The sequence below is a fragment of the Anser anser genome (genome assembly GCF_964211835.1).
Source record: "Anser anser genome assembly, chromosome: 5".
NCBI lineage: Eukaryota > Metazoa > Chordata > Aves > Anseriformes > Anatidae > Anser > Anser anser.
Genome location: NC_139725.1, coordinates 62,643,299 through 62,785,412, shown reverse-complemented (window position 1 = coordinate 62,785,412; position 142,114 = coordinate 62,643,299). Strand labels below are relative to the sequence as shown.

Below are 142,114 nucleotides of genomic sequence, written 5' to 3'. Positions count from 1 at the left end.
TTCCACCCGCTGGATGGAGCCGAGTCAGGGCAATTTGGGTACCCTTCACGTTCATCCCTGAGTGTGTAGTTTAAGTCCTGATGGTAAATAAACAGTAAATCAGAAGCAGTTGCTCTCCTCTTCCAGAAGTGAGGTTATTTTTGCAAGGCCAGCTTGGAAGGGGATTAACCCCCCCAAAATATAAAAGGGCAACTAAAATAAAAGAGCACAGGGGCGAGACTTTGCAGGGCTGGTTTAGAGGGGGAATGATGCAGGGCTTTGAGCTATGGGTGAGGATTTCTTTCTGCTTGCCCCTTCGTCTCTTGAGGCGATGGGGCTGTGATTCCTGCATGGGTATCTGTCACAGAGCGGTACTGGGAGCTGTGCTCTGGGCTGCTGTTGGTGCTGAGCACAGCGTAATGTGTAGTAGAAAATGCACTTTTGTTGTTGGATGGGGCTGTATTTTTGTCTGAGAGTCCCTGGTGTAAACAGACAGGCACAGAGGAGGAGAGGGACCCTTTTCTGTGTCACATTAGGAGGAAGAGGAAAGCAGGAATGATGAGCCTGGGTACAGATCACAGGAACCAGCTGCCCTGGTGGTGACCCAAGGAAAGCATCTTCTCTTCCCTGCCCTGCTGGGACCCTGGAGGTGCCCATGGCTGGGGAAGGACCCATGCCTGCACCCTAGGAGCTGTGCCATCCCCACGCAGGGTGGTGCAGGTGGATCCTCTCCATCAACCCAACAAAAAAACTACAAACTCCTCCAAAATGCCGAACCAGACCATTGCTTCTCACCCAGGGCAAAGCGTGGAGCCCTCCCGCCCAGCAGAAGACTTGCTGGCACACGAATGCTGGGTTTTGGTGGGAAGAAATAGATATCTGTGGCCACAGCTGTCCCCGAGGAGGGGCTGCGAGCAGCACGGGCTGCGCTAATTACAGCCACGCGTTCGTAATGAGAAGCACAGCGGGACAGCCAGGGGAAGGCTGATTTTTCAAGGGGGGCTGATTTGCTGATTTTTCAAGGCTTGTGGCATGGGTTATGGCCAGGCTGCCCTCTCCTGTGGGTCTGGCAGGGTGGATGGGGGAGACCCATGCCCCACATTTCTCATGAGCCTCTGAAGCTGCAGCATCTCAGCGAGCTCCCACCAGATCATCTCATTAGCTCTATTTAAGGCTTGGGAAGTGAGATGTTTGTCCAGACACTGGGAGCAAAACACGCTCCTTTTTTTTTTTTTTTTCAGTCTGGGACGTTTTATTTTAGGTTAAGGAAACAGCGGGGAAAGGAAGAGCAAATATAACTCCCCAGGAGGCAGCAAGCCCGCTGTGAGCAGAGCTCTGTCCTGCAAGTCCATAAAGCTCAAACCCCAGGTGTCCTGCAGAGGGGTGAAGTCAACAATTATCCGTGGCCATTCAACCCACATCGGGGGAAAATTCGGAGGAAGCATTAAGGGTGAGCAGGTTGCCGGGCTGCCAAGCAGGAGATCTGGTCCTGCTTCTCCAGCTCTTCGGGTCCCTCCTGCTCTTTGGATGCTTGGACCAAAAGCTCTCCTGGGCTGGCACAGGCTCTCTCAGTGTGCATCCACACACTTATAGTGTAGAAACCAGCCCCTGCCATTTCCCCCTGCAGTAATGCGAGCTATGGCCAGAAAGCCCTGAAGTTTCAGGGGCTGTTTCTCTCTGGCTTTTGTGGAAAAACAGGAGAAATCTGGCTTTTCTTGGGGTTAAAGTCATTAATTTTTTCATTTTTAATAAGGCTGGTGGAGAGCTCTGGGTATGGATGAAGTTGCATGGAGGCACATTCCTCTATCCCAAATGAAGAACTTGGGTGCTTGCTCTGGAGATATGGAAAAACAGGAGTGCAAGCAGCAGGGAGAGAGGGGCAAAGACATACCAAGGAACAAGGAGAAGGGAAGGGCCACTTGGGCATTTTCTAGGATGGGGATGGGCATCTAGGATTTTCTAGGATGGGCATTTTCTATGGACAGGGGATGCTGTGCAGCAGGAGAGGGGAGTTGCAGCACCCAGAAAACCCTTGGCCCTGGGGAACATTGTGCCCAGCCTGCTGAAAAGGCTCGCCTGTCATGGGACCCATTCCCTGGCTGCCATCCTCATGTCTGCACAGCAGGATTTGTCCCCTGGCACCGAGGATGTGCGATGCTCCCAGCACGACTGGCTCAGAGGAAGAGGTTCGAAAAGCCTTAATGGGAGGACTGGGAATTTGTGGTTCCTCTGCTGTGCAGGGACAACTTCTGACCTGTCAAGGGCTTTCGACCAGCTTTCACTTTGTAGGATTTTCCTCTTTGCAGGTGGGAGTTTTTGCTCCATCTCACAAGCAGAAACTCCAGCAAGGGACCCTCTACTAGGGAAGACCTCACTTCGAGGCGGCAGCCCATCCTGACCAGGCACACAGCACAACCCAACACCCGTATGGCTTCCCTCTGCCCTTGCTGCCCATTGCTTGTTGTTGTACAAGGCTGGGAATCGCCCGAGGGCAGGCTCGCTGTATTTCCCTGTGTTTGTACAACCTCTGCAGCAATCAGTGAGATTTCCAGGGCACTGTGGGGCTGGATTTTCAAGCGCGTGGTGCTCCCTGACGTTTCGGGAGAGTTCGGCTCTCGTGTAAGCACCTAACAAGGCTCGGAGGGAAGAGGGCAATAGCACTTACAGCAGCCGCTGGAAGGATGGGAAGGAAGGGGAAACATGACGGGAAAGCAAATGGAGAGGAGGAGAAGGGAAGAAACCAGCCCGAGGGCCAGAAATTGGCGGTGGGGCTTGGGAAAGAAGGGAAAGAGGCACAGGGAGAGGAGAGGCTGTGCGGTGTTCGGGTAATGGTTTAGGGGTGGGCACAGGGTCTGAATGTCTGTGTGGCCCTACAAGTCCCTGCCCTGCTACCCTACAGCCTGATCTGTGTCGGTGTATGGCACTGCCTCAGGAGAGGGGAGTTTTGGCTCAAGGACCCAAACCGGACAGAATGGGATGCTGCAGGTCCGAGGAGGCCCAGCAGCACTGTGCCTGGGCTAAACTGTCTTGGGTCCGGCCAGAATGAGGAAAATGTAGCTTTTCAGTGTCTCCCTCCATCCCAAAAATGCCGTTTTGTTTTGATTTTTTTTCCTCTCCACCTTTTTCAGTCAGGGCTCACTCAGGGCCAGCTGCCTGCAGGTTTGCTCATCATCATATACTAATAAAACTCCCCATGTGCAGTTTTTGGGTCGTTGCAACCCCGCTGTTTCCCCCGTGACACCTTTACCACGGCTGGTTTGATGCGATAGGACCAGTCCTCCTTCCCAAGGGGAAGCACCCTGCAGGTCCCTTGGGAACGTGGGCAAGGCAATGAGGAAGGGTAAAATAGGGGAAAACAACCTTCCCCTCAGCAACATCCCCCTTGCAAATGCTCCCCACTCCACATCCAGAAGCTTGCGAGGGCTGGGCGAGTCTCTGAAGTGTTTTGACCTCCTTTTCCTACCTTGCTGGCTCTGCGCGCTTCATTCTCTTCCTTCAAAATTCATCATAACAATGCAGCGGATGTTCTTGAAGAGGCAATTTCTCCCCAGGACGCAGAGAGCTGCCGTAGCCAAGCCAGATGCAGAAAATGCGTACAAACATATAGAAAGACACGAATTCAAGCCAAGCATTCAACCCAAGTGCGAGGAGCTAATGCTTTTATGGAGGAGCTGTTGTGCAACCAAAAGCCCCAGCTGTAAACAAGAGCAGTAGGCAGTGCTCTGAAAAGGTTACAGAAAACCCAAACACGGCTGTCGAAGCCTTTGAACGATCCATCAAAGAATGAAAAATAAAAATGTGCTTGTGCTCAAAATGAGGAAAGGCTGCATGGAGCGGAAAGTTGGGCGCAGAGGATTTGGAGGAGTTTCGTGAGCGGGGCAAGAGGGCAGGCAGGCGTGGAGGCTGTTGTGTGAGGGCGAGCATAATTGTGCTGGGCATAATTAATGCCGTGAATATGGAGGTCGAAAATGGGTGACATGCAGGGAAATCTGCTGCTGTGGGGCCAGGTGGGATGCTTGGTGGAGGTGTGAGTGCAGATTTAGGGTGCTGGAGACGTTCCCCAGCTGTGGGTCTGCTCCCGGGAGCATTTCCTCACCAGTGCTGCTGTGGGGACAAGGAAGAATTTGTACGGAGAGCCTGGGGAGGAATGTCCAATGTAAAATTTGCAGTATCGCCAATACCTCTGACGATTTTCACCTCTGAACTCCAGTGCAGTGGTAATTTAGTTCCTAAATTAGTAATTTAGAGAGCTGCTGTGATGGGGAGAAGCGGCCTGTCCGGCTGCAGGAACCTGTTCGAGGGGGAGCCGAATCATGCAGGTTCTCCTGGGCATCCTCCTGCTCAGCATCCCCAAGGGGACAGCTCGCTCACCTCCTTGCACACCGCTTCTGCCCTGCTCTGTGGCTGCAAACCCACGGGAGCTTTACGGATGGGTGTAGGGGATTTTTAGGTAGCATGGAGCATGGCGAAGCCGTGGCCTTACTCGGTGTGCACTGGAGGGTGCCTGAGACCAGGGCAGCTCACAGCTGTGCCAACACTCGTGCAACACCAAGCACGAAGGGGTCAGGACCATGATTAGCTCTCCAAGCCACTTAATATTAATATCAAGAAATGGTGATGGCGGTAGTAATAAAACCAGCAGCGATGGCAGCGGTGCAAGGTGCAGGTCACATCTCCTGGGGGAAGGTGGAGAGGCAGCAGACAGCTGGAGAAAAATTGTTCCAAGAACATACAAACGCTGTCTTGGGGGGTTGTTTTCAGAAACGCCTCCCTTCCACTACTTCCCAGCTGATGACAGCAGAAGGGCTTAACGATATTAACTCATTAAGGCTGACAGCGCCCTGGGGGTGTAAAAGCAACGGGATGTCCTTTCATTTCCATCTCCACGGCTGTTCTTCTGAGCATCGCAGGTGATGGAGATGGGGAGAGGTGCTTTGGAGCTGTGGCTTTTCCTCCTCTGTTTTTCTCTTTTTCAAGACAGCCTGCGGCCCCTGCACAAGTTTCCTGTTGGTGCCGCACGTTGTGTCGCTGCAGCTCCTTGTGCACGGGAGATAAAACGCCCACCGTCTAGCAACTCATTAGCTCTCCTTCGGCAGCATTAGTGGTTAACAGCATAATTAGTTTCAGCAGTAAAAGGAGATTTTTGTGGACCCAGGAGAGAGATTGTTAATCTTCTGGCATTCCAGGCAACAGCCAAAGTGGCAAATTGCTTGTTAGAAGCAAGAGCAGAAATAGTGCACACTGTTAAGCAACTTATAACTAAAACACTGACCTGAGCTGAGGGCAGGCGGCTTCTGCTCGATAACAAAATCTCTCCCCTCTGTTTGTGGTCTCTGGATCTTGACAGCAGGTGGAGAAACGTCTGAAGGCCACATCCACACCATCAGAGACCACCTGGAAGCCATCTGAAGCAATTTCTGGCGTTCGGCCACAACCCCCAGCCCAGCCCAGCCCTCCTGGTCTTGGTCAGCAGCTGGAGACGAGGGCCGGATGCTCCAGGAAAAGCAACTTCTGCTGGTGGTGCTGCGGACGTTGCTGGATTCACGACGTGTTGGTAGTCTCACGAGGAGCACCGGCTGCTTCGCGTTTCCAGACCAAGGAAGGTCGTGCAAAGTTCAGGCCAGCTTTGGGGAAACATTTGAACTTGAGGATGTTTGCATGAACCCAACCCCTGACCTCCCGAGCAGCGCGTTTTACTAATTCAGCAGCACTGAGGGACCAGCCCATCTCTGTACGTGCCTGTGTGCGTTGTGGAAAGGCGACTGAATTGTTTCGGTAACGTAAAATAACAGGGATGTGAGTGCACTGTTCTGGATTGCTGTGTCCCGACACTTGGCAGCAGGAGAAGAAACGCCTTGGGTCTAGATAAAGCCTCCAGAAACGCCTCCATCCCCGAACAAAACGAGTTCTGTTACCGCCAGGACTCGAATACCTGAACCCTTTTGAGGCAATGGTCCTTGCACCCCATTTATCATCGTGTGCCTGAGTACCCCTCTGTCCCCCCGGAGCAATTTCGGCTCCACATATAACAGAGCGTGCATTATTCCCGAACACATGTGAAAGACTGGCTCATTGTTTTACGAGGGAAGGTGGATTTAACCATCACAGCAGTGAGCTGGGGATGCAGGCACCAGAATGCAAAGGTGGTCTCAGGGCTTGGCGTGGGCTCGGAGTGGTGCTTTTGGCTTTCCAAAGGTTTTGCCTCTTCTTTGCCTTTTCCTTCTGGTCTCAGGGCTGGAGTCCCCAGCAACAGAAAGCAGAATTACAGCTTTGTTAAAGGTTATCTGCTGCGTGCTGCGTGCGCCTGTGGGTGTGTGTGTCAGTGCTGACGGGCTGATGGAAACGGGGAAGGGGACGAAAAGCAGAAAGGGGGTTGCATTTCTGCAGGATCCCTATGGGGATGCCCAGCAGCACGTGATGCTGGTGGCCGGGACGAGGAGGTGCTGGGGGCTGGGCAGCCCCCGCTCAGCCTGGCACGCTGCTCCCCGCCTGGATTCGGGGTCCTTGGCCACCGTCGCTCGCAGCTCTGCGGGGAAGCTGTGAGGCATCTGCCCCTGCAATCTGATCGCCGGGCTCCGTGGAGCATCGCTAACACGCGGCCAAATGGCCCACCCGGAAAGGGGGCACGGAGATGAGAGATGCTTAAATAAGGGAAATCAAACCCCAGTTCTGATGGGTCCCGTTTCCTGCTTTTCCACTCAAAAGTGTCGCGCGGGGAAGGGTGCAGCAGCATTTCCCGACAGCTTGCTTCTGGTAGCTATAGAAACTTCAAACACAGCCACAGGAACAAAAATACATCTCTCCTCCGGAGCTTCCTTCCCTGGCAGGCGCTGGTTTTTCCCTGACACGAGCCGCCCCAACCCTGCCAGGCCCCAGGGAGCCCGGGGTGTGCAATATTTATTTCAGGAGCGGGAACCAAGCAGTGCAAATTCATTAGGTGGAGATGGAGAGACGCGGAGACGAGGCAGGGGGTATCAGGGACCAACAGGCTCAGGGGAAAGATGCTCCCCTAAATATCACTATCCAGGAGCATTTGTGCTGTCAGCATGGCTACGGGCTTGCTAGGAAATAGATGGGGATTTTGGAGGCAGTGCCAGGAGCTTTGGCAGCCTCTCTGTTAGGGATCCCCTTGGCTGCCCGGGCTTGCTCTGCAGCAGCAGGTGTGCCAGCAGCACGGGGGTTAGCACAGCACCCCGCTTTCTCCCCCGAATTTTATTCAGAGGGGGAGATTTGGTCAAAAGGGACTTTTTGGGTGGTTGGCTTGTTTGCTTCGCTGGGGTTAGCAGAAGGAAAACATTTTTTTTCCCCCATGTGAGGGAATAACAGGTGGCTTTCCCATTAGCGAGGACTCCCTGCACGTGGATGGTGCTTGGGTGGGCTCCAGAGCACACCGTGAGAGCCACCATGTGCCTACCCCATCCGAGAGCTGCTCAGGAAAGGTGTCGGGATGCCCACCCTCGCCCCCTGCCTCCCCGAAATCCTGCAGGGGTGCCCACCCTCACCCCCTTACGTCTGTTTTCTGTGGCTGCCTGCATTGCCTGTTCCCATGCATTGCTGCTCTACTGCCAGATTTATTTTTTTCCTAATGATTTTCTTAATTAATGTCTTTCTTTGCTTTAGGTAGAGCTGATTTCCTCCCCTCGTAGCAGCAGCGGATGCGGAGAACAATAGCTACGGTGCCTGCTCCAGCCACTCTGTGCTGCGGGGACCTATCCTGCTTCCCTAGTGCTGATCCCCAGGCCTCAGCTGGGGATAAAGAGAGTTCAGGGAACCCAACCGAGGGAAAAAACACAACTCCAGAGAAGTGATTTTGAAAAGAACTTCACAAAAGTTCATGGCAAGCAGCAACAGAATGAAGAAAAAGGTCACGCAGCTGTTCCAGGAAAGGTATGGCGACATACCCGTGCCCACAGTACAGATTTAATAAAAGGAATAAAAATGAAAGAATCTCATTGCTGGCATTTCTGCAAGCTGCAGGAGTTTGAAAGCACCTGAGGGCGACCAGCGGCAGGATTGTGACCAAGCTTGGTGCCGGATTGCCGAGAAGGGAAACCTCGGCAAGGAGCCCTCCGTGGGGCAGAGCCCCTTTTTGGGGGTCTAACCACTGACGTGAGGCTTATTGGGAAATCCGCAGCTGGACGTATCCAGTTATCTATTGGGTTTTCTCTGGGCAAATTAAAACCTGAGCTTTGGTTGTTATTTTTTAACAGCAGATGGTGAACGGGTCTGCAGCCCCCAGTCCTTTAATCCGTCCCATGTGGGTTGGCCACATCTGGCTGCTCTTCAGCATCCCAGCCTGGGCCATCACCACGGCCTCAGCCTTTGTTTCAGGTTATCAGCCTCTCCAAAAGCTGCTCTCCAGCTCGGATCTGGGTGTCGCAGTTATCCATCCCAAACACAGCTCTTAGCTTCTCTGAATGTTGTCTAGCTCATTCAAAATAATCGCTCAGAATTTATTCAGATCATTTCTAGTCATCTGCCTTCCAAAAACCTTGCAGTCCTCCTAGCCCAGAGTTATCTGCGTGCTCTGTAACACGCTCTGCAGTCTGTCAGCGGGGTTGCTAATGCAAATTTTGAATGCCCAGGCACTGGTTGCTCCTCCAGAGCCCTTGCAGCCTGGCAGAGAGCATCTCAGATTGCCTGCTGGGCACAGGATTTCTCCCCTGTGTTGTGCACCATGTGTTACACGGACTTGTTCTGGCTCTGGAGGGTAACATTCCCTGGAGGCAGTGCAGCAGGAGATTTGGGAGGACCAGCCACAGAAGCACCTGCACTTTGAGGATGCAGCAGATCCTTTCCAGGCAATGTCAGAGGTTTACTGCCTTTAGGTGTGTGTGGCATGTAGGGAGGACAAAGAAAGCATCAGGGGCCGGAGCATGTTCTCAAACGCTCCACAGCGATGTCAGGCGAGGAAGATTGACATAGGAGCTGGGACATACGGCATGCTTTATCACCGCAGTCATCTGCCAGGACGTGTGCCTTCACCTAATGGCACAGCCACGTTTTGTCTTCATCCTGCTCGCCCCGCGGAGACAGTAGGCACACGGAGCAGTGCTGCATCTTGGCGTGGTGACAGCAAGAAGGGGTTTTCCTACAGACCTCTGCTGGGTTTGGTCTCCCCTCGTGCTGGTTGGTGTCTGGGAGCCTGCAGAGGAGCTAAATTGGGGCCCTCAGCTCCCATTGCTGAGATGCAGCAGGACAGACTCCCGGGGAGATAAAAAGCCAAGGGTAAGAGCAGTCGGAGAAAATGGATGGCCATTTAACACAGCGCCACGTTTCTCCCTGGCTAGGAAAGAACAAAGTCTTTTCTGCAGCATTCCTACGTGCCTGCCTAACTTGTTCTTAAAGATCTCCGATGATTTAGTCTTTTGTTTCCCCAGCTAATCTATACTGGTGCCTAATTAGCTTCGGCATTAGAAAGGTTTCCTCAAGTCTCACCCAAGCGTGCTGCACTTCAATCCGCCCATCATAGACCAGGAGAGCTGTGCCTTCCTTTCTCCAAGGGGACCTCATACCCCTGAGGACTGTTGGGAAGACTTCCCTCTGACTTCTCCCCCCGTTTCCTTCAGACCTTGCTCACCAGGTTCTGCTTTCCCTTCCTCTGATCCCCTTTCCGTCACCTCCTGGGGCTCTGCCCTCTTTGTCTCCCTCCTCCCACTGTGGTACTCTCCGGGTGAGACCTTGTTAGACGTGAGCTTCTCAGCATGCCTTACACCCAGCAGCTGTGTTAGCACATCCCATTTTGGAGGCTTCTTCAGGACAGAAAGCATCAGTGACTCCTGTGGCCCCTGGGATACCCCATCCAGAGCCAGGGATGGACCCTGATGTGGAGGAGACCAAGTGCCTTCCAGGTTGAGAAAATTATTTTCCAAAGTGGAAAAAAACAAAAAAATCTTTTGCTATCCAAAGCTGTTGCAGTGGGGAGCTTGATTTTGGCAATATTTTCAGACCTGCTTTTCGGTTTTGGTTTTAGTGTGTCTTGTTTTGCAAGGATGAGAGCGTTTTGTGCTGATGAAATCAGTCAGTTTAATTGCACACTAAAAGCATGTTGATGTTTATATTATGTGAGTATTAATTTTAATCTCCAATATTAATCACTAGCAATGTAAACAATGTATTGAGCATTATCTTTGCAGGCTGTATTTGTATATAATTTAATATTTACAACAGGTGTTTAATATTTTATATTGTGTGATAATATTTCTCTGTTATTGTTCATCAGGGACAGGAAAAGAAATAAAGGTTTTAAATTGCAGCAGGGGAGTTTAAATTAAATGCCAGGAGCACTTTTTTTTTTATGGGAAGGGCAGCAAAACTCCCTTTTGTCCCCATTTTCCCCTCAGGGAAGGGAAACTCCAGAAGCAGCAGAGAAATTTCTGATAAAACAGCCCTGGAAACTCATAGATTTGATTGCCCTGAAGGAACTATTTCCTTTATTTTGCAGAAAATGAAGAAGATTAAAGGCAAAACATATACTGGCTAAATTCTGCTTTGATTAGGACGTTAGGTTCTTTATGTAGCTTATGCATGAGCTGCCCAGAAATCCCAGTCCAGTTTCTCTTGCTCCCACTCCCCTATATTTTAACCATCATCTCCCTGGTTGGACTGAAGACCACGTGTCCAAAAGTGTATGATGGCTTGTGTCTGAAGATTGAGGCTAAAAAACAGTGCATAAGAAACTTGTATTTTTGCTTCTGTAATAGGTCCTGGCTGTCTGCTGCATGCCCGGAGCACCGAGCTCCGGCACAGCATGGGAGATGTGGACATTTTCACCCAAATTTGGGAGCCAGGAGGAGCTGCTACCACTCATATTTTTATCATAACGTGGAGCTAGAAAACTTAGTGGAGGTGTCTTTCCTTCAGCATAGAAGATGCTTTGCATCCTGCAGGAACCTGATTTTTGGCTTACAAAGTGAAGTGGCCACTGGACAGGGATGGCATGGGAAGGACGTGACGGTGGCCGTGTCTGTGGAGCAAGGTGACATGTTCCCGGCCGTATGTTGTGAAAGTTATGGGAATAAACCCAGAAAAAGGGCATTTCCCAGCTCCTGTGTCTCGGTGAAGATGCGTAGCGCCAGTGGTGAACTCGTAGCATGCTTATGGACCTTGGGGACGCTGCCCTCCTGCTGCCTCTCCCCTCCCAGCACCAGGAGAGGGCTAAGGCACCCTGATGTCTCCCAAAAGTTTTCTGAGATCTCATGCACAGTGCTAAACAACATTATTTTTAACAACTGAACCTCAGAAGCTTTTTTTTTTTTTTGACATTTTTGGACTTTTAAACTAGAGTTTTTTTTTATTATTACTATTTTCCAGGAAACCATTTAGTTAAATTATATTTTAATAGAGATTCAACAGACTTGTCTACAGGAAATAAAGTAGTCACAAGTTATGCACCTAAGCGCTGATTTGCATTAAATTTCCCCACAAAAAATATATATTCATTGTTGCTATGAAACCAGAAGTTTTGCTTAGATCAGATCATTTTGTTCTCATGTCATGGGTAAAGGAACTCAATGAACAATGCACCTCTAATGGTTTTCACTTTAAGTCTACTTAGAGAAAGCTTTCACCTCCCACTCTTTCCAAATAAATAAGTTTTTTATTATTTTTTAAAGGGGTTTTGGTACGTTTAATGCTCCTGAAAGTGCCTTCTGCAACAAGGGTGGGAGAGGCAGTGAGAGGGCTGCTGGGGCCGTGTGCTGGCTATTTGAGTTTTGCAGGGGTCTGCCCCTCATTAAGGCAAGAGCAATTTCTACTTTTCACCAGTTTTTACCCACAGGATTGAGGATCCTGTGCTCTGACGGGAGGTATTTTTGGTCGAATAATCTTTTCTGGTTGCTTTCCTGAAGAATGCCGTGGTTATGAAAGGCTCACCTGCCTCCTGGAGCTGGGTCTTTATTTGCAGAAAAAAAAAATAAAAAGGAAAAAAAAGGGTAAAAAAGGTGAATTGCTGGGATAAAATTGCCTTTGGGTGTCAGTGTGCCTGGGTTTTGGCAAGGCCAGTAAGGTCTGTTTCTTTGTGCTGCCTGTGTACATCTATAGTGTGTATGTCTATCTATCTATATCTAGAACTATCTATAGATCTATATTTAGCTGTAGCTATACTTATATACTTATAGCTATAGCTAGATATCATCTGTATCTGTATTGATATATATACCTATATTTCTATCTATATCATCTATATATACCTATATTTCTATCTATATCATCTCTCTCTATATATCTTCATATTTGTGGGTCCCTTCTAACTTGGGATATTCTATGATTCTACATTTATATGTAGATATAGATATAGATATACATATAAATATATATGTATGCACACTGTGTATGTAAATGTGTATGCACACTCTATAGCTTTATCTTTAACAAAAGTCCCTGAATATATGAATATATACATATACATAAGCATACTGCTGTAAGAGGACATGCAAAGAGAGAGTTTCTCTTGATTTTGTCCTCATTTATTTCTAATTGTGGGTGATGGATTGCGTTTATGTGGTTTCCTATAATCTTTTTTTGTTGTTGAATACAAATATATCTCTGTTGGTGAGAATTCCTGGGACGAGCTGTGGGCAGAAAGCTAATTTAGCCCGGGCGCTGCTTGGCATTCCTGCCTCGCTGCAGGCATCACAGTGAGGGCTTGTGCAGCGTCGTGCCCGAGGAGCCCAGCTGCCTGCGGAGGAGATTTCGGGGTGTCCCCACGTCCCCACGCCCCGACTTTCCCCTTGCCGGCTGTGTAGCCTTGTAGCCTGTGAATGGGGAATGCGGCGCGGCAGCCAAAACTGGCATGAAAGTCTCTTTTTAGCTGCTGAACAGAAGATAGGAGCTAAAATATGCGAGTGCGTTATGGAGCCAGGAAAATGCGCGCTTTGTTAAAATTAACCGGTGAGGGCTGCTCTCCATCCTTCCTCCGCCGCCACCGCAGTAAACACCACGGCTCCTTTCCAAACAGGGGCTTGTTTTGGGTTCACCTTGTGCGAGCTTTGGTCCTGCTGTCCTGAACCTCGTGCTGGAGGCACTGCTAGCTGCAAAAACTCCCCAGCTACCCGTCCTGGTGTGTGTTTATAGCAATTTATTCGCAAGTCCCTAGCTGCCCACTTTGCAAAATAAACTCTCATTCTGAAATAAAATAAAAAAAATGGAGAAAAATCAGCAGTGCTAAACCTGGAAGTTTTGGGTGTGAAGTGGTGCTAGCTGCACAATCAGAATATTTCCAGCTCTCCTTTTGCTGGCGCGGAGGGCGCAGCCGTGCCATCAATCACCTCACCTGCCACTTCGCCTGGCAGATTTACGCCGTCCATCCAGACTGAGTTTGCAGGGAGCCTGAGAGAACAGCCCCGAATATTAACCCGGTTTCTTTTGTTGCTTTAGAGAGGAGCATCATTAACCACGACTTAGCTCATTAAAGCAGGGATGAAAGGCAGGGCAGCTCGGAGCAAGGGGAATTAACCCAGCAGGGAGCAGATGGAGGGAGATGTGACATCCAGCACGGGGGGCTCTGGGAGGGGAGTGGTAAGAGGCATTTTTGGGTAATCCTTAAAATGTTGTGAAATGCTATTCTAAGCAGGGTTTTCCAGGGAGGGAGATACCTGTGAGCAACTCAGGGTAAGTGCAACGTGCCTGTGTAAACCATCAAACCAAAGGGCTCCTCACCAGCTCCAGCACTGAATCTCCGGCGGTTATACTGGTGTAACGGGTGCTCTTGCACAGACACGCAGCAGACAGCTAGGGGCAAGGCATCCCCTTTCCCTTCTGCATCCTCAAAGACAAGCCCCACAAGAAGGGTGTCCCCAGAACAGGCATGGTCTGCTTTTGGTGCCAAAAAGGAGCGAGGAGCCACGTCTCTCCCCTTGAGGCCCGTGCTCATCCCTGGCCGGTTCGGATGGGAACAGGAGGGGATTAGAGGACGCACAAGCTGCAGTGGTGGTGATCAAAGGCAGCTCTGGGGTTTGGTCTTGCCGGGGTGCAATGCACAGCGTGGCTGTCTGTACATCCACCAGGCTGAATTAGCATCGCTGGCACTTTATGAATAACTATAACCACGCTGCCTCTTAAGGAAAGAAAGCAATTGCCATATCTATTGGGCAGTGCATTAAATGACACCGTTTAATTAAAGCCTAATTTATCCCTGAATGAAAAATATTTAAAATCCCCGCACAGTATATTATTCCATTCAATTACTGCAGATCTCCATCCCTCTGTCTTTTGGCTGCCACGGATGAGCTTGGCTGGCAAGCTGGCTGCGTGCACCAGCAAGCGCTCTGCTGCTTCTCCCCTGTGCCCGGTGACAAGCTCCAAATGCACCCAGAAGCAGACCCACTTCTGCTTGTGGTGGCCTTTCCCACATTTAGGGGGGGTAAGAAGGTTTGCAGCCACCCCCAAATAACCAGGGCTGAGCTTGGTGTTGCTGCTGCTGAGCCCTCTCGAGAAGCAGCCTTTCTGTGGGTGCCTGAGCCCGCTGGAGAACCCGTGCCAAATGGGATTCGTCCTCCTTGGAAAACCTCCCAGTGTATTTCCATAGCAGGAGCAGCTTTGGGACTGTTATGGGAATCCCCAGTCAAGCTGATCTAGGATTCAGGAAGAGGGTGAAACCTTTTTAAGGGGTGCGAGATGATGTCCCAGCCTTGCTGAGGTCAAAGAGGGGTTTTTGGTCACGTCCCTTGGGCTAGGGTTTCTCCTGGGGCCTCTGGTGAGGTTTCCAAACTTGACCTGGAGGGATCCCAAGATCCTACATTGTGCCCACGGTGTCTATTTCACAAAATTCCTTGTGTTTTCAGCCACAGCCACTCAACAAATCAAATAATCCCGGGGATGATTTGCCAATTTGGCACAAATTTGGGCAGCAAGCGCTGCTGCTGGTAGCCAAGGGCAGATAATTGCCTGTCCGTGCCGCCAGCCAGTCCCAAGAAACGTGCCTGGTTTACGTGCGTGTGACTAACGGACCAGTAAAAAGGGCTTTAAAATAAATATATTAACTAGCTGTGCCTCTGGTCATGTGCAGTGCCGAGACGTGTCACCTCCCATTTGGCTGTGCCGCGTTTGAAGCCAGCGGCTGGCGGGACACCGGGACAGCAGGCTGGCCACAGCGCAGCAAAATCATCGGGGAGTTCAAGAAAGCCCTTCCTAATTCGAAGAGAGAGAAGGTTAAATTATTAAATTGAATTTATAATGCCCTTCCTGGCATGGCGTGCTGTCTGAAAAGGGCAGGCGGGGAGCTCAGGATCCGTCCGTGTGCAACCACCAGACGATGCTCCCTTCCCGAGGGCAGACGCCTGGGCTGGGGGCATACCCCCAGCTCCCACCCTGCATTAGCACAGCAGGACAGGAAAGTGCGCAGAAAGCACTTTTCCAGCATTTTTAAGAGCTGGCAGCACCGATAAGCGCCCTCGCGACACGGTGTTTGCCTTGCTGTCCTGTTTGCACAGGGCTGTGGGAAACAGGAGGGAGAGTTTCAGGGCCTGGGCGACACAAAGGGCCAACGCGAAGGGAGCGGCTCTGTTGGAAGAATAACACTTGTGTGCAGCAAACCAGAAGAAATACAGCTTCCCACTGGAATATAAATAAATTCACAATCCCCATTCAGCACACAGTCGCAGTCTTGCAAAATGCAGGGGACGAGGTGCGCTTGGGCAAGCCCAGTGCTCCCAGCTCCCACCTAAAAGCTTTAGGGCTCTCCTGTGGTTACAAGTCCATTGGGAGTACATGTGAATTTGGAGCCTAGAACTAAGTACCTCAGTCCACACTCAGAGCTACCCAGAAATAGCAGAGAAATGCTCTTTTGGACCCCAAATCCCGAACAATTCCAGCAATGGAGAGGATCCTGTATGGCCCCATGGGGGCTGAGCTCTGGAATGAGCCGCTCCCTGGTTGCGAGCATATCCGAACTGCACCACTGCGTGGCTTTCCTTGCAAAGAAGAATCTGTTTTCACTGTAGGTGAAGCAGCATTCTTCCTTTTCCTTCATCCTTGCAGCTTCTTTTTCATCAGGGCTTGGAAAAGGGAACAGAAAGATATTCACATGAGAAATCTGACAGTATTCAGCTTAGTAGGGGATCTGCGGCAGTATTTTGTGCCTGGATCCGCACCACGGCTCTCATCTGTATTACAAAGGTTGACAACTGTGTTTACTTCTCTGCGTGATAAACCTACCGTAGTAAGATGCTGTTCCCAGATGGAAAGGGTTAGTGTATGTGTGCAGACACATCCACGAGTAAAACAGCAGTACCCCCAACAGAAACTGTCAACAGGCTGGTCAAAAATTACTCAGTTTGAATGGCAAAGTGCATTCATTCAATAAAATCATGTGAAATGAACTCTTTAGTTAATAATTATTTCTTTAGTCTACAAGTTTCAGTTGGTCCTAGAACAGCAAGCCAAGCCAGCACAGCCAGTTCTGTTAAGGAAGAAAAAGTATTGGAAAACTGGGGAAAAAAAAACAAAGGTTGCAAAATGCTAATTAGCTTCTGGGACTGCAAAATCACGCATCCCTTTTGCTTCAGGTGCACTTAATGAGAAGAGACCCAATTGCACCGAACCTGGAGGTGAGCTGGGAATCCGTGGTGCCCTCCTCTTCCTCCCTCTTGCCGTGACTCCTGCTTCTGGCTGCGAATGTAGGAAAACACAAACCACCTTTGCGTTCTGCAAAGCCTTCAACTTAAATTACGATCCGTGTATCTGGTCAGCTTTGTTGTGCCGGGGATACTTTTTCCAGTGACATTTACTGCTTTTGCAGTCCTCTTGCTTTCAAATTGCTTCCTGGCATGAACGCTGCCACAGAAATGAGCTGCATAGGGGCTGGGTGCTATACGTGGCCCAGGTGCTATATACAGTCCACGTGCTCTACGTGGGCTGTGTTCTATATACGGTCTAGTTTGGATTCTAAAAGCATTTATATACAGTAATTGCTACATGCATTAGTGGTTTTTTAAGCTGTATTTGACAAACATGGATCCCTGGGTATCACGGGTGGGTCCTTAGGTGGCATACCACTGGCTCCAGGGGGGGATCGTGGAAGCTGGATCCAAGGTAACGCAGCCCAGCCTGCAACCTACAGCCTGAGCTGCTCCGTGCAAAGCTTTGCAAAGCTTCAGCAGCCCTGGAGTGATGGCTCCTGGTGTAAGATGTTGTTTCCCTGCACGTGGCCGTTGGGAACGTGATTAGCTTTCTGGCTGTCCTGGCTCTCTGCGGAGAGGCAGCTGCAGCAGCAGAATTAGGTGGTGTCTCTGAAGAGAGAAAAAAGAATTATTTGCAAAGTTGCTTTGGCCATGTGGGGTTGTTCAAAGGCTCAGCCCCGCAGGATTTAGTTCTTCATTTCAAACCCCCAGGAGCTGTGTCCTTGGCTATCTTCTCCCTCCGCAGGCACGAGCTGACCTTTTGCTCAAACGCTGTCCTGCTGCGCCCCAATTATACATTATATATGAGGCTGCCCTAAGGTCAGGTTGTCCTCATGACCTTTTTTTTTTTTTTTTCCTTTTTTTCCCCCAATCCAAATTCACAATTTATTTTTCTCCTGGGATATAACAGCACCATTCTTCACCGCTCTGGAGCATCATGCTGCTTGGTGCAGAGTCTTTTCTTACCAAAAGCAATAGCTTGCAGTTGGATCAGCACCGATTATTTCTCTATCAAACACAGAGGGATTTAATCTGAGGCTGTGATAGCACTGATGAGTATGGGAAAGCAAATTTCCTAGGGGTGGAGCTGGGGTTCCCACCACCTCTCCAAGTGGAAGGTGCAGAGCAACTGCAGTAAAATACGCTTGGTCCTGGGGAAATGCTGCTCTGAGGTGCCTCGGCGGGTGAATTTGCCCGTTCCTTGGGTCAGGACCTTGTCCTGCTCTGCCCCTGCCCTCTCCTCATTGCCCACCTTCACGCCGAGGTCCTGCTGCTCTTTGGTGCTGTGCTGAGCCTCCGGGAGCTGCCGTGCCACAGAGATGCTGATGGTTTTTGCTGGAGAAGTAAGATCCATCTTTCTCTTAAATCTGCAAGGCTAATTGAGCAGAGGAATTGATTACCTTGGACATGTAAATTTTCTTCTCTCTTTAAACCCATAAATGACTCGTGCCAGGTTAGTTGGGAAGTCCTTGTGAGGTCCCTGAGATGTGCTGTGCCGGGGAGGTTGGCTGCTCGTGGGGTCCCTTCCTTGAGAAATGAGTCCCAAATATGCTGAAAGCCAGGAGATATCTTTAGTGATGGTTACTTGTCCCAGCAAAAGCCCATGGTGCTGGGTGTCTGACAGGGTGTATTTAAAAACTGTGTGAAGTTTTTGAGGTCTGGGAGGAAAACCAGGGCTCCCTGCTTCCTCGAACAAGAGGGGCCGTGCCCCATTGGAGCAGCATTGGCATTTACACTCTGCCTTCTGCTGGGCAGCTCTGCATCCTTCGCTGGCACGCGTGCATCAAGCGTCCCGCAGAGTCACAGCCACGGAGCACTACAGTCATGCGGAGCATCACAACCCGTGGCGTGCTCCAAGGGCTGCAGGGTTGGTTTTTTTTTTCCCTAGTTGCAAACCCCTACCAGTGCTTCCATGCCAGCCTTTCCGTGTTTGCGACAAATCCTGTGCCATCAGCCATTGCTTCAGTTTATTTTTTTCCACTGGGATATTATCAGCAGCCTGAGTGGATGCTTTCTGCGTTTTTTTATTTTATTTTATTTTATTTTTTTTTATTATTTTTTATGTATCCTCCTTTGTGGGCAGAAACACGAAACGAGCAATCTGTGTGCTCAAAACAAGCTAACACGATGATACCGCAGACCCCCTGCTCGGCTGGAGATTGCTGGATAATGTATGGTGTTCTGGTGAGATAATAACCTGAAACGGAGGGAGTATGCCCCCCTGCAGCGCCCGCATCAAACACTTAAGGTAGCCCTTTGTGGACAGAGGAGTTGGAGGTGGCATCTTCTGCCTGGAGAGTGGCAAAGACTTGAGAAGGGGGAAAAAGAGCCAGCCATGAGCCAGAGATGATTTTTTTTTTCTTGAGTTCATAAGGTAGGATGAAAGGGGACGGAGGGAATAATTGGTGATATAAAGTGTGGGCAGCAAAGCTAGGTGCTGGGTGAGTTACTGAGCTATAGGGAAATTAAAGCCCTGGCTCAAGAGTCTTGTATGGAAACGTTCATGCTGGTGGTGCTCCCTGCTCCCCAAACATCGGGAAATCCCTTTGGGAATGTGCCCCGGAGGCCTGCTCTGTGCTCCCCGAAAGAAGAGTTTAAATCGCAGCAGGTGCAGCAAAGGGAGGCTGGGAAGGGCAGGGAAAGGGGGTTATTTTGGGAGAGGGCGTGAAGAGTGCCGTCTGTGTTTGGCCAGGGAGGCTGGGAGAGGATGCGACGCCTGCCTATAAATACGGCAGGAACGTAAACACTGGGGAGGGGAGCAAACAGACTGAAGGCAAAGGGCGATGTCAGCAGAAAAACCAGCAGCTCCGAACTGGGAGAGACAAATGCAGGAGGAGCTGAGCGCCTGCCTCTGGGGTCCTGGGGCACCGGAGCTCTGGGGAGAGCTGGGGTGAGCGGCCACAAAGCTGATTTCCAGGCAGCGCCGCTAAACGGATGACGGATCCGACGGGAGAGCCAAAGCTGAGCTGGGAAATCCCTTTCTGTGCGAATTACCGGGAGATCCCGGCCTTTGCACCCGCCGTGTCCCGGTGACCCCGAGTGTATGGGAGTGCTAGTGGTGACTGTTCACAGCACTGCATGGTTTCTGATTTTTTTTTTTTCCATCTATCACATGCTATTTGCAAAAAAATCTGCCTGGGAGAAGGATGCACGGGTGAGCAAAACTGCTCTGAGCTGCTGTGGTCGTCCTGTTATGGATCCGCAATGTTGCATTAGTGCTTCATAAACCGAGGGTGCTCAGCAGCCCAGAAATTGGCAAAAATGACTTTTTCCCCCTCCAGTTACTCCGAATGTCTGAATATCCTGCAGGCTGGGAGTCCCCAGGCTGATGAATAACTGAGCCCTCTTGGTGCTTTTTGGAAAAGGTCCTCGCTGGGAGGTTTGCCACATGTAGGATTTTGGAAAGGGTCATGTGAGGGAAGCAGGAGAGGTTTCCCCGGGTGGAAGTGGTGTTGTTCTGCAGCAGAAATAGAACTAGGAATGATTTCCCCATTTTTTTTTCCCTAGGCATTTCGGTTTTGCTAATCAGTCGAAGCTTGCGGATCTGTTAATGCATTGGACTGGAATACGCCTAACCTTGTGATGGGGATGCTTGGATAAAGCATTTGTGAGGTTGTACTGTTTGGACACAAAAGGGGTTTGATAAAGCTTCTGTGGGGGTCACTGTGACCTAATTATGGTTTAAGGGAAGTGCTGTTTTTGTAAATGGGTTGGTTTTCAGATAAAGGAATAAAGTACCTGGAAGGGTCTCTAAGACGCATGCTTGCATACAGCGTTAAATGAGCATGTAAATTAGATGGCTCTTATTATAAAAGGGCAAATCTGATGAACAGATCCCGAGAGCTTTCTCCAGAACGACGCCTTTCTCTTCTGCTGCTCATCTTATCAGGGCAGGAGAAGGAGGCCGGGCGGCCGGGAGGGATAATGAACCGCTGATAGCGCTGTGCTGCGTGCACCCGCAGCTTTGATGCCGGCAATGAGCAGCCATCATTTCACCCAGAGCCAGTAAATCTGTGTGTAATTGCAAAGTTTAGGACAGCTGCATGGCAAAACCCACCCCCGGGCCCTGGGGGGTGATTACTTGAGTCGAGGTCAATGTGGAGATCGTGGAGACTTTTGTCAGGGCTTGTGCGTCGTGTCCTGCCAGAGCTGCCCTGGGCAGGTGGGTCTCACCTGGGCTTATTTACGGTTCAAAGTAATAATTACGTGGGAATGTAATTCCCACATTTGCATGGGAAACCTTCTCCAGCACCCCCAGAATTACCCCCAGAAGCACCCCAGTGCCCAGAGCTGCCACGAGCCGAGGTGGAGAACAAGTCAAGAGCCATCTCCTTGAGCCTGGCCAAGTCCCCGGAGTGAAACTGCGCTGCCTTTTTCCTGCCTAGAATAATCTTGCCTATTAAACGCCAGCCCTGGACCTTCTTGGCCTGATGGTATCACTTCAGAGGCAGCAGACGATTCCCCTTGAGCTTTCTGCTTGCTGGAACAAACTGAGTTTCAGCTCAGCCTGTGCGTGCCGGCTGCTGTGCTCCAGCCTAGCTGAGGTGCAAAGGCTCTGGATGTAGGCAAAATCCCATTTATCTTTTCCGAACGCCGGAGGTTGGGAGGGATATTAAAACAACCAGCATGTCCGTCCCATTTAGAAGCAGGTTAGAGCACTTCTCGCATGCAGGGGACAGATTTCTCTGAAGATGTTTTTTGTTAGCAGTCCCCAGAGTGAAGACGCCTGCTTCTCATTGGCTGGATTTCTAGCTCCGGTGTGCGCCCCCTTTGATTTATCAGAAATACTTCAGCAGATAGGAAGGAGGAGAGCCCTGGAGCCTGACAGAGCGGGACTGTCCTCATGGCACCTGTGCTGCATCCCCCGGGTGAAGCTGAAAAGGGCACCAGGGTCTGAGACACGTCTCCAGCAGGTGTCTTCCCCCAGATGATGCGGATGGTTGTGGGTCTCCTGGATGAGTTTTTTTCTGGGATGAGCAAAAGGATGCCCTGAGCATCTGTGGGCACATCAGACCCCAAATATTTTCCTTTTGGACCCCAAAACTGCCCTGTGCAAGGTTAGTGAAGGTTTAGGCAATGAGGTCCTGGTGCTAATTACATCCCAATCAAAATTCCCTTAAGCAGGAAACTGCACGAATAAACCTTGCAGTTTGACCCTACACTGCAGACCCTAACGGCCCTGTAGCTGTCACTGGACTTGTAGGGGACTTGCAAAACCGTGAGCCATGCCAGAAAGATAACTTAATCCCTCCTGGGATGCCACTTTTGGGGGCTGAGTGTGGGATCTGCTCTTGTTGCAGTGGCAGGGGACCATCCCCTGTGCTGCTGCCCCCCGACGCGTGACGGGGCGCAAGCAGCCCGGCTAAGGGCTGCAGGTTCATCTGCCAAACCCCTCCAAAAAAACGAGCCTGGCAAAATCCCTCCTCCCGTGCCTTTCTTTGTTAAACGCTTTGTGTCGGTACATGTTGTTCTCCGTGTTCCCCGGTACGGTCTGAAGTGGGAGAGCTGCTAATGATTCACTCTGTTCTGCCCAGCAGCTCCGAGCAGCAACCGGGGAGTCTGCGAAACAGGCATCCAGCCCGGAATATTGTGTGCACCATCTCAGTGCAGCACTGTAATTAAAAGACATGCTTGAAATAAATGACAGAGGGCTTGGTGTATTTTTTCCTCTTTTTTTTTTTTTTTTTTATTTTCCCCCGAAGTGGGGGGAAAGGGGGCAAAGTCGCATCGGAATATCAAAAGGCACAACAAGCTTAATTGCACAAATAGTATCAAACAATGTGGGGCCAACGCAATCGCTTTAAAATGCTAGATGCTCAGTTATCACCCAGGGAACTTTCTGTCTGATTAAAAATAATTATTGCTGGCATTAAATCTGTTTAGAATTGCTCTGTGCAATTCATCTCCTATCGCCTGCTACCACCATATGCCTGGTTTGTTGAGTGGAAAAATGTCTCTTTCGTTCGGATAAATAATGCTTTGTAAATATTTAGAGATGAATGTTCTGGATCAGTGAATGGCTATATTTTTTCTTACGATAAATATGTGCAAATGAGCTTGGTTTTGGCGGCAGCTCAGATGAGGCAGGCGCTATACGGGGCCAGATTAATCCCATGTAGTGGCCATGCCAGGAGGACTTAGTGCAGGGGCAGCCCAAGGGTCACTTCTGTTGCTGAGAAAGCGGGGTGAAAACAAATCTTTTAACATTTTAAGTCCTTAGAGCAAAGCTGTAAGGCCAGCTGTGGTTGCAGGTACCTGAAAAATTGGCAAATGTTATGAAATCGTGTAATTTAGCTGCAATATCAGGTACATGGTGGTGACTAAGGAGCTCCTGTGAAGAAAGGGTGCGATGACTGATGTTCTGGGGCTTGCACAAGAACACGTTTCCCTTTGGCAAGAGGTGTCCTTGCAATGGGCTTGTGGCCCCTCTGGGGTTTCCTTGCTGCCACGGCCAAAGTCCTGGGGTCTGCGGGACCCCTGAGCTGCAGGGGGACACCAGAGCTGGCTCCAGACCCAGAGGTATCAGGGGCTGGGCGCGGTGGGGGACACAGAGCTCTGGGCACGTCCCAGCTGGATGTCCCATGGGTTATTGCTCGTGAAACCGCTCGTAGCCGTGCAACAGAGAGGGAGCTGATGCTCTGCATCTTTCCCCTTTTGCACATCCAACGTGCTGTGAAGAAACATCCCCGCTCGCTGCCAGACAGCATATTTACTGAGCACGTGTAAGCAGCAGCACAGCTGCCCTGGCTGGGCTGTGGTGATTCATAGAAAGGGAAGGCTGTCAGAGGGCGAAGAAATGGCTTAAAGAAATAGAGTTCTGGCACACAGTGTTTTGTCTGGGTGCTTTTGATGGGTTGAAACCTCTCCCACCGGAGGGACGAGAGGTTCGAGAGGGTGGGAGCACATCCAGACACCTTCCCTCCCTGCTAGGAATTGGTGGTCTTGGATAAGATGCTCAGGAGAGGAATTTCTTTCCCTTGGGATATGCAAGGAGGGGAGATGTAAGTCCCTGAACTGCTGGTCGTCTTCACCCAGACCCAGCTTCCCTTTCATCCCGGGGGGTTAAAATAAATCCCATGGGAGATCCTTGTCCGGCCCGGCTGGGGCTGCCCGGCTGAACGCACACTGCTTGGATGTGTTTGCTTTGCTTTCCACTAAAACATGAAGGCACACAATGGGCGTTAATGAATTTGTTTGTTTATGATGACAACACTTTTTCGAGTCCTCCGATTGATTTGCCGAGCAAGCTGATAGAAAGAGCAAACCTTGCATTATTTACAACGCCGAGTCCAAGTGTAACATCTGAACCAACAGAGCCTGTTTGCATTTTAAAATTCAAATGAGGACAACAATAACCTCATTTCCAGGGGCTGGCCCTCCTCTGCGGCAGAGGGGCTTTACCCTCATCTCTCAAAAAGGTGTCCTGGCTTGAGGTGGACCTGGAGGACTTGGTGACACCTTCTCGCAGGGGCTCGAAGGTCTGCACTTACATCCACGGGGAAAGGCCCAGAGTCAAGTTGCGGAAACTCAAAAAATCAGGGCAAAAAGGGGACCGCAGGGTCTTTTAACAGCCAGCTGAGTCATCAGCTCAGCGCAGTTAATTATGCATAGTTCCTAATTAAAGTCATTATTTACCATGGAAAGCAGGGAGCTCCAGCTCTCAGCGACTAGACCGTGGTGTGGCGGGCAGCAGGACGGAGGAGCAGAGGCACTCGGCCCCTCTGGCTGCCTGGAGGGAGAGGGGGACAAAAAGAAGAAACAGAGGCCACTGGGGGACCGGTGTCACCTCTGGGGCTCCGTGGGTCCTGCTGGGGTCTTCCCACGGACAGACGGACATGGGGACGTGGGAGCCTCGCTGGAAGTCCTTGGGTTGGATCGAAAGCGTGGTGCAAGACAAGGAAAAGCAAGGAGGCCAGCGCGAAAGCAAGTCAGGGCCCTGTTTTAAAACAGCTTGGTTAAATATTTTTGCGCTCCCTGTGGTTGGATTCCAGACTTTTACTATGTGATTACTTTAGCCTGTTAAAAAAAAAAAAAAAAAAAAAAAAAAGCAACGCCGCGGAGGGCATGAAGAAAGGCCTGATTCATTGATGAGAACACGCCGTGGCTGCAAACAGGGTGCTACAGTTTCCCCAGGAATGCTTTTGGGTCATAAAACGTCCTGCAGTAAATAAAAGCAAGGAAGGATTGCCTTGGGGCTGGGGGGATCACTTGGTGAGGCCCTGACCTAAGCCTTTTTGTCACCATCATCGGTCACACGCGCTGTGTTTTCTGTCGGCTGCAGGACCCTGGAGGGACTTCGTGTGTCCCTGTCCCCCTCCTTGTGTGCCCGTGGCGAGGGGACAAGAGGATGTTTTGGGACACTGGCTGAGCGTCTCCCCAGTGCCTGCTGTAGGGTTTCTCCCTCTGCTTTGTCCTGCAGCCAAGGATGTGCTTGCAGAAACCCATTAAAAAGCCACAAACTGATGTCCAGGACTATGGGATGTCCCCCACACTGTATCTGATGGGCACTCACGTCCTTGTCCCCTTTCACTGGTGACACCATGCCTGGCTAAATGCACGGCCACAAGCTTCCCTCCAGGGCTGTGGACCAGACAGAGCACCGATGGTTTTTGCAGAAGTCAGTTTTCAGGAGGAGTGCAGCAGCTGACGGAGGCTTGAGCTATTCCCAAACAAAGATAAACAAGGGCGCCCCAAATAACTCCCTTCGTGCTGGCAAGGGGTATTTTTAACTAGCAATGTGACACAAAAACAACAGAGACGGCTGGAAAAAACAGGAGCGGCTGTTTTGCTGGGAGAGGGGTTTTGCTGCATCTCATGGGGAAAGCTAGAAGCATCTCTTCTAACAGCCATGCCACCCCCAGGAGGTGCTACCCACGGTGTTTGCATGACCATCGTGGATGTTTTTAAATGGCTGCTATAAAGTAATCAAGGCTGCAGGGTCAGGCCAGGGGAAAAACAGATCCCATGAGCCTGTTGTCATGCTCTGGCCAAGCCCCCCTCCAAGAAAGAAGTGGTTGTTTGTTTGGGCCCATTTGTCTGGAGATACCTTGGACATCTGGATGCTGAGCCCACCCTGGCAGGCAGAGGGGTCTGGCATTTCTGTTAGGGTGACTGGAGGTTTATGGCTGTGATGAGACTTAATGGCTTTTTAAAATTTACATGCATGCCTGTTGGCCAGCTTTTCCATTAATAAAGTGCAGAACGTGTGAGCAGGAGTCAGGATGGGATGTGCAGTTTGTGGGGTTGCTTTGGGAAGAGGCTTAGACCAGGCACCCCTAGGCTACGTGAGGCACTCAAGGCTGCCAGAGGTGAGTATTGGGGTGTAAAAGCAGCTGTACCCCCACAAAGGAGCACGCACACAGGGAATCAAGCCTCTTCTGTGCTCATCTGCTTTGTGGTCCCTCTGCAGCAAGGCGTGCTGTGCAGGACGTGCACCCAGCGGATGGACTGGAAGCACGGCATGAAGGAGCAGCAAGCGGGTATGACTTCGCCTAAGACACGTTTTGGAAAAACTTCCTGCATCTGTCACAGCTCTGTTGTTTCCTAGGTTTCCTGCTTTTTTTTTTCCCCTTGTTGCAATGGGGAGGAACCAGAGGGAACCTCTCCCAGGAGTTCAGGTTTAAGAGGGTTTGGCGTTCGAGCAGGTCCCCTCTTATCATGTCCTCGCTGGCTCTGCAAGAGCATCTCTAGTGTGAAAGGTGAGGGATGTGCATCTTGCAAATACCTGCAAAGGGCTTCTTGTTATGGCAGAAAAACTCAAACCAAACCTTTAAAATTCAGGGCTAGGACCAAGGCTTCTTAGTGTCTGGTGTGTCACTGCACAGATAATCACACTCTTTAACAGCTCTGCTTGTAGATCGAAGCAGCGTAACCAAGGGGGTAATCTGGTCCCTCTTGCTTTTGTGTTAATTTGCTGTTATCCTGGTACTTCCCAGGTCATTTATCCAGGAGCAGAGCTTCATGTGTTAAGGCCAGTCCTGAAAAAAAGCAGTTGTGGAGGAAAATCACAGCCTGTGCTCATACAGCAGCCCTGGGCCAGGGGGAAAATCAGGACTCCGGTCTCGCCGGCCGCGCGTTGCCGCGATGTGAGTCAGCTGCTTCCCCCCGCCTGCCCCCGGGATGAGTGATTCAGCCGTGATAACCTTTAACGAGTCTCAGACACTGTCGCAGCTTCATATTCAAACACAGCCGTATGTTTTATTAGCAGCACCCGGGATGGAGCCGAAGCACCATTGTAGGGAGCGTGGAGGTGGGTCTGGGGGGGTCAAAGGATCTCCCCAAGAGGCACATCCAGCCTCTACAGCAGCATCTGTGTGTGTTGGGGAGGAAGCCCGTGTCCAGGCAAATCCCTGTGACTCAGCCAAATGTGATTCATGTTTTAATGCTTAAACCCTTGGCCTCGATGCTGGAGCTACGGGGCCGTGGCTGTGAGGGGAGGCCCCCCAGGGCAATGCGGGGATGGCAGCAGCTCCTGCACTGAAACGAAACCACAGAATCCCAGACTGGTTGAGCTGGAGGCACCTCTGAGTGCCACTGGCCCAACCCCAGCCCCAGCAGGGCTCTCCGAGCAGGGTGCCCACTTCTAGACGGGTTTTGAAGCTCGCCAAGGAGAAGCCCCCAGCCCCTCTGGGCAGCCTGTTCCTGAGAGGCAGGGGGAGCCGCCGGGGCTCTGCGCTAGGCCCAGGGCCTCTGGGTCTGGCCCTGGGCACCTCATGGCTCTGTGTCCAACTCAAAACACACAGGTCTGACCCAAAACAGGCCCCTTGTTTTGCAGGACAGCTGGCCTTTTGGTTGCTTCCATTTGTACAGCAGCTCAGAGAGGTGAGCCCTGGCCCACTTCGGGGTTCTGGGGTGCAGATATTGACCCCAAGCCCAACGGGCTGAGCGGTGTGAGGCTTCTCCGAGCAGACCTTTGAACTTCTCTGTGGGGATTCCTGGGAAGAACCACATCTCCTCCCTGGACGGCGGCGAAATCACAAGGGTGGTGGCCAGCAGGGCTGTGTGTGCCTGAGGGAGGTGACTTTTGGAGGCCAGGGTGAAAGGAGCCATTGAGTGCACCCAGCATGGGCTAGGCTGGGCACCCAGCAGGGCTCATTTCCCCAGCGGGGTAAGATGACAGCCACAGATGGGCTGTTTTAAAACCTCCCCTGCTCCTAGCTGGCCTGCATGTGCTGGCTGTGCTGTGCCTCTCTCATGCTACAGACACCCCAAGGGGCTGTCCCCAGAGATGGTGGGTACAATGAGCTGTGTTGCTCACCCAGCAGCTGGGTGGCTCCAGGCTTCTCCTTGGCACCTTCTGCTGCCTATGAGCTGTCCTGGTTGGAGACACTAAAGCTGGTGCTGCTGAGATGTCAAAATATAAAACTCCTTTTGGGTACCTGTGCAGGTTCTTGTCTAACCTGGTTCCTCCACCACATTCAGAACAGCTCTGTGAATCAGAGAACCATCCAGGCTGGAAAAGACCTTCAAGGTCACCAAGTCCAACCATCAGCAAGACCTACTGAGCCGCAACACTAAGCCCTGTCCCTCAGTGTCACATCCCCACATCTCTTAAATACCTCCAGGGATGGGGACTCCACCACCTCCCTGGTCAGCTAGTTCTGGTGCTTGACCACACTTTCAATGAAGAAATTCTTCCCGACGTACAGTCTAAACCTCTCTTTGTGCAAGTTGAGGCCATTACAGAGGGTGAAGGGTGTTGTGTCTGAGGAGAGACAGGAAAACACCCAGCAGGAGGCAGGGCTGGAGTCAGAGCTCCGACCCACCACGGCCCATGATTTCCCTTCACAGCAGCACTCACATTTGTGGAGGAGGAGGAATTGCAGTGGAAATCAGCTTCTCTGTCGTGAGGATGGTTTCTAGACTCACAGCGTGGCCAGCCGCCGCATTGCTCATCTTTTACAAAGCACTGAATCCCAGCTGCATGTGCTATTTAAATGGAAAGTTCATTTTTCATGCGTGCTGAGCAGTTTCAAAATATGAAGTTTTAAAAAACCTCTGTCAAATAAAAATAAAGAGAGTGCTTTCTGGAATCTGCTAATTTTTCAGTGTCAGCCTCAAGATTTTGAGGGTCTGGGCTACACTTGAAAAATCGCAGTGGGTGTCTCCCTCCCAAGAAAGGTTATGTGTGCATCTGTTTGAGAGCACAAGAAACCAGGAGATTGTACATGCTTTTGAACACTGCAAGTCATGGAGAGTCTGTCTCCTTGCTGGAGCAGCCCTCAAAACCCATGGTTTTGGGTAAAGAGTTGGGAACAATTGGGATCAAAAGGGGTCAGGTTAGTCATGCCCAGTTTGGCAGCTGATGCTCCAGCCATGATTTCTCCTCTGGAGATTTCTCCTGGGCTTTTCCTCCTGCTGCTTCCCTGGTGGTCTGCTGGGCTCCTTGAGAAGGAGCAGGAAGAGAAGTAGGAGGAAGAGGAGGAGGAAGAAGAGGAGGAAGAGGGCTGTCACACAGTGCTTGCTCTTCTGGGGGTTGTACAGCACCCCTGCCTGCTCCCAGAGCTTCTGACCATGATCTTCTCTGTGGCAGGATCTCACTCTCCATACTACTATCTGGTCTCCCTTTTCCCCTGTGGCTCCTAGCTCACCCTTTGAAGAGATGCCCTCTGTCTCCTACAGCTTTAATTCATCCACCTCTCACTGCACAGGACACAGGAGCACCGTTAAGCATGTGCACGTGCCTCTGCTAATTTATGGCCCAGCTTGGGAACCCCTCGGATTCTGGATGTTGCCGGGTGGTTTTGCAAGCAAAATAAATATCACCCCTCCTGGATTCAGGCTGATAGCTTTATTTTAGGCATTTTTTTATCCCCAAGGGGGAAATATTGAACGTACCCTTTAATTCTTTGCTGATATGTGTTCCTTGTGAAAAATGTTGCTCAGCTGAGTCATGGGGAAAAGAAATATGTCTCACTGCAGAGTTAGTTCCCACCACTTGGGATTTATGTCATGGACAGCGTCATTCCATCAGGACATAGCTGCCGCGGGCATGTTTCCAGCGAGATGGGAAGTTGCATTTATCCTGTTGTGTGCATGCAGAATAGGTATTTTTTTGGTGATAAATCCAGTGCCAGTGCCTCACTGGAGGATTTCATTTCTGTGGTAGGAGGAATCTCATTAACACGAGCTTCAGAGGAATCCGGCACTGCCAGCCAGAAGACAAATGCAGCAGTGCTGTCGTCATTTATCAAATGGAGAATGACCTTTGCTATCCATTAGGATGAAATGAAAAGCTTTGGGCTTTAACTTTGTTAAAATGCACATAGCTGTCTTTTTAGATCTCTGAGTTGGTGCATTGCTGAGATTAATCAAATTGTGCATTTTGCTAGTGCTTAAACAATATTGTTATATAATTCAATCTCCGCGTGTTTTCAAGACAGCAAGCAGAAGAATTACACTGAGCCCGGCTGCAAAACCATCCTGCTGTGTACAGTGGCTTAGGAGGCAGAAGGGGTTTGGAGCCAGGTGCCAGCCTGGTGTTTTTAGATGGTATCTCTCAGATTCAAGTTACTTTTGGTTACAATTAGATATGTGTGCCTATTAATATGTGTGCATACGCATGTGTGTCCTTGGGAGAGCTCAGCTGAAGGAGGTGGGTGTTCCTCCCTCTGGTCTGCACCAAACCTCCCCATGGAAAGAGGGTGTGAGATGTTTTTTTTTTTCTTTTTCTTTTTTCCTTGTTTTTCACTTTGAAAGATGCTGATTCTCTTTCCTCTTTTCACCAGCTTTTTAAACAGGAGGACTCAGGACGTGGGTCCCTCCTCTTTGCTCACACCTTGTCTCCAACAATCATCCACCAGCACAAATTTGTCTATTCCCTACGTGGATGTCTCCCAGATCCTCCTCAGCTCCTTGGCCACCATGGCGTGTAGCCTGCACCCCACATCTCCTTGTGGCTGTCTGGCAGCTGTTCCGCTCCCTGTCCTCACACAAGCTCTTCCCTGCTCTTTTCTGGTCACAGTGAAGCCCACCTCCATCCTGCTGGTCATGTGGGCCGATAACTTGGGATCATCCATGGCCTGAACAACTCTTGGTGTCCTCACACCAAAACCAAATCTATTTTTCTGCCTAACCCCTCCAGCACGTCTGTTTTCCTGTTGATCCGTAAGGTGAGGACACTTCTACAGAGCAACACAGGCAGGGCACTGAGATGGTGTCTGGAACCTCCACCCAGGAGCTGTGCTCACCTCTGCACCCCTGTTTTTTGGCAACTTCTGCTCCCCAAGGAAGTCAGCTCCTGCCGTGCAGCCAAGTCCCATTCCCGGCTGATTTGGGCAAAGGCAGAACAGGCTCAGGGCACGCAAAACAAACCCAAAAGGTCCATGTGGCTGTGTGCATGAGGTCTGGTAACTCCATCTGATGTCACACCTTACAGGTTCTCCATGTGGAACTGAAAAATTACGATTGGGTCTAAGGCTGGAAAAACCGCCAAGTTCATGGGTTGTTACCCAACCCGTGTTTGTTTCAGCACAAGTCTGCGTGGGTGCTTTATGTGAAGCTAAGAAGAAACTAAGAACTGTTTTTTTCCTTCTTATTGTATCTGCTTATTTACAAACGTAAATTAAATCTAGTTAGAGTATGTGATTTAAGAGGGGCTTCCATTAAAATAATGACAAGTGGTGCTTTGTATTCCAGCGGGTGTAGCTCAGCTTGCTGAAAAGCCAATAATACCTTTGCATATAGACAAGCCAATAATACCTTTGCGTATAGAAGCAAACCTAAGTACGTATATTGTGGCTTTACTGCAAAAAGCAAGAAAAAGCAATGACCATGAGTGTTGGAAACTTGTACATCAACCAAGCCCCATCGGCTGGTCTGACAATAGTGGACGAAGAGCAGCCGATACCTCAGTGGAAATCAATCCATTAACGGATGGGTTTCCTTGACTCTTCCTGGAACTAGTGCAAGGATCTGCAAGACAGAGGATCTGAAGCAATTAGCTGGAAACACACTCTTGTTTGAGAAGGGTCTTTGGGAAACATCTCCGTATCTGAAGTTACGTGAACTTCCATCTGCTGGTGCCATCGGTGCTAAAGGTGGGCACCATCCCAGACCTCTGTAACACCAAATACCATTGATATCAGCGCACGGGATGTGGCTTTCATTTCTGGGTGCTTGTAGTAAGGAGGTTTGGCTCGCTCGGTTACAAATCCAAGTGCAAAAGTCATGCCAAGGGTGGACTGTGAGTACCTGGAGGAGCGGTGGGGCACAGATCCAGTATCTCGCCCCTGCCCCACTCTCCCTTGGGAAAGGCTCTGCTCTGAGAAACCGAACTCGGAGGCTTGAACGGGGAACAAGTGACTAAATATTGACTCAGAAAAAAACAAAGATCCCATTTAGATGTAAATTGGAAGGGGGGGGGGGAGGGAGGGAGGAAGGAAACAGAAATACATAAAATAAGAGTCTACAAGCAGAATTATCTCGTTGCAGAATCCATTTTCCAGACTTCCCTTAGTGAGTTATCGGCAACACTCCGCATATTTGTGCAGCCGAATAGCTGCGAGGCACAAGTACATTCTCCAGTAGCAAATAATTCCCTTTCCTGATAACATCTCCAGCAGGGCTTGGCTGCACTGTGCAGGCACGGATCTCGCTCTGGAGGTGGGGGACCCGGTGTGCTGTTTGTCGGGCGGCTCGCATCAAAGCGATAGCAATATCTGCACCCAGGAGGGGAGGCTTTCGAAGGCGCCTAGGTTCTCCTGCAGGATCTGAGTATGTCAGGTTCACCCCTTTTCCACAATCTGTATTCAAACCTTAACCCAGAGGTGATGGGAGTGTTTTGGTCCTCAGCAGGATGGTGCCCAGGTACCAGCTCCAGACAGAGCAAAGGTTTGGGTGTGGAGAGGACTGGCGAAGAGGCACAGGGCAGGAAAATGCATTTTTTCCATCTTGCCTCCAAGCCATATTGCGGACCTGGGCTGCTCATGGGGTCCTCCAGCAACTCCAGCATTTGGGGCTGAGCTGTGCAGGGTTTGGTGCTGCTAGGGCCAGGCATGGACATTGGTCTTGGCCATGGCCACCGAGGAGCCCCAGCCTCGTGTGCTCACCTCGGCCAGCCTCTGCAGCCTCTCCATCGCTAACCTGGGTTATCTGCAATTAAATGAATGCACCTCACCGCAGATCTGATTACAGATTTCAGTGTCGGGCTTGTTTTGTGTTACAGCAATTGGAAGATCCGACTGGGAAACCCTGCAAATTTAATGGAGTGGTTCCTTTTTTGCTAGTAATGCAGGACGTACCCTGGCGTGAAGTGTTAGCACCTCAACACCTCCAAACCAGGGCCTGCCAGACCTCCCTGCACCAGTGCTTCTGCTCATACGTGGTGAGGCCATGCAACCCCACGGGGAGGCCTGGGTGGCCCTGGCCTTGGCCCAGCTCCTCTGTGGCTTCCCTGTCTTTGAGACACAGCTTGTCCACCAGTGCCATCCATTCGTCTTGCTTTGCTTGGGCACTTTCCAGCCCTAGCCTGCAGGTGAGGCTGCAGCAAGCTGGAGTAGATCCCATCTGAAAAGGAGATTACTGCAAGAATCTCCCTGGCCAAGTGAACGAGCGCTTGGGATGTTTCAAATTAGGTTAAAACCATGTAATGCCCACTGGTTTAGGTTTTTATTTCTCTCTGTTGGTGTCACCAACTGACCAAGGGAGGTACGTTGAGAGAAGGGCAGCTGTGTGCTCTCAAGGTCAAAGCCTTTCTGAGCTCTGGTGAGATAAGAGATTGGGCATTAGGAAAAACTTCTTCACAGAGTGGTTGGGCTCGGGAACAGGCTGCCCAGGGAGGTGGTGGAGTCCTCATCCTGGAGGTGTTTAAGAGACGTGGGGACATGATGCTTAGGGGCATGGTTAGTGGTGCGCTTGGCAGCGTTAGGCTGATGGTCGGACTTGGTGATCTTAAGGGTCTTTTCTGACCTAAATGAGTCGGTGATTCTATGATCCTATAAAACATGAAGGAACAAAAATCAAGCCTGCTACAAAGCCCTGAGCCCACGGTGCAAAACCCTGCAACCAGCAGGAGTTCCCTGGCCGTTGCTCACACATGTGAGAGCCCAGCCAAGGGCCCCTGCTCCGTCAGCGCTCCCAGCAAGTGCTGCATATTCCCATCATGAATTTTCCTGCCGATGAAGAGCATGAAGAGACACAACCCAGAGCCGTGCTTGCAAATTGAATTCCTGAGCCCTGCACCCTTGCTGGGAAGCAACGTATCGGCGGTGAGCGCTCGCAGCGCAATGTTTCACCCGGGCGCATCGGCAGCGGCTTCGCTGCTTGCAAAGCTCTCGCTCCATGGTGGGGGAAAATGTGATTTTCCTGTTTTTCTTTATTTTATTTTATTTTTTAGTGGAAGGCTTTACAGGCTGGGAGTTGGAAGCTTTCCCAGTTTTTGCAAATAAAACTGCGAGCCTGTCTGCGGAGCGTTGGAAGAGGAATCTCAGGAACGTGGGAGCTCTCCCTGGAGCCGCTCTGGAGTTTCTCCTGGTGCTGCCTTTAAATGCTCTTAAGGCAGTGGCTGTTCTGCACATCCCTGCATGCTGCAAACAAAGGGAAAGAGGGACACAACAGCTGTTTTGTTCAAAATAAAAAAATAAAAAAGAAAGAAAGTTGGGCCCTGCAGTTGCAGAATGAAAAGAGGGAAATATCAAGCTCATATTTTGCATAGCGAGCGTGGGGAAAAATTAACACCAGCAGCAGCCCCTGCTTCAGTCACTGCAGTTTGCAAAAAAACCTCTGCATCTGTGTGCCCTGTTGGCTGTCACCACGCGCTGGAGGCTGACTGCAGGGGCAGGGAAGCAGATTCCTGACTCTGGCGGGCCTTGAGCAAGCAAAGAGATGTGCCACAAGCTGAGATGAAAGGATAGGGCTGCCTCCCAGGCTGTGTGCATTGAAACGTGTCGATGCAGCAAGAGATGTTCCTTTCTTGCCATTTCCCATGGACGTGAAGGATATGATGACTAATCATCAGGTTTTACCAAACAAAAGCTAATGGGCATTGCATTTCCTATTTTGCAGGAGCTGTGGCCAGGTCAGGAATGTGGCGAGCCCTGGGAAGAAGGAGTTTTATCTGCTTCGCCTGGGGCTGGAGCCGCGTGGTGCCACCCCCGGGATAATCCATTTCCTCCAGGCTGCTGCCTTAAAGATGTCAAGAAGTTAAAGGGATTTGAGTAAAAATAGAAAAGAGAGAAAGGACATCCTGCATGAGGGGGAAGCCGGGGAAGCAGGAAGGCACAAGCAAAGCCCGTCACTGACGAAGAAACCCTGTAAAAGACAAAAATCCCCCTTCCCAGCCCTTCTCCCAGGAGGGACACGGGGTTATTGCTGCTTGTCCTTGCTACCCTGGCATGCACGTAGGGCCAGAACGAGTTGGGGACCGGGGGTTCAGGGCATCCTGGTGACCCCAGGATGGAGACACAGGGCTGACACGGGCTGCACAGTGGCTTTTTTCCAGGGCTGGGTGCTGAAATATCGTCTCAGTATAATTGAGCGAAGAAGTCTCGGTCTGTCCTCTAACAGCAAATTAAACACAACTTTGTGGGTTTGGTGGTTTGCTGCCAAGTGCCAGCACAGCTCCACATTAATAGCTTATGACAGGATTATTCTCCCTGTTTTTTGGCAGGAAGGAGCTCCTCAGCCTTAATCCTGCTTGTGGCTAAGGGAAAAGCCCTGCACGGCCCCTGCACAGCCCATATTTACCAACAGCGCCCGTGGGTGCCCGTCCTCGCCACGCAGCTGCGCCTTGCAGGGGTTTGTACAAGCTGCTGGGCTGCTAAATCAAGGGATCTTTAAAAAGCTGCGTATACCTGTGTAAACCTCTAGTTTAAATGTCTGAAAGGGGGAAAAAATCAGCATAGGGCTGGAAAGAGAAAAGCAAAAGGGATTTGAAGGTTTAAGAGGGCACACGAGCGGGTCTGAACCTCTTTTGGGGCATCTGGATGAAGGCTCCCACATCATTAATCCTTGTTAAAAGTCACGGACTCCAGCCAAGGGACCTCATGGCCATGGATTATGTATTTAAATGAAAATCTCCAAATCACACACGTTAAGTAGTTTCCTGGGAAACCCAGAATCTCACCCTTTGCAGTGCTCACAGCAAGGAGAGGCTTCAAGGGATGGACTGGTGGAAAAACTGAGTTGCCAGCGCTCCCAGCTAAAGTTCTGAACTGGTAGCATCGCTGTAAGCAGCAGTAAGGTTTTTCTCCAGGAAGGAATGTTCAGAATTTCTCCCTAATTGTCCTCGCTTCGATTGTGTATATCAAAATTTGCTATTTTCTGGGTGGGCGGTGGGGCTGGTCTGGCTCCGGAGGCTTTCGGACAAGGCAGCGTTGGGGTGGGGGAACAACAAAGATACGTGTGTGTGCGAGAACACCGAAACCTCCAGGAAAAATGAGGACAGCCTTGAATTTTTATAAGGAGGTCGGCACAGCCACCGCTTTGTGCTTCCCACGGGCTGCCTGACAATGTCCCCTCTCACTGCTGCACATTCACGAAGAGGAGAAGGAAGAGCAGGAGGAGGAGGAGGCAAAAGTGTACAACATTTTCTCCTTCACCCTGCCTGTGCCAGCCGTGTCCCACGGGCACAGGGGAGGCGACGGGGTGGCCGCGGTGGAGGTGACACCCTGCAGCACCCATCCTCTGCGGGTGGTACGCACAGAGCCCATGTGGATTTTGGGAGGCAGAAGCATTTATCTCAGCTTTGTGCTGGAAACTGTGCAGTGTACCAGGGCTCAAGGCATCAGCACAGTAAGCACGGGGAGAAAAGATGCCCCAAGCCCCCGGGATGCTTTAAAGTTCTCACGTGGTGCCAAGCAGGGACATCTGCGCTTGTTCCGTGCTCCCTTATCTGACCCCAGACACTGCTGCGACTCAGAGGAGCGCCTGCCTGCACGCACATACACACACACAGACATTTCGGAGAGGATCCAGCACGCGCTGAAATATTTAAATGTCTCGCCGTGCTCAGCCCGTGACCTCTGCATAGTGAGGGACTCTTTCTGTTCCTGATCCTGGAAATCGCCCGCGGCTTCTGCCTTTGTTCCGCTCGCTCCAGCCTCCATATGCTCCGTTCACACCCTGAAGTTATCGATGGGCTGCGTGTGGCAAGCGTAAAGGTTTGCAGGCGGGGGGCTGGCAGCTCACCCAGGTTTTGGCTGCTGCAGATGGGGGAGCCGCGGGTCCGGCCACGCAGGTTGCACATGGGGCCAGCTCCTGGGCGAGGAGGCTTCCCGTGGCCCCGCTCCCATCTGTTCCCAAAATCACACGAACGCAGCACCAAGTAGCTCACGCAGGGCTGTCACGTCCTGCTCTTCCTAATAAAGATGCCAGCGTGTTCCTACCGTCGGCTCCAGCACCTCCCCTGCAATGGGTTTTACAGCTCGCAGAGAGGAGAATGGCACACGTGTGTTTTCCCTAGGGCACGTTTGAGGTGTTTTTGCCAAATAATCAGCTGGGCAGGGGGCTGTGGGTGCTGCCTGGTGGGGGTTTCACCCTTTGGTAGTACCCCATCCTTCCCCGTGAGGTCGGTGAGGGTTTGCCACCAGCTCCGTGGGTCCTCGCTGTCCAGATGGGATGGATACAGGTGCTTTCTCTTGCATGAAAAAATGACCAGCAGCCTTATTTTTGACTAAAATATCTGAAACAGGGAGTCCTTCATTCCAAAAGGTAATTTTTATTAGCAAGCGGCTGCCTGTTCTTTCTATCCCTTCAATAATGTATTTTTCATTGCTTTGGTTGGACGTATGCTATATCTATGGCCACTAACACTTAGCAATGAATCCGTGTTGATTTTCTTTCAGCTCAAAGGCTTTTTCATTCATCCTGTGTCTCTCACAGTCAAAAAAAAAAATATCTCATGGTCTTTTCAGAGCTTCTTCTCGTGTTCCCATACAAAATCTCCCCCAGTTTAACGTCGCTAGTAAATCTCAGCAGCGCAGCTTACGGCCATGCCTTTTTCCTGGCCCGAAAGGTGAGGGGCTCTCACCCTCTTCCAAAATAACTCCACTCCTTTGTTAAGGAAAGGCATTATCTGATGAGGTACGAGGCATCTTCATCTCCTAATGATGCCAGCGAAAAGCCAGCAGCAATCAGGGGGCTACCAGAATTGCATTTCTCAGTCATTACCTTATTGCTGAGAAATACAGTTTCGGCCATCCATCTGCTAAAGTGCCCGTAATAATGACAACCCAACCGGCGTCTCAGCTGATCCCGACGATGCTGATCCTTTCAGCTTACAGAGCTAACGACTTCATAATTGCCCACAGCGTGCAGGTGTAGGAGAAGCGACCATCGATAACTGCAAACGCTCCCACGGCCAGGAGGAAGGCAGTGCTGGGGGGCTGCCCTCGCACAGTGCCTTAACAGGATGTTGCAGGACATTGTTCCTTTTGCTACATCTTCCTGACATCTGTGCCCATCTGTTGTTTGGTTTCGCTGGGGTTTTGTTTGTTTTTCTTTCTTTCCTCACGCTTAGATTTCAAGGTTTCGGGGGTTTCAGCGTTGTGTTTTTTTTTTTTTGTGTGTGTGTGAGTTTATCCATTGCCTGGCTGAAGGCAGCCTGGATGCCTGCCAGGAGCACCTGGCAATGCACTCACTTAGTAAATTATAGTAATGAAAAGAATGTCAGATGCTAGGAGGTGGTTACAGGACTTCACTGATGTATATACTTTGCAGACCAAATGCTGCTTTTAACATATTCTGCTATGACCCAGCCCCTCTTCACCCTAAGCAGATGCAGAGGAGAAAACTGATTAACTGTGAGTTCTTGCTGCTGGAGAAGTCTGAACTTCAGAGTAGCTATTAACCGCAGATCCTACGGACCTCAGCAAAATGGTGCTTTCCTTTCCTTGTAAAATCAGGTGCATGTTTAAGTGAGACAAAGACGGCGCGGTCCTGCAGGACGAGCAGGACCCCATGGGCACGGGGCTTTGGGAGCTGCTCCCTGCTGGGGAGCAGCGCGTGGCATCGCGCCGGAGGCTGCTGCTGCAACGTGCTGGTGATCCGCTGCCTGAACGGCAGCCAGGGGACCCTCTCTCCTTTCTAATACGCAATAATTTCTAAAACGCATTTCATTCTCTGTCGTGGAAATACGTGCAAATGGTGCTCGATTTTAAGTGGCTTTGTGGGTGTTCCCAAATTGCTGCTGGGTAAAATCCTTCAGCGGCTGCAAACTGTGAAAGTTTGGGGTCTGACGTTCAACGTGCTGGCATAGCGGAGCTCCCGTTGCATCCCAGCTTTTCCACTGGAAAAGAGAAGCTCCTCTCCCCCCTGCAGCGATTTGGGCATTCACATTAAGTCCGATGGATGAGGTCTGGTTGATTTATGGGCTGGCTGAATGTCTCTTTGTGGATGTGGACCCAGCCATCTGCTGCAGGAGCTCCTCTCCGGGCCTTCCCAGGGGGAAGTGTTATTGCTGGGGATAGTTTTTGCACTAGGATAGTGTGGTCCAAGCCTGGGAACTGGTCTCACCAGCTTTGTCTGCTGGGACGAAGGTTGGAGTAGCAGAATTTATCATAAATTGGGTTCAAGGGAAACTGTCCCCGTTTCCTACCTCCCATCATCGCTGTCTTAGTGTTAACTGTTGAACAGAGAGGATGTTAAGAGGAAAAAGGGCAACATCTTGGAAAGTCCATTCATGGGTGAGCAACTGGGGTGGGAGAGAGCATCCCACAAAGGGGACGTGGTGATATGAGAGGGTACTCAGCTCCGAGGCTGCAGGCAGTCCCATATCGAGAGGCGATGCTGACAGCTGGGTTGCTGGTGCTTCTGATTCGGGCAGATTCATACAAAGTGTGTTTATTCCCCCTTAGCTAGCCCCTCAGGAGAGGAACTGCACGGGTGAGCTGCTGGGGCACGGGGCAGAGCAATGCCCTTGGCTCTACCCCATAGGGGAAGGGATGGGGACCACCCAGCCAGGGGCGTCGCAGATTTTCTCGGAATAACCCACGCTGTTGGAAAAGACAGACACGTTTAAGTCTAGGAGCTCCTTGGCACATTTTACTTGTCTTTGAGACTTCTGTTGATCTCTGTGCTAATGTTGCAAGAGAAGGACCTATAGTGACTAAAATCTCAGAGTGTCTTTGCTGAATGATAATAGCTCAATTAGAGCCAGTCATTAGGTAGATATGGCTAAGGTCATCTTCTCTACGTACTTTACTTGGACGTTTTCTTGCTAGGTCCTCCTATAACTCTTTGCAGTCAGCTTAAAATTTTTGGCTTCTCAGCAAACATTTCCATTAGAAGCAAGCTGCCCGGCCAAGGTCCCAGAACAACACCACGGTGTCCCGGCAGTAACCTCTCCCCACCGTGAAAAGGAGAACTCCAAGCCTTTGGTTTCTCCTGCTGCTACTCCATGAAGCACTTTCTTTCTTATCTCATGCTGCTTTTATTTCTTTCACAGCCCTTAGGTGGCAAAACTCTCGTGAAGTGCAGGTATGTGATCATGTTTTTTGGCTGCTTCAGAGGGTATGAATGGGTTACAAACTTTGACTTCTTTCTGCAAAAGCCCCTGTTGCCTTCTCAGGTTTATTAATTGCATCCCAAAGTATCCACATTTACCTGCTCTTTATTGCATTTCCTACAGATTTTCCAGTACAGAAGCCAGACCGAGTGGATCACAGCTCTCAAGCTTGCTCATGATGTCAAATTTGGTGTTTCCCATCTGCTGGAGACAAACGCTGTTCATAATTCAGCCCTGTCATACCTGAATGTCTTTACAACCCTTGGGCCAGTGACATCTCACCCCAGCAATCTGCTCCGCTCTCAATTAACCTGTTTATTTTAAAATCTCTGCTGCTGACAGTGGTATTTAAGGAGTTCCCCAGCCCCAGCCCTGACCAAGACAGCTTTGTTCTGGGAGCCTCCAGACCCTGTCCCAATGCAGAGGCTTCACTGAGCTGAGCCACCGTGGTTTTATCCCTTTTTATCTCTATTTCTTTCACCCTTGCACTGTGGGCTGTCCCCAGCCTGTCCCTGATGTATTTTTCTGCGCATTTCTATGCCTTTGGCAAATCGTTCTGTAACATCATTTTTTCTTGTCTGATTGTGGTTTTGTATTCACCAGTGTTTATGCTGTATTCCCTCTTCCTCATTTAGATGTAGCCTTTTGATGACTGCCTTTTGGCCTCCTAACAGCCTTCTTCACTCTGCTTAGCTACTCTGCTTTTTAAAAACCCTTTAGGGTCTTTACTAAAGAGTTATGTGTTAGGCACGAGCCTGTAACACATTCTTAAGGTGCCACCATGATACTTGAAATCATTCTATCCTTTCAGCTCTTCCATTTTATTTTTGATGTCATTGCCCTTTCTAAATCTTAGGTGCTACTGTAAATTAAAACCAAGCGGGCAATTAAGACGTTACCAGGTCCAAAGCATACAAATGTCTTCTCAAATATTGTAAAGAAATGCAAATCTGCTTCAGTCTGGCTTGGGCACCAAACCCCGCGTGCAAAGCAGAGAACTGGAAGGGTCCTGGTGCTGTGCTAAGCCCAGCAGCACATTCTTACCAGCCATCGCCCCAAAGGCTGAACACAGACCTGGCCCTGCAGGAGCACTGGGCTGGTGATGGAAACCTGTGCCCCTGTTTATTGCCAGAGCCGATCCCTAATCCAAGGAGGTTCACGTGCAACGTGAGCCACACGTATGGTGGGAGGGCTATTGATGTCTTTCAATACTTTATATTTCAAGCTCGTTCCCTAAGCCCCGATTCATGAAAGCACTGAACTACTTACTCCGAGTCCAGCACATCTGTAAGTACTTTGCTGAATTAGAGCCTTATTAATCTTCCTGTATTTAAAATAACTTTTTACTACATTTTAAAAACAAACGGGCACGCACTATTTCACCGTGTCTAGGATTTTTTCGGACACTGATTTTAATGCTCTCCTGGCTTTGCTGGATAGCCCTCCTGCAAGCTGCTGCCCTGGCCAAGCAGCTGCTCGCAATAAAGCCGGGAACGAGCTGCCTCTCGCAAGGAAGGGGCTCAAAGTCATCAGCAATTCTTACTTCAGGGGATGCTCCCTAAAAAGCTGCCCCGAGAAGCTACGTGGAGCCATCCCTAATGCGAGAGCACAAGACAATTCGAGCTTAAAAATAATTGAATGCAGCTGGAGGTACATTTCTCCATTATTTCAATGGATTTGGGGAAAAATGCCAGCTACGGTTTGTTTGCTACAGTGGCAAAAAGGAATTTTTGGAGCTGTAGGAAGTGCTGGTGCTGGTGTTGGTGCAGGACATGGAGTCGTGCAGTGTATGGCAAAGCAGCTCCCTGCCCCTGTCTCCACCTTGTTGCTCTCATTAGAAAATTAAAAGCAGGTTTCCAGTGCTGGGAGCAGTAGGTCCTTGGGAGCTGCAATGAGAAAAACAGCTCTTTAGGAAGAAAGGCCCTTTAACAACTTGTGGGGCTGGGGCTGCGCCTCCGCTCTCCATTTTTCAGCCTAAAATAACCAACGTGGGACTGCCAAACGAAGAGGCTGTTACTGCCGCTCACCCCTCGCTGCATCGTAAGTCACTGTCAAAACAACAGACAGTCGCATTTCCAAGGGAAAAAAACCTGCATTAACCCAGAGCCCAGGGGCTATCCCACCGAATACACCTCCCTGAAGCCTGCTCAGCTCTTTTTCTCAGCCCTGCAGTTGTCTTTTCTTTTTTTGCAGCAATGCAAACCGGTCTATTTTCTTCATTCATCGTGTTGCGATAGCACTCACGAACCTCTCTGTGCAAGGCTCTGTCCATTTTGGCCTCTTCTCCAAAGAGCGCACAATGTAAGAAAATGAGAAAGAAGGAAACAGGCAAAAACAGATCTTCAAGGTCCTTCCTCATCCTCTATCCCCGTAGGGGATGGGGGGCAAGGGGGCAGCAGAAAATGCTGTAAATCCAGCTGGACAGTGGGACTTTGGGCTTACAGGAAGTCTGAAACTGTTTCGGAGCGCTCCTTGGAAGACAATTTCAGTTTGTTTATGCCTCGTGAAAGCAAAGCTAACACGAAGGTCTTGCGTTCGGGGGGAGAAAGGGAAGGACTTGAAGAGGATGCAGCCAGGAGGATTGTTTTTCACACTGTTTTCCAAGCTGTATTTGTTTTCTTTGACAGTGACTTACGGCCCGGCTTTCTTTTCTATTTTGTTAGGGCAATAAAGAAGATAAATCTGTAATAATTCAGCTCTCTGTCTTTAATAAAACCTTGTCTTCTTCGCACAGCCCCTGGGAAGATCTCCATCCTGCAGCCCTGCAAGATTGGCTGGATTTTTCCATTTCACCTCTTCACCAGAAATGGCAGAAAAATAGCATTACCAGGAAAATTAATAGCTAAATACAATTTCAGCCAGGGGAAAGCTCCCGGCAGGAGGAGCTGGGCTCGCTCCCCAGCCATGGCTCCGGCCAGGGAAGATTTCCAACGAGGGCCACAAGCAGCATCGAGGCCATTGAAATTACTTCTCTTTGTCCTCAAACGGGGTGCGGAGACCTCGATTTAGGGCCGGTGGGAATTCCCATCCTCCACGGGCATCGTTTTGGGGCTAATCTTGTGGGTTTTCTCCTTGGTTGGGAACTGAAGGAAAGCGAACGGTGGGCGTGCGTGGGGGCTGCTTGGTGAGCAGCGCAGGGTGGCGAGCCCTTGGGTGTCACTACAGAAAATTTAGGGTTTTTTTTTTGCACCCTGCTGCCTTTTTGGTCCTGTTTTGTGCTCACAAGGCCTGGTGATGGCGCGACATGGGAGCATGGCCGGCCTGCTCGCTGAGGGACCTGAGGGCAGTGACGCGACGGCCTAGGTGCCTGGGGCTGGGACCTATGGATCTGGTGGTCTGGGGCTGTGGGCTGTGCAGGATCCTGTCCCTGAGGGGATCCTGGCCCATGGGGGATCCTGGGATCACAGGGGATCTGCACCCAGGGGGGATCCCAACCCATGGGGGATCCACACCCACGGGTGATCCCAGCCCAGGGATCAGCTCAGCCACAAGCGGCATCGCGGCCGCTGCAATTACTTCTCTTTGTTCTCAAACGGGGTGCGGAGACCTCGATTTAGGGCCGGTGGGAATTCCCATCCTCCACAGGCATCGTTTTGGGGCTAATCTTGTGGGTTTTCTCCTTGGTTGGGAACTGAAGGGAACTGAACGATGGCTGTGTGTGGGGACTGCTTGGTGAGCAGCGCAGGGTGGCGAGCCCTTGGGTGTCACTACAGAAAATTTAGGTGTTTTTTTTTTTTGGTTCCCGGTGCCTTTTTAGCCCAGTTCTGTGCTGCACAAGGCCTGGTGATGGCGCGACATGGGAGCACGGCCGGCCTGCTCGCTGAGAGACCTGAGGGCAGCGACGGGACGGCCTGAGGTGCCTGGGGCTGGGACCTATGGATCTGGTGATCTGGGGGCTTTGGTTGTGAGGGATCCTGTCCCTGAGGGGATCGAGTCCCACGGGGGGATCCTCGGATCAGAGGGGATCTAACCCCCCCCCCCCCTCAGTGCGCGGCCCCTTTAAGAGCAGCCCCATCCCCTTTACTCTATGTTTACATAACACACACCGCCCGTACCACCACCGCTCCCGGCTGGGGGGGGGGAGGACGGGGACCAGCGCCTCCTTCAAACCCCGCCCCCTCAGCGGGCGGCGAGCAGCCGGCCGCTTCGCCCCTCCCACTCACCCGCACTTGGTACGCCCCGCGGGCGCTCCTCCCGCTCCCCCCGCCCCCCCCCCCCCCCTCCCGGGGTGTAGTGGCCGTCGCCGGGCGGCCGCGGGCGCAGAGCGGGCTGGGACCGGCCCCGGCGGGAGGGGGAGCGAGGAGGAGGAGGAGGAAGGGGAGGAAGAAGGGGGCGAGACCTCGCGGCGCCCCCATGTTCTCCCCCAGCCAGGAGGAGCACTGCGCCCCCAACAAGGAGCCCGTCAAGTACGGGGAGCTGGTGGTGCTGGGGTGAGCTGCGGAGGGGGCGGGGGGGGGCTGGGGGCAGCCCGTGCTTCTTCATCCCTCCCTCATCATCCTCGTCCCGCGGCCGCTTCACCCCCCCCCTTTTTCTTAATTATTTTTAAAATTTTATTTATTTATTTATTTATTTTTCCCTTTTTCCCTTCGCCGGTCTCCGTGCGGGATGATGGGGGGGGGGGGTTGGTTTTGGGGTTGGGGGGGGGGTGGTGGTTTTTGGGAGGAGGGATGTTTTTGGGTTCGGGGGGGGGGGGGCTGTTTTTGGGGACAGGGGGAGATGGTTTTGGGGTCAGGGAAGGTGGTTTTGGGGTCGGGGGAATGGAAATGCTGAGGTTTCCTGCCGGGGCGCCCCGTGCGAAGCCTTGTTCGGCCTCCCCCAGGACCCGTGCCGGAGCCGCTGGGAGGTCACGGAAAACCCTAAATTTTTTGGCCGTTCGGGCTTTTTTTTTTTTTTTTTTTTTTTTGTGGTCGTCGTTGTGCTCGAGGGGTGCCCTCCCGAGCTGGGCTCGCCTCTGCGGAGCGGCTGCTGGGGTGGCAGGGGGCTGGGAGGCGTGCGGCCAGCCCCGCGCCTTCCTCCCTTGGGGGATGCTGAACGCTCCTCGCGGGGGTGTAGGGTCAGGATACAGGTACCGGGGAGCAACATGCAGCTGCCAGCAAGGACCTGCAACGCCCGGCGCTCCAAAGGCTCAAATTTAAGTAACTTGACTGGGGAAGGACGTCTGCGTCAAGCTAAATCCGATAAAGGAACGATCTCGCCGTAATAATTGTGAAAATGGAGGGTACCCTCAGCTGGGCAACGCCGCCGCCAACCATAAAGTCACGGTGTAACGTTGAATCTGTAATTACATATCTGTCATTACATCGGGGCGCGTAGATTGGTGTTGTGCTGCAGAGGCTTTTCGTGCGCAGCTGGAAGCGTTTTCCTTTCTGTTGCTTTACTATTTTTAGGCGCCGTTGAAAGTACAGAAGTATGAAATGTTTTGGCTCCGGTCTCACCATAGCGAAGTGCGGCGTGCTTTTTTTTTTTTCCTTTCATATGGAAATGCATCGATCTCGGCTTATCGGTGCTGCCCAAGGTCTTGATCTTCGCTGCAGTGTGTTGAAACACGCCAATAAAATTTAAATAAACTTCCTATCGCCGAGCGTAGTTGTTATTTGCCTGTCAGCTGTTCCGTAAAGCTACCGAGGTTACATTGCCTGGGTATTACACGTACTAAAAAGAAAAAGCGCACAAATCTTCTCGTCGTTGTAGTAGGAAGCCTGCGAGCTGGCAGCTGAGTGTGTCTGTGGTCGGTCCGTCTGCGTAGCCTGCAACGGGACGCGGTAAGGCACCGGCTGGCACGGTGCACTGACGTGGTGCGCTCCGTGGAGGTGATGTAGGAAGAGGTGGACGTGACGGGGACGATCCAGGGAGCGCAGGAACGTCGGTAATTACACTTGGATGGGTGTGTTAAGGGCCGTTTCGCACTTTCGGGGTTGATTGCCACGTTTCCAATCGGATGTTTTAAATGCGATCGGTAGCGCCATAAATAAGACAGACTTGTTCGTTTTTTTTTTTTTTTTCTTTGGTGACTCAACATTTGTGGCTGGGAATTCTTGGAACAGCTTAAGCATCTGTTCTGTAGCATTTAAAAAAATATATATAAATACCTGTTTTGTATTTCAAAATCTTCCAATCTGGAGTTCAGTGTAGATAAGGCAGTATAAATCTGCTCTGCTCGTCAAAGTGAGGCCGAGACCCCTCAACTGCAAAAGCCTAGCATTGCAGCTCTTGTCGTAACTGCTTGATTTAAATTGATGGGACGACCTCACAGCTAATTTGACCAAAAAAAAAAAAAAGTTGTTTTGATACCTTGGAGTGTTTAAAAAAAAAAAAAAAGGCATTGGTTGTGATGCTGATGAATAACTTCTTGAGCTGTAAGACCTTTACGCTGGGGGGGGGGAAATGATGATGAACAAAGAAGTTGACCGACCTGGCAAACTGCTGAGAGCTCTGTTTTTAAGATGATAAAACTTTCCCTTCATCTTCTGAACCTACTCTGCCTTTAATATTGAAGTAGGATGCTTCGATGCTTGGCATAAACGTCAAGGGGAAGGTGTCCCCGGGTGGGTCTCCCACCGCGACCACGTTGTCTCGTGGTGGTTGTGATCCTGTCTGTGCGTTGCGGAGGGTAAAGGCAAAGGTGTCTGCAGTTGGTCGCTGCAGCGAGGGTGCTTCTAATCATTTCTCCCGGTAGCCCGTGACGTGCTTTCTGTAAGTGCTGTGGCAGTTCGTGTTTGGTTAAGGTTTTGCTGAGGTTTACATAATCAATGCTGTCGCGGACGAACCCAGTTTGTATAAATCAAGCTGGGCAGGTCAAGATGGCTGGTAAAGAAGAGATCATCTGGCTGTGTACATCTGCTCGTAGCATCATCTGTTCACAAAAGGCTGTGGATTTCTTGGTGAAGTAGAAACACTTGTAGTCTCTTTTTCTTAGAGCATTATTTGAAGTCCCTTTGAAGTAATATTCCATTATGTGTTTGTTGGGACGTGGGGCTGGGGGATTTGGGAAGGAGATGCTGAACGCAGGGTGTCGTGGTGTTAGGGGATTGTTTGGTGTGCCTGGTCAGGGACTCAGAACGGGTCAAGGTTCGGCTCTGGGCTGGACAAAACCAAGCAGCCCCCTCAAGGTGCCTGTCCTGAGGCCCGTGGCTGTGGTTGCCTGGCTCTGGCAGTGGGGGCACAGCGTTCACTGATGGGGTTGGTGGGTGCTGCTGTGAGACGTCTGGCTTGGGACTATGTAAGCACGTACCTTAGGCCGTGCGTGCACCTTTTGTAGGGTTCTCCAGTGTTTCATGGTGTCGGTGAGCAGCTGTGACTTCTCAGACAAGCGGTGTGGTTAGTGGTGTCAGCTGAATGAGGAGCACCAACCGCACGTCTTAGTGGCCGAGTTCTCTCGCAATGAAAGATTTGGGCCCTGACATTACGTGAGCTGCGTTTGGTGTCCTGCCACCAGTTCTAGGGGTTTCTGATAGGTATGTGCATGCAGGTGTAATATTTCTTACTACCAAACGCTCCTGTTGGCTATTCGTTAGCAAGGAAGTGCAGAACGTTGAGGAAAACTTTCTTATAGACTTCATGGATTTTGCAGTATCCAATCTTACTTTATCTTGCTAAACAAGAATAAGGGCTGCCACTCAGTCTTGCTACGGTGGTCACTTTGAAATCCTTGTCAACATTTTACATATAACTTTTCCACGGGCAGCCATTACAGTAAATGAATGAGTGAACTTGCTGACTGTGTTGCCCAGAGAGCTGCTGTGAGTTGTTCTGCAGCTTCGTTTGGTGTGGACCATTGGATATCCTTGGACAAACAGGCTGCAGCTCTGCTTCAGGTTAACCTTTTTCAAAACTAAAATTCTGATCTATGTTTACAGTGATAAATCGATGATAACCTTTGGGAAGTTGTCCTGATTGATGGACTGCTTCGTACTTTGAGCAATTTAGACTTGAAACGTGCCTTTGTGTTAATGTGAAGGGACCTTCATTTTTAGACTCCTCTTTCTCGCACAGCCTTTTTCTGACTGATCAGAGTTCCTCCTTAATCACTACCTTCTTGATGAGCTAAATAAAGTTCTTTAAGTGTTTCCTACTTTCAAGTACGTTTCCAGTTGTTAAATTATCTGTTTGGCTTTTCTTAGAACTCCTTTTGTTAATCTTCCCGACCTGCAGAGCGAGAGAAGCTGCTGCGAGGTGCCAGCAATGCTGTCGGATGCAGGAGCAGTGTGCTCTCTGCTCGTCCTTGGTGTCCGTCTCCTTCTGCTTACGGTGAAGGCAGAGGCAGGGCTGGTCCTGGCTGCGGTGCTGTGCTCGGGGCTTACGCTGCACTTGCATGGATTTGCTGCTGGATGCGAGCCCAAGGCTTTGTTTCGTGATTCTGTAATTTTCTTCGCAGTGCTGTGTATATATATTAGTGGAACTGCTTAGGTACCCGGGGTTCTGCTTTTGAACCTTATTTTAACTTTTGAAGCTTATTTTTAAAATGTACTTCAGGCTTCATTTAAAGGACAGTATAGTAAAGTATAGTAGCCACCCGTTAAATGTGTTCAAGGTCATGATTCTCCCAGGGAATCATTTGCTTCAACAGTCATAGCTGGAAGGCTGCTGTTCTGGAGAAACTGATGCATATACATGTGTGTGGGGGGGTATTTGATATTGATGGTGGTTTCTTGGACACCTTTAAGCTTCTATTCTGTTAGATCTTAGGTGCTACATATTGAGAATGTGATCAGTGCCAGCTCAGAGCTTGTGGGTAGATTAATCAAACACCAGAAATATTGTGTCTGAATAGAACATTAACTGCGGGGTAGGAAAAAATAGCAGGAGAGGTTATATATGAGGAAAGATTGGTGGATTTTTTTCAATGAAAGCTTGTGTATGAAGGCTGGGTAGAGCAAAGGTTCTGCTTCATTTACACTGAGAAAGAAAACACATCCGAGTCGGCTCTCTGTGAATATCCAAGCTATTCCTTGGAGTACTTCTGACTTTCTCAGACTTGTAGGAGTGCAGATCTGTGTTCAGCTGTTGGCTGCATTCACAGCATCCTGATCCCGATGTAAAATCGGAGAGCAGGAATCTCAAACTCGGGAAGTTAAGATCTATGTAAGTTGAAGCAAATCGGAGCATCAAACATCTGTGAGTTTCATGCTTGTTGTGGAGGGAGAAAAAAAAAAAGAGGAAACTGGGTGCATTTGGGAAGTTAAGCTGTAATCCCTCTGGCATGTACAGGCAGTAGGTCACATGTAGAAGACTATTTATTTTTTTTTTTTTAAATAGGGAAAACAGACTGTTTACTCCGAGTAAACAAGTATGATGAATGTAAGGCTTTGTTGCCTCTGACTGATGCACTTCCCGTGTAGAGCCAAATAACTGCTCCTTTTCCCCCTTGGCACAACCAGGGGTTCATAGTTTCCATTTTCAACTGGAATTTATAAATGAGTAGATGCTATGAAAGTCCACTTGGCTCTACTTAAAAATGTGCCTGTAAAACTAGGAATGACTTTCTAGGCTATTAAGATTTTTTTTTGTTTTGTTTTGTTGCTGAAAGCAGCATCTTGTTGAAGCTATTTCATGCTCCATCTTAACAGCAGGCTGTTCTTCAACTGTGATTACAAGGTTGCTTGAGAACAGATTTTTCCTAAGAAGTCAGGAACTTTTTATTATCCAGTTCAAACTAAATTATGGCTGCTTTATACTCATTGATTATCGAATTAATGCTGCCCTTTAACTTGCTTAATTCTTGTTCGTTAGTAGTGATAGCACACATCAGCTTGATGCTTTGGGAAGATGCAGCCTTCTTTCCCTGTGCTCCAGGCTGCGTGAATGGAGCGTGGCACTGAGCCTGAGCCAACACGCCTTGCTGAAGGTAGGGTTTATCAGTGCAGAATGCCAGCAGAAGAAGTCTTACAGCTGTTTGCAAAACACCTGTAGGCAAAAAGATGGTAAGGTGGGCTGAACCAGCCCTTGCCTTGTGTCATTTTTTTTTTCTTTCTGGTGTTGCCACACGTGTTTTTGGTTCTGAATTTGCCTCCTGTCTGTGACTAGTATGGGTACAAAGCCTAGTCTTGTAAAGGAGACACCTCTATCACGTTGTACAGTTGGCAGTACGACCTCACATTTAGTAGGAGTGCTGCTGGTGTCACCTGGGGTTGTTTGGTTATTCTGCACTGTCCTACACGTGGCTCTCTTACTGGTCAGCAAGGAGAGGGAAATTGGGGAGGATTCAGTCTGAGTGCCCAGCTTCATGCAGAAACTCTTGTTGGCTTCCAGGTGTACTTTGTGCTGTCCGATAACCCGAAATCTCATTTCCGTTGAGGATAATTTTTATTTTATCAAGAAATGTGCTTGGTGTTTGCTCTCGCTCCCTTCCAAGGTCAGCAGTGAAAAGCTCATGTGAGGTTTGTCCCAAGCCTAGACGTTGAGCAACAGGAAGAGGGATGCAAGTCTTTCCAGAAAGACTTGGAAGACAAAGCTACTCACTCTGTGTTTTTTTTTTTTTAAACACTTAATTCAGTAAGTGGTGGTCTCATGCCGTTCACTTCTATCACCTGCATGTGCTAATGCTGTATTGGAGGGGTTCCTCTTTTTCTTTCAGCTGACTTATTCAGCTTTGGACAAGGAGCTGTTCAGAATTTTATACTTCCCTTTAAGTAGAGGCTAGGATATTCCATCAGTTCTTTCTCTCTAAAATCTCTACTAGTCCTGGGTTATTTCTGCTGAAGCTCCTTTTATTCTTTTAGCAGGGAAGAGTCTGGCCACTCTGAATTAGATGAAAGGTTGTTTCCATGCCTACGTAAATGTGTGCCGCTTGTACTAGGGCTCCTTTCTCCTGTTTACTATTTAACAGGTCTTTGCTTTAGTGAGGTGTGAAACTCTTCTTTAGTTGGTAGCTACTTGTCAGTTCTTGCAGAGGAGCGACAATTCTCCTTTTATTAGTAAGATAAATATTATTTATTCTCACGTTTTAGACAGCTACTGGTAGAGCTTTACGCAGTTTATTACTGGGTCTGGAGATCATCATGTCCTTCAGATACTTTGGGGGGGGAACCAATTTGTAACTTCTCTGGCAAGCTGTAAGTAACTGGGATTAGACTTTTATAATCCTATTACTCAGTGGCCTGGGACAGGCCTCACTCCTCACACCAAGCCAGGGCAGGAGGGGCTTCCAGAGCCGCAGGTGAGCGTGCGGGGCAGAATGATAGCCGGAGCAGTGATGTCCAGCTCTGGCACCCCATCATATGTCCTCCCTGGGTGATCAGATGTGCCCCATGTGTGATATCCCTTGTACATTTAGCCTTGTAGTGTGGCCACACGTGCGAGTACTCTCACTGGGTCTCTGTACTGTTGATGTCTGTATAATTGGCAAGTTTCTGGCTGTGTGATTTAGAAACAAAACGACCAGCGGAGGGAAGGGTGGCAGGCACAAAGCTGTCTGTGGGGTTTTATTCATATCACAATGGGCACCATAGCTCAGGGGGTTCAGCAGGAAGAGTCGCCTATCTTTTGGGGTTTGGCTAGCTCTTTCAAAATAAATGTCTTTCCTACAGCCCCTGCCACAAACAGCACTGGTTGACTAGAACTGATAACGGAGTGTAAGGTGCAAGGAAGTCTTTATAGGAAATCTTTGCATAGGAAAGCTTCAACAGCAGTAGTAGCAACATTCAGAGTGTTTGAAAGCTTGATACTGAAGGGCTGGGTGGCCTGAGAATAAGGGGGTTTTAGTACAGTTGGGTTATGAGTAGTGTGTCATGGAGGTGGCACTGGACTTGTATTGGCTGGGTGCAGCTTTTCTTTTTCTGATTAGTACAACTTCTGTGCCTAGTTATAGGGCCTTTCTGGGCAGGATGGGCAAGTATTGACTGTTTGCACATAAGGTTTGTTCAGTTCTTCCAGGGCTCGACTATAAAGTCCCGTGAGGTCAGCCAGAAGCGTGTGTGCTGCTGCTTTATAGGGTCAGTTATTAGGTCAGGATGAAGAAAGAACAATTCGCCTGAAAACTTTCCTGTTTCACAACAGAAGGGCTCTAAAGATGAAATAGATTATAAACAGTTGTGAAAGTGGGTACAGGCAACACTTACTATGCTTTATTTATTTATTTTTATTAAAAACAAAGTAGTTTTGAGCTGAGCTTGATTAGGCACGATGTGAAGGTGCTGACTGTTGAGGACCTGTTGGGCACGCTTCTCTTGATAGCAGCTTGTTCCACTGGTAGGCAGGGAAACCGAGCAAGCCCTGTCTTGTGCTGCTGGAAGGGATTTATTTTTAGCTGATTTTTCCCTATTTAATAATATCATCTTTAATATAGGGCTTAAGTACACTGTATATCCTGACCTAATACTCATCTGCTATATCTTATTGCTTATGTTATCTACAACATAGCTACATGTCTGACTGTAGCAGTTAATTGTGTTAAGTAGAGACAAAAGCAGTCATTTGCACGGTAAGACAAATCCCTAAAATGTCAATTCATTGTGCTGCCTTCCCAAAGGAGTGGGGACAGGCAAGAAAACACAGATAGCTGACAGTGTTAAAAAGGAGAAGGCCTAAAAGCATTAGTCTTCTTGAGTACTGTAATGCTAACTAATCTCTGTTGCGAAATTCTCCTTTCCTCCTTGCATCCAATGAATTGAGGACAAAGGAGAAATGTTGGCATCATCTTTCTCTGGTTGATAAACAACACTTTTTAGAAGGCAGTCATGTCCAAGTGTAACGATGTGGTTAGTAGGATTTCAAATTACTCCTCACCTTGAAATACACATGCTGTCTTCATTTTAGGATCTAGTAAGTTGATAAATTGTCACGAAGGAACTTTATTCTCCAAACTTGATGGCTTTGGTAATGCTTAAACAGGTAAGCTTCAAACTCACGAGGTACATCCTCGTAGGGCATATAAATGTCATGGACAAAGACAAAGTGATACTGACTGTGAAGACAATTAGTCACTGCATGAAAATAAACTAAAATTGAAGCATCTAAAAGCTTAAATCTCCTTTTGCATATTCCAAATAAACTGGAGACCAAATGTGCAAGCTCTCTAGCACGTGCCTTTAGGAAGAGTGAAAGAAATGTTTAGTCTAGACACAGAAGTTAATGGGCTGAAACTTTGATATAAGCACAGCTGTAGTTCTTCACATGGAGCAGCACGACTTTATTTTGATTGTTGCTGTCTGATCTAGTAACGGCGTGGTTGTAGTCTTTGAAACAGAAGTAGTGTGCGTGTGCTTCTTTCGTAGGAAAGACCGGACTGCTGAAAGATGCCGAGAGTCGTACAGTTCCCACACATCCTGTGGCAGGGTTCTGCCCATCTCTGTAGATCACCATGTATTTTAATGGAACATGAACTAATAAATCAAAATGTTCTTCCATTTGGCTGTTCTTCCAACTCACCTTCCTCCTAGTCTGCACTTGACCTCTGAGAGCAGACAGCTGTGAAACCCAATACCTGGGTTCAAAAATCTCTTTGGCTTTGGAGGGGAATATTTTGGAGCAGTTATGGTTCATTATCTTGTAGTAATTGTCCTCACCTTCCTGCTAACAGACATGTAAGACGTTGTTTGAATTACTTTCTGGATCTTAACGCTCGCTGGAATAGTTTCCTGGCGCATCAGGGAGTGAGTTGTGAATTCACAAGTTTCGTGTGCGGCCTCTTGTCACGGCCTGTGGCCAGAGGAGGTTGCTGGGCCTTGCTGCGTGGCTGTCCCCGCTGGTAGAGCAGCGCTGGGGACAGGATTTGATCACGAGCGTTTGTTAATCCGATTCTGCCACAAGACTTCATTAAATGGGCTGTCAGTGCCTCAGAGGCTTTTGGCAAAAAGTACCAGCAAATGAAACCAGTTGATCTTAGGGCCAATCTATGAGGAGGCAACTGTTGGCTGGTATGAGCAGCTGAGTGCCTTCCTCCATCAGAGCTAAATCTTGAGACAGAAGTTTGGCAATAGCCAAACAGATCGGTTTTGCGTGGCTTTCTTGCTCCTCTTTTGTCTTTAGCTGGTCTTCACCAGATTAACAAGAAGCCATTGACCAGGGTGAGACTTCCCTTAGGTAGGGTGTCTGGATGAAGCTGCTGGGGTACAGACTGCAAGCTGCTCTTTTGTTTTTGTTTTTATTTTTTTTAGGGATGTGTGCCGTGTTTGTCATCAACTCCGAAAGGATTTTTTCAAGTAACTATTTTTGGTATTGAGCCCCTGCACCCGTTAAAAGACTCTGACAGAGCTTTCCCAAAAGCACTCTAAATATGTTCCTTCTTTTCAGTCTGAGAGGTAATTAAGCCTTTTTTTGCTGTATTTTCACAATCTGCTTGCTGTCAGAGCAGAAGAGCCTTAACTTCTGACTTCTGTTTTATGCCTTACTTTCAGTGTTTGAATACAAAATACTGTTGTTATATTGCTGGCTCAGCCTTGCCTTATCTCCTCGGTTGCACAATCACATTTCCAGCTGTAATGCTTGAATTAAAACTAGATATATAGCCTTCAAGTTGTGAGTTTACAGTGTGCAGAGGCGGGTGTAATACAGCAAATACCTTTCCATGTAAAGATTCAGGAAGACTACAAAATATAAAGTACAGTTCCTTCTGTAAGTAAAGCTAGGGTTTAAGCGATTAGCAGGGTCTATGTCAAGCCCGAGGTACCCTCCTAGTTTATTATGTGCGATGTGACTTTAAATTCAATGCAGGAATTGGCTTCTGATCGTATATTATGACTTTGCACCTTAGACTTCTTGGAGAAAACTGGTTTATATTAAAGCTTTGCCTACTGGAAATCTCTCAGCATAGAGAGAACAACTGTAAAGCAATACTCTGTTAAAGAGTAAGCGGATCTTTCTATGGCAAAAATGATTTGTTCTTTCTCCTCTGGGCATTTTGTAGCCAGTGCAGGCAGGAAGGAAGGAACTGGATTTGGGGTTGGCTGGATTCCAGCTGCAGGCTCTATTCAGACCCCAGCCAGCGAGAATATGGGCTGGCTTCTAAGTTTTGGGCAGGGATGGCAGTGTGAGAAGGAACAGCCGTCTCAGTTTTGTGAGCTGACGAAACTTGCTGTGAGCGTGTCAGGTGGTAAAAGCGTGATGCTTTGTGCTGCGTGGAGTTAGCGAAATGCATTAAAGATCAGTTTGTCATGCGTAAGTCAAGGGAGCAAAGCAGTTGGGTGAAATGAATAAATGAGTGGTAGGCGCACACACGATGCTTTTTAATATCCAGAAAATAAGTGTATTCATTTGTAAAAGTAACAGCTTGTTCATTAGAACCAGATGTGCTAAGTGACTTTATGCTTTTCCCCCCAGCCCCTGCTGCCACCATTCTTACTTGTGCATGAAGTAGGAGGATTTGATGTAAGTGACTGGAAGTAGTCTCGTTTGCTTAAGTGAAGGTCATTTCCCACCTATATTCATGATTAACTTAATATAAAGAGTGGTGTGGTTAGGGATAACGTGAAAATCTAAACTTTCTTTTTTTTACTTCTCCTACTCCTAGGTGTTAAGTATGCTCTTGCCGTTTTTTGAAGAAAGGAGAGTTTTGGTTATGCACAGGCCTATGCACAGTGTGGCATCATAAAATACACTAGTCATAGCTGTTGTCAAAAAAAAAAAAGTATAGCATGTTGCACTTGACGGGATCACTTTAGTTTTTTATTTTTGTTGTTTTCTTTTTTTTGTTTGCTTTGGGGCTGGGGAGGGGGGAAAGTCCAGATGCTGACTTCAGATGTGCAGCTTGTTTTGGAATAAATTAAGCCTTCGTAAAGTGCAGAGAAATTCTGTGTAGGTGCCTATTTCAAACGGATCATCGTAACTGCTTGTAGCCTCTAGAACTGCTTAGGAGTATTAAAGTGGTGTGAGACAGCGTTGAAGGCTCTGATGCCACAGAGGGCAGGCGTGGGGTAGGGGCAGAACCGGGTAAGGAGCTTTAGGGTGATGACCCAAACAGATGGAGTCAGATGTGAGGTAGCTGCTGCTCCCCCTGCCTAGGCAGCCCCGCTGCTAGAGGACTCCACACCGCAATCTGCCGGCACTGCTGGCTCCCTGTTACAGTCATTTTCCATCTGCCTCTGATGAACACTGAGTGTTCATCCCTGGAAGAGGTAGTGGCAGGCGAGGCTGTAGTCTGTAACTGGAAATGAGGTATGTCATTGAACAGATTTTATTCCGAAGCCTCCCAACGCTGTTTGGGCTCTATTAAGGAGAGTCTGTAACATAAATCAGCCCCCACGTCCCCATCCTTCGTTAGACATCAGGGATTCATGTGCCCATGTTTGCCTCGCTGCTCAGGAAGAAGCTCAATTGGAGCTGTCACCGTAGCAGACAAGGAATCCAACTGCAAGACACGTTACCCAGAGGAAATCATGCTTTGCTGGCTCCTTGGCTTATGAAATTCCTTGTGTTTGACTGTTCTGTGTCGTTATCATTGCTTCACCTCTCCTCCTTGTAATATTTGTGGGATGTCAGCCTTGAGTGAATGGGCACGAGCGCAGGCATTTGTCGCTGCAGCTAACTGGTGTGAAGAGGTCTGGGTGCCGAAGCGCTGTGATCCCTATGGGCAGCCTGGGCCACGCCATGAGGTCTGTCCCAGGTGGCTCCGAAGGAAAAACTCAGCAGAGAAGATCTGTCTGTTGTGTTGTATATGAAAGTCAGCGTAGTGCCTTCCAATGGAAAATGTCCGTGGTAGCAAGTGGGTTACTAGAAAAGCCTTAAATAAGTGTTCTCAGTGAAATGCTCAGTGCAGAACCAAGATCTTGTGGTGATACGTGCTTTTGTTTTGGATCAGCTCATCTGTGCTTTTTCAGTGGAAAACGATGTACCTCAAGAAAAACTGAGTGTCTTTTTTCCTGGAAAATCAACCTTTTGGAGGCATTCTGAACACAGTTGGAAACTTTGGGAACTACAGATAATGTCCCGTGTAGCTCAGCAGCCTCATCCTCTTGCATCTTGTGCATGGGCTCAGTTCAGAGCCCAGATCGGTATTCTGTTACTCAGTGTAAACCTTACATTTTCTGCAGGGCAAAAGTTGGACTTTCTAAGTGCTTGTAAAACCGGCCAAAAGTCCCAAAGGAGAAGTTTGTTTGGGATCTGTCCAAATACGAATGTTTCTCTATCAGACTTCAGGCTTGTTATGTTGTAATGGGTGGTTCCAGGAGATGGACTTGAAGTTTTACAGACTTAAGATACAAAAAGAGGCTGAGATGCATTTCTGGACATCTTCCCTGTCTTCTACTAACTCACTTGGTGGTAAAGTGATGGCATCTCTCGCACAAGAGATTTCTACATAATGGAAGCAAACGCTGTAGCTCTTTCCTGTGTTTTTGATAGAGCATTGGGAGGAAAGTAAAACAGTAGTGGGAGAACTTTACAGACAGTCTTAGAGGTATAATGTCAAAATTTTGACAGGGTAGTAAAGGAGTATTTTTTTCTGTAATAAACATGCAATATGTTCAGGTGGGCAAGGCAGAAGAGGTAAAAATGTAGGTATCTGTCAAATGCTTACGTATGTACAAGTACATATAATCTGTAGAGGTGTGTACATCTATTTATACATCCTCATGTGCTGGCAGGGCAGTGGGATGTGGCATTTCTTAACAACATATACTCCTCTGGTCAGTTGGAAACAGCAGCTCATGGCCCAGGTACCCTTATGGAGGTTGACTGCAGGTATAAAAATTGGTGAGGGCAAAAGGGAATCTCTTGAGCCAGCTGTAATCGGTTACTTGATTTCCGTATCCTTGCACTAGATCTCTTCAGAAATGCTTTGCTGGGGAATCCACTTCCAACTGCAGTCTTGGGCTCATCAGCTTTGACTTCTCCAGCTGAATTTCCATTTGGCTTGCAAATGCTGCTTTAAGTCCTGTAATACTATTTGGGATTATAGCCTGTACTTTGGGAAACGCTGCTTTAAACAGATCCTCTGTATTCTTGGTGTGGTTTGCTGTATAGTGCTCCCTTGCCTTTAAAATCAAAGAAATCAAGATAAATAAAGAAAAACATGTGGGGTGGTTTTTTTAAAGCCGGTGAACAAAAATAGTAATAGTGTGCTGACTGTGTTTGTGGGTGTTGGCTAAGGAAAAGATTTCCAAAGGAAGAAAAAGAGAGAACTATATGTGGTTTTAACTTGTTTTCTGTTCTACAAACCATTGTGCCACTTGTGTGCATTACTTCGTATCAGTTGGAATGTATAAATGCAGGTTTTCTGAAACTTCACTTTGTAGAGCCTAACCAGAAATAGGCAGGCTGGATTAGCGCTGCAAATAAACTTAGTGAAAATTGTGGTCCTCCAAGAAACTTAGCCGCTGCAGAGCCTACAGCGTGGCTTTAGGGTTTCGATGGTGGCATCCGTGTATAAACAGTTTAGCATAGTTGGCTTGTGACCGCCCCAGCACGTGTCTTGCTGCATCACTGACAGCAGCGTGCCTTCCCATCCGAAGACACGAGCAGGCATGGACTGATCTGCAAGGAGCCGTGAGTGGGATTCTTCTGGAGATCAGAATCTGAGCTTCTAGAAATGAAAAACTTCAGGCGTACATCACTTATGTGACTTTGATTCATTCTCAGTAAGCGTATGCAAATACGTTGTGATTCCAAAATATTTATGGGGTTTGTCTTCTGAGATAAAGTGTCTGTAAAGGTTCGGTGTTTATTTGGTGTAACGTTTTGGGAAGTCCTCTTAAGGGAAGAAGAATCTCAAGAACTTTGCATTAAAGTGTAAGACTGAAAGACTTTGCAATTAGAAAGCTATATGGAATCAGAATTGTTTTCTCTGATCAGCAGTAAGCATCTAACAGCCGTGCAAAGTCTTTTCCTGGCTAGAGGTGACTGATTAACTTTGTTATAGATTATGATAAAAAGCAAACGCCCAAGGATGCTGTGAATTAGTAAGCTGTCAGGGTATTTTAATTCTGAAGAAGATACATTGAAGTCTAGCTCTCTGCACTACTGCACTGTTAATTTCTGCTCTATTAAGACTTGGGGTGGAAAAAAAAAAATCATAGCTTCAGCTTTACAGCAATGCTTGCTTACCTCTGCTGAGGTTTTATCTTTATATCTACCTCATAAAATGCCTGTTCTTGGTTTGTATTGTTTGGAGAATACGAATTGGAAGTACAGACCCCTGGCAATAACACGGAATATTACATGCTGAACGTAACCATGGAATGAATCTCAGCTAAGTTGGCATGTCTGGTCCTACCAGGCGGTGGTGGAGAAGCCCTCTAAAAGGCATCCCATTGGGAAGCTTCCAGCCTGCGGATCTTGCTGGGTACTGGAAGGCAGAAAGGAAACTCCTTGGTTTTTCCCTTTACTTGCCTGCTCGGAGCAGGCCATGCGGTAGATTGCCTTGCCTTTGGCTGTGCCGCCCTGGCAGTCAGTGGTGATGCAGCACCGGCGATATCGAGGAAGCTGCTGTGTTATGAGAGGCAGTAACGTCTGCAAGTGCTACGCGGGAAGAAACCCAATTACTTATTTTTCTAGTCCTGAGGCAAACATTTGGGGATCTCTTAAGCAGCTGGGATTGCACAGGGAGCCGTGCGTGTGTAAGGCTGTCTTCCCTGGGAAAGTAAGAGGGATGTTGAAATTGATATGATTTGACATAAACGTTGCAGGTCAGGATACAGTAGCTGAGTGCTTCACTTTCTATTCAGTATGCTGCCTCTGAGCTCACCTAGATTCAAGAAATAGATGTAAATTTTCCCTCTTCCTCTGTGCTAAATGATACTGGAATGAACCTGAAAAGATTCTTGTCATGCTTGAGTGTTTGAAAAAGCTGTAAGTAACAGACCCTGCAACTGATTGTCTGCGGGATCACAAAAATATTACAGCTGCTTGTGTTTGGAGGATAAGCAAAAGTGATAGCTTTCTTATTTCAGTTATAAAATGTGAGCAGTCAAATAGTCCTTGATAGCGTTTTAAGGGGAGCATTTGGCAGTTTCGGAAATGAGTTGTCTGAGTTGTGCGTTTGGGTTAATGGCCCAAATGATGCTTTGCATCCAATGTAGCTTCTCCGTAATGCTTAATGCAGTGAAGTTTCAGACATAACGTGATGTTACTCCTGTTCATTCCTCAGACTAAAATTTGGGCAGTTTGCTTTTGCACCTTCAGGTATGCATGAAACACAGATGGGTTGGTGGGAACATGCTTGGTATGTCAGAGCAGGTATGTTTCGTAGTCTCTTGTCCCCCTGCATTACGTGAAGTCTTAATTTGTTTTAATTTTGCAACTTCCAGCCACTTTTGATCTGCTATTTAAGAAGAGACTGTAAATTGTTTCCATGTAAAACTGTGTGTGGGTCCTAAGTCTGTGGTGTTTTGGTTAAACAGACTTCCCCCTTCGCTTCTTTTCATTTTTATCAAAACCCAGCTGTGCATTGTGCCTTTCCTTTGAAAGGAATTTTGTGTTTATCTGACTTGTTTTGAATGTAGTGAAAGCTAGATCTCGCTTTATCATATCTATCTGTATTTAATTTAACAAAATGCTGTATCAAATAATTTCAGTGGTATTTGGCTAGATTATAGATAACTCCCAGATGAATAGCGTTTTTCCTAGTATGAGAGATTTGGGGTTGGTAAGAAGATTCTTTAAACATGGTGCTTTGCCCACCTTTTATTCTCCTTTAGCTAGAAGAAAAAGCACGCTTTGAAATGAACTTGATTAGTTTATACCCTGTATTTTGCCGTGCACTGGCATTGTTGGTTTTATGCAGTGGTGAATGGTTTTAGTTGACAGCTTTGGAGATGGGCTTAAAGCACTGAAGGAAATTGCCTCCTTGTTAAATGAATGCTGGGGGGGAGCAGTAAAATGCTGGAAATAAGGATTGTTAAGGAAGTCATTATGTGAAAGAACTGATTCTCTTACCCTTTGCTTTCTAGAAAGAAAACCCCTTGCATTCTAATGCTCTTCTGGCATATTACTTATGTTGGAATTGGGATAATAGTGTCTTAAGTGGTTATAGAGACTTGCTGTGGCTGTTTTTTTCTTTTTTTCCTACTGAAGGTAGCTGCTCTTTTTCCCTGCTAGCCAGATGGCTGTGGATGACTGCTAAGAAATGTATGATGTAGGTGCAGCTATACTCATTCCTGTCTCTGGCTGTAGTGTTTAACTGGGTTGCTTGGGTAGGTTTTCAGCTATTAAGTTGTTTGAAACAGGCTATTTGACTACTTTATTTGAAGCTCATCCTGAGGCTCTGGTAGTCTGCATCAGCATGTTCCTTCGGGCTTGTGAAGAGGATGAGCATTCATCAAACTCTTGTGCTGTTCGTATAGGTGTCTTGCAGAAGCCTATGCAGCATGTATCCTCCACTGCTGCTTCTTGAAATACGCATTTCCGTGTTGTCAATAATATGTACAATTGAAGATCTTTTTTTTAATAATGAAATTAATGTTACAATGCCAGTTGAAATTTCTACGGAAATATGTCTTTCAAAGCTGTGACAAAGGTCTGCTGTCCTTGGTTTCACAAGAGCGGGAAAAAAAAAAAATATTTTCCAGAAGAATTATCTGGGTCAAGTAACAAACCACTTGTTAAGCAGAATTTGGTCAGAGTTTAAGAATTTTCTGAAGTAAGTTTCCCCCTACTGCAGAAGAAATGTGAGATCACTTGCACAAGCGTCAAAATTGTGGGTTTGATCAGATGCAGTCTTTATATGTTAAACGTAGCTGCTGTGATAAAACCTGACCCCTGTGCCCCTCATTTGGAGACTGGTTGCTTCTGCCACTTGGCTTCTGTGTTTGCCTGCTCTGTAGACTCCTTTCTGCATCAGGGAGGGGGAATATCAAAATGACAGGGGCTTGGGCAGTTTGAATGAAACTGAATGTGTAGTGCGAATAAAGCAGATTAAATGCAGCTCTTAAGAGATTAACGTGGTATTTGTAAGCCAATAGTATCCTTTCTCTTTATATAGGGGTTGAAATTTATATAGATCAGGTGTTTATCTTCTCGGGTTGCCCATATTATGTAAGCTAAACACGGAGAAGGGTTAGTCAGATGTATTTTCTCTAAATACTCTGCTTTAAAAGAAAAGACAATTTTTTGCTACAACGGCAGGATTGTCCTGCTGCCTGGGGAGGAGTCGTGCTACAGCTGATCAACCAGCCTTATCTGAACCATAGTGTGCCAGCTCTTTTCAGGACTTTGTGGGGTGGGGGAGCTGGGAAGAGGCCACAGCAGCCAGGGATAGGTTCTTTCCCTCAGCCGGGAGCACAAACCAGAAGAACAACCAGTTCTGTTCTGGAATGCTAAAGGAGAACCAAGGTCACCCCGGAGAACCCCTGCCACTTCCCACGTGGCTTCTTGCAGTGTTTTCGGTAGATAAGGTTCAGCTTAATCTGAATACCCTGGGAAGGAGGGAAGTAGGTTCTAGCGTATCTGATGTGTTGCAGGTGGCCCTGAAAGCCTTTTTCACAATGTGCGTAACCGTTTAGCCGTGTGTTCAGCTCATCCACACTTCTCTTTCTGATGAGAAAGAGGCTGGCTGCATTTGACCATAAAAGCACAGTAAGTTTAGCATAGAGCATTTAGTCAAGGTGGCTCCTAGGTTCTTAATGGTAGCAGGAGCAATTGCCACTATCTTTTGGAGTATAGTAAAAAAGCATTTTTAAGGGTCCATATCTATAGCAGACTTTTCGAGTAGTCTCGGTTTGACAAGTAAAAATATCCCCTCTAATCACTAGGCAGCCATGCTAACTCAGCCTTTGCTCTGACAGTCCGCCTAATAATTACAGGGGTTATCAGGTCAGGCTGCATTTCACTGAAGCCACTGCAGCCTCTTCGGAGGCTCTAGGGCTGTACGGGTAGCACTAAGCTAGGCAGGCAGTCCTAAAACCTGGTGCTGAGGGCAAGAGGCTTGTGGTGAGCACACAGGATTGATCGCTGTGCCAACAAGTGTCCCAGAAGTACTGGAGAAGGGGATGCTTTCTAAGGTGTTTTATAGGGGTAGAATGACTTCCCAAATGCAAGTTACAAGAAAGAATATTTGTCTCGGAGGGGGGGGGTGGGAAATGCTGATTATAGCCACACTTAACTATTCTGACATACCTTTCTCAGGAATAATCAAATTCACAGATGCAAAAACATCCCCTTAATTGGGGAAAGAGATGAGACTATTTGGGACTTCAGAACTTGCTTGTTTGGATTTTCTTGCTCTACAGGACGACTGCTTTATTAAGCTACTCTGCTGGTAGAGTGATCAGGAAGCATTTCTGCCTGTAGAGATGTCTTAGCCAGCAGAGCCTGAGGTGGAACTATGTGCCTTTCGTTCAGGACTTCCTCCGAGGTTGCTTAAACCTTGTGTTGGATCCGTGGCTCTTGTTAATCAAAGGATGGAAGCCCTTGTCTTATCCATAGATTACTCGATGCTATAGTTAATAGTAACAAATTCTACTTAAAGCTACTTTAGTTAGTGCTGTAACTTCTTAGAATCTTTTATTTCAGAGAGAAAAATCAGATGGGAATCGAGTCTTCTAGCACACGAGGCTGCTGTAAAATGGAAAAGAGAACAGGTTATTTAGGTTCCTTGGTGGATTTGGCAGGGAGAACAAGAAGCTTGCTTTGACCTGGATCTCTCTTGTTGCATGGATGGGGGAGAGTTGTTACTCTGAAGATGCTGAAGTCGTAGGACACATCTGTTGAAGACATATAAACACTGTTTGCAAGGTGGAGAGGGCTGGCTTTCCAGATTAACCAAAATGTTAACAAATGTTGTAGATGGACTGGATCAAGTCCTCAAGTTGGGGATGGACTGGGTGGCGTCCTGCAGTTCTGTCTAGCTCCATCTTCTGCCATTCTGTGACCAGCAAGCAGGCGTATGCTTTCCCAAAGGTCCACGTGGTGAGAAGGGAAGGGTGCATCTCCAGAACACCAAAGAGAACCTTTTGGTCAGTCTAGGCTCCTTGAGCTAGCTCTGCAGATTGGAAATAAGTAGACTTATTTCTGGGGGGTGCTGGCAATAGTACTCTTCTTCCCACCTCCCGGGAACTTCTGCGTTAGAGGGTTTTCTTGTAATCTGTGGCAGTCATCTGTGAAGCACTACAGTGTTTGTTAATCAAGAACCAGTCCTGCATTCGCTGCCAAAACCTCAATCAATATTATTTTTAGAAGGAAAAAAATAGAAAGTCCCAAACCATTCAAGTTACTATGCTGAAACAGTACAGTAGTTCTGTGTACAAAATGAATTGTTCGGTATGGTACAAGGGGGTGGTGTAAAGAATGAAATATCAAGAGTTGAATTACCTAAAAGGAAATGTAAGTTCGTATATTTTGCTGTCAATATTCCATATATTAGAACTTTGTTTGCATTTTGTTATAAACTAGCATGTGGACTTTTTTTTTTCCTTTTAATCTGTGTTCAAGAAAGTAAAAGTTGGATGCTTCAGCAGAAAAGGGCTTTCCAGTTGGTCAGGACTCTAGCCTACAGTTGTGAAAAGCCCTGCAGTTGGATATTGGCAAGGTGAATAATGTATCTTTAGACTTACAGTGTTGTAGACATCGTAACTCTAGGCTCACAGCACTGCCAAAGGAATCTTTCTCCTGCCCCTTGTGCTTTTTTCCTCTTCTTACTGTTACAAGTGCTTCAGTGGCCTCCCAGTGCACGGGGGAGCAAGGTATCGATGTGGTTTAAAACTAAATTTAAAGCATAAATCTGGTTTTATTTCCAATTCATGTGAACCAGGGAGGGAAGTTGGGAACAAAATAGCAAATGAAGGGTGGAACTGCCGCTTCTGGCTGCGGTGTTGGCCCACGCGAGTTCAGTGATGGTTTCAAATAAAAGTGTAAGCCCAAACTGACTTTTTGCTCTGTGCTGAGCATCTACTGCTGTACGATACCAAACACGGCATCAGAATGTACTTAAAAGGAAAAATTCACTCAAGCCTGACTTCACAAGGAAAGCAGTTGCTAATACTCTTGCGGCTTTGTTGTTTAGCGCAGCAAGGACGTGCTCTGGGTAGCGTGTCGGTTGTTCGAGGCTGAGGCTCTGAAATGGGATAGTTTGCCCCTAAAAGTTTTGTGTGCACTGGAGCCCTTGGTATTAGTGGGGAAAGCTAGGTGAAGTCGCTCCTGTTTGCTCAGTGGAAGTATTACCGGTGAAAATTACTACCTGACCTGTTTGTAGTCAGTCTCCTGGGAGCTGAGTTGCATAGGTATGAAGAAATGTTTAAGTTTTGTCATAGTTTGTATTTTCCTAGCATTTTAAAACTTGGCTGCAAGCAGCAGCTTTTGTGTATGGTAGCTAATAGCTGTTCTCCCTCATCTTGGGGGTGACTTCCATGAGTTGAAATCAAACTTTTCTAGGTGCAGGTCAAGATTTCTAGAGCTCTTCCCCTAAATTACAGGGGTCTCGCTTAGTTCCTTTTAAAAGGAGAAGGGGGAAAAGAGAGAAGGAGAGTGCGGGGACCCAAGACACAACAACTTGTGGAACAAGCATCCCATGAGCATTTCCAAACTTGATGATCTTTGAAGTAGACCAGTAGGTTGCTACAAGGCTAGTGGAAAACAGGAACTTGCCGCAGTGCTTGGCCTGTGGGAGAGAGCGTGTGTGGCCTTGCTCTCCGGAGAGCGGAGGGGAGGCCCTCGTGGCGTGTCCCAGCCCTGGGGAAAAGCGGGACGGGAGTTTGCATGTCATTGTATAGCAGAGTCCTCCCCAGTTTGATGTAAATCTGCAGGGAACTGGCTTTGTTAGTGATGGTGCCCGCAGCCCGTGCCAGCACCGCTCCCTTATTCGCAAGGAACAGCGCTGTCAGCAGAGAGCTGTCCCACGAGGTTTCGCAGCGCCAGCTGTCCCGGGATTGAGGAGCGTGCGGAAGAAGCACGGGGCTGCTCTTCTACCCGCCATGTGGGAGAGCTTCAGGAGTGCCCCTCAGACCCGTGAGGGAGCAGGATGCCCTCCATGCAGGTGCATTTCTCCTGGCGCGAGTTGCCTTAGCTGGACACAACGCTCGCTTTCGGCTGCACGTGGGTGGTGCCGTCTTCCTGTGAGGCAGCTCAGCTCAGAAGGCCGACGAGGCCAAGCCAGCAGGGTGGGTGCACGCAGGCCCTACTGCAGCTGGGGAGATCCCGTGGCCCTAAAACTGGCTCCTTTGTGGCTTTTTTTGCCACTGGGGTTGTTCAGGAGGTGTCAGGGAAAGGTGGGGCCCAAGCGCTGTGGGGAGGGCTGGGCCGTGGCACACAGCTTGAGAAACGTGGCCTGGAAAAAATGAGCTCGTCTGCTGGCTGTGAAGGGGGAAGAGGCAAATTCTGATGCTAATTTTTTCTCCTGGGAAACACATAGGTATGCCGGTAATTGTCCTATCTCCTTTTTAGCAGCGTCGGATCAAAATTAAACTTACAAGTCTATAATTAAAGCATAACAAATAGTAAAAACTACTTGAGTCCTCCTGCCCTTTTCACAAAGGGAATTTAGAAACTGGCACAAAGAGAACCTTCGTGAAAAACTTGTCAGTGCTAATCAGGACGAGCGAATTAAACTTTCACTTTGCTTGCATTTCCTTCCTATTTGAAGTTTCCAAAAGGCCTTTTAACCTTGAGTGGCTTCTTTCTTTCCTTGTTTAAAAACTGTTTAAATTCCACAAAAAAAAAAAAAAAAGAAATGAAATCAAGTAGCCTTTCCAGTTATAACTGCTTTGTGTATATGGGGGGGGGGAGATAATAACCCTACCCTCTTTTAACTTTCATTGAAACTGCTTAAGTTTGGTGCTGTTAAATAGTTATATGAGGACAAAAATGTTTAATTACAGAATATAAAGCTAGTGATGGTGCTACTTATAAATGATTTCTTCAGGAATTATCGGTTTCTTGGGTTTTCAGGTACAAATACTGGTAGGACGAATATTGTCTTTAACTCTCCTACAGTAAAAGTTTCTGGCGTATTTGTGGTAATAGTGTCATTGGAAGACAGCGCATGTATGTATCTGAAAAGATTCAATTTGCAGAATCAAATCACTCACGTGTTGAGGGCTTGTATTCGAGTTGCCTGTGGATCGTGTTGATGTATTTTTCTATGAAGCAGTCTCTTTTGTGGTGAGAATCACCTGTGTTAACTGAGTGCGCGTGTAGGGTTAATAACAAGTTTTCTGATATGAATAGGCATGAAATAAGTAATTTACTCCTGGTGTTCTGCTGTGCGGGGGAATCTTTGTTAATATTCCAGAGATACAGTAATCTTCCCTGTGAAAATAAGAGTGGGAGAACAAGTTCAACTGTAGCCCAGCTGAAAAACTCTTAACTTCTTGTTGAGTCATGGGATCGTGTTTTTTAAATATTTATTTAAACAAACAAACCTCAAGGCTGGTTTTAAATGTTTTAGAATATTTAAGTCCTTATGTTCTAGAGCTTAAATTTGAGGCTGTAATCTCCAATCTGTTCTCCTTTGTGCTCATGAACATTCAGTGGTCCTGCAGCTCAGATCTCAGGTACTCAGATGCTGTTCAGGAGAAGTTTAAACTATTTTTCTGTGTGAGGCTGTAGCCTTCTGCAGGGCAGTGCTGCAGGGCTTCAGCAACAAGACTGCCTGGTTTCATCTGCTGTACTTTTCCCTTTACAAAAAGATTCAAATCTCTCCAACTACGTTTTCTTGTTAAACAAACTAGGTAGGTATGCATGCGAAATGGTAATGATATGAAAAGTATAATTCTGGGCTACTGCATTGCTTTTTCCTAGTCAGCAGTTGTCAAAGAATTTCTCGTACAACCTGAGCAATGAGTAACTGTTGGCCTCCTCTGGGGCTACAAACAACTTGTTGTAACCTGAAGATAGTGTGGTGGATGTAGAGCTGAACTCCTTCAAAGTGCAACTCTAAACAGATGAGTTCTCCTAATTTTTTTAGCCTCTTTTGCTTTTCAGGGAGTCTGTCACCTTTAAATCTTCCTTTTCCTTCTCCTGTCCAGATTCTTTTCTTTGTTGTGATGTTAGCTTTTAATCTCAAAGGCTGTAAGAGAGGAATAAATGTGATCTAGTATAGAACAGACCTTCCCAGTAAGACTACTGAAATCTGGAAGTGGAATTGCAGCTGTAGTTCTTCAGGGAAAAGTCTGAAAACTCTGAAGATCAGGTATGACAGGGGCATCTGTGCTGTAAGTCCAAGCCCTGAGAGTGCTTCACAGACCAGTTGCGAGTTGTCAGGGATGTTACAGGTGAAGGTGCTATGATGAGAAGCGTTTACCTTTCCTAGGTCTTTGGGGAGGGGGAAATGTGATTTCCGTGCTTACGCACTGCAAAGAAACTTCGGTTGGTTCCTTCCCTGGGGAAGGAATTATCCCCTTGAGGCTTAACGCTTCTCTGAATAACTTGTCCACTGGGGCTCTGTCCTGGGAGAGATGAAAGAACTGGTGAAGGCTACTGTGCTACACCTGATAAAGGCTGTTATTAACAAGTCCTCAAATAGTCAGATGAATTAATAACACTCATGTCTTCCTTCGTTAATAATAAATGAAACCTTTATGATTAGATTTAAAAAAATCCTATGTGGCTAGACTAAAATTCCATTTCATTTAGTTTGAATTGCCCCTAAATTGTGTGGGTTTTTTTCCTCCAATCACTCCTTTTCTTCCACTTGTCTTCTCTCCTCTTACGTGAGCTGTGGGGAAGGGAATGGTAGGGTAGAGCAGTTTTCAAACTCCCCATGTCATGAAATTGCAGAAAAGATTTAGAACTTGTTCTTCCAAATTCCTTTAATTCTAGAGGTGAAGAACTATTTCTGTGGCTGAACAGCTCACTATCATTTGTAGTTGATGACCTTATTAGCGATGAGTAAAACTTCAACCATTGGCAGGAAAGGAATGTTGGAAGGCCCATAGTAATTTAGGAAGCAAAGCTGACTCGGGCTGTTACTTGTTTTATAACCACATCCTTGAAATTATCAGGATATTGTGACCAAATTACTGCTTTCCTTTTCTGTATTCTAAATTGTTGATGTTTATTTAAATGACAAACTTTTTGTTTCATTCTAGGTATAATGGCTCCCTCCCTAATGGTGACAGAGGACGCAGGAAAAGCAGATTTGCCCTTTATAAGCGACCTAAGGCAAACGGAGTTAAGCCCAGCACTGTTCACGTGATTTCTACTCCTCAAGCATCCAAGGTATGCAGCAGAGAGACATATTTTATTTTCCTAGTGATCCTGGGTTGAGAACAACTCATGTATCACAGCTGCCTGATTTACCTTGCTGTTGGTTCATTCCGTGGTGGTCAGATACTTGTTCTGATGAAGTCTGCACTGGATTTTCTTGGTAGAGATGTGTATCTTTAATCCAGTTACTTATTTAAAATAGTCCTTAACCTCAGGTATGAGTTAATCTGACCCTTCTGCCCTTGTTCAGAAAGCTGATGGATTTATCCGAGTCATAGAATAGTCATGTGATGCAAACACAAGTAGTACTTATTTCTTTTTCACTGGAGTATAGGATTAGTGTGTGTTTCCTCTTCAGGAAGATAACTCAAATAGTGTTTTTAAACAAAATACAAAAAAAACAACAACAAAAAATGAAACAAAAACTCAGTGATTCCTATAGGCTGTTCATTTTTGTTGCTAATAATATTGTGTATATTTTCACCTGAGGCCTAGTGTAGGGAAAGAAGGAAAAGTATTACAATAAATATATTAACATAGTAACTTATTAACATACAGAATTGTCTTGGTTAAAGTTCTGTTGGTAGAATGCGTTTCATGGTGCAAAAAGTCATCTTAACCTCTCTCAAACCATTTTTGCCAGGAGCAAAAAGTAAGTAGAGTTCTGGTCAAACCATAGGTCAGTCCTCTGGTGACCCTCACAAAAATGGATGGCTTATACAAGGTATACATCACTTCCCCAAAATATGTATTGGGGAGAGGGACACCATACTCTGATCTCTTAAGTGTGCTCTCTAACGTGGTTAAGAGAAGAGTATTGTTTAATGCATCGTATATGTTGTTTTCTTTCATAATACATACCATGCATAGCGCCCACCCAAGCATGTCAAAATGTACTATATCAGTTTTTTTTCAAGACTTTACAGGGCTTGCATAGTGTAGATGAATATGTAGTCTTTTGGGTTTGTGTAAATATTTTTCAGCATTCATATTCTTAAAATAAAAGTATTGGTGAGTTAAATCTTTTTGATGAAATCAACTTTCGAAATAGGCCTGTATTATCTGTGTGTATGTTGGCAACCCTGGTTTGTTTCTTAAAAATTTAATAAATTTAAAAAAAAACACGTTTCACATAGTTGATGGAAGTGTACACATACTTGCACTGGATAATCTTAAGCATTTGGACTTCAGATAGTATTTTGGCATTTGATTTTCAAAATATTTAAACACCTGACAGACACCACAAGGAATCTGGTTAATGTACATCTGCTTTGTTATTGTAGTGCAGATAAAATATGTGCTGTACAAATTAATGTCCTTATAAAGATAGCACAGGGCCTGAGACATTGAGGTGTTTCCTTCGAGGATCTGGACTCAGGTGGCTATGTCAGGTTGAATGTATTCTTTTGCACTTTATCTGAACCCTCATAAAAGAGCTTTTGTGTATTTATACTGTTGTCTGGGGCAAGGCTGGTGGATGTGTGCCAGCACAGTGATGCAGTGGATTTCAGTTAGTGCTCTTTCAGATGCACAGAGATGACATTACGTTTTAAAACACTTTTTCTTAGGCTTTTCTGACATCCTAGACACCAGAGCCTAAATCTGTTTTTCCAGGAACAGCTTCTGCACACAACTTCTGTAAATGATTCCAGAAATGCAGGGAATTACAGAATAGACAGTGAGATGCTTTGTTCTTGGAAAATAATGTGCAACTTGACCTTAAAAAAATCTTTGTTCTGCTCTCAATCTTTCAGTTTAATTCTTGTTTAGGGAAGAAGAAAAAACAGTGGGAACATGTACTGCACAGGATATTACAAGTTTCCTCCTTTACATGCTCCCTTGTACCTTTTCAGATATGAGTTCTCTGTTTTACTTTGCATGTTTGTCACTGTGTGAACTGAATCTTTGAGTAGAAAGAACCACGTTATTCCTGGGCTACTGATACTTTTTTGGTGGTGGATAAAACTCTGTCTCCATCTGCTTTGTCGCTGCTGTGGCATGGATCCTTGAATGCTCTGCCTAGCTGGTTTTGTGCTAATTCTGTTAATGCAGCAGCTCAAGAACTGTTGACTGTCACCAATTTTAAGTTAGCATGTCAGCTTGAAAACTGCAATAGATCATAAGAGCGTACTTGTCATGTTCCATTGTCCCTGCTATGCAGGTGTCAAGGACAGCTGGAATAGCAATGGTTTCAACAGTAAATTTAGCTGGGATAATTGCATATGAATCAGTGCCTTTTTGTTTTTTCCCCCGGAGTGCTTGTTTTTTGCCACTCTGCCTTCTGGAGGTGCTGAAAAAGATAATTTGGAGTTGTTTGGCCTTCTGAGGATTTCTGAGGATGTATGGATATATTCTGGGGGAAAGCAATACATGGGGTAATAAGTCACAAGTTTTTTTTCAGAGTACTGAAAAAGTATGCATACGTATTTTCAATGTTACATACTTCAGAAACTGTTTTATTAACTCTGTGCTTAGGCACCATTCAGGGAATTTTCTGGTGTCATTCTTTTCCAAAGCTCAGGCCGTTTGTTGGAGACAGGCTTTTCCAGCAGGGCCAAAATCGGTTGTATTGCAAGAAAACTCTTAGGCTGTCTCCCGGCTTGCGGTATATGACTGTATCAAAATCATCAAGTCACAAAACAGTGTATCCTCACTCTTCTTAAAACTTGAATGTAGAACAGGAGAGGCCATTACTTGCATTGGCTTGGATCTCCTGATGAAGAGGAAGTTTGTCACCAGGTAAGATCGTACGAGCCATGAAAACCTTCTGTGACTGCTCAAATCTTAGGTGCAAGTTTGTCCGTAGCTCATGATGGCATAGTTAGAATTGCGGGGTTTTATTGTCAAGCTTGTGAAAGCAACAGTGAATACACTCAACCAAACAAAAAGCCTTTAATTTTGTTAAAAGTTTTTTTTTTATTTGGTTGAGTTTAACTGTTGCTTTCATATGTAATAGTTAATGCCATCGAGCTCAGATCTGGGTCTGCTGGTGTGTGATAGGGTTACAGGCTTTACTTAGGCAGAAATTTTCCAGTGACTGTGGAACTTCATGAAAAGTTACATCCCCCCTCACTATAATGACCTGGGAAGGATGAGATGTTAAAATAGAATTTTCTGGGTTTCTTGTGTTTTTTCTTTGTTTTGTGGGTGGGTGTTGTTTTTCATCTGGGGTATATAAGTATGTATGTCTGGCAAGGAAAGAGGGGAAAGAGGTGTCTGGCTGAAAACAAAACCAGCTTAGAACAACGTTTGAGGACGGTATGTCTGTCTTACAGATCTTAAGTGGGTGACTAATACGCCCTGTCTAAATAAGACCCTGATCCCATTTTCTGCCAAGCAGAGATGTGCATCTTCCCATACACATCCAATCTGTTGGTTCAGCGGGCTGTTAGGTTAATGCTTTCCCGCTGTGCAAGCTCCTTTTTCCTCCTCATCACAGCCAACACGAGCTCCTTGTTGGCTGCTGCTACCTGCGGTTCTTCTCCTGGCACGGTGGGCGATGACTCCTCCAGTTCTGCCCGGGTGCGGGCTGCTGGCACCTGGCACCAGCAGTGCGGTTACTGGCACTACCGAACGCCCAAGTGATGTCATTGCCCACGACTAGTTATTTCTGCCTTTAGGTTTCTTTATGGGTTTCTAATGCTTTGGAACCGCTTTCATGGGTGCGTAGGTTAGAAAAATGAAGTGCTTCATGCGCTCGAGTTACTCGAAGTATGCCTTTTGGAGACATGAACTGTGCACGGGAGTTAAGTGGTTGACGTTAGCCCCCCAGGTTTCCCTAGGATTACTCGGGAAGCATGAATGAATTCTACTGTAGCAGTATATAGGAATTAACTATAACTACAGTAGTAGCTTACTTGCTACGTGAGACCTTCCAGTGCATTTTACTCAATGGGCAGGAAAATATAACCAGCAAGTACCAGAAGTACTCCTTTCTAACAATGGGTTGCTGTGTTTTGATACCCAAACTTTCTTGTTAGATATTAACGCTGACTTGATAGCAGATTGCAAATGTCCTTTGAATTGCTGCAGAGTACAGAGTAAAAAATAAATCTACCTTTAATATCCTTTTTGTGGAGGTACGACTTGGTATTTTTTGTCTGTCTTGGGGTAAAAATTTTCCTTTGGTAACCTGCGGTAGATAAAGACAATGTATTTTTCCCCTATGAAATTACCGTTTCAAGCTGACTGGGAAAGATCTTTCTGACTTCAAGTCCAATTACCTGCCGAGCTGGCTTCTGCCTTGTGCTATCACAACAGCAGCTTGTGTAGTCACTGGCTGGGTTCCTGCAGCTCACATCAAGTTTCATGCTGCTACTGGAAAAGAACAAAATGCAGCCATACGAGTAATTATCAGGTCAGGGGAGAGAGCTGCAGTGTGTGCTTTGAGTGACTGGAGAAAAGGAACGCGTAGGATTCTTGCGATTAGTTATCTAATGCAGATTATTGCGCGTGCTTTGATGCACTCCGTGAATTCTGAGCAAAAAGGCCCCTGATCCTTTTGGAGCTTGCAGCTTTTGGTGCTGCTTCGGGATGAGAGCTGTAAAGCTTGGCTGCTGCAAAGGGGGCACTACGTGTCAGTGGCTTGTCTCTTTGCTCTTGGGCTTATTTTTGGTGTAATCAATTCGTGGAGCGCTAACTTGTTCTGAGGTAACTTAATCACATGTGTCTTGAAAGTCCAGAGTTGCGCGGAGGCAGTTTTTTCCTGGCTCATGTGCTTGAATAAGGGTTTCCTTAGCGTTGAGTGTCCTTTCCTACTAAATGAGCATCATCCTAGCATGTGCAGTCCCTACCCCTTTGCTCTGGAAAACAGTAGGGCATGGGTAAGCAGAAGAAAATGGTTAGACCCGTTTCATTGGTATGGTTTAATAAATAACTTACTTTGTTTGATGCTCTCCTTCCTAGGCTTTTGGGACCTATTGAACCGAATGCATGTCAAAGGTTTTGGAAAATCACTTTACAATGTTTCCTAACAAAAACCAGATGCTTAGTGAAGGAAGGGGAATTAAAATTGCTGAGGACTACAATTACTTTTTTTATGACTTAACATTGTTTTTGTTTTTCATGCTCTCCCTTCAGAGGGTAGACAAAAGATCAGAAAATGCTTTCCTTGTAAACTGTTTAAACTACATCTGCTATAAATCAAGATTTAGAGGAGATTCTTCTTGAATTTGAGTGTCCTTTGGACGTGGAAGAAGGAAGCGCTGAAGGTGTGCTGTGCGTTGTGTTTCCCCCCAGGCACTCCCGTTTCTTTTTCCATAGGGAGCCAGGCTGTATCCTGCCACAGCACAATCGGTTCACAGCTTCCTTTACCCTGCCAGAAATAACCTGGGGGAGTTCAGCCTCATGGAACCGGATAGCTGGGGGAGCTGGAGGCTGTGCATCCCAGGTGAGCGTAAAGCTGCAGCGGGAGATCAGATGTTGCAAACCTCTGCTGCCAGTCGGGGCAAGGTCTTCAGCTGCTCTAGCCACTGGGAAAGCTACCACTGGGATCTGTGCTTCTGGCAGCAGAGCCACTTATTTGACTGAAAGATGATAATTTCGCTGCTTCAGATGGCGTGACTTGTTTGAAACTAACTTCTTCCAGTTTGAGTGGGTTCTGCAAGTCCGTCCACACCCCAGCACATAAACACCCCTGTCCCCGATTTAGAGTGGAAAGTTTGGACCATCTAGTGTAGTGGTGAAGCTGTCCTGTTACACACGCTTCCTTTATTCATGCTCTTAATTGCCTGGGATGGATCTGGTCTTAGAGGTGCATGGGCTAGTCCTAGCTTCTGAAAGGTTAAGAGAGAACCGGAGTCAGGGTTGTGATCAAATGAGTCTGTGTGGTGGTGTGCTGCTCCTTGAGCTTTCTGTAGGAGAAAACACATCATCGCACGTTGGCACTACAAAGCGAGAACCTCCCCCGAGTGCCACAGACAGTGACAACCTGCTGTTGCGTTCTAGGGTTTGGTTTGGCTGTGCTGCAGCACGATTATCGAACAACCTGGTGCCTGTTTACAACTGCTAGCAGCATCTGGGACTGGGAGCATCTATACTACAGGAATTCCCAGCTTCTGTTTTGGAAACGTGCTTCCTCACCCCTGTCGCGGGGGGGCTTTACACAGACCTGAAGTGCGACTCACACGTTAGGTTTGAACTGCAAAGCACCCGCAGGGAGAGAGACGGGTGGATTCTAGGCTGTGCAGAATGCGGATTTATGGCACGCGTTACGCAGAGAGCCTGTCTTTGCCCGAGATGTGTACCGCAGAGCTAAGGCAGATGTTCTGGCGCTGGGAAGAAGCATACGGCCGTCTGCATACTGTGCTTGTATTGCCATCTTTCAGGGAAATTGAAAGTTCCTGGAGCGTTTGTTGCTAATATGTGCATAGGTGGTTTCATGTGCAGAAGAAGAAGCTGTGAAAAGAGGAGCGCGCAGCCAATAATGGATGTGTTTTTTTTTTTTCTGGTAACCCAAACTGTGGTGTCTCAGGGAAATTGCCTTAAATGGCTAAAGCGCTGTATTTTGGAAAAATGAGGTAGCGTGTACTCAGTCACAGCAGTACGGAGCAGCTGTCCTGGAGCAGAGGAGCTGGAACTGCATCAAACGGTAGATGAGACTCCTGTGTTTTAAGGGTTTGTTGAGAGGAGCAATTATTTGGAAAACACAGGAAGCGATTGAAGCCTCATGGGCCAACAGAAACTTTTCAAAGAAACAAAGCGCTGCTATTCCTGTTTTACAAATTTGAAAACAGTTATTTTCCAGAGTGCTTTGAGGTTTTGTTGGTGGAAAGAACAAAATCGAAGTTTCTTTGTGGGGGGTGTCTTACAACATCTGTAAAAGGAGCAATTAATTTCATCTGTTCACTACAAGTGCTAGAGGGGTGACTGAATTTTGAGGCTGTGAGATTCCTGTTTCTGCTGTTTGTGGGTCTTTGAGAAGTGTTTTTGCTTTATTTTAGATGTAGGACTGCTTCGTTTTGGGGTTCTGCAGTTTTGTTCCTATTCAACAACGAAGATGTCACAAAGATTTTTAGAAAATGGGGAGTACTTTATCAGGACGATCACTTTGGAAGGGATGTAGCCATAGCAAAGCTCTTACAATAATGCTTCATTCGCTGAACCCTCCAAGCTCTTCAGTGTTAACAAAAATAATCAGTGTTTGGAGGTCACAGGAGCAACTCAGAATTCCGTAGCACTAAGGATTTACTTCCACAAGGTCACTATCTTTTTTGGGTCATCCCATGAGGTGGCCTTCTGTAGAAACCAGCTTGTCCAGCCGTTGCTTCCACACCATACCTCGTACTTACGTGACCTCTTTATGAGACTGTGTGTGTTGTGTACAGACCCGCCTTTAAATTCTGCATATGTCTCCTGTCCGTAGTGATTCTGCCAGAACTTCAGGAACTTCAGGACTCTGCAGATGCCTGCTGTGAGATAATGTGTGTGGTAATATATACTTTGGCCTTCTAATTCAGTAACAGCAGATGCCTATCGCTCTGACTCGAGGAAGCTAATTATAGGCCCAGCACTGCCAACTTGCTCGGTTCTGCAGTACTCAGTTTTCCTCCAACTATCTATCAGTGCGAGTTCTGAGTTCTGTCTCCTCCACCGAGCTCACCGCAGTCAGGGAGTGATGGATGATCTCTCCTATCTTTGCTTTTTGATATTGGCAAGCAAGGAGAGGTATTGCTCCCTGTCAAGTTGAGAAACTGGATTTGTTGCACTGAAGTCGGATTTGCATTTCCTCCCCTAAAACTCTCACTCTGATTACTCGCCTGGCATTTCTCTGGCTGCTCGTGGAATGGGACCAGTGTCTTAACAGTGATCTGTCTTGGGCTGGACGACTTCTGAGGTGCTGCTCTCTGCCTTGGTTGTTAGCTCTGGGAACAAGATTTCCCTGGGAATTGTTCCTGTTTTCCAGGTTTAAGATACTGAGATGTTTTTCTTCCCCTTCTGCTCTCCTCCAGGACAGAGAAAGGAGAAACAAACATAGCCCTGATTTACTTATTTTTACGTGGCTCCCGTGAGACCAAAGGTGCTCTGGTTCCTGCAGAATTGTTTCTCCTCTAAGACCTCTCAGCTGATGGGATGATTAGATGACAAAGCATTCCCGGTTTGCAGCTTGAATAGCTCTTGTGTCTGAAACAGGAACGCTCAGCTTCAGTTAAGGATGCCCTCAAGAGCAGGGGAATGTGAAAAGAACACTAAACTCCTCCTGGTGATAAAGACCAGGTTTTATGCTTGCTCTGCAGCAAGGCAAACTTCTATTTTTATTGCCGGTTAATCTCAGATTCAGTTAAGTTTAACTGCGGAGATGCCTTCTTTTGTAGGTTCACACTTATGGGGATCAGGACTTCATGGGACCAGAACTTGCATGTTAACATCCCCGATGCTCACCTTGTTTCTGAACCTGCTGCAGCTTGCTTTACTCCATCTCTTTGAGGGATTCTCCATAGAAGCTGGTTTTGGGGTAGGGGTTACAGCATCTAGAGATAAGAGCTCCTGTCCCTTTCCCAAGACAGTGCTTTTCCTAAAGAGCTGCTGTTTCTCAGACTTATTTTCAGCTGAATCTAGAGTTTACTCCATCTTTTCCCTCCCTGTCCTCATAAGTTGCATGCATTCTTGAACGAGATATGTTTTCTCATCGCCAAGAGTAAATGCGTAGGACCAGACACTCCCCATAAATATCCAAAGCTTTTGTGATATTGAGTTGTGTGATACTCTCATAGCTGTATTAAGACCGTTGTAGACTCTGTGCCTTCAGAATGGTTCAGCTCCCAGGATTGGCCTCAGTCACATGGTACCATTGTAATATAACATTTGCCAAAATACAGAATCCTAGAGTCATTTAGGCTGGCAAAGACCTTCAAGATCATCAAGGCTAACAGTCTGCCTGACCAACCAAGTCCCGTCACTAAGCCCTGTCCCCGCATCTCAATGCCACGTCCCCACATCGCTTCAGTGCCTCCAGGGATGGGGACTTCACCGCTACCCTGGGCAGCCTGTTCTTGTGCTTGACTGCTTTTTCCATGAAGAAATTCTTTCTGATGTCCAAGGCCACTGGCTTTCCTGACCATCTGGGCACGCTTCTGGCTCATGTTCCGTCCTAGATGTTCCTGTTCGTGCCTAGATGCAGCACCTGGTTAAGGCTGACCTTTAGTCCTTTGCTGAACCGTGGAGCCTGGGAGCCTTTTCCCCGCAACTGGGTCTCCACCTCGTCTTGCTTGGAGTCTCACTGGACGGAGGGACGTAAGCCGATTGCGCAGATAAACACCCGACCTCTCTTTGAAGCTCTTCCCTTCGCAGCATTCTGTCTGTGCATCTGTTTAGCATGCAGCCTCCTTCAGAGTCCAGAATTCCAGAGGAGGTAATTAAGGAGATGATGTGGTTACGAAAAAGTGAGGGAAGGGTATAGTTTTCAGCTTGAGGTCTGAGAGTGGTGGCGAAATGTTACTGAAGCAAAAGTTCTTTTATGTGTTGCACGAATGGTCAAAAAATCTTCAACAAGAATGGCTGGATTTCTTTAGATAGGATTTCTCTGGTGTTCACATTTGATGGTACTACTTCATATGTCCAAACTTTAGTTTCTTAATTTTCTACCAGAGCAGGTTTGGAGGAAATGTTGAATAGGACAGTGGATGACTACAAACCCGCAAAACTTGCAGGATGACTGAAATGAACTTGGGGTGGGCTTTGTGGGTTACTTTTGATGCTGGTCATCACAGGGAGTCTTTTGTCTGAACTTTATAATATTAAGACATACAGAAACGTTTTCCTCCTTTCCTCTGTGTTTTTGCATGCTAGCATTTAGTCTTCCACGCCATTTTCTCGCTGCTTCAGCCCACCAAAGAATCCTCCAGTGCTGCGGGTCAGCAATGAGGCAGTGCCTTGGTGGTCCAGGTGGGAGGCAGGCAGGAACAAAGCTGACCTCACTTCAGCGCGGGCAGCTGCTCTTATTTTGTTCCAAATGAAAAACTGGCTTTGGAAAGCTGGATTGCAAAACTAATAGCTCATAAAGTGTTCTTCCTAACTTCTCCCTCCCCCTCAAAGCTTTCTCGTATTCTTCTGTGGTGTTTAATCACAAAAATGACTCTCTTGCTGTTGTAGTGTAATAAAATAAGCTGTAAGTCAAAATGTTGGCAATTTATTGCAGAGACTGCCCCTGTTCTCTTAAAATGTCACTCATACAATCTTGACTGTAACTGAGAAGGACCAGCTATGGTTTACTTGTTAAATATATTTTTGTTCTGCAACGTAGCATTTGAGTATCCTTGTACTAGAGTAGCACATAGTGCTAGAGCTGTGTGTGTTACACACCTCGTGCTGCATGTAAAAACACAGGACTCTTCCTGGGGAACTTCTTTTTTCTGGAAAATAAAGAAGGATTTCAAAGAGGAAAAGTTGCATATCTGAATTCCCTTGGATGTTTACGTTTACTAAAGATCTCAAGTAGATTGTGAAAAATCTGTCTCTTGAGTCACAGTAGCTCCATTCATTAACTTGAAATCTTTTTCCAGAAGTGTTTCTGTGAAATATCTGCGTAATGTGCAGATGTAGATGGTGCAATGTATGTTTAGCATATTTTTTTGTAAACTGCTTTTATGGCTTTTGCTGTAGAAATATTTTAGGGATTTGGAAAAAAAAATGGAAGCGTTCCAATCATTTCTTAAATAATACTGCTTGAAAAAGAAAGCATTCAAATCGTTTTTTAAATAATACAGCTTTTTTGACAGAAAGGATTCGTGGCTTTAAATCAATGGAAATAAACTTGTTATTGTAAAACTCGGGTAGAGGGTTCTTTAACTTTAAACAGGAGTATATGCTCTTTGTTTGACCTACAGTAGCGTACTTTGTTCCAGCACTGGATGTCGGACAAAACCCCTTTACAATCTAACAGTTAAATCCTTTGGCAGAACGCTTTTCTTCCTGTTTGCTGCAGGGCTTTAATTCCAGACGTTCAAGTTCAGAAGGCTTTTTCTCAAGGACTGGGCTTGAGGAACATCCCCAAATCCTGACAGATCAGGTTTGCTCCTCCCACGTGTACTTTGTAGCATCCAAGCTTAAATTCTAATCCATGGCGCTCTAGGATTGATAATCTCTCTTTTGGTATCTGCGTACTTCCCGCTGTCCTGTCTGCTTTCATTTCAGTTTGCCTTGTTTTGTGGCTCTACTCACTGGATATAGACTTCTGATGTGAAACACTGTCCAAGGCTTTGGAAATCAACATTTGTGCGATAGCGGTGGTAAAGCAGAGGCATTTCATCACTTAATCAAGTGATGAAACCTTTAGGAGGAGTTTCCCCTTTCTGCAGTCGCATCCTCTTCCAGATGAAGATTTTATTGCTAAGATGAAGAAGTAAGGCCCTGACTTTTCTCTGACAACACTCAGTTTTGTGTAGAAAATAGTTTGATTTAAACTTTAGGCATGATGGTGACTGCGTGTGCAGGTATGTACATATGAATACCAAATACTGATGACAAGGGAACACCATCCTATACCGTGACTGAACGAATACACTGAGGCTTTTTCAGACTGAAGTAGTAACTTGTTTTATTTCGTGACTATGAAGGTAACCACGTGTAGCTTTAGAAGTACTCAAATGCGTGCTTTGAAAGGGGAGCGCAGAGACATCTTCCTAGGTCAAAGGTTTAGATGGCTTCAAACAAATCACTTAAAAAAAAAAAAAAAAAAAAGGAATGTAACAAACAGTATATCTGCCTCAGGTAGGGTTGCAGGCTATGCAAGTACTGGGAAATGATAGTTCTGCCTCAACAGGCAGACATTACAGCTTTCACGAAGCAGTAATCCTGCCTGTTTCAGCCTGGCGCACGGTGCGTAGCTCCAGTGTTGGTGGCAGAGCATTATTAGTGTATTAACTGATCTCTGACACCCAAGTATCTTGCTCCCAGCTGTAAGCATATCAGCCCTGCCTAGCGCTGCTCTGAATAAGCCACTGTGTGCTAGCTGAAGACAAAACCCTGCAGCAGTGCTCAGAGGTAGGTACAACGGAGGTAGTCCAGCGCTTCGGCAGCCTGCCTGTTTCAGCAGCTCCTGCTTAAGGCGGCGATTGGGGTGTTGAGGCCGCTGTGACTGGGGCTGTCTGATGCTCGTGCCTCTGTCGACACTCGCAGCACGTGGAGATGCCCAAGCCTGAGTTGGTGTTGCTGTCTCGGTGAAGGAGGCTCGGCCAAGCAGCGTACGCTGTTTTACAGCAAGCTTTGCTCAAGGCTCCGCTGGCTCAGTAGCAGCTTAGGCATCAGGTGCGTACGGAAGGTCGCTTCAATTCACCTGTTGTAATCTCAGGCTTAGCCACAACTGAAGGTGACTCCGGAAGGAACTCGAGCAAGTTTGGGTGCAGTGGCTGTCTGACGTTCTGGGGAGCCTTATGCAACCTGTTGTCCTTCAGTAGCTGTTCTGCCAAACAGTCGAGGAACATCTGCAGTCTTTTTTTTTTTTTTTTCCCCATGTATTCCTGCCATGATTCAGGTTCTCCTTGTTCTGAACTCTAGGAAGTCTTCTGCAAGGAAATGTCACACCCAGAATTGTTTATTAAACATTCATAGCTCTGTTCATGTTTGGGGCTGGCTTTATTAGCCGGATGCTCTGTCCTAAATACAGTGATTTACTGGCTTTCACTGCTCTTTCATTTGGCAATTTGTGAACTGAATTATTAGCGTGAGTGAAAGATGACAAATCACAGGTGCCTCGGCTCCCTCGCTCTGTTCAGTGGCTCAAGATTTGCTTCAGTCTTGGGTTTCTCAGGCTCTGTTAACAGGAAGGAGAGAGCACTCAGTAATGTTTGTTACAGGTACATAATGTATCTTCTGTGTCACTTGTGTAACTTTTCAGGTTGTGCATCAACGTGTATTTGAAGGACAATGAAGATAAAAAGTAGATTTTCTTTAAAATGAAAACTTCCTCATTTCAGTAGTAAGGATTTGCAGTCTCAATTCAATTGCTGTCCAGAGCGTTCACTTTTATTTGACATGATGGTTTGCTGCTTATGCACTTCCTTTTATCTTTGTTTTATTTATGCATTAGTCTAGATACCTCGCTCATCTTGTTCCCACAGTACATGACTAGTGCTGAAGGTAACTTGCAGCCGAGGCGTGGAAGCGAGTAATTTCCAGTTGTAACCCTTTTTCATGAAGCATCTCTGATGCATTTAAATCTGCTGCTTTAGTGCCAGCTGACCAGCCAGCGTGGTGTCTGAGTGCTTTTTCCTGCAGACTAGTAGAAGACGGAGTGGAATGAGGTTATTCTTTGATGCCAGGCTAACATAACGTTGTCAACAGCAAACAATTGCATGCGGAGCAGAAAGACTGAAAGCCTACCGAATGTCTCGGTGCGGTCAGCACTGTATTACTCTGATTTATGATTGCGCCTTGCTGGCTGAGTATATATTGCACTTTCTACTGGGGGTGGGAAGCCCTTACCTTTAAAAACAGGGTATGTGGTTATATTAAAGTGCTTTTGGCAGAAACTGAGATCGATACCCGTCTGGGGCTGGTTGTCTTGTCGTGAAGCATGCAGTTGGGTTGGTTGTGTGTGTAGACAGGGCGAAGGCTTGCTTTCTGATGTGGCGCTCTGCGCGAATCGCTGCGGAGTTGCTAGGCTGGGAGCTAGTTCCAAGGTGCCAGGATTTTAAAGCATTCAAAATTTTGGGGGGTGGGGGGATATATTGCATTAAATACTTTAATAACTGGCATGCAGGGTCTGGTTGTAACAGCATTAAAAGAATGCACTCTAATTTTTTTATCTCAAGATGGCGTAATGTGGAAATAAGGTGAAAAAGAAGCTTGCAGTTTGTCATTTCCCCCTACACATAATCTGCTGTGCATCTTCTGAAAATAAATACAATATGTAGGTAGTAATAAGCCCTTCTGCAGTTACTCTGCCTCCCAGCACACCTCCCCACTCCCATCCGTGCCAACTGCTTGTCTCGTGGTCCTCTACTCGGTGCTCTTTTGTCATGGGTAAGGGGTGCCAGGGGTCATGAGGTTTTGTCCTAGTTGGCCTATTGTAGGCATCAGCGAGGTGCCTTTGCTGAGCTTTTTAGAAAAATGCACTGAAAAATGTCTTTCTGGAGAGAAAAACGTCAAAACTCTACTTACAGGTTTTTAAAGAGATTTTTCCTTCTCATTTTGCATTCAATATTTAAAACATGTATGCGCTGCTTAGCTCTCGCTGCTGTTTTACTGCCTTGTTCTACTGGAGTACACGAGGTAAAAAAGCAGCCTGCTCAGGAATTGAGGCTTGCCGTGTCCCAGTTTTCAGCCGTACCGCTAACACTTGCACCGTGTCGATCCGTCACTCCGTGGTGCTAGCATTTGACTATTTATTTTCCTCTTGAGCTGGCAAAACTAGACACTCGTTTTTGCCGTAGCAGGTTTCTTCCGTCGTCTCTTACCACAGGCTGTGGCAATGTAGTAACAGAAAGGGAAGGGTGTGTGCTGGCAGAATAGTTGCATATAATATCGTGCATAGAAAAATACTTTAATCTAAACCATAGCGATGCTTTTCTACAAATTGCTTTCTTACTCATTTGTTTGCAACGACTGCGTGCATGCAAGCAGTTCTGAATGCTGCCAGTTGTGGCTTAAATCCTCAAAACCTTCCCAGAATTTCTAGATTTGAGCCTTCCTGAATAAACAGATCTTTGTAAAGCAAGAAGTTGCAGGACTGAAGGTGATTTTATTGCGTTGCTGCTGCTTTGTGTTCCTTTGAAGGGTGAAGGAGGATCTTGGAGTCGTAAATATGCTTCTGTAATCAGAGTATTAGTTACACCAGATTGTCTTCGTTTGACTATTTTGTAGTGAAAATCACTATGTGCTTTGCCTAAGATGCACCAAAGCAAGCATTAAAAATTACATGTTACAGTTGACTTCAAGCTCCTCTGCTGTCTTTATGTTTTTCTTGGTACTGGGGCCTTTTGCTACTGAAGGGAAAAATGCAGGATACATGCTGTTCTTTCATAGCTATCATTTCCTCAAAACTATTATTTGGTTTGGAAGCCAGTCCGAGCAGAAAGTGTCAGTCATCTGCATGTCTAGCAGCAGAACACTGATTTGTGATCTCCTGGTGTCACAAATAAAATAAGTCTCTGCAGAGCTGGACGGGATTTCAGCTTGTTTTCCCTGTAGCATTTGCACTGGGAAAGCTTCGTGGTAACAACGCAGCCTTTTTGCTCCAGGAGGCATGTCTGTCCTCCTGTTCTCACAACTCTAACACATTGTTCTTTTATGAATGCTTTTTCCATGAGTGCTGTGTAATTTTTGTTTGTATTTTATTTATTTATTTTTAGTTAAAAAACAGTTGTGCATTAATTTGTGGAGGGAAAAAAAAGAGTCTGAACTTCCTAACAGAAGTTGCTCAGGTTGATGTGCAGTGATACAAAGCTGCAATTATTGTTATCTTTGTATTCCCCTGGGGTGTCATTAAAGTGGCTCTTCTTCAGCTGCCTCCGTTTCCCAGCGCTGTGAAGTTCTGGATTTCGGCAGACAAAACAAATATTTTCCTGTGTAGTGTTTCACTCTTGCAGATTGAACATCTAACCAATCTCTTTTTTTCCTGTTCTTACAGCAACAGGAGAATCTGTGCAAGTTCTGGCAGACTTTCTAGTCTTCAAATCCACTTGTTTGGTAGCGATACAGCAAAAGTCTCAACCGTGTTGCTGCATCAATTCATTGCTGCTATCAGCTAAAGGCAGGGACAATTGCATCTCTGAAATGGCTTTAGACTGGTGTATTTCTGAAATTGCTTAATACAGCCTGACAGGTACTCAGTGCTTTAACCCTTGAAACCTTATGCTTCAACGGTTTCATGATGGGATAGTGCCTCTTTAAGCAGACTCCTGAAGTTTTAGATTTGATAATCTGTTGCCCCGAGGGTAGGAATTTAATGCTTCAGATCTTCCAGGCAATTAGTTACACATCACAGTTGTGCAGTTGTTTTCAGGTAATGCGTTATCTTTTCATAATGCTTTGTAAACCTTCTTTCATTTGACAATTTTAGCTATCAAAATCAAAGTTTGAGTCTTAGAGCAAAATTTTAATAAAGATGCATTAGGTTATAGGCACCAAAACTAGCTGATGCTTGTGCTTTCCCCTGTGTAAGGATATGTCAGTTGGGCGCCTGACACTTTAAGACCCTTTAAAATGATTAAACTGCATATAATTCATACTAAAACTTCATTTATGACTTTAATGACTGCTCTTTTTTGTGTATGCATTTTCATGGGGCATAGTTCTTCTTTTCCCCAGTGTGTATGGTGGTATCTTTGTCAGCAGTTAAGTGCTGAGTACAAGTCAGGCAAACAAATATTTAATTCCTATATATGTTTGTAGCAATTTTGGCAAAGGAATGTCTAATCTTTTCAAAAGAATTTACTGAAGTCATGATTTGCAACTTACAATGCTTTGCCTATGCCTGGAAAGTGAATGCTAGCTATTGTTCGATATTTATTTTTAGAAATAGAGGTAATTAAGGGAAGTCTATCCAAAATATTTGTCTAAAGAGAACATGTTGTGGTGAGGATGTCAATATATGGATCCGGCACCATGCAAATCCCAGCTTGCTCGGACTCCTAGCAAGGAGGAGGACGGGAAAGATGTACTGTGGGCAGTGGAAACTAAACACACTGGTGTTGTACACTGTATTCTTCCATTTCAATGGAAGACAGGACTGTGCGAAGGATGACCCTAACTTTATTGGCACCTGGGATTGCCATCTGGGTTGAAGACAACTTAGAGCACGCAAAGGACGGTCCACGATAAGCGTGCTAAGTAGCATTTGTGAGAAGCGCATTCAGCAGGTTCTAGTCCAGAGAAATTCCTTCCGTGCCTACAGAATAACGCAAGGAATCTCTGCAGATCATCTCTTGAGAAGAAACTCTGTGGCATTTCTGTAATTTGCTGAGGATTTGCAGAAATGAAATGCTGATACAATAAGGGGCGCTTTCAGAAAGGACACAAAGTAGGAAGGAGAAATGTGGTTCTCTAAATTACTCTGCCATCCTGTTTGTTGAGGAAGGGGACGGGGGCACAGCATGAATGCCGTGATCTAGTTCCTCCTAGATTTTGATTAGTTGTGCCCCTTATGGTATCTTTCCCATAGTCAAAGTAACGAGGCATTCTTTTAAGTTTATTAAGAACAGGCAAGAGCCTGGCTCTGTTTCCTTCCCAAAGGCAGGTGGGGATGATAAAGCTTGCCCAGCACCTCTTCCTTGTCTTTTCATCTCTGTTCACAAGCATGTGTTGTTTGTATTTGGGGAAAAAAGCAGAACATTGTGTCTGTATTCACAGGAGGCTTATAAAGTGAGTCTTAGTCTATTGAATACTAGGAAAAACACTTGTAACGGGGTGTATTTTCAGGAATCTGAGGTGGCCAAAGAGCGAGCCAGTGCTGGCTCGGCAAGTGATTGCAGTGGGGGAATTCCTGTAGAGTTTCGGTGGTCTGCTAGGAGCACGACAGGGTAACTGATGATTAGGGACTGAAGGTGCATTTGTTACGATGCCACGTACAGGATATGGTGTATCGTGGATGCAGCTCTGTGGGTAATGTGCTTTTGTCAATAATATGCTCGTTTCTGCAGCTCCTCAGCACGCAAGCGTGTCTGGTTAGCTGTACCAATACCCTCCTGCATGTGGTGGGGAGCAAGTCGTTGTGGTTCAGCTGCCTAACGGTGCTGTTACTATGTTACATGCAAAGAAGGAACGTAAAGAAGCTTACTTGTTTTTAACTGAGAGGGATGAAATAACTGCTAGTGTCCCACAGTACCGTGTGATGCTGTGAAGTGCGGATTGTGCACAGAAGTGGTAGGACAGTTGATTGATAACCTGCGTGTTGTATTTTCCTCGTTCTTTAAGGTTTTTTTTCTAATTATATTCTGGTATGAGAAATGAAGAAGAAATAGGAAGAAGCACTGTGCGGTATTAATATCTTAACCATTATCAGCTGACTATTAATTCATTTAAATCCCAAGAAATTATTAAGGAAACTTAATTTCCTGAGCCAGTTGCTAATGGGATTCCGTAGAGATAAGCAATTTGCTGCCTTAAATGGACCATATGAAATTGAAGGGGGGGGAACCTACCCTAGCTTGACAAAACCAGTAGCAGCTCATCTGTCAGAAGAGCAAATAATAAAGGTGGCTGCATAGAGAGCTCTACGTGGGTTGGCGATGTAGGTTTTCAAAAAAGAAAAAGGAAAAGCACGTTAGTTTTAATCCAGCTATCAAAGCTAAATATTTAGAGGCTTTCAGTCAGGTCCCAATCTCTTGCTGTAGGGACTGTATCTTGGAAACTAGACTTCTCTACAATCAGTAAAAAGGGGTAAAACAGTTCCGGGATGGGATAAAAAGGCAAGTAGGGGTAAGGGAATGGTAGCATCGTATAGTCTGAGGCTGCTTAACAAAAGTCTGTATGCAGTTCTGGTGTCAGCTCTTCGAAAACATTTCAGAAAACTGAAGAGAATGCGAACAGGAGTTGCAAAACCAATGTGAAGGCAGGAAGGGAGAGACTGACTTGTATGGCATCAAATGAAAACCGCTGGCCTAAACTAGCTGCTTTTGAAGTCGCTCACTGCATCTACGGAGAAACTGCCACTTGCGTGGCAGAAAGTGGCTCGCAGGTCTGCCTCTGAAGTGCAGCAGCTGCCTGGCACTTTGAGCGTGCTGCTGGCAGAACGCCGAGGCTCCCTGAAGCACATTCTGCTCCGCTCGTCGGAGTGCTGAGCGCTGTTAGCGTGCCGCCACGAGCGCATGGGATGCTGAAAGGCATCCTGCTCTGCCAGGAAGGTCGATAACGAGAGCTAGACGCTGAAGCCAACTCAAATGGGAAGCTTTTTAGCTAGGGAGTAGCTAACTGTTGGAACAAGCTAACAAGGAAGATGATTTATTCCATCTTGAAGTGATCAGATTGGCACGGATCAGTTTTGAGGAAGATTTTAGCCAAACAGTATGCCTGTAAAACCACTACAAGAACAACTGGATGAAATTGGAAGATGTCTGGTATGGGGAAAATTGGACCTGGCTTTACGATATATTTTATATATCAATTTTAAACTCTGAGTTAGTTAATATTGATTTCTCCAAAAGAGCCCTTAAGTGCTCCAAGGTATTTGATTGCTCTGAGGCAGATGTTTGCTGTTTTCTTCGAAGTCTATTTTTGGGGGGGGAATAAGTCATACCGCAGTAACTGTAGTGTGGTCTTCAGTGGTGGAAGATGCTCCTGTGTGTTAAAGTAGGCGCTGTTAGCGTTGTGTGAAGCTGGATGTGGAGGGTAAAGGATGCTGTAAAAACAAATTAAGTGTGGCTGTGAGTAAGTGCCAAAATTGAGGCTTTTTTTCAGGTGTAGAAAATGATAGTGCTGGGCTGGGGCTGAGGGGGAGTAATATCTGTGGATGGAAAACCTGGGAAGCTTTAGTCTTGGAAGATTAAAGGAAGCTACTGCCTTTATAGCCCATATGTGATTTGTTGGTTCAGCTCTGTCTGCGGAGGCATCGTATTGCAGGGAAGGAGGTAAAAGCCTGTGCCTTCGTGGATGTGGAGGAAGAGTCTCGGCTGTTGGGTTTTCTGTTTCTGGTGCTTCATTAGACAAAGCAGATGCAGTCTGTCCTTAACAAAGTAGAGATTTAAGAGATTATTTGCTGTTGTTGTAGAGGCTCAAGAGCAAATTCCAATACCAAACCCCTCCTCAAACTGAAGCTTGCATTTAACTTGTGAAAGATTAAAAATTGGAACAGTACTGCATATAGTGTAAAGTGGTTTATAATCTTCTATAAACTTTTGTCTATAGCATCTGCTATCACTTCAGATCCCTGCGCTGTCCATCCTAGCTGACTGAACTTAAAGTGACTCTCCTGAATGAAAATGATTTTCAGTCAGTTGCCATGTACAGAAACTAAGAGGCCAGAATAAGATACTTCGGTAAAAAGATGTTCTAAATGTCTTATTTTAGTTACATATGAATATATTACGTATATAAAAACAACTGAGGTTGACATATGAGGATGAATTAAGGTAGTTGGAAAAAAATTAGTTGTGGAATGAAATTATCACAGAGCTTAAGTATGGGAGAATCAGTATAGAAATTATTTTCATAAGGGGCCTGTTGGACAAGACATTCTGGGACAGTAAGTTATTTGAAGTCATGTTGCAGATGGGGAGTACATTCAGTTACGGAGACAAAGACTGACATCCTTCCTTAGGTATTTATAGAAGAACTGAACAGGAGTTCCTGTAAGGTCTTCTGAAAGTAATTCTTTAAATAAAGCTAGCTACCTGTGTGATGATCTGTATATAAAAGAATTTTTGTGTTGGTGTTGCACTCCGTGTGGTCTCTGTTTTTCCAACAATACTGTGTTATTAAGTTCTGTTTTTTAAAGGATACGTGAATCTGTGCTAGCTTGTAGGGTGCTTGTTATGCAAACTGATAAGCTGTCTTCAGTTATAATTTTATTAAATGCAAATTTGGACGTGTCCTTCAGTTACTGACTTTGAAGAGATTATATTTTTCGTTGCGTTTCCATTTACTATCTTTGCTTTAAAAAACTAAGTTCTTAATTTTTCTCTGGCATTTGATCTGGATTGTCACTTTCATCTGTTGTCATTAATTAGTCATCTTGCTGGGTTTTGTAGCTTTATGTCTGTACTTTGCAATAGAACAGTCGGTTGCAGTGCAGATTTCCCATATTAACTATTTTTAAATCACTTTTAGCTCAGCTAAGTGGTGGCTGTTCAGTTTTTGCAAGTTCATCTTCACTGTCGCATCTCTTCTGGTAGGGGAAAAAAAAAAAGCCTATTCATTAGTTATCTGCTGTCTGTGTTAAATAACCTGATCTCTCATACGTAGATAATATTTGTTTCTGGGAGTCCCTGATAGCTGGTTCCTATTTCACCCCAAAACTTACCATTTGCACGTTGTGTCCTTGACGATTCCTTTGGATGGCATCCAGATGTTCCAAATGGGTAACGGAATTTGATCCAAGGCCTTGTGACTTCAGCGCTTTATATTTTTACATGTTATATAATTAATGTATCACACATGCAGCTTGGTTTTCCAAGTCACGCAGCCCATGTCAATAGATAATTGCTCAGTAGCATACAGAGGGCAGAGAAGCCTGGAGGTGAAGGTGGGGCAGAGGAACGGGACGGTGCAAATGCCAGATGCAAGACTTGGAATGCGTTTGTGCAGCAGCTCTTCGGAAAGCGGTGATGGGGCTTTTTGGCAGCGGGCTTGCAGAAGGGAAGGAATCTTTTGTTCTTATCTGCAGCAGGCACTTAGTCATCGATTGGGTGATTCGGAACACTTTAATTTTTACGCTAGAGTCATCGAAGCTCAGAAACTTTACGAACGTTGGTCCGTAGCTTACGGCAGTTGAATTTATATTCATTTCGTGTTCCAAATGAACTTGAAAGCCTGTGTAACGCGAGCGGTCGAGGGGCAAAGTTTCAGACCCAGTTGTGCAGATGGAATAGGCTGCCCCTCAAACCCTTTAGTTTGTCAGAAGTGCGTTACGTGGTAGGCAGCAGCTTGCTCTGCTCCCTGGGATTCAGACAGGTGAGGGCACTTCTGCACAAGCTGTTCCTCTGGCAGGAGATGGGCTCCGAAGTGAGAGTGAGCAAGCGGTAATCTCCTCAGCTACGTGCAAAGTGCGTAGGCAGCGATGCTCTTCTCTTACCCTGCAGTCTCCTGCTCGTGTGCTGCCTGCAGGGGAGAGCCATGCCTGTCTTACCAGCGGGCAGGAGCCTTGGAGAAAAAGCTTCTGGAAGTTCAGAGCTGCACCTGGACTGTAGTGTGGTGGACGTACCGTCAGGTGTCATAGGCTCCTCGTGCTGTGTGTGCCGTGCTGGTGTGGAAGGGGGTAAGGAATGAAGTATTTGGGTGGGGTTTTGTTTCGATTTTGCTGTTTTTTTTTAAAGCAGCTACTAGTAAACTTGGAAAATTGTGGTTGGGACATGGTTTAACTTTGAGATGTGCCCAATGTTGCTACTAAAACTCTTTGACAGTAGCTTATATATTCGAATCTGTGAATTCTTAAATGCAAGTCATAATCTTGAAGTCATTTATGTCCTTTACTATGGGCAGTCTGAGAGTACTGAGTGCCAAATAGTCGATCACAAGGCTCGGTGGGATTCGAAGCTCTACCAGGAGAGGAGCTGGACTGCGATGGGGATTTTCAGACTTGTTCAAAGCTAGTTTAAACAACTGATTTAAGAAATTAAGTCGCTTAAACCACCAAACAAACAAACACAAAACACCACATGACTTAAATCAGTTAATACTGGGAGAAATGATTAACCTTTATCTAAGTAACTTGTACCCAGGCATTCTGGTGGGGGGGGAAGAACTTGAAGTACATTCTGCTGTATGTAGTTCCCCAAACCTTCTGTACTCTCCATGTAAAAGCAGACTGCTTTATCCTTAGGAGCAATTGCTGTTCTAGAGCATTAATCATAACCGTGCCTTATTTACAGAAGGGACCTCTGAAGAGTGTTGTGTCACTTCAGGATTTCTTCTCAGCATTTGTTTCATCCAATATAGGATCCGAAATCCGGTATATCCAGCTGCTGTTTTCCACAGAAATGGAGAAGTATCCCATAATTTGGTTACCGTGACTTCAATCTTGTGCTGTACCTTTTATGTATTTAATTTTTTATTGCTTCCGAACCTAGAGGGTTTGAGATATCACTTTGACCCCGTGTTCAGATAACTTGAGCTTATCGCTGAACGTGCACCCGAGGAGACGTGTTAATACAGGACAGGATTGTCTCACTTATTCCTGAGCGAGGCTGTGCATGTGACTGGGGGAGGGATGCACACGGGTCAAATCAGTGCTAAAATCACGTGTGAACTGCCCGGATTTTGAAGAGATGTTCTCTTATCTAGTGTTACATATTCATATACAGCAAGTTTTCTGTAAAGCTTGCTTTAAATTTTAATAAACTGCCAAAGAGGTAAGGGGTAACTTCTGGATGCGAATGCGTCCAGCACAGCCGACTAAACCCAAATGCCAGCACTGCCTATTTTTAAAACAAATCTTTGTGGCTTCAGTTTTTAAGCTGGAATAATGCATTTAAATTATAGGGCCATATATTTTCCTTCCCCACCCCCATCTGAATCAGTCTTACTGAAAAATGATAGGAAACTTGAATTTGAGAGCACAATGAAAATAACAGGAACGGAGACCAATAGAGGCTACTAATCCTCTAATTACTTTCTGTGAACACTGGGAATTGGGCTGCAGAATATCCTTCAGTTCAATCTCGTGTAAGCTAAATTTATTCCTTCCCAAAGCTATAGAGGGAGGGATTTGCTGCCAGCTCAGCCTAGTGCTGGGCTGCGGTGGTTTTTATCAGACAGAAGTGAAACAGATGTGGCCACTGTTAAATATCCATCTTCAGGCTTGACTTCCCCTGGGCGCTAGTTGCCCTGTGCTCACCCTTTCACATCCTGAATTTCGAAGTTTAACCAAATGATGAGGTAGGTCCAGCACCCTGCTCCGGTGGGGCTGAGGACGTGGTGTTTTTGTCGCAGAGGTGGTCAGTGTTGGACTGGGAAAGTTTTTTGGCTCCGCTCTGATATCGAAGCTGTTTAATGGCAGACGTTCCCCGTATCTTGGCACAGGTGCTTTCATTCTTGTAAGTTCTTTTGTACTTGTTTTTACTCTGTAGCTTACTGTTGATACTTGAATTTTTAGCTCATATTCCACACCAAAGTTGGTAAACAGGCAAAGGTGTTAAATAATTGCCTTTTGGTCGAACCTCCCTATATTAGTATTGAATTTATTTTGTAAGTCTGCTTAGCCTGGACTGTAAAAAATACTTGAAGTGACTGCTAGTGACAAAACACTTTGATAAATGAATCCTGAACTTGGTTGTTAGCAGCTTCTTGTAGTTGGGGTGGGTGGCCAGGAATGGGATGCATACCTCTCACTCGCAGTGTCCTCTGCAGTTTACCAGATAGGAGATGGCATGGCGCTGCCTCTTTGCATGAAGACAGGGGCTTTAATTATTTCCCTGCATAACTTTAACACACAGCCTGTGAATCAGGGCCAGACTTGTTGTCAGTTCTGCGCAGATCCAGAGACAGCACCAGAGGGGCTCGCAGCCAGTTATGTTTGGAAATGAGCTTGGCAACTGCACGAAGAGTGCAGCAAGCTCCTTGCTTCCTACTTGTTAGCGGGTTGATTTTTCAACTTCTGTGCAGCAGCATAAATCAGGATTGCATTTTCACTCCTGTTTAGTGTGTTAACTTTATGGCTTAAATCATTTCAGTAGCTCAGTCAAACAGTTTAAACAAAAAAGCGTCGGTGTTTTTTTAAATACACTGAGCTGCGTGTAAGGAATGTGAGTAAGTTCTGAACTTTACACAGGAAGGTGCTTGGGAATATGTATAACTGATAACTGCAAATGTTAGAAGTACTTTTTTCTTACTGTAGGCTCATAAAGATTAAAAAAAAGTGGCACACAAGATGCATGCCATTAACTGGCATGCTGTTTCTTCAACTTGGATATTAGCATCTGAACGTACACCAAGAGCCTGCTGGTCAGACTGATCTTCATCCAAGTAGGAGACAGATCCTACAGGCGTACCCCTTCTCTACCTTCTGCTCCCAAAATGCCTTACAGCAAGGATGCAAGGTGCCAGGATGCTTTAAGGTGGGCTTAATTTGCTTTTCCTCTGAGGGATGCTATCAACAGTGTCTGTCCAGCTTGGTCAAGTACTAGTTGAATTATTCTGCAGGATTTTTTTTTTGGTGGTAAGGAGAACGCTGAAGTCCAGTTTCTTGCAATGGCTTGTTGCACTTTCTGTAGGAACCTGGCTGATAGAAAAGAACTGAATGCTTTTGGGTTTGTTCTAACAAAGATTGCCTTCTCTTGGGACAATACTTGAGCTGTAGTGTGAAGTCTAGAAAGCAAATTCTGTCCCTTATTGGGCTTTAAAAAATGTAACTGCTTTCTATAAGCACTAAATGGCTTTTTGGCAAGAGTAACTTCACATCTCTTTTTTTTTTCCCCTCTTGAGGGATTTTTCTACAGCTGCTTAACAGGTCTGTTAAGGTAACTGTCTAGAGAGTCTTTGGCTGTCTTAATGTAGAATTGATTTGTGTCAGATTGAATTTATGGTTTCTGGAAGCTACAGAATGATATGCAGCTTCTCATCTTGTTATTATGTGCTCTCCTTTGGCAGGCTGAGATTGGTGCTCGTGGGTGCTTTGATTCACAGAAGCATTCACCGCTGATGCGCCGAGTGTACAAATCTTTCAGTCTGTGTATTGATAGAAACCCTTGAGGGGACTTTAACTATTTTTTCGCGTGTTTTTAGTTAAGGATTCTAATTTGTGGCTATTTTGTGTGCTTGGCATCGCCAAATACGTAAGTGTAGCCAGGCATCTGCTGCTTTTGTTCGTGATGTATATAAATGAATTGGAGGCTGTTGGCACCAGAACGTCCGCTACAAACGCTGCTGCATCCTTCTCTAATTACTGACACTTTGGTGGGTGTATCGGCAGTTTTGGGGGATGTGCTCCAGCTGCTGTGGCAAAATCATGTTTATGCCATCATGTTTTGATTTAGAGGCTTGTAGTCTTCCAGAAGAAATCCTACCCTTAGTGAACTAAGGCCAGGGGCTTGAGGGTCAGTATTATTCTCTTTGGGAGGCCACACGCATCAGGGGAAATCTTAGTGGTCTTCAGCACGTGATCTTAGTACAGCAAACGGCATATTCCATATAGTTTTCAGTGTAGTAGGCTTCTATTCCACTTAGCCTTCTAGTATTTCTCCGCAAAGTGGCTGTGGCTGCATTGTCTGCTTTAGCAGAACTCCAGTCTCTTCAGCTTGTCTTGCTTTTGAATGGGAAGGTTTCTTAGGCTTCCTTGCTATGATGAGAAGCAGCTCCATTACACCGTGGTAGTGAACCTTATTTCTGCTGAAGCCCTAGCAGTGTGACCAGGAGCTGTGGCTCTTGGCGTAGCTCAGGTATTTCTCTTTCATCTTCCCTGTTTGTTGCAGATAGAGGACCTTAAATGTTCGTTGTAAAGTAAAACGTCTTCTTCCAAAAGCAGTATGTTGACAGGAGTATGTCCCAACTCTTTGGTCCTGCTTTCCTGGGCTGTTTTGCTTTCTTTGCACAAATGGCTATAAAATATCCTGCGGAAACCACACATCGAATTCATGCCTGTATGTGTTTTTTAGACAGTGATATGGCTGCGTGGTGGGTTGAAGTTGAAATGGGAACAGATGTCTTCCAAAAAGTAGTGTAACCATTCCCCCAAACTGGAAGAAAAATAAAAATGACTTCAGCCTGTGCTGACAGGTACATGCAAATCTAACCTGTAATGCAGCAGGTGGATCTCTGTATAGAATCATCTAGGTTGGGATAGACTTTCAAGATCGTCAGGTCTGGGAATCAAACTGACCTTCTGAGTCCCATCACTGAGCCGCGTCCCATGTTCTCTGTAGTGAACAGTGAAGATAATGAAAAGAGAATACGTGGTGGAATAAATGAGAAATTGTGCTATGACTTTATTTTTTTTAAGTATGAATAAATTACTGTTGGCTCTCAGTACATGATCTGCAAAATTTCCACGAATATGCATGTCCTGGAAGCCTGAGACTCCCTGGATTTTTCAAAACCAGGTCAAGTCACATGAAATAGATGAAACTCAGTGCAGGGCAGCGGCAAATGTATGTCTGCTGGGCTTCCAAATCAGGTGTGGTGTGCTCAGTGCAGGACTACGGTAGGCAGCTCTGGAGCAGTTGCAATGAAAAGCAGTGTGCAGGCAGTAATTTGCCCAAAGGAGCCTTCGGGAGTTTACAGTTGTGCTGTGGGTGGTTGATGCATCTGACTCCGTCGTGGCTTATTGTGGCGTGTGTCTGAGCTGGTCAGGACTCCTAGGTGCCGAGGTAGGACGCGGGGCTGCAGTAACGATGGGTTTGGCCATCTCTCTTTCATCCCTGCAATTCAGGCAACAGCCTAGCCGTGCATTTCGAACGCCTGCTTTTGTCTGAGGAGCAGCCTGCCCTGGAGTAAGGGCACGCACAGAGGTGGTGTACTGTGTGTGGCCAGCTGTCTGCCAGCACCCACCCAGCCTTGCAGTAGCTGATCCAGAAATACCTTTTTTTTTGCCCCTTACTTGTTGTGGTACCCAAACAGAGGATTTCTGGAATTGGGTATTCTGGTGCCTCCTCTGGAGAAAGGGCACCAAGCGCTGTATTAGCCAGCTGTGTAAAATATAAAATCTATACGCAAGGGCAAATTCAGCAAATGGAAAAGGTAATTTAATGTATGCCTGTAGAGTCGATAAATGATAAATTGTTTCAGTAGCAGCGCGCAGCCTCGCGTGGAGCAGGTGGCTTGGATGTGCCCAAGAAGTGAACGTGTCGTCCCTTCTACCCCGTCCCCCTCAGCACAAAAGGGTTCCTAAGAAATAAATGTGCATGTTTGAAAGCCATGAAACTATAAACTGGAGCATTTGCTGCGATTGTGTCTGCGCAGGCCCTAAGCCTGTCTACCTTGAGTTTCTGAGGGCCTGCCTTGTGCTCAACAAAGGGAGGTGCTCAACAAAGGACTTGCGGGTCGGGTGTGAGCTCAGACGGTGCCACACGTGTAGGGTTTTAACAGATTTTCAACCATTAAAGAAATGGTTCATCTCATTACCTGTTACATGTGTATTTTTAACTTTTCCCCCTCAGTTTTGTGTATTTGTCACTGTTAGTACTGAGATCATTTAACAAACAAACAAAGGTATCTGAAACCGATAGGGGATTTGTGATATTTTTACACGCTCGTGGTTTTTGTTTGAAAAACATGAGCTTAGAAACAGAAGACCAGCATTGCTGTGCTCAGCTTACCACCTACTGAAGCAAAGTTTTCCCTGTAGGTAGTCACAACACCTGCGTGTGTTTGAAATATTAGTTGGCAATGAGTACTGAGAGCTGCCTACAGGTCTCAGTCCATTTCTTTGTGGCGACATTAATTTTCCTTACCTGTGTTTACTGACTCTTGAGGGCTGCCTTTTAACCATTGCAGCATGAAATGAGAATATTGACAGCTGAAAGATTAGAGGTAAGAGGAGGTGTTAGCCTTGGTATCAAAATAATAATAAAAAAATAAAAATAAAAATAAAAAAATAATTTTTAAAAATAAAAAAATAATAAAAAAAGCATAGATGTTGCAGTTGTAGTGTAGATGCTTGCTGACAAGGGGAGGAAGGAAGACCACTGAAGGATGGGCTTGCATGGCGCTGGGCAGGAAGCAGATGCAGGCTTGTTAAGCAGCTGGCCCATGGCTCTGGTACCTCATTTCGGCCCCTCTTGTGACACACAGAGCCCATTAAATTTCCATGATAATGTCTCTTATTTTCTTTGCAAAAGGCTGGAGGACAATATATATAAATAGCCGTATCAGTAGCTAGAGGTCAGCGTAAATTTTCAGTGTTATTTAAATACGGTGCTGCAGAAGGAGTAATTCTGGATGATTACTGCTGGTTTTAAGTCGAGACGGAATAAAACTGCAACTAGTTTTTAGTTAATGTTGCATGGACTGAAAATTGTCGTAATTTGCTGGGAAACTTCTGAAGTGGCCACACTTCCCTGATGTGGGCAAAATGTGTCATAATCATGAGCTTTTGGTGTGTGTTTCGCGATAAGCTGATGTCTGCTGGCTCTGGCAGACAGTCAGTCCAGAAATCCAGTGGAAATGCGTTCTTTGTTTTAGAAGGACTCCTTCCTCACTAGCTAAAGCTTCCTTTTGCTTTCAAGCTGCAAGGACTTTTGTCTGATGTCCCTGAGTGGTGTTCTTTTTTAGAAAAGAAACTGAAGGCCAGCAGCCAAGAAAGCAAGCATTTAACTCATGAAGGCACTGCTGCTGTCATTAATTTTGCACGCGTCAGTGTGGTGTCGGTCAGCTTGACTACCGACAAAGAAAACCAAAGTGTTCGCATAAATCACTTTATTGTCCTAACCCAACCTAATTAATGAAAGTAGGGTTCCCATTCTAATGGAGCAGCCCTTCCTGCGAGACATCTGCCTCTTTTCTTAATGGGTTTAGCCTTCCCTTCTGCTGTAGTGGGGAAGAGTTGGTAACCGTAATAATGCTAAGTCTGTCTCATGGTCTTTCAGGAGCTGGTTAGGCACAAGTGGACTGCAAAGCTTAAATTTCCAAAAGCAGGGGATTTTTTGTCCTGGAAATAGTGTCCGCAGACCAAAGAAAGGGGCGACATTTCTGTTTCTGGAAGTGGCCTGGACCTGCTCCCTATGAGCAGCAGAGAGAATTTCGAGATCTGCTCCTCCAGTTGATTCATCGACACGCTCCCTGCACAAAAGGTTTGATCTCAGTTAAATTAATGCAGTCACGCAGTGAGCTCCTGACCTGTTCTTGAACTGTGGGGCTGAAGGTGACTAAGGAAAATGAGCAACTTTATCAATGTCAGTGTGCCAGAAAGAGCTGCGGACACCAGCAGATGCTCCCAGATAGGGAACGTCTGGCTGCTGGTGGGTGTGAAGTCCATGTATTTTTTTCCCCCCTCTAGGTGAGTTCTGCAGGTAAATGTAGAATCTCGTACTAATACAGTCTGGGGGCAAAAATACACCTGTACTTTGCACGCCTTCCTTTGGGTTTGATCCTTACTCCAGAACGTTTGCTGTACTGCTTTGACCATCAATAGAAGTCACATTTGTAGCATTTGTCTTCTGTAATAAGTGTATTACAGTAATTCATTGCAGGATGCAAAACGGGCTTACAGAGCTCTCAGAGAACAGCCCAGAGAAAAGGGATGGAAGGAAAATATGGGTTTCCCTGTCGTATTTTCAGAAATCTGACGTTGGAGCAGTTCACCTCTTGAAAAAGAACTCCACCTTAGGTCAGGGTATTTTACAGACCCTTGTGGAAGGGGTGGCTTGCTGCTCATTTACCTCCCTGTGTCTCGCTGGTCACTAAAGGCATTTCTGGGGCTGTGTTGACACTGACCATTTCCTGTTGTGCAACAACAAATTAAAGTTTATTTTGAGAGGTGCTGCCCTGTCTGCCGATTGCCGGGGCAGCGGCCATGGGCGGTGGCTGTGGTTAGGAGAGAGGTGGCACTTGCAGTGCTGTCACGCTCCTGAGTAATGCTGTACATTTGCAGATGTGGTTGTGTGCATGGCCTCTGGTTAAATGGGCATACATCTGGTCTGCTAAAGGTTTTTTTTAATGGTGTTTTCCATCCTTCTTCTGTATCTTTTGCTAGCAAAAAGAGTTCTAAGAAATGCTGGTTGTTTTTTTTTTAATTAAACTTTTGCGTGTTCTTACTCCCCTTACCTGCAAGGTGTTTTTACGTATTGGTAGAGGGCACTTTACTTTCTCACTTCTCAAAATCGTGGTGAAACTGATAGCAGGCACCTTTCTGGGGACACAGAGGGGGAGCGAAGGGTTCGGGTGGGCTGGGACGTTGTGGGCAGGCTGAGTTGCAGGGCTGCTGCTGTGAACGTGCTCTGCTTGATCTCTGCTCCGCTGTGCCCTGGCAGGTTTGTTAGCCATAGCCTTTAGCTGCTGCTTTGACAGTGAGTGCAGAGCGCTGCGATGAGGTTTTGCTCTCGAACTGGAGAGAAAGTGGCAAGAATGAAAAGTGTAAGGGAGCAAGGGAAAAAAAGGCCAGGTATAACTGAAACCAGTGGGAAGGAAATACCCAAAAACTTGAAGAGCTGCTACGAAAGCAGGGGTTGGAGGGGGGGTAGTTGGTTGTGATTGTTCTTTTAAGTTGAATTGCTTGGGTCATGTTAGTGTGAGGGTGGGATAGTGGGGCTTCTCATACCTACCTCTCTTCGGTCTCTGATAATACATGGCACTTCTGATGTCCCTAAATCACTGGAATGCAAATCTCAGGGCAGTCGGAGCGCTGCGTGGCCGGGCTAACTGCGGGGCTTCCTTGGAGTGATGGAGAGGAGAGGAGCCTTCCCCTTCAGGTAAACTGCCCCAACGTACAGTAAGGATTGGAGCTACTTCAGTGTCCTTCAACTGGAAGTCCTATGGAGGTGAACGGATTGCTGTGCAAACGTGAGCTCTGATCTGAAAAGGTGCTTTTGGAAGTCTGTGCCTTTGTGCCAAGCGGAGTACGGCACCCCAGTCATCTCCTTTTCCTTTCGTTTGGCAGTTGGACTTGCTGAAATCGCTCAGCCCCAGCACGGACATGGAGCTGCTGGCAGTGGAATTATTCTGGAAAATCTCCCGCTGCCATCATTTGCTCCCCCTCTTCCTCCATGGGTTTTATGTCAGTTAGCCCCCACTCTTTCCTCCAGAGGGATTACTTGAATTCAGCAGCCTGAGACAGCTAACCATATCAAACAAATTGCTGTGTAGGCGGCTGAATTAATCTAGCCTGTATCTTCCCAACAGCATTCCTGCTGGACAGGAGGCAGCACATGCTATGGCCAGTCTGAAGCCACGTGTTTCTGATTTCTTTGGCGAGCTCAGGCTATATACGTTAGCAAGGTATTTTTTTTTTTTCCATCAGTTGTTTCTTTTGGGAACTCGTTCAGTTTTTTTTTCCTGTGCTCAGTTGTTGATTTTTGCTAAACTTGTAAGAACCTGAAAGATGTGAGAACTGCTCTCAAATTCAGGTGCTCTTGGCCCGCAGACTCAAAAGCTTGGTGGCCTTTTCGCAAGCTTTGAAAACGTGCAGTGTTGCTGTGGTGGGTCTTGGCGGCCACGAGCAGGAGGTGGGGAGGTCCAGGCAATGTTTGTGCCTGGGTTTTGTACTTCTGTGTGTTAGTTCTGCCTGGAAGGTGGAAGTGGTGGTGTCCAGCCTAAATCTCTGAAGTCATCTGCTAGAACTTGTGATGCTACCGTACGTCTTGTGAGAGTCAGGACTTCTCAGAATTTACCAGAGCAATGCAATTAGTGACAGCTTCAAAGACTTGGGGAGTAAAAAATGAAATCCCCAAGTCTTTGACTCCGAGTCAAAGACTTGGGGAGTAAAAAAAAAAAATAAAATAAATCCTACTGGCAGGAGTCACTCTGGAAACCTGAATGCTGAAAGCAGTGAAAAACAAATCTCTCTAGTTTGGATGATAAAAACCAATGAGAATTACAAGGGGGTTGGGGCAATCAATCTCCAGGCTTTTTTGGGACTTGCAGTACTGTGGTTCTGTAGCTCCTCAAGCTGTCAAAATCCTTCATGATTTTGCCTGTGGCTCCATTTCACCTACAATATAGTTTTATTAAGATATTTACCCTACACTTGTCATAGTTCACTGTGCCAGTTGGTGGGATTTGTGTAGTTCCTGAAATGCAGTTCCTTTTTTTTTTCTAGTTGAAAGTGGTCAATTGCTTTGAGACAATTAAAATAACAGTAAAATGTGTTTTGAATTGGAGCAACTGTTGGTGAAAGGACACAAGTCGAAACATTTCTCATAAAACTCTTAGCTTTTTGGAAAATGATTATACAATTCCAGGAAACAAAATGTGGCCTTTCATGCTGGAAATAACTGAGTTTAAACAGTGGAAGGCAAAGAGAAGGGGAAATAAAATGAGGAAGAAAAGATGGGAGGGAAAAGAAAGTGCAGGTTATGCCCTACCTTTGCTTTTCAGAGTAGATATTGACCATGGCCAACCTAGTGGGAATTATTAGCATATCTAAGCCCTAAGTTCTGTAGATGAGGACATGACCTTATTAAATGTATGTCTGGTAGTACTTACCTTCCCACTTGTTTTGTGTTTGTTCTTTCTTTATTATTTTTTTTGTCAGACCTTAAAAACTGCTGTTTTGGGTCTGACCAAGGTTTCTATTTGATCCAATATCATCTGACAAGAGCAGAAGCTTAGGGCACACATCCGTGCCTGGAATTTTACCCATCTGCTGGTGGCCAGTGCTGTATGGACTGGCTAGAGTTTAAGTCGGGACCACAAGGTGAACAGGTTCCTGATGGACCTGTCCCCCCACTACGCCCTCAGCTGCTGCCTAGTTTTTTTGTAAACAAATGGAAGTTTTGTCTGAAAGCTACTACTTTCTGATATTTGAAATGGTTTCCTATAACGTGAGTATCAGTTGATCATTACCAGGTCATAATTAAAATTCAAGGTATAGGGGTCTCTTATCACTTTTAGTCTTTCTCTTATACTTGAGGCACCTGAAAGCTGCTTGGGGCTTGCGATCCCATTGTTAGCTGTCAAACATGCGAAGAGGAAAAGCTCTTTATACGTGGTTCAGTCCTGCAATTCAGTGTTTTGTCAGGCCACAAAGCGATAGTGACTTCATTTGTGTTGCACCTACAGATGTTGTTTGTTTTTGCAACATTCTGTGCATCAGTGTAATGGTTATTACAAAACAGGCTATCCATTTAAAATGAGAAACTTATAATTCATGATCAGTGGGATACTCTTAACAGGTAGATCCTGCTTACATCACTTTTTGGTGGTCATTATGACTGTTGAAATAAAATCAGCGAAACTAGACTGTATGGCTTGAAAACTCATCACCTCCTAGGTGTTAAAAGCTTGCAGACAGAAGTAGTGGAAGGGACTAGGAGAGGTCATCTTACCCAATGCTTTGCCTCTGGGTATTATCACCTAAGCCTAAATCTTTAGCAGGTGCTGAAGCTGCGAAGAGCTTTCAGCAAGAGGCACATTGTAAAAACTGTCTCTAATCTGTTGCTGCAAATACTCAGTTCACAAAGAAATCTGTCATTGTTTTTTCAATATTTCATCAATATTTTTGCTTACCCTGGCTAGGCTTTTAGTATGCAGTTAGATGGTTTTTAGTACCTCTGAGTAAAACTTTTTAATGATTTGTTTAACAGTTATCTGTAACATCATTAAGATCATTTAGACTTCTGTGAGAGATGACAGATGAGTAGAACATGCTTAGTTGCTTAGTTGGACCTGGTGCTTAGGGACATGTCTTAGTGGGTGACATTGGTAGCAGGATGGTGGTTGGACCAGATGATCTTGAAGGTCTTTTCCAACCTTACTTATTTTATGATTCTCCCACCCCTAGCTGTGAGCCGTGGTTGTTGTAGATGAAGAGCAACAGGAAGGAATGAAGCTACTGAGAGAGAACCTCTTGTAGGTAATGACCCCTGTCAACAGAAAAGTGGAGAAAGCTTTAATTTTACCTATTAAATCAGTACTTAAGTGTCTGCAAGTGTTTTCTGGGAAGTAACAGTCATTACCTTTCCTAATTGTATGCAGTTATATGGACTTTATATTTACATTTATTTCCTTGTTAGCCAATAGACTTAGTTTCTTGGCATGTTCCACTCTGTCCTGAAGCTTTTATCAATGCATTTACATCGTACATTTAGTGCAATTACACTGACACTGCATAATCGTTTAAAGTAAGTGTTAGTCTTTAAGCTTGAGAAACAGTCACTAGTGCTGCAGAGATTTTGTGTGCGTCTCAGAGGTTCTGAAAAGATCATTCAGTCCCACCCTTTCTTATCTCTCTGCTGTGACAACTGTGCTCTTGTCCTTGAAAAGGGTTCTTACTGGTTTTTTCAGAGTTGTGGGTGCTCCTTTGTGGGAGTGATGTCTGTTCTTGAACTAGTTCTTGGACTGGTACATTCTTCTTATCTTTTTTTCTGAAAAAGACAACCTAGAGATGTAAACCTGGGAAGGCTTGACAAGTAAAGAACTCAGTCTTAACCAAATTGAGCAGAATAACAGGAGCTGTCCTCTTGTCTTGTTTTAAAAACTGGAATACCATTTAGTCTTTGCTACACTCATATCTGTAGATACATTCATATCTTTAATGTATTCATATCTGTAGAGATCAGTTCCCTTTGGCAGACAGTAAGAAATACTCTTTAGTGAGTGAGGAAAAACAGGTTGAAAGTGCATGTTCTTCATTACAATTGTTATAAAACAGCGACTATTTAGTGTAACTAGAAATCTTCTGAACTGTAATGACATCCTTACCTCTGAAATCCTGGCGCTTTTAAATGGAAATCAATTGTATTGCTCACTTATTATAAAAACAAAACACAGCGGAAGAACCACAAGACCTAGTCTTCAAAGGGGTTACAGGTTCCTCCGAGGCTTAGGAACTTAGTATAATTTCAGAGGTAAAAACCTCGGAAATTTCTGAGGTTTGGAGTCGAAACTATGAAAATGGTAGGTAACAGGTACTTTAGAACTAGAAGCAAACAAGTGCAGCTTGGGATTTCCTACTAAAACCAGAACAAAAAGTCCTACTGTACTTATTTACCAAGCCTTGTAATACAATGTTATGAACATAGGCAAAGGTGCTTATAAAGTAAAATAAATTTGATTATAATATTTATGTGGAAACTATAATAGATGTTTTTTGTTCAACAGGCTATCAGCTGTAAAGGTCAGCACAGTATCTCTTACACTTTATCCAGAAACCAGACGGTTGTAGTGGAATATACTCATGATAAAGACACAGACATGTTTCAGGTAAGACCAGTTCCTTTTTTTTTAAGCAACATGTGAAACCACAGTTCTGGATTATATTCTTCTAGGTATTTTGTCTGTTCTGTGGAATTTTCATGACCAAAGCCAGTTGCCTAATATGAGAGCCCTTTGAAATTTTGCATTGTCTGTTCTCAAACCAGCGCCAGCACTGTCAGTATCCTTACTGCCTTACTCCTTTCACTGCTTTTTGCTTTTTCTACAAGGACAGTGTCACAATTGTATAAGTACTAGAAAAAAATGAGTAGTCTGAATTCATGAATAAGCACAAGAATGCACCTTTCCACCTACTCCCCACCCCAGCTTCCAGTTAATTGAGTAACTGGAGTAAAAAGGAAGTAGATAAGGAGTAGAGCGTGGGATAGGAAAGGGAAAGTAAAAGCAAAGGGAGGAAGGGGCATGTGGGAGCTCTGCATTGAAGGAGGCAGGCTGGTGATAGGATAATAAAACTGTTCCAGGAGGGTATGCAAATGTATCAAACGGTGTAGGGGACTGTGCTGGGTTTTCTCTAAGCTATCTTATATCCAACAGATATGTATTTCTGTTTCTCTGCATCATCTAGCATTCTGGTAGCCTAAGCTACTTTATTGTGTAATGCTTGCTTTTATACTTGATAAACAGAAAGTCAGTAGAAAGTTAGACTTGAAGCTTGGGGGAAAACAGACATGCACAACCTTTTCCACTCTAGACTAATCAGGTCTGTCTTGTCAGTGACCTCTGTAATTAGGGTATCTTATCATGGGTTGTTATCCCTCCTTGTTGAGTCTTTCAAATTCAGAAGGGTCAGCAGTTGAGTGGTGTTGACAGAAGAGGAAATGACTCTGTCAAGATGAAAAGGTTCTTACTTAATGTGGCTTCTGTTCTTTTCTCTGTGTAAGACTTTCCCAATGTGACTTAGGCATGATTAGGTCCAAATAGAGACTGAGAAGAAACAGTTTAGTTCATGTGCTGCTGCATGAATGGATCATTAGAAAATGATTTCACGAATGAACTGAAATAGACTTTTGACTGGTGAAAAAGGAAGTGCAAGCCATCCTTTCGGGTTACTGTCTGATATTTGTTTTCTCTCTGCAAGGTGTTTTTTGTGCTTTGAGTAGCTCCAGTGAAACTTTTTCTGTATGTCAGTAATTTTGAAATGCCATTTTTCCAATTTCTGAAATGCCAGCTAGAATTTTTCTGCTTCTTTTATACACCGACATGAATAAAGAGGAGTTGCAAAACAGCTGCTTTTCTGGTTGTATTTTATTGAAGACTCTTGATTGTATAATAACGTAGTGGTAGTTACAGCTTTGGGTGCTGGAGGGATATCAAATAATGAGTTGGGGGGATTAGCTGTCACTAATGAAATCTAGCAGCATGAAGCGTGGAGATGCAGCACATTATAAAGCAGTGCTGCACAGACTGCAGTTTGGGTGCCTCTTCTCTAAGGCAATAGGTTACGGGTGCTAATCAAGGACACTTTGGACCTATACCGGGATTTTTGGCTCAGAGGAATTGTCTAGTGAAGTGTAGAATAGCCTGGCTGACGTGTCTTCTCCTGCTGCCCTTCAGGATCCCGATACTCAGAGCAGAGCAGGACCTTGCAGAGTATGCACTGAGCCAGCTTGGTCTGTGCTGGGGTGGCCGGCACCGGAGCACACATCTTCATAATGCTTTTCAAGCCCAGATCAGCTCTGGGATGCCTAGTGGAATGTCACACAAGCTTTCCTTTTGGCCCCTTTACTCACGCGCTTCTGAGGGGCTGCCTATGGTTCGGGCCATTATCTGTCATACATCTGTAGTTAATGACTGGTTTGGCTTGTAACAGACCAGACTATCCCATCTTAATAACAATAAAACTTTTGGAGCTGAGTCTTGTTTGTAGAGCATCTCAGTCCTTCTGGTGACCCCTCAAATGGCTAGTGTGCCAGGGTTATGGCTTCTTTATTGTTAAAAATTTGTCTTTTCAGCATGGTTTGTTTCAGCTGTCATGCTGTGACTTGATCTCAGCTTCCCCTCGAGCTCTGTGTCCTGGTTGATGTTTCCCCTGTCTGTAGCTGTCTTCGGTGTGCTGCAGGCCTCGGCCTAGAGGGCCTGATGGCTGTGGAAATGGGAAAAGGAATAGTCTGACAGACTGCGGCAGTATTTTGTTGCTGAAGCCATTCTCAGACAGCAGCCTGAAGAGGCTTCTGTTATTTAGGTGAGCCACTGGGCTTTAGTTATTCTCAAGAATTGGATTCTGGGCAGTCTGAAAAGTTACTTGAAGGCTGTCCTGTGCTGCCCTGTGGTACCTGGTGGCAAATTCCAATTGTCTGTATGGGTCCACAGGATAAAACCTTACTGCTGATCAACCATTGCTTGCATAGACAGTCCTTGGAGCTCGCTGTTTTCTTCTCAAATGCGTTTTCCTGGCTTTTGTAGAACCCTGGTAAGGACGCGGAAGCTGAAAAGGGAAGGATAATGCCAAGATCATCGGATTATCCCCAGCCACTGGTTACGTGTATTGTCTTGGGCAGATTGCTTAGCTTTTACCTGAGACTTCCCCCTCTGAAAATGGGGCAATAGCACTGTACAGCCTCACTGAGGTAACCATACTGAGGAATGTACGGAGGGTTGTGAATAACGCTGGCAGTGGGACCTGAAATAGGGAAAACAGAGGGAAGAGTTCTTGCTTTCTTTCTCTCCGTAGCCAGGGCACCACTTCTAACCCATGAAGATTGAATCCATTCAGTTAGAGCTCATTTCTCTTTAAAGCGAGAGAGATTCGGTTCACAAAATCTGTCACCCCTTCCCTTCTTCCACTTTGAGATCCTGGAGTCAGTCCTTTCTCTGAAGGAAAACGTGAGAAGTGTTGGTGACCTGTATTCTGCAGTTCTTCAGAAACAAGCAGGAAAGCTTTGAAGACTGCAAATGCAGAATTAGTTTCTCACGTTATGCTCTCCAAGCTTCTAACCAAGAAGAAACACGAGCAGAAGTGAGGCACGTATGGAAAATGTGGAGAGACTATAGAAGGGGCAGTGAAAAAATCAGAAGGCATTGAAGAGCAGTGTCCAGGCTGTCTGACCATCCGTTTTCTTGATACCTTCTGTAATGAAATGAAAATTAACATATCTTTGTGCATGTAACTTACCAGTTCACAACTGGTTTCCTTTATGTATTTCTGTGGTGTATTTTGAGCACAAATGCTACTGTGGAGCTCTGTTAGTGATATCCATGTAAAGTTTGTTCATTTGATAACAAGAAGGATGTGCGAATGTTTCATCTGCTGTCTCCCAAAGGCAAGATGTTCCTTTTGTAATCAGCATATCGGGGGAAAAAAAAAAGCAACCGCAACCCACACCATTTTCCTTAACAGTTTAGTTACCATTCTGTTGGTGATGCATCAAGATGGGGTAGAAACTGTTCCTTCGTGGTTTGTTTGGACAAGAATGGATTAATTTATACCTGTTAGTACTACTAAAAGGAACCACAGTGTGTATAGCCAGTACCCTAAATAACTACCGATATATACAGGAGCAGCTATATTGCATATGAATATTGGATTTATTTGTGTTTAAAAAAAAAAAAAAAGAAAGAAACAGCCCCACAGAAAATGCATGGTCTGCTTCCCCCTATCATCAAAGTGAAGTTCTGTTGAGACTAAGAATCTACAGCAGTTATGTTATCTGCTGGCAGGTTGTCTGGTTGTGCCTTGTCTCAGGAGTGGGGGGTTTAATAGCACTTCTTTGACTGACGGTAGACACTAGCAAATTGACTGACTGCCTGGCTTTTACAGCTCTTAACAATAACCCGTGGTGTAGACAACAGAAGCTGTCTGAGGCATCAGTTGGAAGATTTGTAGTGTGTTGTTGGAAGTAGCTGAGTGAAATAATACGGAGTATGGCAGCATTCAGAAGAAGAGTCCTGAAATGGAGCCTAAAAATTCCTAAAAAGAAAAGCATCCTATGCAATAGAGAAAAATGGAAGAAAACTGCAAAATATAATGAAGTCTATAATGAGTAGCTTTGAATAGTGGAAGGTGTGTAGTGACAGTACTCTGCCTGCAACATCAGATGAGATAAAATTGTTTTTCTGGTTGGTAAATGTTGATCAAATTTGTCATTTGTTTCTGAAGGCTTTCTTCTCTCATGATATTAAAATCCAAAATTCTGAGTTGAGATGGAGCATGGAAAAAACTGCTGAAGTGTAGCGCAATACTACATGGTCTGATCATTTAGGAGCTTCTTTCAAAAGACAAAAATAAACACAAGTATTTAAAATATTTGGGGCTGTATAGACATCTAACACAAATGAGATTTAAATAAATTGGTGCTCAAAATTTACTTGTAATCTCAGATTTTTAAAAAACAAAAAGCTTTCTATATAGATTTTAATATTTATATCTGAATAGAATCAGATTTCATGGACAGATTGTTAGGATATGAGAGACTGGGAAACACTTGCTTTGTCATCCTTCAGAGGAGAACCTGTCTTATTTTCCCTTAACTACATCTAAAACCTTTGAGACTGATCTGTTTGATAGATTGCAACAGGCAGAAACTTGTTATGAACAAAATGACTTCACATTCATTATTGTTTGCCCTTTAAGAGAGCTTGCATGCAGGTTAGAGTCCAAAGTTACGAGTAAGCTGCTGGTCAGTGCTGACTCCTAGCAGGAGCTGCGTTGGGTGGGACATAGGAGCCTGGTGGTGGTAATATTGTAAGAGGAAAAGGAATAAAGCTTTATAATTTTTAGCTTGAACTTGTCAAGCTGCATCAATCAGAAATGTCCTGTATGAAGTAGTTTCTAAACTCTGTCTCTTGGGTATTCTGGTAGTCACTTTCCGTGAAAAATCAAAGTGCGTACTTTTTGATTAGACCTGGTTTGGTACTTCTGTGGTGGTTTTCAGTGGCAAGCTCATCACATTTTCTACTTCAAGAACTGTGATATGGAGGAAAGAACTGGATGTGTCATGTGAATTTCAGCGTGTGTTTAAGAGTAACACTGAAAAGTAGAACTGCAAGTATAGCAGAAGTACGGGAAAGATCCCTGTACTGTTGCTATCAGTTCAGTTGGGGCAAGGCTTACGTATTAAAAATAACACTTTCCTGAACAATTTTTCTTCACTGTTTTAAACAGGCATAATGAATTGAGTTTGCAGAGTTGTTGCTGTTCATGATGGAACCACATGTGAGGGGCTTTGAGGAGCAAGCAGCTAAGCTGAGTGCAACTTCTTGGGGGGGGAGTGATGTGATCATGTTTAGTGAGGAGGATATTTCATACGAATGTGGATATTTCATACAATGTGGATCCTTGATAAGTAGTTCTATGTGAAAAATGTGCTAAATTCTGAGTTTTCTGTTTAATAACAAGGTGTCTGTAAAAAAGAATATTTTTCCATTCTTTGTTCCTCAACTCTACTTTCCCAGTTATGCTCAAATTTGGCACAACGCTAATTTGCTTGTAGAAGTACTGACGCAGTCTCATTGTGTTTGGTTGGCAGTCTAATCCCACTGCCCCTTTTTGTAACAAATGTTTCTGTTCCAGATGCCTAGATGCTTCCAGTTTTTTAGAATTAAATTTCATAGGTGGCAAAATTTAAAAAGAAACGAGCAAACAAAAAAACACCTTTCTTTAGAAGAAATAAAACACTGCGGATCAGTAGACAAGAATATTTTTCTAACTTTTTTATTCGTGCATATGCATTATTAGGAATAAGCTTAATCATATTGTGGGGTTTTACCTGAAAATTCTTCTGTTCTAGAACTACAGATTCTGAAAACATGAAGGTGGGTAGCGTTTTGTTATGATGTATCAAAATAAACAAGTTCTGGGTTTAAAATAAGTCCTTTATTTTCATGGCAAGCTGACTGGAAACTAGACGTGAACAAAACTTGACATTTTCAAGCTAATTTTTTCTTAATTGAAAAAATTGGGCAAGCGTGTGCATCAGTTGTAGTAAGTGAACATTTATGGTGCCGGTGGCATATTTGTACCTAGGACAAATGTGAAGAATACAGACTAGTCCCTAGTTGGATCTTGTCATCCAGAAATTCAGTAGACAGTAGGTTCTTGATGGCATCAACCTTAACGTGACAAAATCCCTGATATAACTTGACCCTTAATGTCTTGATACTTCTACAGCTCTTTCAAATTATACCAACATCTTTACTTTTTTTGCAGGTTGGGAGGTCAACAGAAAGCCCCATAGACTTTGTAGTAACAGATACTATTTCTGGAAGTCAGAATAATGATGAAACTCAGATTACACAAAGCACCATATCCCGTTTTGCGTGCAGGATTGTATGTGACAGGAGCCCGCCATATACAGCAAGGATTTTTGCAGCTGGATTTGACTCTTCCAAAAATATATTTCTTGGTGTAAGTACCGCTACTGATTATGCTACATGTGAGCAAACTCCATTTTTATTCTTTTATTTTCAAGCCCCAAAATTCTCTTGTATGAGTCAATGACTATCCTATCGTTCGTTTTTTATTACTGCGGCATACCAGCCACAGCGTTAAGCAGAAGCTGCAGTTTTATGTGCCAGATTTATTACCAGCATGGACTCTTGGTGATAGTTACTAATGAAGTTCTACTTCAGTAGCCTTTATTAAAGGGTTTTTCTTTAGGTTTGTCTATTATATTCTTGATACTCATTGCGAGTAAGCTGCTATTGTAGTTTTTGGTGCCGAAGACCAAGGAACATACTGGCCACAATATGGAAACCAGTGCACATGTTGCAGTGGTGTTCCTTTGCAGTGGTCAGGGGTATTTACGCTACTGACCTTGGAGTATACCTCAAGGTCAGGTTGAGGTTCAGGCCCCAAGTATCACCTGATGTGCAGAGTTCCTTAACTGAAGTGGAAATAATATTTAAGATCGTAACTGGAGATGCATGAGCAAAAAATGTTGCTACTCTGACTGTGAAGGTTGTCTTAAAAATACTTTTTCTGTGAATCTGTGAGCTGCTGGGTGGTGATGAAAAGTTGCGTTTTAGACACGACTAGCAAAACTTGGGGAAAGTTCAGTCTGTAAGCTTTTAGACAAACTTTCTTTCCCGGTGTGGTTGTCACATGCAGGAAAAAGCAGCGAAATGGAAAAATCCTGATGGCCATATGGATGGATTAACAACTAACGGGGTGCTGGTCATGCATCCAAAGGGAGGGTTTACTGAGGAGTCTAAACCTGGAGTTTGGCGGGAGATCTCGGTCTGTGGTGACGTGTACACTCTGCGGGAAACCAGATCTGCTCAACAACGGGGGAAACTGGTAAGTTGAAAGCATCTGGTAATTAAAACAGAGCACGGGCTCTGAAATCAATGAAGTATGCATATGCTACAGTGCATTCTTGTTGCTGTTCTGTTTCTGCTCATATAGAATGCTCTTTAGTTTTCTGCTAATGTCACTTTTCCAACTGAAATAGCATATTGTAAAAGCTAAACAAACTTTGCTCTTGAATCCCCACCTCTTTAAAAATGTCCTTTTAGGATATGGGAAGATCTGTAAGTTAGTACTGCAAAAGGCATCTCCCTGTGCACGTAAAATCTTAATAGTGTGCTTGCATGCAAAACAACTTTGAATAGCGCAGCTTCTATTTGATTTACCTGCTACTCAGAAGATCAGAGAAACCCTGCCTAGTGTGCTCCTGTGTTACCCTATGGAGCAGGATGGCTTTGCCTTTACCAACAATAAAAAGTTTCATCTGCCAGAGACCTGAGCCATACATAACTGGATAGATGTTCCTGTGAAGGGATGTGTCCACTTTCCATAGAAAGTGGGAGCACAGCACTCTTGGCCTTTCCCCTTCCCAAGATCTGCAGAGCTTAGGAACGAAAAATGCTATCTTTGTTCTTCCTTTTTTTTTTCCTCCCCCTTCCTTGAGGGGAAGGAAAAAAAAAACAACACCAACATGCAGAAGTAATCCAGTGAAATACACAGACTATCATATTCCCACTCAGGCAGATGAGCTTCCCCAGAAGTCCTCTGTCTCTGCCTAGGCTAAAGTATTGTCCCGACTGCAGACCTGGAAGATCCTTCATGGTTTACACCCTCTGGTATTTTTTACGATTTGAGGTGAGACAAGAGGTTTTGAGAGCCTTCACAATGAACAAAGATGCCCCTTCTTTCTTGTAACTTCATCATTCAGCTGCTAGACTTCAAACAGTGACAGAGTAGCAGTGGAGAGGGATTTTTATCCCTCTCTTCGTGACCAAAGTTGTTTTTGTGCTGCATCCTTGAGTTCCCTTTAGCTTGGTAGTGTTAGAGTTATCCTACATGTTTGCACTGAACTGACTTTCCAGTTTTGCCACTTGCTTTGGTGAAAACTGACTGCTTAAAGGGGTTAGGAAAAGGGAGTTTGAATATTTTGTTCTGCTTTCAGTAGACAGCCTGCAGTACATAAATTGTTTTGCCATTATAATGGTGGGAGGCAAACGTTGCCTCAGGGACTGGGACAGACGATGTTGCAGTTGTGCCCTTTGTACGTGGTTAGCAAAACACCTTATTAGTGCTACTAAAAGAAGGCAATACGAAAACAAATAAATTCCCTTTCCTGCATCCAAAATGACTCGAATTCTCATTTAAATAAAAATTACATGGCACACTGGTATTGATGTGATCAGTATTCGTTGATTGGGTTCATAAAACCAAATGCACCCTGTATAATGAATTGAACACATTGCGTATGAAAGCTTTTTTCTTTTCTGTCTGTGAAGGAAATATATGAGAAGTGCATCAAATCAAGGTTTCTCTCTACTTCAATTGCTGAGGTTTTTTTTTCCTGCTGGTAGTACTTTATGGTGGTGACCTTTTATCTGTAGTCTGTATTGTACTGTCTAGGTGTTTTGTGCAAGGATGATCCACAGTTAATCTGTGAATTTAAACTGGATTAGGATGTAAATGCCAAAGCAGTTGTCATTCATGGAATTCCTAGGCCGACATGATGACTTAATGTGACCTATTTAATGTCCAGGGTACTTATTTTGCCTTAGTGGTATTTTCTATTAATTTTCAATGTATAAACCTGGGCAGTAGGTCTGTCTCTTTAAATTTCATTTAATACATTTTCATCACTACGTAACTGGGAGCAATAGCACAATTTGCCTATGTTTTCGACATTAAAATAAACTAGAGAATATTTCACTGAAATACAACATGTCTCTAACATAATCCCTTGAAAATGTATCATACGTACCTGCTTTTTTTCAGATGAAAGAAGCCTTCAGGCAGTGCCCATTGGGGTTGTATTTGCATGCAATACCTCCCTGAATAAAGAGCTAACTAGTTTGGGGGTGGGGGGCTAATTGTTCAGAAGCTGAGGCTGTGTGGCTCTGGTTGCAGAATTTATTGCTTGAGATATTTGACTGGTAATTCACTCTGCTGTAGTGATATCTATGAAGGTACCTGTGCACGTAGCTGGTATTGCATTTGTCATTTATCCACAATATACCCGTGGAAGTGTGTTTCACTGTTGATGAGGTACGCTGGGGGAGTTCATGCTTCTGCAAAATGCTTTATGCTTGCCACAAGCCAAAAAACGGTATCTGAGGAGAGGACAGCTGGTCTGTCCTGGGTGTAGCTGGTTTTGGTCTGACGATCTTCTGCACGAGGAGCAGCCCTCTGCCAACATACATCAGCAAAGAATTTCAGGGGAGCTAGTTGGGTGCTCTGCTAAGATAGTCCTAAGGGAGTGGCCGTTTTCCTCTTCAGTCCGTGGTGACTTATCTCAAACATGAGAGGCACGCAGAAGATCAATCCTAGAGAGAGGAAAATAGCATGCTCAGAGGTGGGGGGTATTCGTAAAATCACGTTATGGTTTGGGTTGGCAGGGACCTTACAGCCCACCTAATTCCAGCCCCTGCCATGGACACAACCCCAGGCCGCCCCCAGCCCCATCCAGCCTGGCCTTGGGCGCTGCCAAGGATGGGGCAGCCACAGCTCCTCGGGGCAGCCTGCACCAAGGCCTCATCACTGCCTTCATAGTAAAGAATTTCTTCCTCACATCTAATCGAAACCTACCCTTTTTTGTTTTAAAACTATTACCCCCTGTCCTCTTATGAAGAACTCAGTGTAATGTAATACCTTCCCAAAGAATTACAGGAAGGAAAGCTGTGCATAATAGCTAGTATTCCCACAGCATGTAACAGTTGTAAATGTAGTACCTCATGTACAAGCACAGCATAAAAAAGACCCATGCTTATTATAAACTGAAATATAGGAAAAGAGATGAGATGAATTTGAAAAAAAAAAAAAAAAATGGGGTTCCAGAAAGAAACAGTAAGGCAAAAGTAGTTAGCATGCTAGGAAGAGTAACGTTTGAGGAAGAGGACACATTTACAGCTCTAACTCTGTCTGTAAAGGTGGTATCTGAGATCTGACCGTCATCTCTGTGTTCCACCTCTAGGTAGAAAATGAGACCAACGTCCTCCAAGATGGCTCCCTGATCGACCTGTGTGGAGCCACCCTTCTGTGGAGAACAGCAGACGGACTGTTTCACACTCCAACTCAGAAACACATTGAGGCTCTGCGACAGGAGATCAACGCTGCCAGGCCGCAGTGTCCCGTCGGGTTGAACACACTGGCGTTCCCCAGCATCAACCGTAAAGATGTGGTAGAGGAGAAGCAACCTTGGGCGTACCTCAGCTGTGGTCATGTCCATGGCTATCACAACTGGGGACATCGCAGTGACACAGAAGCCAACGAGCGGGAGTGTCCCATGTGCAGAACCATTGGCCCCTACGTGCCTCTCTGGCTCGGTTGTGAAGCAGGCTTTTATGTGGATGCTGGTCCTCCGACTCATGCTTTCACCCCGTGTGGACATGTGTGCTCTGAGAAATCTGCGAAATACTGGTCTCAAATCCCACTGCCTCATGGTACTCATGCATTTCATGCTGCCTGCCCTTTTTGTGCAACACAACTGTCTGGGGAACACAACTGCGTCAAGCTGATTTTTCAGGGTCCAATTGACTGATATCACTTTGCAATGACCACAATAACGTTTTCTTTAACAATTTACTGTGAAGATTTTGCCACTAACTCTAGATTTTACCTTTTTTTATAATGTTATTAATAGGGTGGTAGGGTGGGGATGGGGAGCTGACAAGGAAATTGTGAGGGACTGTGGTGGAATGGGATACATTGATACCTGGAACTTGACAGATATCAGTGGTGTTGCATGCTCAAAAGCAGCATATTCATGAAGTCTTCTTGGTCAAATTGTAGTATATTTGTAATCTTTTTATTAGCACCCTGGATCAGAAAAATGATGTCTTAATGATTTTTTTAAGCTAAGATTTTTTAATGGAAAGGTTTTTTCTTCTAAACTTTGACAAGCCTTTAAAACCTATTTTTCAAATCTAGAAGGAACATACAGAATGTAACTGTCTTTAATTTGCAATATAAATTAACTTGAATAGTTTCTCAAGGAGCTAATACAGAATGTGTGGACAACCATAGGTGAATGTTCACTAGAGATAATTGGATATGTAAGAGAAAAATTAGCTGCCTAAATTGTAGAGTATAAATGCTATTAAAATATCTATTATGGTGTAACACGGCTGGCCAAAAAGGCATCAAGGATTACTTGAAACTGAGGAAATCCTGTTTGCATTGATTTCCTTTCAGTGTAATAGATATCCACTGTTCATTACGTATGGTATATGGCTGGTTTTCTTTCTTATTTTTCCTCCCTGTTTAACCTGCATCTGGTGAAACTGCTTTACTTTTTTACATAAATAGGTCTGGTTTGTAAGCCGGTGTTCTGTATATGTGTAGTCTGGCCTTTTTATTTCTGCTTAACTTAGCTTGCCCTAACTGCTCCTTGCATGCCCAGAACCATTGGGTTAATTGAGATGTGGCGACCCTTTAAAAACTGCATTAATGAAGGGGTAGTGCTGCAGCAAGATGGAAGGTTTAGGTACAGTTTATACAGAGCTTATCTACATAAACCTGAATTCAGGAAAGCACTTAGTTAATGTTTGAATATAAGCCCGTGGATGGGACTGTTCAGTGCTTCAATGGATTGTGGTTATATGCTGTTATGTTTTGAAGTAAAACAATTAAAAATAAGTTATTATTTAAGCTCACTTAGTAGCCAAAATGCTGTGAGGAGAGCATCCTATCTAGTTCAAGTGAGTGTTTTGTTCACTTTTCAACTTGCTGCCATCTGTCACCTTTTTTGCAGATTGAGATGTGTTTGTATCCATTTTTTTCAAATGTTTGCAAATCAAACAGCATTCAAATGTAATCAAATATATGTATCAGGGTGGTGCATCTGAAGTGGATCACTTGAAATTCCTGACTTTTTAAGGGAGCTGATAAATGTTTACTATGGAGATAATTAAATCAGAATTTCATATGAGATGTACCCCGCCCACTGTTAGTTTCATTTCATACAGAATGATAACTCTTTGATTTGTGTTTTTTTTTCTTTTGCTCTCTGTACTCTTGGTATCTGAGGTATCAATCTATCCAGGTTTAAAAAAAAATGGGAGAAAATTATAACACCTAGATGAAATAGACCATTCAAGCTCAGTTCTGTTTAGTCAACTATAGCTTTTTGCTATATTTGTGCCCTTTGTATAAATATATAATTTATATGATTTTAATATATTCTGTATATATACTTGAATTGGCCTGTTCATATTTTGGTTGTAAAATTATTTTATAGTTAACCTTATAAACATTTTACAAGTCCCTTGCCAATGGTGATGGGATATACTTTGTCTGCTGCTGTTTTTAGTGTAATTTTGCTGTATAAATGTTCAGCATTTTAATGATTTTAAAATAGCTTTACTTTTCTTTTTATTCTTTTGCTGCTGTAAAGAAACAGTTTTGTTCTGCAGCATTTTCTCTAAAAATCAAACTGTACAGTTTTGTCCCACTCGGTGATTGGAAATAGGACGAACCTTGTTAACCTAAAACTATATGCTTCTTCCTAGTGCCTTTTCAATGAGATCCTCTTGTGATTCCGTATTCTGACTCCTTACTTCCCACGAGCCAACCTTGTGGCTAATCTTCATCAAGAATGGCAGCCCAGCCAGGTGGGAAAGAAATGCCTTTGGGCCTTCAATTCCTTCTTATGGTTTCTGTCATAAACGTGAAGGTGCCTCTTCCCTGTTTATATTCAGCTCAAGTTCCTCAGGTTCCATATGCATACTGCAGCATTACTTCTGGTTAGCATATACCTCATCCGCGAGAGGCACTCTCACCTCCACCTTGTTCTTACTGGACTCTGAAATACTTAACCTTGTTTCTCACAAGAGATGCTATGAAAACACTTTCAGGAAACGTTTGTTCGCTGTTGAATTAAGGCCTCAAGCTGTGTGTTACTGCTGGGGGCCAGAAGTCTTGAGCTTCCTGTATGACAACTTCACTGGTCTGGGGTGGCAACTGTTTGTACTGAGCTTTAGCTGATCAGGACATGCATGCGTAGTCTCCTTTTGAGCGTAAATGGGTGTAAACGTGCAGGTTTTGAGGCATCTCCATTATCCAGCTTCTTTACTTGCTTCCTTTGCTGTTGCAGATTAATTGCTGCTTTGGGGCTTCATATAGCTGTGCCCTGTGCAGAGTGAATTTATGATGCTAGAGGAATGCTCGCTAGAAATGCCAGCGCACCATCGGGTTGCGTTGCTTGGCTTGCATGATGTGGAAAACAGGCTGATGGTTTGTATCTGAGGGAAGTGTCCTTTGGAAAGACTGTGCTTAAGCAAGATTTTTGTTTCTTTTGTCGGCAATTCTGTGTAACAACAAATACTGTAGGAGGGAAAACTTGCCTCTTATCTGGGGAACAAATTTCCACAGTTCCTTTGCATGAATTCAGGTACTTTGTCATTAACCAGTATTCAAATCTAGGGTGAGTCCCACAGAGCTGGATTTACTGGGAAGGCAGGAGAGTCTGTAGCATTATTTTTCTCAAACACTAGTGCCATGTATGCTGCTCTGACTAAATGACCATTTGGCTGCTTATCCCTTTTCTCCTTCCCTTGTCTCAATAACCACACACCTTCACTGATCTGGTAACTCAGCTGGAAAAAGTAATTTCTAGACAAATAAGACCAATGCTGTTTGGAGTGACTCAATTTGAGAACCACACTCAAACTTTGTTTTGAAAGTTGATTTCATGATTTCAGTGTGATGATATTCCTTGTATACCATTTCAAGTGTTGGCAGTGTATTCTGTATGGATTTTTTTCGCCTGTTAACTGTTGATTCTATTTAAATGCTTCAAAAACAGCTTTGACTGCATAACGTACAGCTAAAAGTATTTTTCTATCTTAAAAAAAAAAGTGTGTCATATCCATGCATGCTGGAGCTGTAATGCTTTCCTTTTTCCTGGCAGCTTCTTGGTAGAGTGCTGAAGTCTCAATAAGCGGCTCAGTGGTAAGCGTTGTTCTTGTTTGAATCGTGTTCCAAATAGCACAAAGGAGTTAGCATGATACTGCATTTTAATCAAGATTTTTTTTTCCCCCAAGTGTGGTCACTTTGTGCCTCGGGTACAGTAGTCGTACTGTACTGGCATAGTAATTAAAGGATTGGTTTTCTTCCTGAGGGTGGGAACGGGGCTCAAAAGAGACGCAAGTTGCTGTCAGCCTGGTTCCACGAGGGACAGACCGCCTTGAGGCAAAGCCATGCCAGGAGCTTTCAGACCTGGCTCATGCTCTAAAAAGCACTCGCTTTTGTTGGAAGTCCCAGGATGAATTGGAAAGGCTGGAACCACAGGTGGTCCTCCCAGGAAAACGTTCCTTGAGGTTCTAAGGACAATTCATGGAGTTGAAGGGTTCTGCCTAGAGCCAGGGCAGGGAGCAGAGGTGCCGAGTGGGGGCTTCCCTGAATTGCTGAGGAACTGCAACAGTCTCTGAATAGAATTTACTATTTTAGTCTGCACACCACCCAAAATAAACTGCTGGCTAGAACTGTGGTAACTCTCCTTTAGTGCTGTTGCCGAAGCCGATCACCTTTGCTGCTCTTTTTTTTTTCTTTTGCTGACCAGCTGTTGTTCTGGAAGTGGAAGCTTCTCCAAGACAGTCGTGTTTCTGTTCACAGACATTGTAGTCTTGTCACTTTTGTGGGGTTAGAGAACTGTTGGTAGTGTTCTGGCCATCATCACTACTGATTTTCGTTTAAATGCATTTTTAATAGGTTAGAAAAACCAGCCTGGCTTGACTCCTGCTCTTGATTAAAGGTGAGCTGCAAATATTCTTTTTGAGATGGGCCATGCCTGTCTGTTCTTTGTCAAGGGTTGTTCTGTCAGGGGTGATAAATGCTGTTTTCCCCAAGATTGTTGCTGACTTGCTGCATGGGGTGTGAAGTGACGGCTCCCGTGGAATCAATATGTAGAGCTGTTGATGTGAAGAGGTAGGAAGCAGAAGTCTGTCAGGCGCTCGAGCTGAGCAGATGTGGACAGCCCAGCTTCTGTGGGGAGCTCTGGCCAAGGATCCTCCTCATTTGCTCAGTTTTCAGTCTCTCGTGAGTTCTTGGTTTCTCTCATTCTCTACTCATCCATGTAGTTGCAGGTAAACAAATAGAGCTTGAAAAGAAAACATGGAAGAAAATATTAAGAGAGACCTTCAGGCTTGCTTCTGTTCAAGGAAAATGAAGTTACAAATGTCTATCACGGGTTTTTCTCAGTATTTTTCTTTTATAAGCACTTAACAAGTCTACACTTTGTGAGTTACAAGGAAAAACATAGAAGGTAAGGCTGATTTGGCGGTTTGGGGGGGAGGGTAGTTTCTAGGATGAAAAGTTGCAGTGTGCAAACCAAGTCCCACCGACTGCAGCAAACACTTTGATATTGCAAGAACAGTAGAGCGAGCCTCGACAAGTAGTAAAGATACAGCTTTACTTTGTGTTGATCAGCCTCTGCTTATTGGCAGCAGAACAAAAATAAGCTGCTTGGACAACCAAACTACAGACAAAACTGGTGGCTGTCGAGATTTTCTTTGAACAGGGCATATTTACGCTTTCCTGGTGGACAAGCCAGTCCTCAAGTCACCTTGAGGTCCCTTCTGTTTCTGTCGTGGTGATAAGGGATGGGCATTGTTTTATTCTTGGATCGAATACGTGATGAAGAGCCCCTGGAAGGCTCCTTCTTCCTGGGACCCAACCATAGGAAAAGCCTCATCCACACAGCGAGCCCCGTGCGATGGAGAAGTTATGTTTACCTTTGAACAGTGTTAGCAGCTGTTAAACTTCTGGGTATGTTTGTAACCTTGGTCTTTTATACACCACGTGAAATGGACTGAAATAATTTCTTTGCTGTTGTACCTGTGGAAGCACAAGCCATTTTACAGGAAAAAAAATAAAAAAAATAAAATTATCTCAGTATTGTCATCGACTCCTTCAGTTTCTTCACCTGCTGGCTGGTTGTCAGGGTCTGATTTTTGATTTGCGAAAACAAATGAATAACTTAAAAAAAAGTTTCTCCTACTCTCTTATCCCATTTCTTCTATTCCTTGACAAAAACCTAAACCTCTGAGGAGTCTTAAGTATTCAAGGTAGTGGAGTGTATTCAGGTGTGAGTGCCCTGAAATTTCAGTTAATTCACTTCCCTGATTTTTAAATTGAACTGTTTGTTTTCAATGCCAGCTGCCTTCTTGCGGTGTTAACATAATTGCTAAATAAAAACAATTTCCAGGAATAATATGCCTTGTGACTCTTGAAATTAATTTCCATAATGGTAATTCACTGTTTTGTTTATATCTGTATTTGTCCCTTTTGGTATGCAGTCCCTGTGAATACATAAGCTTTTTTTTTTTTGAGCTAAAATAAATTGCTTTTTTGGTAAGCGGGGAGAAAAACATTGGTATGAGCATAACAGGGAAATAAGGATTTCTGCAACTTTCTCTAAATGTGATGGTTTGCCAGTGGGCTCTCAAGCTTCCTTGTAATGGGAGGGCATGAAAGTTGGAGGCTTTAAGTCTACTCAGTTCATGTTATGCAAGACAGTAGGACCAAACATCTTCCTAAAGATACCATCTCCCTTGCTGCTTTTTCTCCACTTTCTTCTCATTATGCAGTTCAAGATGCTGAGGTCTCGTCACTCCCTGTATCAAGGAGCGCGTATTCCTGCCTGTAAGACTTCACTTCGCAGCGACTGCGGCTTTTGCTGCTGTGAAATGATCTTTGTGAGGTTTCTGGAGCATTTGTGGTTACCGCCTTTCTCTCCCTTTTCAAGGTATTGCTGCATGGATGCATATTTTTAGGAGGAACTTAAGAAATCTCTTTCATGTGAAAGTAAGGCAGACAGAAGTTTGACAGAGGTGGCTGAGTTGTCTCAGCCTGATTCTTTTTTTCCCTTTTAAAAATTTAACTCGGTGAAATCTCATGTCTGAATACAGGCTCAAGATGAGGAAACAACAGCAGGAAGGAGTTCATTAGAACCCCAATTACATCAGTGTTTAAAACTATATATAATTATGCAGTACGAACACAGTTTGTGGAATATTTGCCTTAGAACTCTGCAGGGGCAGGGCCTGGCCTTTGAACCAAGTGGAAATTTGCCACCTCTGATGAAGTGTCCTCCACAAGAGAAGAAGGCCGAAGCTGGACACCAACTACCTTCCTCCATGAGGGCTGTTGCTGCTCTTTCTGGAGAAGTGACCCAGCCTCTTGGTCTGGTTCGTAAATCTCTGTATAGAAAAGGAGCTGTGCCGGCCATGGGGCAAGCTGAGCACATGGACCAGGCAAAGAAAGGGTCCTTTGGCTCTGCTGGCAGCCAAATCCTCTGCTATGCTGTGGTGATGGAGGCACCCTTTGGCCCTGCGATCTGAAGGTGCTTAGGGCCAGCTGTGGAGAACTTAGGCCTGTGTGCCTCAAACACTGTGATTAGTTGGGGCCCCTCACTCCAGGAAGGACAGGGAGTTGATCGAGAATGTGCAAAGAAGAGTGAGGAAGCTGGTGAAGAGGCTGGAAAATGAGTTATGAGGAGAAGTTGAGGGAACTGGGGCTGTTTGGAGAAAAGGAGGCTGAGGGGAGGCCTCCGCGCTCTCTACAGTTACCCGAAAGGAGACTGCGGCGAGGGGGGTGTTGGTCTCTTTTCTCAGGTGATGGGATGTGAGAAAATGGCCTTGAGTTGTGCCAGAGGAGGTTTAGGCTGGACATTGGGAAGAATTTCTTCATGGAGAGGGTGGTCAAGCACCCAATGGGCTGCCCAGGGAGGTGGTGGAGTCCCCATCCCTGGAGGTATTTAAGAGACGTGGGGACATGGCACTGAGGGACAAGTCTTAGTGCTGGGACTTGGTAGGTTGTGTTGATGGCTGGGCTTGGTGATCATGAAGGTCTTTTCCAGCCTGGATGGTTCTCTGATTCTCTCTGTGTTGAACTCTTGCTCTGATAGAGGGGCTTCAGCAGCAAGAGGCCCTTTGGACCTCATTAGGGAGGGATGTTTTCCCCTGCACCCTTCTGCGCCCTGCCAGGGGAAGGTGCAGCAGGCACTGCATGCTGCTGAAAGCCAGCGCCACACAGCTGCATGGCCAGCTGGGTTAGCCATGAGAGGAGCCAGGCTCAGCCTCCAGGGCGATTCGGGATTTGGGCCAAACTGTCTGTCAAGCTAAGACCACAAATCCAGCTCAGCAGGCTGGTGAGAGCAATGAGCAGCATCTGGCTGACCTCAGGTCTATGGTGTGTCCCCTCTGCTCTTTATTTCTCTGCTTAAATAGGAAGAGAGGAGCCAGGGAAGGGACCATTTAGGTCCATGCTGAAAGTTGTGCCAGCCCACATAGCCCTCACAGGATAGGGCAGCTAATGCAGCATAGGCACCTAAAGCCTAATAATGCTAATAACTGAGTCCCAGGGAAAGCAGCAAAGCCTCAAGGAGGGCAGGCTTTGGGCCTAGCTTTTCCCTGCTCTGACCTTGGGCAGGAGGCTTTTAATTTGCCGTTCCCTATCTAAGGAATGGGAATCAGGACTGCCCAGCCCTGCCTTGCCTGGAAGTGTGAAACAATGATTTAAGTGCTTTCTGACAGAAAATAAAACTTAGTTATTTTCATCTTGCAAGCAGCAGAAAACATATCTATATATACATCCTTTTGTATATCCTTATTTAATGTGCCTATTTCCCAGGAGCCTGCTGTTTTTGGGGGGGCACAGTCCCCAGGGGCAGGCTTCTCTCCCTTCCCACCAGGCCCCACCGGTGCCCTCAGGCCACACTGCCGGGGATCTGAGCACATGTAATGGAGAGCGTCCAGACAGCCAGGAGCCTCCAGAGCCGGGAATGGCAAGTGTTACAGGCAGCCCCTGACCTGCAAGGCAGAAATATTTCCTCCCTTGCACACGTGTGGGCCAGATGTCCTGCCTCGCCTGTGCTGCGAGACAGCAAGTGGCGAAGGTGGGAGACTGCCTGAGGCGAGGCTGCCCACGGCAGATACAAAAAGGGCTTGGCCGTGCCCAGGGCAGGGGACCTGATCCTGAGGAAGATGCAGGGAGCTGGATGAACTTGGCTGTGTTCCCGCTCTCTGTGTGAGGTTCAATGCTGGCACCGTGGGACCCCTGCGTCCCCCCCAGGGTGGCATCGCTGCAGGCCGCCGGGGCAGAACGTGCAGGCCAAGCATGGGATTTCCAGCACGTGGAAGTGCAGGAGTATCCAAACCTTGCTGGTTGGTTTTATTTGGACAGAGTTTGCAGGCTGAAGAGGAAGAGGTTCCTATCATATTAAAATTTAAATAATTCATAGCCTGGCAGTTAAGAGGTGGTATCCGTAGCCTCACTGGATGCCTGTTGCAGTTAAGGCAGAGGAGCAGCTTGCTTTTCCTCATCCCCTCATTTCCTCATTCCCTCTTCCAGTTTCCAGGGAAGGTAGTTTTTTTTGTTGGTTGCTCACAAATGCGAAGCTCCCGTTAGATTGTTTTAAGTATAAAACCCCTCTGAATTGGTTAAAGTTTCCCCCACTGAGAAAACTCCAGTTTGCTCTGAGTAAGTTCTGCAAACAAACATCGCTCTTCCTTCGCTGTTTCTGAAGAGAAGTTTTGGGAGTTTTCTGTTCCGTGGAAGTTCTTGGCATTTTAAACTCCATCTAGAACAACCAAATGAATTAAAATACTGAGAGCATCTGTAGGATAGTGTTTCCAGAGGGATTTAGATGTTCAAGTAAATGATTCCCCCTTGGCTCTGCTTGCTGGAATTACCATGTGTGCCAGCAAACACCAGAAATTTCCTCAAAAGCCCGACTTCTTTTCAAGTGATTCACCACAACAAGCAGGCTGGGAGCAGAACCCAGACATTGTCTGTGGAGTTGAAAGACTTGGCGTGTTTCAGATTCAAGGCCTGCAGTTAATCAATGCAGAGCCTGCTACAGACTAGGTCTCCGGCCCCTAATCTCAGCAAGCGTAAATCCATGCCTGGGTGTGGATGCTGGTGAAGCTGCTGTCGCAGCATCTCCCCCAGTCTGGCTTTTTTTTTAAGGGAAATTTTTGGAAATGGGGGGATTTGGGCAGGACTTGGCAGCACGACTGCCTTAGGCCTGGAAGGAGGGAGCACCATCAGTGTCACTAGGTATAGGGCAGCCACGGTCCTGACCAAAAACAGGTGGTACTGCCCTTTTGCACTGACGGTACCCTCGCACTGATGGGTTTTGCTGGGGAAAAAAATAAAAAAAAAAATAATTAAACCTTGGATTTGGGGTAAAAAATCTCCTATCAATGTGAAAGCAGAGCAGCTGATGGCTGCTGTAGCCCCGGTTTGGCTCTGGCACCCTGTGGGGCTGGGGTTTCCTGCAGTGTGCCAGGCAGCAGCCAGCGAGAGATTCCAGCTCTGGGTCCCCGGCTGCTCTTCCCAGAGGGACATGATGGAGCTGTGTGCTGCTGTATACCGGGGGCAGAGTCACAGAAAATCACAGAAAACATTGAGACTTCAGTTTTTTATTTTTATTTTTTTTTATTTATTTATTTATACTAAAATCATGTTTTGCTTCATTTTTGTTCCCCTTGAACTTGTAGGGCTATGAATGCACACTGAGCTGCCTCCTGCTTTCCTTGTCAGCTGTCCTGAGCCTCTGCCTGGAAAAAAGCCAAAGCACCATCACCCCAAAGCAAGCGCTCCGTTTATTTATGCTGATCTCCTGCTTTCCCCAAAATCAACCTGTGTGCTGTCTTTGTGGCTGAGTGGTTCCCCTCCTTTTCTTCTCATTCAGGTGCACTGACAGATTCAAGCCCCCAGTGCCTTTCTTCCCTTAGCCTTAAGCAGGATGAGATCCTTATGAGCCTTTCTGCACGCTATTTTCCCTGGCCTTAAAATCATTTCTGTGCTCTTCCTTGCTTTTCCAATTCCCTACCCAGTCTGCACATGCTGTTTGCTGCTGTGCTCCTCCTTGGGGCACAGGCGTAGGACCCTCCCTGGGTTACCCGCAGCATGTTGCCGAGTTAGTAACCTGAGCACTATCTCATTAAGAACGAGAGCACATTTGTTTAATGCTTATTTCCTACAAAACCACCCAGTGGAGCCAGTTGTTTTTGCATCTCTTTGTTCCCCATGAGCTGAATCCTGCAGAGATGCATGAGATTTTCTGCCCAGGACAGGTGAGGGCAGCCCAGGTCAGCCCCCTCGTTGGGTCTGATCCTGGTCCCGCACCAAGCCCTCTTTCCATGCTTCTAGAGCTGCCTTGACACATGTGATCAGTTGGGTATTCGCAGCACTGCACTGGCTGCTGCTCAGCTCCAGGTTTCTCTTCCCTTAGCCCCAGTAATAAATGCCCTTTTCCACCCAGTCTATCATAACACGAGCGCTCCCCGCCCAGGTGTTTGCTTTTACGCATTTTCTTCTGCATCTTCCATCTCTCGTGACCTGGCGTGGGGAATTCCCAAGCCCCGAGCCCCGACGCCCCTCTGGCACTGCTCCCTGCCAAGCAGCACCTCAGTTTTATTAACCGGCTTATGCAAAGTGTTTTCCCAGGCGATGAGGGATCAGATAGATGCCTGGGATACTCCCCATCGTGGTGCAGGTTTGGGGAGCGCTGCAAAGGGTTGGGTGGGCACCGCTGTGCTCCCTGAGATGCTCACTAGGCTGCTGCGTGGGGCTGTGCTTAAATTCCCCCCACAGGAGCAGGAACCAGAGTGGTTTCTTCCCTCAGCAGGGGGCAGGATGCAGCCGTGGGAAATGAGGCTTCACCTTGTCCCCGCATCCAGCGCCTGGCAGCAGCTCTGACTTATTTAGCCAGCCTAAAAATGCATTTTTCTGGGATTTTACCTGTTGGTTTGTGGACATATCCTGAGGCTGTGGAAGCCAAGACATCATTTGCTTTTCTAGCAAATCCCCATGGCAATCCACTGGAGCACTGAGGGACCCGACACAGCCCCATCACGGTCCCTGCCTCCGTGCTCAGGCACAGACGGGACCTCGGACATGGCTGCAGGTCCCCGGGGCTTCCCACCGGCCATGGTGCTGTGGCCTTGTCCCAAATTTTCCACAGCTGCTTTGTTGTAAGGATTAACAGCTGGAGCTGGGTGAACGTATCCGAATTGCCGCTGTTTCTCCTTTTTTAAAGCCCATCTGGTTGCAGGGAGAGACACAAACCTGAAAGCACATCAAAAGAAAGCCAAATATAGAGCATTAAAAAAAAAATAAAGTTCAGACAAATAATAGCAAAGAATGAGTGGATTTCTAACAATCTGCTGACTTTGAAGCCAGTCTCATGACTTAGGAACATTGAGAGCTGCCGGTCCTGGGTGCAAGACCACAAAAGAAACATTGCTCGCCCAGAGCATCCCCTTTGCTCGGAGGGAAAACCACCGCAGCACCCGAGCGCACCGACATCCCACCTGCAGACCCCCTTCGGCCTGGCAGAAGCGATGCTCTGAGAGGTTTTACTCGCTGGATTTCCTGCCGTGCTGCTTGTGCTGGGGATCCGTCCCTGATGCTGTAACTCGCAGGAGAGCATCGGCACGGCTGCGCCGACAGCGCCGAGCTTTCCGTGGGTGTTCGGCTCCTGCAGAGCGCATCCCTGTGCAGGCATCCCTGCCTGGCACCAGCCAACACACCAAAAAAGGGTGCCCCCCCCCCAAAAAAAAAAAGGCAGATTTTTTTTTCCCAGTGATTTTGGCAGGAGGAAAAACTCAGCCTGACGAATGGCCGTAGAAAGGCACAGCTCCAGGCGGTGCCGTGCTGAAGGTCCCGGGGTGCTGCGCAGGGGCCGCGTGCGCGAGGAAATAGTTGCACCAGTAAATAGAGCCATCAGCCATTTTTCCAGATGTACTTGGGGCTAGGAGGCCGAGAGGAAATTCCTAGCTGAATGCCTGTCTGTGGGATAATGCTGTTTCCATGGGCCTCCCTGCCAAGAATCACTTAATTATGAGTAATTAAAAAAAAAAAAAAAAAAAAAGGCTTTGATTTGGCTTAAAACTGCCGAGGGATGTGGGGACTGGAAAATGGAGTGAGGGGATAAACAGAAGTGAACCGAGTGACCTCCTGTGCGGGGGGGGGGAAGCGTCGGGTGCAGCAGGATTTGGGTGCTGCTCGTGGGGGCAGTGACTGTGCTGCCGCCCCATGGGGACGCCTCCCGGTGCCCTAAACGCTTGCAGCTCCTCCTGGCCAGAAGGCTTGCCAAGCGTGCCGTCGCCTCCTTTATTCTCCCTGGCAGCCAAGCCTCTGTTTTCTCCAAGGGTTTGGGGTTGGACCGAGGGCGCTGGCTCTCCAGCACGTGGAAACGCGCCGCTTTCCCAGGAAAAATGTGCCTGGATGGGGTGGGGATGGGGTTTCACATCCTCAGATGAGGTGAAAAATCGGAGCCCCAGAGCATTGCGGTCAAAATGTACCAGGATTCTTTTAATTTTCCCCTTTCCTCCCAGGGATTTTGGTATGGGCTTTCTGAAACCCAACCCTTAAAGCAGCAAAATGATACCACCATGCAACGTTATCCCTGAGAAAGCAGGGGTTTGGCTCAACCCTAATCTTGTAGAAAATGGGGTGGGGTCAGTTTGGAGATCTCTGCCCTGGGGATGCGAGCCACCAGGAGAAAACTGTTTAATTTGAAAAGTTTCATTGAAAATGCCTTTTGCCAGCTGCTTGCCCCAGAGACAGAGACAGAACCAACCTGGCACAAAAGGATTTTATTCCGAGGATACCTAAAACCCATCTCTTGCCATCAGAGGGTAATGGGGCTGTTTGGGGTCTGGGCTGCCTTTCAGGGAGCGATGCCCTTGGGGCTGCCTGCTGCTGCCCACGGCACTCGGAGAGGATTTAGCAAAGCATAAAAGGGGGATTTTCACGCAGAGCATCCATGTTGTCCATATTTCTAAATCTTGAAGACCCGCAGTGCCAATGGGATGAGGAGGGTATGGAGTTTTAGGTGTAATTGCGAACCTTTTGACCCCTCTTGGGCTGTGTTTTCTAGGTGCTGGCACTGCTCTCGTGTTGGCCTGCTGAGCCGATGGCTTTGGAAACTCTCTGGGTTTTGTGGGAACGGGGGAGCGAGCTGGAAGCGGTGCAGGGAAGAGATTACTCTGAAGGAAATGGGTGGGGAGGATGGGAGAGGAGGGGGGGACTGACCGTGCCTCACGTCCAGGTTTTTATGGCCACGGAGGCAGTAAAACAGCCGGGATTACGTGTCCGGGACCGCTCCCACCCAGCAGGCGATGAAGGCTGCCCATCCTCTTCTCAGCGCTGCAGGCGTGTGAGCGCCGCCAGCTCCCAGCTTTGGCTTCGGGTGCCAGCAAAAAATAAAACATCATCAGTGCCCCGTCGTAACTCAAAGTCCTTAAACTTTGGGTCACGCAGTGGGCCAGCCCTTAAAAGCAACGGGGCTGCAGGTGGGTGTTTGGGTACCCCATGGGAAGGTGTGTGATGATGCACCGAGCCACTCACGTTCCTGTTTAAATTCACATTTGGGCACAGGCGGGGTGGCAGCAGCGGGGCTGGGAGCCTGCTAGGCTGGCTGGGTGGGCGCGGAGGTGCCCGTCTGCCACCCACGAGGTGCGGAGTGCCCCCAAATCCTGCCGGTCCTGGGGTGCAGCCGGAGCCCTGCTCTGTCTGAACCAGCTGCCCAGGTGGAGAAAGCTGGGAAAGGTCTAAGGGGACCGGGACGGGAGGTGCTGGTCAAAGTTTGCTCCGTGCTGTTGTTAAAACAGAGCCGTGAGCACCGTCTTGGGCACTGATTTATCAGCTTTTCCCCATCATCTCCCCAGGATGACTGGGAATAACCTCGACTCCCTTGCTATAAAACCATTTCAAGCCTTCTGCAAAAGGCCTGTAGGTTTAGACAACACTCTCCACAGGAACAAAGCTGCAGCGACCGTCCCGAGCAGCCCTGGCTGTGATCTTCAGCTGCCTGGGAGAGAGCCACCGGCACCGACGCGGGCTGAATACCGAGGGATGCCCAATTTCCTGGTGCCGTGTTTCGGTGGCGTTTTGGTGCCTGGCACCCCAGGAGCTGCACCCCAACCCTGGATGAAGGTGCCTTCCCCTGTACGGTGGGACAGGAGCGGGGGGCACCGGCTTTTCCTTTTGCACTCCCAAGGCAATTTCACAGCGTCGGCAGCACCCTGGGGGCTGTAGTCCAGGGGCTTAAACCTTTAAACCAAGAAGGTTTCTGCCCTAGCGTTTGCCTTTTGGCTTTCATCTCTTGTGCTGCTGATATCTTCAAGTCTTCTCTGGCTCGGAGACTTCTTTTTTCCTCTCTCCTGCCCTTCACACAGCCATCAGCTCTCTGACGTGGGAGTTTTATTGGAATAAAAGTAGATTTTTATCTCCCCAGCCTGTTTATTAAACTCTCTCCCTTCTTTCACAGTTGGCTACCGCCCACCCGCCCAGACGTTTGTCGATTCAAATCAGGTTTAATCAACTCGCAGTATCGGACACAGTAAAATTGGATTTCTGAAAGCCCAATAAAGTCGCTCCACTTCGCCGTGCTGCGGCTCGGGGAGCTCAGATTTCATCGCTTCGTGTCGGCAGCTGCGAGAAACAGCCCATAAGAAACTCATCTGCTGGGCTCCAGCAGGCTGCTAGAAATGGATGAAGCCTCTCCCGAAGAAATATTGACTATTAGTATTCCTATTAACACGCTGCTGTCAGAAATGACCACCGGTAATAAATACAGCTGTATCTTTTCATCAGCCCGCCCGTTCATCACTGTCTGGGGGAGCTTCCCTTGTTGCTGGGCTCTCCCCCTGATGCTGCACAGAACCTGTCCCCCTTTGCCCCCCGTCCTTCCCCAAAGGATCAGGCTGTTTCGTGCCATGACTTGGGATATTTTCCCTTTTTTTTATATATTTTTTTATATATATGTTTTTTTACGCAGCAAACAGCAGGGCGAGGCGCCCCTGCAAAATGTTGGCTGAAGTTCTCACGGAGATGGGGAAGGGCAGGGCATGGCCCAGGCGAGTGCGATGCTCCTGCTGGCCAGTAATTAGATTTCTTTAGTTATAATAAGAGATACCGGCGGGCTTGGATTACCCTTGGGTCCAATTTTCTCTGCTCCCAGCAGAGAAAGGCAAGCAGCTTTCTTTGGTATCGGATGGAAGGCTCTGAGACATGGTGGGAGACAGCAGGTCCGTGTTGGGCTCTTTGCCCAGCAGCTTTACCTGGCTGAGAGCAAATGCCAGCAAAATCCCTGTTCACAAACTAATTTTGAGGCAGGCGAGGGCCCTGCGTCCCGTGGAGTGCTGGCGAGGATGTGACTTCCTTTGCGCACCACGAGAGTGGCCACCAAGCAAAGCACATGATAGATAATCATGAAATTAACATGGAGGGGAAGCCGATTCATGTATCAACAAGCCAGGGTGTCCAAAATGCCCCCAGTACCCCTCCTGCCACCTGCACAATGAAAGAAACCTGAACACCCTGTACCAAGCAAAGCAGCTCTCCCCCAAGCATCCCATACTGGAGATACTGGTGGCTGGGGACCGGGCCCCCTCGCTCCCCTGCCATGGCTGGAGATGAAATCCCAGAAATTTCCAGGTGTCCCGGCCTGCCCGGCACAGCAAAAGGCTGCCCGGGAATAAATCAGCTGTGGCACGGAGGAGAAGCAATGCCAGCGGGGATTGGGGCTGGGGGAGAGGAGGTGGACAAGACGGATGGCCGGGTGGGGACGGATGGAATGGGCTGGTGGGGATGGAGAGGGAAACGATGACGAGGACGCCGAGCCTGCTAAAAAAGACAAAGTGCTGGGATTTTCCAGCAGGGAGCTCGGAGAAAATCCAGAAAAAGGCACTGGGTGGGTGCTGGTGCTGGTCGCTGTTTGGATGTGGGGGGCTCTGCTGCTCTCCCCCACCACAGGCAGGTCCCCACGGCCAAGCTCCACGGGTGCCTGAGCCCCTTAATTAGGCTTTGCCATCGTGAACGAAGACGGATTCCCTCTCCAGAGCAAGCGTGGGCAAGCTCAGGAATATCTCCCGTAGCCCAGACCGCAGCCATCGCACCCTCAGCCCCCGGTCATTAAAAGGAAATTCATTTCGCCGGGTGCTGAAGTAAGCAAACTCTCTGATTTCGGGTCTGTTATGACTGTTAACCAGCTAGATCTCACTTTAATAGCTTATTTAAAGCGCCGGGCCTCTGACAGCCCGCGTGATGGATGGAGCTGTCAGCGCCGGCTTCGTTTGGAGAGGAGAGGAACATCTCTTCAGCCCAAAGCCCCATAAATCAAAAGGATGAAAACCGCCGAGTGCATTTTTCTGGACAGGGGCGTCCTTCTCCCCGCAGAGTGTAGCAGGCACTGAATTGAGCAGGGATTTATCTGGCCCGAAACCCCTTCTGACAGGTGCTTTCGTGGCTCCAGCGGAGGACACAGGGCTGGGAGCAGCAAGAAGTGCTAGCTCCTTCCTGAGGCCACCGCAGGGACCTGGCCACACAGCCCCTCGAGAGCCACAACCCAAAGCTGCTGGGGGCCGGCAGCACCCCAAAACTGCCCCCAGCCCCCTGGGGAATCATCCTGCCCACAGGCTTTCCCTTTCCCTTTCCCTTTCCCTTTCCCTTTCCCTTTCCCTTTCCCTTTCCCTTTCCCTTTCCCTTTCCCTTTCCCTTTCCCTTTCCCTTTCCCTTCCCCTTCCCCTTCCCCTTCCCCTTCCCCTTCCCCTTCCCCTTCCCCTTCCCCTTCCCCTTCCCCTTCCCCTTCCCTTTCCCTTTCCCTTTCCCTTTTCCCTTTCAACTCAAACAATGAGCGTTGTTTTCAAACGCACGCACCCAAGGATCTATCCCAGCCCCTTTTAGGTCAAACCCTGCCTTTTTAAACACTTCCCAAGGCAAAAGCCTGCCTTTAAAAACTCAGATGAGCAGCACACGCTGCCCCATGCCCGCCAGGCACCCAAGGTACCGCTGAGCCCGGTGACACCCATCGGGGACACTCCGGTGGCTCCCCCCACAGCCACCACAGCTCAGCGATGGGGAGGGGGCCCAGGGGCTTTGCCCCCCACCCAGCCCCGGTTCCTAATGCCAAGGCAGCGCTGCTGACTGTGCACAAACCCAGGTCCAGTTTCGCACCGCAGCCACCGCCGCGCTCCCGCAGCTCCTTCGGGCTCGCCGGTGGTCTCCGGGAGCCTAAGGGAGAGGGAAAGGTAGCGAGCCACGTAATTAGTTTTCGGTTCAGTGACGAATATCACTTGCAAACAGGTAATCTCAGCCCAAGCAGGCTTCTTCGCGGCGCTTCTCCTAATGAATGAATGTAGCTGGCTGCTCCTTCCCCTTTTAATATTAATACAAACGCGAGCGGCTGTCGCCGGAATAAATAGGGCGCCTGGCGGCGAGAGCAGACCTCTTAATTTCGGATGGGAAACTCGCCGATATTCATCACCGCTTGAGCTAAAACCACTGCCCTGTCCCTTGCGCAGGCTCTCGGCCCCCAGCAGCCCACCGGCCCTCCCTGCCTCGGCTGCAAATTGGTAATTCAGCTCCCGACACTAAGCCCGGAGAATCGCATTTGCCGTCTCTGCGGCAGGACAATGGGAAGCAATTTCGCATGGGCGCGGGCAGCAGAGGCATCTGTACTTAAGCAATGGGATAGCGGAGTCGTGTAAAATCGTAATGGGGCGGTAGTCTTGCCAGGCAGCAATCCCGTGCGTGGCTCCCCTGAATCCCAAGCAGTGCCCTGCCCTCGTTTCAATGGGATTGAACGGGGCTGGAGGAGGGAGCTCTGCTCCTGTGCTTGCAGGTGCCACAAATTCATCATCCCCACGGTGAAAAGGCAGCAGCGCAGATATTTCGTCCCAAATGCAATTTCCGCTTTTTGGAATAAAGCTGCCTGACCTCCGAGTCGACCCGACCTCCGCGCACGACCCACCCGGCCTGAATTTGGGGACATGGGGGGGAAATTGGTGGGCTTTTTCTGCAGCGGTGCCCCTGGAGGTTACCAAGAAGTGGCTCTTCCTATCGCTGCTCTGGTGCTGGGTTTTGCACGCCCAGGCTGCAGCTCTTTGCAGACCCAGCCATCTGTGACTCGGGTCACGATTCGGCGGAGCTGGGGACACGGATGACCCTATTGCTATCATATCCGTGCACTATTTAAAAATAGAAACACCAATAACGATCCGTCTCTCTTGCAAGCCCGGAGGGGAGCGGCTTGATGAGCTTATTGATCTCGCCGCTGTGCCCGGGAAGGGGCGGAGGAGGTGGGGATGCGCCGAGAGAAATCGGGGAGAAGCCGGGATGGGAGACCCCTGGGTCCGTGGGTACCCAAATGGTGCCGGCACCTCCTGCTTTGTGCCCCCAAATGTCCCACAGCGCGTGGGCTTGGGGCTGGCGTTCAGCCGGTGCAGAGGGGTTGAAGGAGGGGGAGGCTTTGGGGTGCTGTGCCGTCCCCACGACTGGTAGCAGGGAGATGGGAAAATGTGAACAGGGAGAAGGATGAATGCTGCGAGAGCTCGCCGCATGGGGCTGGGACATGCCAGCCTGCGGCGGGGTCCCCTGCAATGCCGTCACCCTCCTGGCCCTGTCCCCAAGTCCCGTGGCCCCAAAGGCCAAACTGGGGCTGTTCCCAGCTCGCTGCTGGTTTGCGTGACCATGGCAAAGCTGCTTTGTCTTCCTTCCCCAAATCCAGGCGGATCCCTTCTTCCCGAGCCAGATGTTGGTGGGAGCTGGTGATGCTGAGTTCCCCCAGCCTGACCCCAGGTTCCCTGTTCCCAGCTGGAATGGGGGAATCGCTCCACAGCCCGTGAGCTGAGCCAAACCCCAAATCCCTGCACACCCAACAGGAACAGAGGAAGGTGCTCGGGTCCCATCCAGGCATCGAGAAATCAATGAAGTGTCAGCGGTCAGTCCCTGCCCCAGGGTGACCGCCTGGATCAGACGCACCCCAAAGGGACCACGGCACCGGGCTGAGCCCTGGGTTTGGGGTTTGTGCCCCGCTGCCGAGCAGAGCGGGGCAGCAGCATTGCCACGTAGCCGCCAGAAGCGCGCAGCATAAAGCAAATATGTCTCCCGATGGATGGGGAGGGACCAGCGACGTTTTAAAAAAGTGATTTATGCTCTAATCGGTCTTGAAGCTTCATTATTCCAAGCATTAGTGTGTCTGATCCAGTGGCCTTATTTGTTAATGCACTGAAAGCAGCAGCAGATGTGCTATTTCTCATCTGTGACCCGATCAGCTCGCTGATTCATCTACTTCCATTTTCATTTTCCTGTCGTTGATTTATTAATGATGTCTTACTTATCTGGAGCTCTTTCGGAGGGCTCCCATGGCACAGCCCCCGGAGAGATGCCGGAGGAGTCCCCTCCCCACGTTCCCCCATTTTTAAACCACGTTCATCCTGATCGCTCCAGAGCTCAGCTGCTTTAATCACTCAGTAACTGCAACAACCTCTGCGGCTCATGCAATTTGTGCACCATTTGTCTGCTGCCGGAGCCGCCTCGCTCTTTTCTGTTGCGGGTGGGGAAGGAGATGGCCGGGGCTGTAGAAGGAGACGGTGTGAGGACGAGGGGGTCTGACCCTGCTCCAGCTGCCCAGATGGGCCAGTTGTGATCTAAATCAGCTCCAGGGATAAATAATCACCCCCTGCTCTTCCTCTCTGCCCCGCGTGCTGCTCGAGCACGGGCATGCCCCAAGGTCTTTGCTCCAGCGCCTGTCCAGGAGCTGCCCAGGACGGCGATGTCCAGGTTGTGTTACCTCTCTGCTTCGGTCCAGCCTGAGAAAACTCCCAGGGCAGGGCTCATGCAAGCAGCTCAATGTCCCCCTGGCTTTGAGGAGAAGCCGGTAAGGAGTTCGGTCCAACCGTGGGGAGCTTACGTGGATTTTCTTGCACAAGCAAGCACCTGCTGCACTGCCCGTTTGACCTGGGCCGTGCTGGACCTGTGGGCAGTGACTTGGGTTGTTCCTCCTCTTCTGAGAAGCGTCTTTATTCCCATGTGTCTCCCGAGCAGGAGCCTGGGACAGATCGCTGGCTTGCCTTTGCTGCAGAAGGGGATTTTCTTCCTGCCGCTTCCCTGCTCGTGGATCCCTTGTGGGCGAGCCACCGAGCAGAGGGACAGCAGTGCCCTGGCAGAGAAGCTGTGGCTGTCCCAGCCCCGTGCTGTCCCCAGGGTCCCCTGGCCAGGCCAGGCTCTCGGCACCCAGCACCTACCGGCCTCTTGGCTCCCAAAACCTTTCCCTGCTTGCCATCGGGATTTGCCGAGCTGCTCAGAGCAACCCTGTGCCCCCAAATCCCTTCCTACTGCAAGGTGTCCTCTTGCTGAGTGACTGCCCTAATACCTCGTAGCTTTCCAAAAACCAGGCAAAGAAACCAAATTCCGCACACAAACAAAAAAACAAACGCAGAAATGCCCCTGCAGCTCAGCGGGTTTGTTCAGCATCACTTCTCGCATGAGACCCTACAAATCGCCCCTCGTTCCCGTCCATAATGCCTGGCAGTGCTGGCCCTGGGGACACCTCCCTGTGCTGCTGGGGCTGCCGTGGGGCTGGGGGTGCCCGTGCACCCCACCTGGGTCCCAGATGTGCTGGTGGAGACCTCGCTGCTCCACCCCATCACTGCTTTGGTTTCCAGCCCCGTTAACTCCCTGGATCTTCACAGCATACTTGGCTCCTATGCGTTATCCTGGCCTTTAGCCCCCCTTTATTTATTATTTTTTTAATTCTTTATATTTTCTTGCACGGGAAATAAAGTTTCCTGATTTTCCCTGTGCGTCCCTTCGCCTCACCTGACGAGTTTGCTGCGCTGCTGCAGGATCAGAGCCGCCCGTGTGACAGCCAGCAGGTCTGCCTTGCGTTATTGGCACTATAGACAAGCCCTCGCTGCTTTTATAAATGTAAGTACCTTTCTGAATCAATAAATCAACGTTAACACTGCTTTAAATTGGTACAACACGTCGAGGGAATTTGCTGGGTAATTCTTTTTCCTTCTGATTAATTCACTTTGTCCGCTCCAAGCCCAGCCGCTTCGGGGGGGCCGATCCTCATCTCAGCACCTTGGATTTTCACCAGCTGAGCCAGAGCCTGGTGGATTCGTTCTCCCTGGGAAGGGACATGCCCAGCACCACGAGCACGGACAAAACTTCCCCAGCCCCTCCGGGAGCAGTGGTTTTGGTGCAGCTATTGTCTGCCGGAGCCACGAGCGCGCGGGCGCTTTGTAAGGCTGCACAGATCCGCATTGAAATGGAAGAAAGGAGCTCAGCGTTCTGGTCGGGGCTGTGAATAATGCTGGGTTTAAACGGCCTGAATCGAGTGTTTAGTGTAATACACCCCACCTGCTTCCCAGCCACAATTAGGGCTGCTGAGATCAAGCGACTCGCTTGGAAATGCCCCGAAAAGATGTTTGCACGTTGACACAATCCATTACCCTATCTCCCCGGGTTTTATTGTCACTATTTATTAAGGACACTGTAAATGTGCAAAGCTGCCTCGTTCTGCAGGGAAGAGGCCTTTAATGGGCTCGGGGGAGACCAAAAGCCCAGACATCTGCGTGGGAAATCAGTGCCCCCCCCCAAAGGGGCGAGACCCTCGGGACGCGCTCCGTGGGGCTGAGTTACGCCCCGCGTAGGAAACTTTCCCCACGTCTTTTTTCCTAAAACGTTTTGAAAACAAAGCCCTGGGGCACCTCGCTTCAGCTCATGTCTCCCCCACGGTCCCTTAGGAGAGGGATTGAGCCCAGCCTCCCAGCTCTTACAATCATCTGTCACAAGCAGGTCGCAGCCTTGGGGCTTCAGCCTCTCGCTCCCTCCGAATGGGAGCTCTCTTGGCTTCCCCCTGTATCTTCTTCTGCCTTCTTCCTCTATTTTCTTTGCCAGTTTTTTTTTTATTATTATTATTTTTATTTTTTCTATTTTTTTTTGTGCAGGGAATTTAGGTTGGAAATGCCTTTTTTATTTATTATTTAATTATTTCCCCCCCCACACACACACCGCTTGCTCACAGCATCCTAATGGCTGGGTGCGCGGATTTGGGAAGAGCCGGGCGTGGATGTGGCGGCTTGGGCTGCCCTCTCTTGGCATTGCTGCTCGTTGCACAGAGCAGAACCAGCATTTCGAGGCAGCCAGCTCACGATGCCGGGCTACAAGCGCTGCTTTAAAGCTCTCCCCCTCTCCCCTCTCATTACATCGTGCTCAGGTTCCCAGCTCGCTGGTTTAAGGTCACGGACCATATTGCGGCTGGGCGATGCGGCCGCATCTGTCCGCCAACTTCCTTAATGAACCTTTTCAATCTCCTTTTTGGCCCTCCGGTAGCTCGGACACAGCCCTTGGGGGAGTAATTAAGGATTTTTCACACCATTTGTGAATGTGACCTCCTGCCTCCCCCCCCCGCTCCGGTGTAAATCACTGCAGCGCACACGCGCTAAGTCACGAAATCCCCCTGAGCCACGGGGGCACGCTGCTCAATAGCGCTTGGCAAGTCCTGCGACTTGTTCTTGGCAGGCAGACTGCTGAATTTCATCAGCGAGATGGAGAAAGGTTACAGCCGAAGGTTACAGACAATCTCTCTTCTTTTTTTTTTTTTTTTTTAAATAAAAATTAAATTTGGGTAGTCTCGAGCTGTTTAACCCAGCCTCACTTGTCGCTTGCTGGTTTTCCCCTTTGCAGGGTGCTCGCAGGAGGCAGCTGGGTGCTGTCGTGTCATCCCCTGGGCTCCGGAGCAAAACCGTCTGAGTGTGCAGCCCCCAAAAATGCCTCGTTTTGCTGCAGCAAAGGCTCCTTCGAGAGCCACTTGTTCTCGAGCACCCAGCGGTGACCAGGGCTGGAAGCAGGACCGGTGCCTCCACCCTTTGCAGAAGTGGCACCAGGAAAAGACACTGCTCCTGCAGTGTTGGGTAAAACAGCCCTTTGGTTTCCAGGCAGCCCTATCTCGGGGGGGGCGAAGGACGCGGTGTTCTCCGTCCCCACGTTTGTCACACCGACCTGATGCAATATCTCGTGATTGCTAATTTCTCTGCTGTTTTTTTTCCTTCTCCGGGGCTCTTATCGGGGTTGGTAGATAAGGCAATGCGAGACTGAGCAAGTGGATGTGTCGGGCAGAAAAATAAATACTGTGCCTTACAACTTCCCTCGCCCTTCCATAAATTCCTCTGCAGCTGCAGCATTAGCAAAGAAATCTTTTTCTCTCCTCAATTTTTTTTTTTTTTAACTGCAATTTTCGTCACTCCTCAGACTTAACTTCCTGGCCAGTGGGTTTAAGGGAACTGCCCACCTCACTGCCATCATGCTCTGGGCTGGAGCTGGAGCACGTCTGGTGTAAGGGCATTGCCTTTCCTCCTGCAAATTGCCTTCCAAAAATCAAGATTTATGGCCAGGTATCGCAGCGCCCACCCCTTGCCCCTCACCACCCCAAACCGAACACCGGCCACAACATGCACTACCCGAAGCCGCTTTCCCAAACACCCCAATATTCGCTGCCGACCCCAAAAGGTCCCTGCCCTGTAGGGATGATAGGAGCAAAACCCCCTGGCGTGCAGACATCCCCGAAAAAGGGTCAGGAGGGGGCTGCTGCAGTGGGGGCCCCTCGCTGCCTGCGCGCTGCTGCCACCTAATGCCCAGAGCTGGGGGAAAGGGTGCTGAAAGAGAAAATAAAATAACCCCTTTTCTCCCAGGGAATTTGTTCCTGCAGGTAAATAGGGCTTCTGGCCCAAGTGTCAGCCCCCAGACACCCTTAGGGATAACGTCCCTAGAGCACCCAAGCAAGGCTGCAGGGTGGCCGATGCCCTTAGGTCAGGTTTTTTGGCTGCTCACGCCCAAAATCTGCAGGAAAACCACCCTCCTCCTGCAGGCACTGCTCCCCCCAGCCTTTTTTGGCCACAAAAGGCAAGGAATCGATTTCTCCCATAGCCAGGGCCGCAGCCTGGTGGGGAGGTGTGCGGAAAATGGGAATTTTTCCATCGGGTCACATCCTGTGGGGTCTCCATATCCTCGCGGTGCTGCTGCCTGCAGTGGGTTTTTGTGTGGGTGCTCAGCAGCGGGCTCCTTGCTCTGGGTCACTTCTGCGTGGGGCTGCCTTTTTCGTGAGCTTTGGCACTCCCAGGTATCACACCCCAATGAGTGTCAGTGGGTAAAGGATTTTTTAAAAATGGCTTTTGTCCTGCTCAAAGAGCGAGCTCCAGGGCTGGGAAGAGGAGGCATGGGGCTGGTTGGCGAGACCCTCAAGGTGGTGTCTATTTAATCTCCCCACAGTCTTCCAAGGGCTTTGATGACTTTGCCAGTGGTGATTTTAAGTTTTCTTCCCGGTTGTCTGTAAAGGATGGGGAGGGCAGGAGGCCTCCAAGGCTGAACGCATGCAGCGTTTGGGGTCACAGCATTTGGGGTTGCCTCTGGCTTTTGGGAAGCTGCTGCTCAGCGCCAGGTGGAGCAAGGCAGAGGTGAGGGGTGCTGGGGTGCCTGAGGCCGAAGGCTCATGTGCTCACAGGACCCAGATGTGACGCTTCCTAATGACTGCACCAAAAATCAAAGCTTTATTTTATTTATTTACTGCGTGTTTAACTCCGTGCAGGTCCCCAGGGGTGCTCCTGGCCCTGCCACCAGCCAGCACAGCCCCAGCTCGATGGCGAAGCTCAAGCAGTCGGACTCAGGAGCAATGTGCAGCCTCCAGGAATTGTGACAGGTAGGAAAAAAAAGCTTTTTTCCTTTATTTTTCCTTTACCACTGGGAAGACCTCGTCTGCACACACACCTCTGGTGGCCACAGGGCATCCAGCCACTGCCTCTGGTATTTCTTTTGCCATTCCTACGTGCAAGGGGATTAGGTGGCAGCGGCTCTGTGCTGGCATTTAGGGTCTGAGTGCTTCTTTCAATTTAGCTTAACTGGGTGAGGAATTGACTTAAACTAGATTGATATAAGCCACTCTTAAAGATTTAAGACCCGCCGTAAGAGGATGTGCTCATGGTTTTACACTGTATTAACCCAGGCATTTGAATAACAGCTCCAAGCTAGGTCTATACTTGGGTTTTACAGCAAATTATTGCAGTTCAGGCCTGCCTGTTTTTTGTTGTTGATGTTTTGTTTTTAATTAAATCAGCAAAAAACGCTGCTATGGATTCCCCTACACTGCTGGGAAATTATCATACCGTGGGTTAACTTGGGGTGGTTTGCAGCTTTCCCCAGAGCGGGGACAAAGTGGAAGGCTGGCACACTGGGAGGGGAGAAGGTTTGTAAACCTGTAATGTACTTCTATTAGCAGTGAGAAAAGAGGAAACAAACTTTTGGAATAAAAGAAAGTGAAACCACTACCTCCTGTGGCCAGCAGCAGAGAAGGATGGAGGGCAGAGATGGCCCTGCTCGGGGGCATGCGGAGCAGCAGGTCCCAGGGCGAAGCTTTCCCGGTGGTTTCTCACTCTAAACCCCGTGCTCTCATCCAATATTTCCATTTTTATGGCATTCCCATCCCCGTGCCAGCCTCACCCCGCTCGCAGTGCCAGCCGGTGGGAGATGTTGGCCCCACGTCGGGCCGGGCGCCCGCTACGGCAGCGCTCAGCTGCAAAGCAGCGAGTTTTGGCTAATCCCTCTCCTTGCACGGTGTATCCCTAGCACGGATACGCCGCTGCTTCCTAATGGTATTAATAATTCTCCTTTTATTTCTCACTCAAGCACTCTTGGAAGGCTCATCCAATTTAAGTCACAGCGTCTCTAGTTAGCGTGTGTCACCACGAGAGGGCAATAAATCATCTAATTACGATGATGGAGCCCAGTGTCCTTTCACAAAGCCACCCATGATGAACTTAAATGGATTTTAAACATTAATATAATAGGCATTTAGTAAAGAATGGGAAGGAAAAAGAACATTTTAAACAAGCCAGCAGGTTCCCCTGAATGTATTTGGGATGCGGGGCCTGGATTGGCCACGAAAATCATCCTGATGTGCAGGGGAAGGGAGCCCTGCCTCTTTGAGATGCTAATTCAGGTAAAAGCTCATTTTGAGGAGTGCAGACGTACTGACCCTAATGATTCAGAGCTGTTTGGAGAGCTAATGGAGGGTTACTAACTTCAAAGCATATCAATCTCATAAACAGCCAAAGAGGATGTTCCCTTACCTGCGCTTGTCCCAAGGGCCGGCTGGCATGGCCCAAAGCTGGCCCTTCCCAAGGGGGCTGTAAAATGGCCCCGCTCTTGTGGACATTTTGTGGCTCCTGCTGGCAAAAAAGAAAGCCTTTTGTACAGGAATCCCAAATGACCTCGATGAACCACGGTCGGAAGCGAGCAGGATGGGGCTCCTCAACGGTATGGTTAGGGGGGGAAAATGGGACACACAAAGTGCTAACCTGAAGGAGATGCCTCCTGGTGAAAGCAGAGCAAATCGCAGCCCGAGGCTGATATGGCACAAAAGATACACTCCATTTGGGGGTTTATTCCCATGTGAGCCCTGCCAGGAGTTGTCCTGCCCCGCGTGCC

General features: G+C 46.9%; 1 protein-coding gene and 2 long non-coding RNA genes across 4 annotated transcripts; all 3 read left to right on the top strand.

Moving 5' to 3' along the window:
• Window positions 1–37,903: 37,903 nt before the first annotated feature.
• On the top strand, window positions 37,904–42,416 carry LOC310899724. The gene is made up of 3 exons (XR_014584599.1): window positions 37,904–38,338; window positions 39,982–40,013; window positions 40,165–42,416. It is a non-coding gene; the product is annotated as an uncharacterized lncRNA (long non-coding RNA).
• Window positions 42,417–44,260: 1,844 nt separating this feature from the next.
• On the top strand, window positions 44,261–121,043 carry PELI2 (pellino E3 ubiquitin protein ligase family member 2). 2 transcript variants are annotated; one of them, XM_083837824.1, is made up of 6 exons: window positions 44,261–44,447; window positions 68,931–69,060; window positions 104,326–104,427; window positions 110,585–110,782; window positions 111,485–111,673; window positions 114,807–121,043. In XM_083837824.1, exons 1-6 carry the CDS (start codon window positions 44,395–44,397, stop codon window positions 115,371–115,373), a joined length of 1,239 nt encoding a protein of 412 aa, XP_083693950.1. In that variant the 5' UTR covers window positions 44,261–44,394; the 3' UTR covers window positions 115,374–121,043. The 2 variants fall into 2 exon arrangements, with proteins under 2 accessions (XP_083693950.1, XP_083693949.1); XM_083837823.1 differs by having other exon boundaries at window positions 44,261–44,471.
• LOC310900219 lies at window positions 69,072–87,649 on the top strand. Its single transcript, XR_014584920.1, has 2 exons — window positions 69,072–74,437; window positions 74,995–87,649. It is a non-coding gene; the product is annotated as an uncharacterized lncRNA (long non-coding RNA).
• Window positions 121,044–142,114: the final 21,071 nt, after the last annotated feature.

Coding starts and splice junctions, on each gene's coding strand:
- PELI2 (XM_083837823.1), top strand. CDS start 44,395: ATGTTCTCCCCCAGCCAGGAGGAGCACTGCGCCCCCAACAAGGAGCCC. Junction 44,472..68,930: donor GGGGAGCTGGTGGTGCTGGG/GTGAGCTGCGGA, acceptor GTTTCATTCTAG/GTATAATGGCTCCCTCCCTA. Junction 111,674..114,806: donor CTCAACAACGGGGGAAACTG/GTAAGTTGAAAG, acceptor TTCCACCTCTAG/GTAGAAAATGAGACCAACGT.